The following is a 119,619-nucleotide window of genomic DNA, read 5'->3' on the forward strand; positions in this document are numbered from 1 at the left end:
GATCGTAATGGAAGTCATTTTCATTTTGTAAACGTCTTAAACCGGATGTATAGCGCGGCGCTTTTATTTTGAAGCCGGAAAAGTGTGTAATTGGTTTTGAGAAAGTGTCTTGACATGTTTTGACGTCGGATCGACTGTTTGCAATATAAAACAAAAAGAAGTCTCCTTTCGACTTCTTGCCGACCGTTTTTCATTTCTGTGAGCTTTTATGTCATATTACTTACTAAATCAGTCACAGTAACACTCTAAATGTTATGTTATCACTGCACTTTAAACTAATCTGAAGACGGAAGTGAAACACCGCCTACCTCTTTCGACACGTGCAGTGATATCGCCTCTTCTCAAAATAAAAATAGTGTAAAAAAAATCCTTTCTCGACGGGAAAAAAAAAACTTGTTATGGCTTTGAACTTGAGATTTCCATAAGGTAGACTTTCTTTTGTCAATTTCTGCCCGCTTGTAGCAAGTGAACTGCAGCCAAGTTCCCGCCCGCTACGGCAAGGCATGAGGGTCAAACAGTAAGCGTTCGCGTTAATCTCCCGTTAAAATAAAAATAGTGTTAACGTTTTGACAGCCCTAATAAGTAAATAAATATATATATATATTGTGTATTATCATAAAAATAAAGGTTGTACTAGTTTTCCATTACCATTTACAGTAAAAAAAAACAACAAAAAAACTTAAATCAGTAACCAAAATGTTACCTTAAAAAATATGGTATTGTTTTTCAATTTACTGTAATTTTGCGAAAAATTTACAGCATTTTTAAACCAAATTACTGCAATTGCAAAATAAACAAAAAATGATAACATGCAATATTATTAATTATTATTGATATTACTAATTAATCATACACATACCAGCCAGCCATCCATTTTGTACCGCTTGTCTCTTTCGAATAATTTAAAAATAAAAACATATTTTTTTTTACTGTAAAATTCTGGGGAATGACAGCTATTCTTAAATAATTTGTTTAACTTAAAAATAAATTGGTGTTTTTTTTTTGTTTTTTTTTACAGTGCTTGTTTGAAAAACAGATTTTTTTAACCATACAATCTACTGAGATGCACTGTAAAAACAAGAGTAGATTTTAAGGTAAAAAAAATAAAAACTGGTCCTGTTTATCAATTTAGAGTAATTCGGTGTAAAAGCCAGTTTCTGCAAAATTACTGTTAATAAAAAATAAAAAAGTACCACTTTTTTTATACTGTTTTTAATGTAAATTTTAACAGCAAATGTAAAAATAGTAACACTTTTATTTGTATGGTCAAACTCCATTTTGTTTTTGCAATAAAATCTACTGGGTTTTTTTTCTCTTCCTTACAATGTGGGTCAGAAAAATACCCACATTTTAATTAATTTAGCTATGTTACATTTTTTTTTCTTCCATGAACTCATTTGAGTACAAAACACGCATCAAATTCACTTCAAGTTTGATTTACTCTATTACTTTTATTTTGACAGTAAAATGGGAGCTGCCAGTTTTTGACTGACACTTCAAGCTGCACGCCCCCGCAGACAGTTTCACTAACCAGACAGATTTGCTGTTCTATTCTTATCCGTGACGGAGCAGGAAGAGGCTAGGAATTAGAAAAAACATTTCATCTGAAGCTGCCTGAAATGGGGCAACTTCCATCGTGTGAAAGTCTGTATTGAATAGTAAAATATGTGTTTGTGTCCCAGCAGGCGGCGTGAAGGCGGAGCGCGGCTCGGTGGTCTCCAGCCTGGACTGTCTGTCCAGTATCGTGGAGCGCATCTCTACAGACGCCGGCGGCCCGGCAGCAGCGGGGTCGCCGCCGGCCGAGTCCCAAGCGGCGGGCGAGGCCTCCACCCCCGAGCCCGCAGCTCAGGTGCCGTCCCCGACGGGCACGCAGGACCCCAACCTCATCTACCAAGTCCTATAGACCGCCCCTCAACCAAGTCCCTACTTCCTCTTCCTGTTTGTGGCAGACATATTTAACCTGTTTTCTTTTGTTGCTGCTAATAATCAAGGAAGAAAACTGGCTTTTTTTCAGCCAATAACTTCTCCTGTTGGACAAGCTTCAAGGCGCCTGATTCATGTTTAGGCCGAATATTAATTAACTGAACATGATTAAGTTTCATATTTAAGCTGAATATTAACTGACTGAACATTTTTAAGTTTATTTAAGCTGAATATTAATGAATTGAACATGTTTAAGTTTCATATTTCAGCTGAATATTAATGAATTGAACATGTTTAAGTTTCATATTTAAGCTGAATATTAACTGACTGAACATGTTTAAGTTTCATATTTAAGCTGAATATTAACTGACTGAACATGTTTAAGTTTAATATTTAAGCTGAATTTTAACTGACTAAACGTGTTTAACTTTCATATTTATTGACTGAACATGTTTGAGTTTTATATTTAAGCTGAATATTAACTGACTGAACATGTTTAAGTTTCATATTTAAGCTGAAAATTAATTGAACATGTTTAAGTTTGATATTTAAGCTGAATATTAATTAACTCAACATGTTCAAGTTTCATATTTAAGATTAATATTAATTGACTGAACATGTTTAAGTTTCATATTTAAGCTGAATATTAATTAACTCAACATGTTTAAGTTTCATATTTAAGATGAATATTAATTGACTGAACATGTTTAAGTTTCATATTTAAGCTGAATATTAATTAATTGAACATGTTTGAGTTTCATATTTAAGCTGAATATTAATGAATTGAACATGTTAAAGTTTCATATTTAAGCTGAATATTAATTAACTGAACATGTTTAAGTTTCATATTTAAGCTGAATAATATTCAGCTTAAATATGAAACTTAAACATGTTAAATTAATTAATATTCAGTGAATATTAATGAATTGAAAATGTTTAAGTTTCATATTTAAGCTGAATATTAATGAATTGAACATGTTTAAGTTTCATATTCAAGCTGAATATTAACAGACTGAACATGTTTAAGTTTATTTAAGCTGAATATTAATTAATTGAACATGTTTAAGTTTCATATTTAAGCTGAATATTAATTAATTGAACATGTTTAAGTTTCATATTTAAGCTGAATATTAACTGACTGAACATGTTTAAGTTTAATATTTAAGCAGAATTTTAACTGACTAAACGTGTTTAAGTTTCATATTTATTGACTGAACATGTTTAAGTTTTATATTTAAGCTGAATATTAACTGACTGAACATGTTTTAAGTTTCATATTTAAGCTGAATATTAACTGACTGAACATTTTTAAGTTTCATATTTAGGCTGAATATTAATTAACTGAACATGTTTAAGTTTCATATTAATTAATTGAACATGTTTGAGTTTCATATTTAAGCTGAATATTAATTGACTGAACATGTTTAAGTTTAATATTTAAGCTGAATATTAACTTACTAAACATGTTTAAGTTTCATATTTAAGCTGAATATTAATTGACTGAAACTGTTCAAGTTTCATATTTAAGCTGAATATTAATTGACTGAACATGTTTAAGTTTCATATTTAAGCTGAATATTAATTAATTGAACATGTTTAAGTTTCATATTTAAGCTGAATAATATTCATCTTAAATATGAAACTTAAACATGTTCAATTAATTAATATTCAGTGAATATTAATGAATTGAAAATGTTTAAGTTTCATATTTAAGCTAAATATTAATGAATTGAACATGTTTAAGTTTCATATTCAAGCTGAATATTAATTAACTGAACATGTTTAAGTTTCATATTTAAGCGGAATAATATTCAGCTTAAATATTAAACTTAAACATGTTAAATTAATTAATATTCAGTGAATATTAATGAATTGAAAATGTTTAAGTTTCATATTTAAGCTGAGTATTAATGAATTGAACATGTTTGAGTTTCATATTCAAGCTAAATATTAATGAACTGAACATGTTAAAGTTTCATATTCAAGCTGAATATTACTGAACTGAACATGTTTGAGTTGCTGGTCCACGACATTCCTCCATGTTGAAGAAAACTAACAACTTTTATTCCTCGTTAACGTCTCTGGCAAGAAGAGAAGCGTCTTTGTACATTTAATATAACGTGTAAATAAGAGCTTGTATTTAATGCTTTTCTCTCTGCAACTTTATATTTATACACACGGAACTCAGAGTGACGCTCCAATAAACAATATTTATACAAAAACTGCAGTTGTGATTTTCTTCTACAAACTTAGAAATATTAGGAGAGCAAATATTTGCTGTGGACAATTCTTCTTCAGGGGATCCTTAGGCTCTTTCACACAAGTGGCAGACACACACACATTTAAAGTGGCCCACGACATTATTTATTCAGACCTGCCACATCATTTTAAATGGCCCTCAACATCATTTAATGTGGTCCATCACATTATTTTACTTGTTTCAGGCACTTGAATTAATGTTGGCCTCCACATCATTTTATGTCGTCCATCACATTGTTTTGTGTGATCTAGCCACATCAATTAATGTGGCCCTACAAATCATTTGATATGGCCTGTCACATTATTCTGTGTTCCAGCCACATCAATTACTGTGGCCCTACACATCATTTAACGTGGTTCAGTCAATTTATTTTATATGGCCTGCCAAGTTATTCAGTGTGGCCTGACAGTCATTCTATATGGTCTGCCACATCATTTGTATGTGGTCCACCACATGATTCAGTGTGGTTCCCCAAATCATCTTGTGTTCTGCTAAACCATTTAACATGGTCCGCCACTTCATTTAATGTGGTCCGCCACGTCATTTAACGTGGTCCACTACTTCATTTAATGTGGTCTGCCACTTCATTTAATGTGGTCTGACAAACGATTTGACGTGGTCCGCCACTTCTTTTAATGTGGTCTGCCACTTCATTTATCGTGGTCCGCCAGTTAAGTTAATGTGGTCCACCACTTCATTTAACGTGGTCTGCCAAATCATTTAATGTGGTCTGCCACTTCATTTAACGTGTTACGCCACTTCATTTAACGTGTTACGCCACTTCATTTAACGTGTTACGCCACTTCATTTAACGTGGTCCGCCACATAATTTAACGTGGTCCGCCACGTCATTTAACGTGGTCCACTACTTCATTTAATGTGGTCTGTCACTTTATCTAATGTGGTCCGCCTCATCATTTAGAGTGGCCCTCTGAAAGCAGCCCTAATTTTAATGTGGCCCTCAATTAAAAGGAGTTTGATACCCACCGTTCTACAGTTGAATAAAATCAGATCCATCCATCCATCCATCCATTTACCACCGCTTAATCCCTTCGGGGTCGCGGGGGGCGCTGGAACCTATCTCAGCTACAATCGGGCGGAAGGCGGGGTACACCCTGGACAAGTCGCCACCTCATCGCAGGGCCAACACAGATAGACAGACAACATTCACACTCACATTCACACACTAGGGCCAATTTAGTGTTGCCAATCAACCTATCCCCAGGTGCATGTTTTGGAGGTAAAATCAGATCATGCAACAAAATGTTGGGAGCATTTTAATGATTATATTAAAAATAAATACTTAAATATCTGCTCATCACCTTGACTTACCATTTCAGATTAAGTTATCAACCTGCCCAAAAATATCCTGATTAAAAACAGTTGCCAATGTAAATTATATACATTTATATATTACTATGTTATATAATCATATTTACTATAAGTTGTTTTTGATTGTACGCTATAAAACCGAAGGCCTCTGAGGGCAGACATACAGTAACTGTGACGTGGCCCCCAATAATAAAAACAGGTCCTGCGACAGTCAATCAACACGCTATTATTCATCCACGATTAATGGAATGAAACATGTTTAGTTAATAAGTTATTTGTCTTTACAATAAAGTTGTACAACTTTCTCAGATATTTGTATGCTCAATCATTGAACAATTCAGATCCTTGGAAGTTGTTTTTTTCCCCCCCAATATTTTAAAAGGACCAGCAGTGCCACACCGCCACCGTGTGGTTACATATGTTCCTGCAATATAATAACATAAATAACGTTTATGTACAGTGTACGTTAAATATATAATACTTGTTTGTTATACTCATATAGTAAATATGGTTTCACGTAGCAAGAAGGTTTGATTACCTCTAATTTTATACTTGAATAATTTCATTACATATAATTATATTATAAAAATAAAAATACCGGTATGTCACTTATGACAAGCATTTCATGTTTAGCATTTTCATGTTGACAGTTCATTAAAGAGGTGTTTCTCAAACAGGTGACATCCGCAACTGCTACAACACATTCGTTTGTCATCATTCAAATATTACAATTATGCTATAAACAAAACAATTATCAAAATGAAACTATAGCCGAATTAAAGGTAAAATAACTAGACATTTAACCAATGTGAGCATGGTAGGTTTAAGCATAAAATAAACTAGAACAAACACAACAAATGTAGAAACACACATTTTTACAAAGAAGTTCAGTGCGCACATTGTGCCGTCAACAAATTGCGAGCGCTACATGAAACTCTAACTAAAAACATGAAGGTCAAGTTGACTTAAGTCTTCAAATCTTACCGTTTCATTATTTTACCCGTTGAGTGGATCATTTACAATAAAAGAAGGTATTGTGCGTCGATACTGCCGCCATTTGCCGCCAGCCACAGGAGAAGTAGCTGATTGTTTGCACCTGCGCTGATTGGAGTAGCGGCAGCCAATCAGGAGGGAGCTAGAAGTCAGCTGACACGTCATCTTTAAACAGTGCGATGCGAGTTATACTGGGATTGCTATTGCGACACCCAGTGGACACATGTAGAACAGCAGTTTCTTTCATTCAAAAATTGCAGCTCATGTCGAAACGGTCTCAGTCATAAAGGTTTTAAAAGTAAGTCATATTACAAACAATAACGCTTAAATCAGACTATCTTCAGATCCATCCGTTTTTTTATGTTTTATGCGCTTTTTATTTCTCCAAAAAAAACAACTCTGCTTTTTATTGCAAAAACAAATAGACACAAAATATGCAATATTACCCTCTCAAAAATGGCAAAGTAGAATATTTGAGGTGAAGTAATTGGACCCTTTAAATATTTCAATATTTGATAATATAATTAATATTATATAATATATTAATATTAATAATATTGATTCATTATATATATATTTTTTTAAATGACAGGTTCAAAAGTCACACACACACACACACACACACACTATATATATATATATATATATATATATATATATATATATATACATTCCCCTCAAAAAATATTTCAAAGTAGAATATTTAGTACAATAGAAGCCTTAAATAGATAAACAATAGTAGTAAAATCGATTTTGATTCATTATTATTTTTTGAGCAATGATAAGTTTAAAAATCACACTAAAAGGTCTCAGCGATCCAAAAAGGCACCCACTTATAAATGTGTTAAGCAAAAAATAAATACAATAAAAAATAAGTTAAAAAATATATATACATTTATATATATATATATATATATATTATTTTAAAACATTTTTACTTATTTGTATTATAAATTACATACATATATATTTTAATTTTTTAATTTTTTTTTTTTTTTTTAATTTTATTTATTTATTTTTAACTTAATTTTTTATTGTGTTATATTGTGTATATATATATATATATATATATATATATATATATATATATATATATATGTATGTGTGGGGAAAAAAATCACAAGACTATTTCATCTCTACAGGCCTGTTTCATGAGGGGGGTACCCTCAATCATCAGGAGAAAAATGAAAAAAATCTCCTGATGATTGAGGGTACCCCCCCTCATGAAACAGGCCTGTAGAGATGAAATAGTCTTGTGATTTTTTCCCACACATACATATATTGCGCTCTACTACGGTATCGAGCACTATTTTTTGGATAACCTTATTAAGACATATATATATATATATATATATATATATATATATATATATATATATATATATATATATATATATATATAATCTCTAGATCAATATCAGATTATAAATTTTTATTATTTTTAAGTGGTATGCCCTTTTTGTCAAAGAAAACCTTTTGGTTTTGAATAGCAAAAACACCAAATATGCAATATTTCCCTCAAAAAACATTTCAGAGTACAATATTTGATATAATTGGAGCCTTGAATAGGTCACAATGATAACATTAATATTGATTCTTTTTTGGGAGGGCAATGACAAGTTTAAAACAAAACATTGCACTAAAATTCTAAAAAGGGCCCACTCATAACAGTGTTAAAAAATAGGTCATATATCATAATGTATTTTTTTACTTTCAACTCTTGAATTTTTGATTATAAGTGTTTTTTATACCCTTTTTTGTCAAAGAAAACCTTTGTTTTCAAATTCCAAACACAGAATATGAAATATTTCCCCCCCAAAATTTCAAAGTGTGATATTTGAGGTAACATAATTGGAGCCTTATGGCCAATAATTGATGACATTGATTTTGATTCATTATTTTTTGAGGTTAAAAAAACAAAACAAAAAAAATTGTGTTGAAAAATAAGTCATGTATAAATATATTTCTTTACTTCCCATGCTTGACCCTGTAGAGCGAGCATGTGGTAAAGTGCATGTTATTGTGCTCTAGCGCCACCGGCAGGTCAGACAGAAACAGAACTTTACTGACAAAGGAGTGACGGTGGCAGCTTGAAGAGTCAAACTTTATTTACAAAAACTCTGACAACCAAACGGCGCAGGGCCAGGAGGTCAAAGGTTATCGCACAGCAGCTCAAGGCTCCCGATGGCAAGCGTGATGAGGATGAGGGTGAGGATGATGAAGATGATGATGCAACCGCAGCGCGACGTCATGGCGTCTTCTCAGCTGACGAGGTACTTACTTCCTGCGGCGGGTGGCGGCTCCCTTTTTGCTGCTGCGGAACGTCACAGACAGAAGGCGTGTTAGCATTAGCAACCATGCTAATCAGAAATGACTCAAACAGAATAATGATAATAAACAGAAAAATAACATTTGGATTTGTTGTCATGGTGACAGTAAAGTGTGAAGCTAACATCTTCATTTGTTATACATTTTCATATTTCACCTCAGCCAAATTCAGTTATTATTCAAGTATTTAGTACACACAATCATCATTGTTTTTTTCTAAATGTCAATTCTCCTTTCTAGCGTCTGTCATGTGTCCTCCACACCAGCAGTGGCGCTGCAGCTCAGGAGACGCTTGGCGTTACTTACAACTTGCTCAGCTCCTCCACTCTCTTGCGCAGGGTGGTGACCTGCAGGGGCCGCAAACAAGTCATCAGTGACTCTCTGATGATGAAGATAATGATGATGATGAGGATGATAACTCACCTCATACTTCTGCCTCTTCAGTCTCTCTGTGTGGTCGAACTTCTCAGACTCCAGCTGACACATCCAGTCGTACAACTCATTGATCTTATCCCTGAAACACAACAATTACATCTATGACTACTTTTCCATACATACATACATATTTCTAACTACAGATGTAGATGTCATGTATATATGACAAATATTGCGTTGTATACCTGAGTTTGTCTTCATTAAGATGGTCGATGTTGAGTTGTTTACGTCTGGCAGCCAAGATCTTCTTCTTCTTCTCTCTTTCTGTCTCCTTCTTTCCTCCTCTCTTCTGGTCAGCCTGCAAACAAATACTACTACTAGTACTTACAGTACATGACACCCAACTTATACCAACATTATTACTACTAGTACTTACAATATATGATACCCAACTTATACCAACATTACTACTACTAGTACTTATATGACACCCAACTTATACCCACATTACTACTACTACTACTTACAGTATATGATCCCCAACTTATATCCACATTACTACTACTACTAGTACTTATATGATACTCAACTTATACCAACATTACTACTACGAGTACTTATATGACACTCAACTTATACCAACATTACTACTACTAGTACTTATAGTATATGACACCCAACTTACACCAACATTACTACTACTACTTACAGTATATGATACCCAACTTATATCCACATTACTACTACTACTAGTACTTATATGACACTCAACTTGTACCAACATTACTACTACTAGTACTTACAGTATATGACACCCAACTTATACCAACATTACTACTACTACTAGTACTTATATGACATCCAACTTATACCAACATTACTACTACTAGTACTTACAGTATATGATACCCAACTTATACCAACATTACTACTACTACTAGTACTTATATGACACCCAACTTATACCAACATTATTACTACTAGTACTTACAATATATGATACCCAACTTATATCCACATTACTACTACTAGTACTTACAGTATATGACACCCAACTTATACCAACATTACTACTACTAGTACTTATACGACACCCAACTTATACCAACATTACTACTACTACTACTTACAGTATATGATCCCCAACTTATATCCACATTACTACTACTACTAGTACTTATATGACACTCAACTTATACCAACATTACTACTACTAGTACTTATAGTATATGACACCCAACTTACACCAACATTACTACTACTACTTACAGTATATGATACCCAACTTATATCCACATTACTACTACTACTAGTACTTATATGACACTCAACTTGTACCAACATTACTACTACTAGTACTTACAGTATATGACACCCAACTTATACCAACATTACTACTACGAGTACTTATATGACACTCAACTTATACCAACATTACTACTACTAGTACTTATAGTATATGACACCCAACTTACACCAACATTACTACTACTACTTACAGTATATGATACCCAACTTATATCCACATTACTACTACTACTAGTACTTATATGACACTCAACTTGTACCAACATTACTACTACTAGCACTTACAGTATATGACACCCAACTTATACCAACATTACTACTACGAGTACTTATATGACACTCAACTTATACCAACATTACTACTACTAGTACTTATAGTATATGACACCCAACTTACACCAACATTACTACTACTACTTACAGTATATGATCCCCAACTTATATCCACATTACTACTACTACTAGTACTTATATGACACTCAACTTATACCAACATTACTACTACTAGTACTTATAGTATATGACACCCAACTTACACCAACATTACTACTACTACTTACAGTATATGATACCCAACTTATATCCACATTACTACTACTACTAGTACTTATATGACACTCAACTTGTACCAACATTACTACTACTAGTACTTACAGTATATGACACCCAACTTATACCAACATTACTACTACTACTAGTACTTATATGACACCCAACTTATACCAACATTACTACTACTAGTACTTACAGTATATGACACCCAACTTATACCAACATTATTACTACTAGTACTTACAATATATGATACCCAACTTATATCCACATTACTACTACTACTAGTACTTATATGACACTCAACTTGTACCAACATTACTACTACTAGCACTTACAGTATATGACACCCAACTTATACCAACATTACTACTACTACTACTTACAGTATATGATCCCCAACTTATATCCACATTACTACTACTACTAGTACTTATATGACACTCAACTTATACCAACATTACTACTACTAGTACTTATAGTATATGACACCCAACTTACACCAACATTACTACTACTACTTACAGTATATGATACCCAACTTATATCCACATTACTACTACTACTAGTACTTATATGACACTCAACTTGTACCAACATTACTACTACTAGTACTTACAGTATATGACACCCAACTTATACCAACATTACTACTACTACTAGTACTTATATGACACCCAACTTATACCAACATTACTACTACTAGTACTTAAAGTATATGACACCCAACTTATACCAACATTACTACTAGTAGTACTTTTATGACACCCAACTTATACCAACATTATTACTACTAGTACTTACAATATATGATACCCAACTTATATCCACATTACTACTACTAGTACTTACAGTATATGACACCCAAGTTATACCAACATTACTACTACTAGTACTTATATGACACCCAACTTATACCAACATTACTACTACTACTACTTACAGTATATGATCCCCAATTTATATCCACATTACTACTACTACTAGTACTTATATGATACTCAACTTATACCAACATTACTACTACGAGTACTTATAGTATATGACACCCAACTTACACCAACATTACTACTACTACTTACAGTATATGATACCCAACTTATATCCACATTACTACTACTACTAGTACTTATATGACACTCAACTTGTACCAACATTACTACTACTAGTACTTACAGTATATGATACCCAACTTATATCCACATTACTACTACTACTAGTACTTATATGACACTCAACTTGTACCAACATTACTACTACTAGTACTTACAGTATATGACACCCAACTTATACCAACATTACTACTACTACTAGTACTTATATGACATCCAACTTATACCAACATTACTACTACTAGTACTTACAGTATATGATACCCAACTTATACCAACATTACTACTACTACTAGTACTTATATGACACCCAACTTATACCAACATTATTACTACTAGTACTTACAATATATGATACCCAACTTATATCCACATTACTACTACTAGTACTTACAGTATATGACACCCAACTTATACCAACATTACTACTACTAGTACTTATACGACACCCAACTTATACCAACATTACTACTACTACTACTTACAGTATATGATCCCCAACTTATATCCACATTACTACTACTACTAGTACTTATATGACACTCAACTTATACCAACATTACTACTACTAGTACTTATAGTATATGACACCCAACTTACACCAACATTACTACTACTACTTACAGTATATGATACCCAACTTATATCCACATTACTACTACTACTAGTACTTATATGACACTCAACTTGTACCAACATTACTACTACTAGTACTTACAGTATATGACACCCAACTTATACCAACATTACTACTACGAGTACTTATATGACACTCAACTTATACCAACATTACTACTACTAGTACTTATAGTATATGACACCCAACTTACACCAACATTACCAGAGGTGTGGACTCGAGTCACATGACTTGGACTCGAGTCAGACTCGAGTCATGAATTTGATGACTTTAGACTCGACTTGACAAAATGTAAAAAGACTTGCAACTCGACTTCGACTTTAACATCAATGACTTGTGACTTCACTTGGACTTGAGCCTTTTGAATTGACATGACTTGACATGACTTGCTACTTTCCCCAAAACCCAAAGATGAAAAAGTTATTCGGGAGCGCTCCGTATTTTTCATTGTGTACTTGTCTATCAGCGTTGCGTGTGTCAGCTGGTGTGGTCTCAGTACAACAGCCAATCAAATTAGAGCTACTTTGTTTTCATCACACAGCATTCATCCAATCAAATTGCAGGACAACCAACGAAGAAGACATGTCCAAACCACACGCCAGTGAACAAAAAATGATACCTAAAATAATTTTGTTTGGGTATAAAAATTACGAGGTGGTCAACACAAAACGGTTTGCAGTATGCAACACATGCGGTTCGAAAATTACTGATGGAGAGGCAACAACTTCCAACTTCGTCCGGCATTTGAAGTTGCACAAAGAACGGTAAGTTTTGAATGTAAGACGACGATGTTTATTTGCTGTGTAGTTAAATCAGTGAGGCTATAAACTCACTGCTAACGTTATAACGTTATTGCAAACACGGGAATCTGTTGCAGTTAACTACCTTATTCATACTTTTTGTTCAGTGATTTTTTTTTAAGCAGGGTTACGTTAGTCAATACATCACACGTAACGTTAGACGGCGGTCAGCAGCACCGCGTATTTTAGCCACCTAAAAAAAGACAAAAATAGTAAAATAAAGGTCAGTTAAAATGTATACTATATTATGAATATGTGTACCGTTTTAGCTAGCTTTCTGACATACTGTTGGTTGTTTACCTCAGTGGTCCCCAACCACCGGGCCGCGGCCCGGTACTGGTCCGTGGATCGATTGGTATCGGGCCGCACAAGAAATATTTTTTTTTCTTTTCTTTTTTTAATTAAATCAACATAAAAAACACAAGATACACTTACAAGTAGTGCACCAACCCAAAACAACTCTCTCCCCCCTTTTGTTCTGGGCATTGAACATGAAGACTCTTCCTTCACTGTTCCGAGTGGCCATGAGAGTCTTGGCAGTGCCTGCCTCCAGTGCTCCAGTGGAGCGAGTTTTCAGCCATGGTGGCATCATACTACGCCCCCATCGTGCACAAATGACTGACAGACTCTTGGCTAATTTGGTCTTTTGCAAATGCAATGCAGCATAGGGCCCTGACATATAAAAAGTACAACTTTTTTGTTATGTTCACGTATATGTCATGTTTTTTCAATGTTAACACTTTTGTACAAATAAGTACATTTGCACTTTATTTTTCAATGTGTTTGTTCTGTAAAGGAATGAGTTAATGTTTAAAATGACTGGTTAATAGTGCTATTATAAAGTGCAATGTCAGCACAATTTTCTTTCCTGCAATTTAAAATGCACTTGTTTTAATAAATAAATACAGCGTTTGAAAAGCATACACAATCTGTGTTAATATATTAGTCTGTGGTTAAAAGGACTTGAAAGGACTCGAAACTCAAAATGCAGGACTTAGGACTTGACTTGAGACTTTGCAGTCTTGACTTTGGACTTGACTCGGGGCTTGCCTGTCTTGACTCGGGACTTGACTCGGACTTGAGGGCAAAGACTTGAGACTTACTTGTGACTTGCAAAACAATGACTTGGTCCCACCTCTGAACATTACTACTACTACTTACAGTATATGATACCCAACTTATATCCACATTACTACTACTACTAGTACTTATATGACACTCAACTTGTACCAACATTACTACTACTAGCACTTACAGTATATGACACCCAACTTATACCAACATTACTACTACGAGTACTTATATGACACTCAACTTATACCAACATTACTACTACTAGTACTTATAGTATATGACACCCAACTTACACCAACATTACTACTACTACTTACAGTATATGATCCCCAACTTATATCCACATTACTACTACTACTAGTACTTATATGACACTCAACTTATACCAACATTACTACTACTAGTACTTATAGTATATGACACCCAACTTACACCAACATTACTACTACTACTTACAGTATATGATACCCAACTTATATCCACATTACTACTACTCCTAGTACTTATATGACACTCAACTTGTACCAACATTACTACTACTAGTACTTACAGTATATGACACCCAACTTATACCAACATTACTACTACTACTAGTACTTATATGACACCCAACTTATACCAACATTACTACTACTAGTACTTACAGTATATGACACCCAACTTATACCAACATTACTACTACTAGTACTTTTATGACACCCAACTTATACCAACATTATTACTACTAGTACTTACAATATATGATACCCAACTTATATCCACATTACTACTACTAGTACTTACAGTATATGACACCCAACTTATACCAACATTACTACTACTAGTACTTTTATGACACCCAACTTATACCGACATTATTACTACTAGTACTTACAATATATGATACCCAACTTATATCCACATTACTACTACTAGTACTTACAGTATATGACACCCAACTTATACCAACATTACTACTACTAGTACTTATATGACACCCAACTTATACCAACATTACTACTACTAATACTTATATGACACCCAACTTATACCAACATTACTACTACTAGTACTTACAGTATATGACACCCAACTTATACCAACATTATTACTACTAGTACTTATGACACCCAACTTATACCAACATTACTACTACTAGTACTTACAGTATATTATACCCAACTTATAACAACATTACTACTACTGGTACTTCTATGACACCCAACATATACCAACATTACTACTACTAGTACTTATATGACCCCCAACATATACCAACATTACTACTACTAGTACTTACAGTATATGACACCCAACTTATACCAACATTACTACTACTAGTACTTACAGTATATTATACCCAACTTATACCAACATTACTACTACTAGTACTTACATGACACCCAACTTATACCAACATTACTACCAGTAGTACTTATTCGACACCAAACTTATACCACCATTACTATTACTAGTACTTATACAACACTCTATTTAGACCAACACTACTACTACTACTTGTAGAACACTATGTATACCAACATTATAACTACTTCTACTAGTACTTATACAACACTCTATTTAGACCAACACTAATACTAATACTACCATTAGTACTTATGCAACACTATTTATACCAACATTACTACTACTACTACTTACAGTATATGATCCCCAACTTATATCCACATTACTACTACTACTAGTACTTATATGACACTCAACTTATACCAACATTACTACTACTAGTACTTATAGTATATGACACCCAACTTACACCAACATTACTACTACTACTTACAGTATATGATACCCAACTTATATCCACATTACTACTACTACTAGTACTTATATGACACTCAACTTGTACCAACATTACTACTACTAGTACTTACAGTATATGACACCCAACTTATACCAACATTACTACTACGAGTACTTATATGACACTCAACTTATACCAACATTACTACTACTAGTACTTATAGTATATGACACCCAACTTACACCAACATTACTACTACTACTTACAGTATATGATACCCAACTTATATCCACATTACTACTACTACTAGTACTTATATGACACTCAACTTGTACCAACATTACTACTACTAGCACTTACAGTATATGACACCCAACTTATACCAACATTACTACTACGAGTACTTATATGACACTCAACTTATACCAACATTACTACTACTAGTACTTATAGTATATGACACCCAACTTACACCAACATTACTACTACTACTTACAGTATATGATCCCCAACTTATATCCACATTACTACTACTACTAGTACTTATATGACACTCAACTTATACCAACATTACTACTACTAGTACTTATAGTATATGACACCCAACTTACACCAACATTACTACTACTACTTACAGTATATGATACCCAACTTATATCCACATTACTACTACTACTAGTACTTATATGACACTCAACTTGTACCAACATTACTACTACTAGTACTTACAGTATATGACACCCAACTTATACCAACATTACTACTACTACTAGTACTTATATGACACCCAACTTATACCAACATTACTACTACTAGTACTTACAGTATATGACACCCAACTTATACCAACATTATTACTACTAGTACTTACAATATATGATACCCAACTTATATCCACATTACTACTACTACTAGTACTTATATGACACTCAACTTGTACCAACATTACTACTACTAGCACTTACAGTATATGACACCCAACTTATACCAACATTACTACTACTACTACTTACAGTATATGATCCCCAACTTATATCCACATTACTACTACTACTAGTACTTATATGACACTCAACTTATACCAACATTACTACTACTAGTACTTATAGTATATGACACCCAACTTACACCAACATTACTACTACTACTTACAGTATATGATACCCAACTTATATCCACATTACTACTACTACTAGTACTTATATGACACTCAACTTGTACCAACATTACTACTACTAGTACTTACAGTATATGACACCCAACTTATACCAACATTACTACTACTACTAGTACTTATATGACACCCAACTTATACCAACATTACTACTACTAGTACTTAAAGTATATGACACCCAACTTATACCAACATTACTACTAGTAGTACTTTTATGACACCCAACTTATACCAACATTATTACTACTAGTACTTACAATATATGATACCCAACTTATATCCACATTACTACTACTAGTACTTACAGTATATGACACCCAAGTTATACCAACATTACTACTACTAGTACTTATATGACACCCAACTTATACCAACATTACTACTACTACTACTTACAGTATATGATCCCCAATTTATATCCACATAACTACTACTACTAGTACTTATATGATACTCAACTTATACCAACATTACTACTACGAGTACTTATAGTATATGACACCCAACTTACACCAACATTACTACTACTACTTACAGTATATGATACCCAACTTATATCCACATTACTACTACTACTAGTACTTATATGACACTCAACTTGTACCAACATTACTACTACTAGTACTTACAGTATATGACACCCAACTTATACCAACATTACTACTACTACTAGTACTTATATGACATCCAACTTATACCAACATTACTACTACTAGTACTTACAGTATATGATACCCAACTTATACCAACATTACTACTACTACTAGTACTTATATGACACCCAACTTATACCAACATTATTACTACTAGTACTTACAATATATGATACCCAACTTATATCCACATTACTACTACTAGTACTTACAGTATATGACACCCAACTTATACCAACATTACTACTACTAGTACTTATACGACACCCAACTTATACCAACATTACTACTACTACTACTTACAGTATATGATCCCCAACTTATATCCACATTACTACTACTACTAGTACTTATATGACACTCAACTTATACCAACATTACTACTACTAGTACTTATAGTATATGACACCCAACTTACACCAACATTACTACTACTACTTACAGTATATGATACCCAACTTATATCCACATTACTACTACTACTAGTACTTATATGACACTCAACTTGTACCAACATTACTACTACTAGTACTTACAGTATATGACACCCAACTTATACCAACATTACTACTACGAGTACTTATATGACACTCAACTTATACCAACATTACTACTACTAGTACTTATAGTATATGACACCCAACTTACACCAACATTACTACTACTACTTACAGTATATGATACCCAACTTATATCCACATTACTACTACTACTAGTACTTATATGACACTCAACTTGTACCAACATTACTACTACTAGCATTTACAGTATATGACACCCAACTTATACCAACATTACTACTACGAGTACTTATATGACACTCAACTTATACCAACATTACTACTACTAGTACTTATAGTATATGACACCCAACTTACACCAACATTACTACTACTACTTACAGTATATGATCCCCAACTTATATCCACATTACTACTACTACTAGTACTTATATGACACTCAACTTATACCAACATTACTACTACTAGTACTTATAGTATATGACACCCAACTTACACCAACATTACTACTACTACTTACAGTATATGATACCCAACTTATATCCACATTACTACTACTCCTAGTACTTATATGACACTCAACTTGTACCAACATTACTACTACTAGTACTTACAGTATATGACACCCAACTTATACCAACATTACTACTACTACTTATATGACACCCAACTTATACCAACATTACTACTACTAGTACTTACAGTATATGACACCCAACTTATACCAACATTACTACTACTAGTACTTTTATGACACCCAACTTATACCAACATTATTACTACTAGTACTTACAATATATGATACCCAACTTATATCCACATTACTACTACTAGTACTTACAGTATATGACACCCAACTTATACCAACATTACTACTACTAGTACTTTTATGACACCCAACTTATACCAACATTATTACTACTAGTACTTACAATATATGATACCCAACTTATATCCACATTACTACTACTAGTACTTACAGTATATGACACCCAACTTATACCAACATTACTACTACTAGTACTTATATGACACCCAACTTATACCAACATTACTACTACTAATACTTATATGACACCCAACTTATACCAACATTACTACTACTAGTACTTACAGTATATGACACCCAACTTATACCAACATTATTACTACTAGTACTTATGACACCCAACTTATACCAACATTACTACTACTAGTACTTACAGTATATTATACCCAACTTATAACAACATTACTACTACTGGTACTTCTATGACACCCAACATATACCAACATTACTACTACTAGTACTTATATGACCCCCAACATATACCAACATTACTACTACTAGTACTTACAGTATATGACACCCAACTTATACCAACATTACTACTACTAGTACTTACAGTATATTATACCCAACTTATACCAACATTACTACTACTAGTACTTACATGACACCCAACTTATACCAACATTACTACCAGTAGTACTTATTCGACACCAAACTTATACCACCATTACTATTACTAGTACTTATACAACACTCTATTTAGACCAACACTACTACTACTACTTGTAGAACACTATGTATACCAACATTATAACTACTTCTACTAGTACTTATACAACACTCTATTTAGACCAACACTAATACTAATACTACCATTAGTACTTATGCAACACTATTTATACCAACATTACCACTACCAGTAATTATTCAACACTCTATTTTGACCAACACTAACACTACTACTACTTATGCAACACTATTTATACATCATTATTACTACTACTAGTACTTATGCAATACTCTATTTAGACCAACATTACTAGTAGTACTACTACTACTTATACAACGCCCAACTTATACCAGCACTACTACTACTACTACTAGTATAGTAGAAAACTCAACTTATACTAACACTAGTAGTACTGTACTTATACAACACTCAATGTATACTAACACTACAACTACTTAAGTATTACACAAACCGAATACAACTCCTACTACTACTAGTACAAGATAGTACTTATGCAACACTCATCGTATACTAACATGACTACTAATCAGTTATCATACAAATACTACAAATACTACTAGTACAGTACAACACTAAACTTTTACTAACACTACTACTAGTAGTAGAGGATAGTACTTTTGCAACACTTAACTTAGACTTACACTACTACAACTAATTATTATACAAACACCACTACTACTACTACTACAAGCAGTAGTACAGTAAAGTACTTAGACAACACTCAACTTATATTAATACTACTACTAGTTAAGTATCATACAAAATACACTACTAGTAGTAGTACTACAGTATACTATCAATGTAATACTCTACTTATTCTAACAGTACTACTCCCTTCCTCCTCTCTTGTGATAAGCCTGCAAATAAATACTACTAGTTGTTTTGTCAAGTAAGGTGTAGAAGTATTGCTGTAGAGGCGAGTGATGCTGATGCAGACCCAGTTGCCATGGTAACACATACTCTCTGCAGGTGGCTGCCGTAGTTGGAGCCCAGGTTGGAAAATGCAGATTTCTTCTTAGCTTCTTCATCAGCTTTCTTCTTAGCATCAGACTCCTCCTTGATCCTCCTCTCCTCCTGCAACAACAACAACAACATGACGATGCAGCAACAACAACAACAACATGACGATGCAACAACAACAACAACAACAACATGACGATGCAACAACAACGTGACAATGAAACAACATAACGATGCAACAACAACAACATGACGATGCATCAACAACGTGACAATGAAACAACATAACGCTGCAACAACAACAACAACAACATGACAATGAAGCAACAACGTGACAATGAAACAACATAACAATTCAGTAACAACAACATGACAATGAAGCAACAACATGATGAAGCAACAACAACGTGACAATGAAGCAACATAACGATGCAACAACATGACGATGCAACAACAACAACGTGACAATGAAACAACATAACAATGCAGCAACAACAACATGACAATGAAGCAACAACATGATGAAGCAGCAACAACATGATGATGAAACAACTTAACGATGTAGCATCAACAACAACATGACAATGAAACAACATGATGATGATAGAACAACAACATGATCATGCAACAACCAACATAACAACATGACAATGAAACAACATGATGATGAATCAACAACAAAAACAATATAATGAAACAACTTAAAGATGCAACAACAACAACAACAAAAGAACAACAACATGAGAATGAAGCAGCAATAACATGTTGATGCAACAAGAAAAGAACACAACAATGAAACAACAACATGACAATGAAACAACAACAACATGATGATGCAACAAGAACAAAAACATGACAATGAAACAACAACATGACGATGCAACAAGAACTACATCATGACAATGAAACAACATTAACATGATCATGCAACAAGAACAATAATAACATGACAATGAAACAACATGATGATGAAGCAACAACAAAAACAATATAATGAAACAACATAATGATGCAACAACAACAACAAAAGAACAACAACATGAAAATGAAGCAGCAATAACTTGTTGATGCAACAAGAAAAGAACACGACAATGAAACAACAACAACATGATGATGCAACAAGAACAAAAACATGAAAATGAAACAACAACATGATGATGCAACAAGAACTACAACATGACAATGAAACAACATTAACATGATCATGCAACAAGAACAGTAAAAACATGACAATGAAACAACAACAACATGATGATGCAACAAGAACAAAAACATGACAATGAAACAACAACATGATGATGCAACAAGAACTACAACATGACAATGAAACAACATTAACATGATCATGCAACAAGAACAATGATAACATGACAATGAAACAACATGATGATGAAGCAACAACAAAAACAACATAATGAAACAACATGATGATGCAACAACAACGTGACAATGAAACAACATATTGATGCAACAACAACAACGTGACAATGAAACAACATAACAATGCAGCAACAACAACAACATGACAATGAAGCAACAACATGATGAAGCAACAACAACATGATGATGAAACAACATAACGATGCAGCATCAACAACAATGAAACATGATGATGATAGAACAACAACATGATCATGCAACAACCAACATAACAACATGACAATGAAACAACATGATGATGCAACAACAAAGAACAACAACATAACAATGAAACAACAAAAACAACATGACAATGAAACAACGACAACATGATGATGAAACAAGAACAACAACAACAATAACGAAAAGAATAACAACAACAACATGACAATGCAACAACAACAACATGGCAATGCAACAAGAACAACAACAAAAAGCAAAAGAACACCAAAAAGAACAACAACAACATGACAATGAGACAACAGGTTGATGCAACCAGAACAACAACAACAAAAAGAACAACATGAGAATGAAACCTCAACAACAACAAAAATAACAACAACATGACAATGGAACAACATGCAACAAGAACAGCAAAAAGAACGACAACAAAAGAACAACAACGTGACAAAGAAAAAACATGTTGATGCAACAAGAAAAAGAAGAACAACACCAAGACATTGAAACAACAACATGACAATGAAACAACACAATGATGCAACAACAAAGAACAACAACATGACAATTAAACAACAAAAACAACATGACAATGAAACAACAACAACATGATGATGCAACACGAACAACAAAAAATAACAAAATGAACAAGAACATGATAATGCAACAAGAACAAGAACATGGCAATGCAACAACAACAACAACTACATGGCAATGCAACAAGAACAAGAACATGGCAATGCAACAAGAACAAGAACAACAACATGGCAATGCAACAAGAACAACAACAACAAAATGACAATGCTACAAGAACAACAACAACAACATGACAAAGCAACAACAACAACAACATGGCAATGCAACAAGAACAACAACAACAACATGACAATGCAACAAGAACAACAACAACAACATGGCAATGCAACAAGAACAACAACAACAACATGGCAATGCAACAAGAACAACAACAACATGGCAATGCAACAAGAACAACAACAACAACATGACAATGCAACACGAACAACAACAACAACATGACAATGCAACAAGAACAACAACAACATGGCAATGCAACAAGAACAACATGGCAATGCAACAAGAACAACAACAACATGGCAATACAACAAGAACAACAACATGACAATACAACAAGAACAACAACATGACAATGCAACAAGAACAACAACATGGCAATGCAACAAGAACAACAACAACTACATGGCAATTCAACAAGAACAACAACAACATGACAATGCAACAAGAACAACAACAACAACATGGCAATGCAACAAGAACAACAACAACAACATGGCAATGCAACAACAAGAACAACAAAAAGCAAAAGAAGAACACCAAAAAGAAGAAGAAGAACAACAACAACATGACAATGAGGAGGATCCTCCAGTGACTTCCTGGTGAAAGAGGAAGAAGACGAACCTCACGTCTGGTCTGACGCTCCTTGTCCTTCTCAGTTCTCACTCTCAGCTGCTCCGCCCTCTCAGAACGACGCTTGTCCTACAGGAAGTGGACAAAGAAAGAGGCGTGACCTCAAACACTTTTGCTCCAATCACATGACAGCTTTCCAACTGTGACATCACCCTCACTTCATCACATGACCAACACTTTTTACTTTTTCACTCCTGCAATATAACATTTGCAATGTTTTCACTAGCTCCTGTCATATAGACAATCTTTGACTAACATTTGTAATGTTTTCACTAGCTCCTGTCATATAGACAATCTTTGACCAACATGTGTAATGTTTTCACTAGCTCCTGTCATATAGACAATCTTTGACTAACATTTGTAATGTTGTCACTAGCTCCTGTCATATAGACAATCTTTGACTAACATTTGTAATGTATTCACTAGCTCCTGTCACGTAGACAATCTTTGACTAACATTTGTAATGTTTTCACGAGCTCCTGTCATATAGACAATCTTTGACTAACATTTGTAATGTTTTCACTAGCTCCTGTCATATAGACAATCTTTGACTAACATGTGTAATGTTTTCACTAGCTCCTGTCATATAGACAATCTTTGACTAAAATTTGTAATGTTTTCACTAGCTCCTGTCATATAGACAATCTTTGACTAACATTTGCAAGGTTTTCACTAGCTCCTGTCATATGGACAATCTTTGGGTAACATTTGTAATGTTTTCACGAGCTCCTGTCACATAGACAATCTTTGACTAACATTTGTAATGTTTTCACTAGCTCTTGTCATATAGACAACCTTTGACTAACATTTATACTGTTTTCACTAGCTCCTGTCATATAGACAATCTTTGACTAACATTTGTTATGTTTTCACTAGCTCCTGTTATGTAGACAATCTTTGACTAACATTTGTAGTTTTCACTAGCTCCTGTCATATAGACAATCTTCGACTAACATTTGTAGTTTTCACTAGCTCCTGTCATATAGACAATCTTTGACTAACATTTGTAATGTTGTCACTAGCTCCTGTCATATAGACAATCTTTGACTAACATTTGTAATGTTTTCACTAGCTCCTGTCATGTAGACAATCTTTGACTAACATTTGTAATGTTTTCACAAGCTCCTGTCATATAGACAATCTTTGACTAACATTTGTAATGTTTTCACTAGCTCCTGTCATATAGACAATCTTTGACTAACATGTGTAATGTTTTCACTAGCTTCTGTCATATAGACAATCTTTGACTAAAATTTGTAATGTTTTCACTAGCTCCTGTCATATAGACAATCTTTGACTAACATTTGTAATGTTTTCACTAGCTCCTGTCATATGGACAATCTTTGGGTAACATTTGTAATGTTTTCACGAGCTCCTGTCACTTAGACAATCTTTGACTAACATTTGTAATGTTTTCACTAGCTCTTGTCGTATAGACAACCTTTGACTAACATTTATACTGTTTTCACTAGCTCCTGTCATGTAGACAATCTTTGACTAACATTTGTTATGTTTTCACTAGCTCCTGTTATGTAGACAATCTTTGACTAACATTTGTAGTTTTCACTAGCTCCTGTCATATAGACAATCTTCGACTAACATTTGTAGTTTTCACTAGCTCCTGTCATATAGACAATCTTTGACTAACATTTGTAATGTTTTCACTAGCTCCTGTCATATAGACAATCTTTGACTACCATGTGTAATGTTTTCACTAGCTCCTGTCATATAGACAATCTTTGACTACCATTTGTAATGTTGTCACTAGCTCCTGTCATATAGACAATCTTTGAGTAACATTTGTAATGTTGTCACTAGCTCCTGTCATATAGACAATCTTTGACTAACATTTGTAATGTTTTCACTAGCTCCTGTCATGTAGACAATCTTTGACTAACATTTGTAATGTTTTCACGAGCTCCTGTCATATAGACAATCTTTGACTAACATTTGTAATGTTTTCAATAGCTCCTGTCATATAGACAATATTTGACTAACATGTGTAATGTTTTCACTAGCTCCTGTCATATAGACAATCTTTGACTAACATTTGTAATGTTTTCACTAGCTCCTGTCATATAGACAATCTTTGACTAACATGTATAATGTTTCCACTAGCTCCTGTCATATGGAAAACATTTGACTAACATTTGTAATGTTTTTTACGATCTCCTGTTATACAAACAATCTTTGACTAACATTTTTTTAATGTTTTCATAAGCTCCTGTTGTATAGACAATCTTTGGACTAACGTATTCCTTAGAAACCAAAGAGTGCTCCTGCCATATAAATAATCTTCGTCTCTAACATTTGAAACATTTTCATTAGCTTCTGTGATAAAGAGGATCTTTGACTAACATTTGTAATGTTTTTATTAAATATTTTTCATTAAAAACCACAGAGTGCTTCTGTCATGGATGGAGGCTATTTGCTAATATTGTAAATATTTTCATTAGCTCCTGTCGTATAGAAAATCTTTGACTAATATTTGTAACGTCTTCATTAAGAAATGTCAGACTGCTCCTGTCATATAGAGGATCTCTGGCTAAAATTTTAAAAGTTTTCATAGGAAAAAAAACACACGCAGAATGCTCCTGTCATTTAGAGGATCTTTGACCAATATTATTAATGCTTTTGTTAAAAACCGCTGTGTTTCTGTCATATTGAGGATCTTTGACTAACAACTTTAACGTTTTCATAAAAAACAGCAAAATGTTCTTGTCCTATAGAAGATCTTTGACCAACATTATTTTTGCTTTCGTTAAAAACCGCAGTGTTCCTGTTATATAGAGGATCTTTGCCTAACAATTCTAATGTTTTGATTAAAAAACACACACACTGCTCCTATCATTTAGAGGATCTTTGACCAACATTGTTAATGCTTTCGTTAAAACCCGCAGGGTTCCTGGCATATAGAAGATCTTTGATTAACATTTTTAACGTTTTCATTAAAAAAAAAAGATTGTCCTTTAGATGATCTTTGACCAACATTAGTAATGCTTTTGTTAAAAACCGCACGGTTCCTGTCACGTAGAGGATCTTTGATTAACATTTTTAACGTTTTCATAAAGAAATGTTCTTGTCCTACAGATAATCTTTGACCAACATTACTAATTTCATTAATAACTGCAGTGTTTCTGTCATATAGAAGACCTTTGACGAATATTTTTAATGTTTTTGGTAAAAACAGCAAAATTCTCTTTTCATTTAGAGGATCTTTGATGAAGAATTTTGATATTTTACGCAATGACAGCAGAGCATGGCTGTCAAATAGAGGATCTTTGGTGTTTACATTTGAAGAAGGTTATGTATTACATATCATTATGTATTATGAAGTATTTATGTTGATGTTTTACATTTGGTGTGTTCATTGTGACGGTATACATATATATATATATATATATATATATATATATATATATATATATATATATATATATATATATATATGTATATATATATATATATATATATATATACATATATATATATATATATATATATAACTATATATATATATATATATAAAAATAAATATATACTGTATATATATATATATATAAATATAAATATATACTGTATATATATATATATATGTATATATATATACACACACACATATATATACAGTATACATATATACACATATATATATATATATATATATATATATATATATATATACATATATATATATATACACATATATATTTAAATGCAGGTATATATATACAGTTTACATATTTACATATATACACATGTATATATACACACTGTATATTTAAATACAGGTATATACATACACACACACACATATACACACATATGTATACATATATACACACACATATATATATATATATATCTATATATATATATGAATACACACACATATGTACAGTATATACATACATATATATATATACATATATACATACATACATATTTACAGACATATATACATTTATGTATATATGTCTGCATATATATGCATATATATACAGACATATATACATTTATGTATATATGTGTATATATATTACATATATATATATACATACATATATATGTAATATATACATATATATATATATATATATATATATACACACATATATGTATATATGTGTGTACCGGTATATGTATACCGTATATGTGTAATATACATATATATACACACATATATACATATACACATATACATAAATGATAAAATGATAAATGGGTTGTACTTGTATAGCGCTTTTCTACCTTCAAGGTACTCAAAGCGCTTTGACACTACTTCCACATTTACCCATTCACACACACATTCACACACTGATGGAGGGAGCTGCCATGCAAGGCGCTAACCAGCACCCATCAGGAGCAAGGGTGAAGTGTCTTGCTCAGGACACAACGGACATGACGAGGTTGGTACTAGGTGGGGATTGAACCAGGGACCCTCGGGTCGCGCACGGCCATTCTTCCACTGCGCCACGCCGTCCCTATATATACCACATACAAAAACACACACACACACGTGTGTGTGTATGTATACATGTGTAATATATATAGATGTATACACACACACACATATACGGTATATATATTTTTAGAAATGTTGGCCAACTGAAAAGTATGAAAATGAAAAATATGAGCATGTACAATACTCAATACTTGGTTGGAGCTCCTTTTGCCTCAATTACTGCGTTAATGCGGCGTGGCATGGAGTCGATGAGTTTCTGGCACTGCTCAGGTGTTATGAGAGCCCAGGTTGCTCTGATAGTGGCCTTCAACTCTTCTGCGTTTTTGGGTCTGGCATTCTGCATCTTCCTTTTCACAATACCCCACAGATTTTCTATGGGGCTAAGGTCAGGGGAGTTGGCGGGCCAATTTAGAACAGAAATACCATGGTCCGTAAACCAGGCACGGGTAGATTTTGCGCTGTGTGCAGGCGCCAAGTCCTGTTGGAACTTGAAATCTCCATCTCCATAGAGCAGGTCAGCAGCAGGAAGCATGAAGTGCTCTAAAACTTGCTGGTAGACGGCTGCGTTGACCCTGGATCTCAGGAAACAGAGTGGACCGACACCAGCAGATGACATGGCACCCCAAACCATCACTGATGGTGGAAACTTTACACTAGACTTCAGGCAACGTGGATCCTGTGCCTCTCCTGTCTTCCTCCAGACTCTGGGACCTCGATTTCCAAAGGAAATGCAAAATTTGCATGGTTGGGTGATGGTTTGGGGTGCCATGTCATCTGCTGGTGTCGGTCCACTCTGTTTCCTGAGATCCAGGGTCAACGCAGCCGTCTACCAGCAAGTTTTAGAGCACTTCATGCTTCCTGCTGCTGACCTGCTCTATGGAGATGGAGATTTCAAGTTCCAACAGGACTTGGCGCCTGCACACAGCGCAAAATCTACCCGTGCCTGGTTTACGGACCATGGTATTTCTGTTCTAAATTGGCCCGCCAACTCCCCTGACCTTAGCCCCATAGAAAATCTGTGGGGTATTGTGAAAAGGAAGATGCAGAATGCCAGACCCAAAAACGCAGAAGAGTTGAAGGCCACTATCAGAGCAACCTGGGCTCTCATAACACCTGAGCAGTGCCAGAAACTCATCGACTCCATGCCACGCCGCATTAACGCAGTAATTGAGGCAAAAGGAGCTCCAACCAAGTATTGAGTATTGTACATGCTCATATTTTTCATTTTCATACTTTTCAGTTGGCCAACATTTCTAAAAATCCCTTTTTTGTATTAGCCTTAAGTAATATTCTAATTTTGTGACACACGGAATTTTGGATTTTCATTTGTTGCCACTTCAAATCATCAAAATTAAATGAAATAAACATTTGAATGCATCAGTCTGTGTGCAATGAATAAATATAATGTACAAGTTACACCTTTTGAATGCAATTACTGAAATAAATCAAGTTTTTCAAAATATTCTAATTTACTGGCTTTTACCTGTACATATACACACACACACACATATATACACACATACATATATATGTATATATACAGTATGTATATATATATATATATATATGTGTTATATATATATATATATATATATATAGATACACACACACACACACACACACACACGCACACGCACACGCACACACACGCACACACACACACATATATGCTGCGAAGTGATTGGCTGAGGAGACTCACAATCCTGTCTTTAAGGGCGATGATTTCCTCCTCCTCCTTCTTCCTGCATTCAAAGTGAGCCTCGATCAAGGTCTGCAGCTCCACCAGGTCTTTGTTCTGACGCTTCTTCTGGATGTCCTGCACGGCGGACACCACGACCACCATGTATGAGGACCAAGAACAACAAACACGCACGCCGCCTCGCCGGGAAAACAAACACTCACGTCAAAGTCCACTTTCTCGCCATCGGGGATCTTCGGACCGGAGGGCCTGGCGGAGGGAAAAGAGGAAGGTCAGCGAGAACATCATCACGGGGCGTCCACGTGCGTGTCATGTGACCCGAGGAGGAACTCACTTGTACTTTGGCCTCTCCTCTGGAGGAGTGAAGACGGCGGTGGCGAAGAGGACGGGGGGGGGGGACACAAGTACAATTAAGGGGGTTAGACAGCAAACAAAGGTGGTGAACAAGATGCTAGAAATCCTCCATCTTCTTCTACGGAGAGCCGCCATGGTCACATGGCCCCCCCGGGGAGCGGCCGCGTCACGCCATGCACCAGACGAGTGGACGGCGGGCTCACACCAGCTAGCATGTCCTATTCTGTCACCCTTTTTTTCCCCCACCAGACCTCCTAAATGCTCCTTAGCATCCCTAAACTACAAGGACTGAGATGTTTGGGTTCATGTTGAAGAAAAACAACGTACCTTCCTCTTCTACGGCCTCTGCATGCAGCAAGCGTCGGAAAACAAAAGCAGAATGGACAACACAGTTAGCTCGCTACGTTAGCACAGTGCTAAGTAGATAAAAACACACTTGCTAACTCGTGGTGACTCCACGGTCACATGGCACAAGGTAGACAGCGCTGTTGGCGTGATGATTAGCTTAGCATCGCCACCATCGCGCTGTTAGCGTGATGATTAGCTTAGCATCGCCACCATCGCGCTGTTAGCGTGATGATTTGCTTAGCATCACTACCATCGCACTGTTAGCGTGATGATTAGCTTAGCATCACTACCATCAATCTGTTAGCGTGATGACTAGCTTAGCATCGCCACCATCGCGCTGTTAGCGTGATAATTAGCTTAGCATCGCCACCATCACGCTGTTAGCGTGATGATTAGCTTAGCATCACTACCATCACGCTGCTAGTGTGATGGATTAGCTTAGCATCACAACCATCACGCTGCTAGTGTGATGGATTAGCTTAGCATCGCCACCATCGCGCTGTTAGCGTGATGATTATCTTAGCATCGCCACCATCGCGCTGTTTGCGTGATGATTAGCTTAGCATCGCCACCATCGCGCTGTTAGCGTGATGATTAGCTTAGCATTGCCACTATCGCGCTGTTAGCGTGATGATTAGCTTAGCATTACTACCATCACGCTGCTAGTGTGATGGATTAGCTTAGCATCACTACCGTCGCGCTGATTAGCTTATCATCGCTACCATCGCACTGTTAACGTAATGAGTTAGCTTCACATCGCTACTATCGCGCTCTTAGCGTGATGGACTAGCTTAGCATCGCTACCATCGCGCTGTTAGCGTGACAGATTATTTTAGCATCGCTGCCATCGCACTGTTAGCGTGATGATTTGCTTAGCATGGCTACCATCATGCTGGCTTAGCATTGCTACCATCGAGCTGTTAGCGTGATGGGATAGCTTAGTATCGCTACCATCGCGCTGTTAGCACGACGGATTAGCTAAGCATCGCTACCATCACATTGCTATCGTGATGAATTAGCTTAGCATCGCTACCATCACGTTGCTAGCGTGATGAATTGGCTTAGCATCGCTACCATCACGTTGCTGTCGTGATGAATTAGCTTAGCATCACTACCATCATGTTGCTAGCGTGATGAATTAGCTTAGCATTGCTACCATCACGTTGCTGTCGTGATGAATTAGCTTAGCATCGCTACCATCACGTTGCTGTCGTGATGAATTAGCTTAAACATCGCGCTGTCAGCGTGACAGATTAGCTTAGTATCGCTACCATCATGGCTGATAAACATGAAGTCAGGAAATAAACAAGCCCACCTTGATGTAGCGCGTTAAAATGCTAAACATATTTTTCCTCGCAAAGGTTGCTAAAAATAAAAATTGAAAAAAAATATATCAACAATAAGGAAGACAAAACGTCTGGTGGATCATCAGATTACAACAAATAAAAGCAATCATGGACGATAAATCAAATTGCTTTTTTGAAAACAAAATAGTCGACCCAATGTTAGATATCACACTATTAAGAAAGGATGTCCCGATAAAACTTTTCCACTTCCGATATGATACCTTGAGTATGTGCTGATACTGACATTGATTTGATATCAGCAGCACTTGTACATTGTATCATTTAGTAGTGTGCCATTTTATACTTTTAATGATTATTACGTATGTCTAGCTTGTGTGCTATTGTGCGCTTAGCTGCTGTGTAGCTGCTAGCTCCTAGTAGTCTATAGCCTAGCATGTTTACCTTTTTGTAGATGACTTTAGTAAAATAGAAGGAAACACCAACCTTGTGTGCTTATTGGAGGAATATTTATTATTTACTGTATGGAACGGACAGATGCTGTCTTTGAATTGAAATTGAATAACAATTATTAAAAATATGAAATAAAATAAAATGAAATGAAATAAAATAAAATAAAATGTGCTGTATATCAGTAATTTGTGTATTGGCAACATCTAGTGGCCGCAATAATTCATTAAGTCAAGCTCATGACAGTAAATTGAATGATGCGGACATGTTTGTTACTGGATCTAAAAAAAACAAGGATTCTAAAAAAACTTGCCTAGAGATTTTGTATGTGTAAGTAATATGCAACTATAATTATTTGATACTTGTTTATATTGACAAATGTGCCATTTTATACTTTTAATGATTATTACGTATGTCTAGCTTGTGTGCTATTGTGTGCTTAGCTGCTGTGTAGCTGCTAGCTCCTAGTAGCCTAGCATTTTTACCTTTTTGTAGATGACTTTAGTAAAATAGAAGGAAACACCAACCTTATGTGCTTATTGGAGGAATATTGATTATTTACTGTATGGAACGGACAGATGCTGTCTTTAAATTGAAATTGAATAACAATTAATAAATCAACTAAAACTAAATAAAATAAAATAAAATAAAATAAAATAAAATGTGCTGTATATTAGTAATTTGTGTATTGGCAACATCTAGTGGCCGCAATAATTCATTAAGTCAAGCTCATGACAGTAAATTGAATGATGCGGACACGTTTGTTACTGGATCTAAAAGAAAAACAAGGATTCTAAAAAAAACTTGCCCAGAGATTTTTTATGTGTAAGTAATATGCAACTATAATTATTTGATACTTGTTTATATTGACAAATGTGCCATTTTATACTTTTAATGATTATTACGTATGTCTAGCTTGTGTGCTATTGTGTGCTTAGCTGCTGTGTAGCTGCTAGCTCCTAGTAGCCTAGCATGTTTACCTTTTTGTAAATGACTTTTGCACAAACAGGACTGCTGGTATCGGACCAATTTTGGACATCAACATCAGACCGGGACCCCTCTAATAATTAGCATTCGAATATATTGACCCATACTGGGTTGTTTTTAGCATCTTGAACGTGCACAATGTATGCAATGATGATGTCGTACAAGCCGAAGCTGCCAGCGTAGCATGTTTGGCTTTGGCATAGCTAACTAGCAAAAAAAGACAAACACATACGCTCATGTTGTTGACGTTGATCCAAGATGTCCAGAGGTGAAAGGAAGGTAAGTTAGCATTAGCATGATTAGCATGATTGGTGGTGTCTGACTGTTCTGTGGGAAAGGATGATAGAATAACCCCCCCGCCATGCCACATACCTTCAAGCTCAGCCTCAGCGTCTACCTCAGCTTCTGGTTCCGCTTCTGGTTCCGCTTCCGGTTCCGGTTCTGGTTCTACCTCGGCTTCATCCTCCGCCCCAGGCGACACCTCTACTTCCTCTACTAGCTCCTCCTCTTCCTCTACTACACGGCATGCAGCACGGGGAAGGAGGGGTCGGGGGTGGGGGGAGCGGCGTTAATGGAAAGAGGAGGGAGGGGGGGGGGGGGGGCAGAGGGGAGGGGAGGAGTTTAGCAGAGACAGGCTGGCTGTTATGGGAGGGGTCAAAGGTCGATGGCGCCTGGTGCGTTAGCGGCGTGCCAGAGGACGAGGGGGGGGGAATAACCCACGAGCATGTTTTATTGTGAAGGTTCTTACCGTCGTACTCTTCAGGGGGCGGAGGAATAAAAGGAGGAGAAGAAGATGATGGTAAGAGTACGCCGGGACCCATGCGGGCGCTCATGCTACACCGCGCCATGCTAGAAATGTCGTGTGCGCCCCCGCCGCCGGGGGTCGAAGGTCAGGGGCGCACACGAGAAGGTTCTAGAGCGGACGAGCACTACCGACCGTGGAGCAGGCGGCGCGTACTCACCCTGGTCGCTGCGGACACAAGGAGACAAAACATGGTCAAGGGGGGCGGGGCCTAAAGGTGAAATGTAAAGGTGAGGCCGAAGGTGTTCTTACACTTCCTCGTTGTCGGACATGTTGAAAGTGGACTTGGCAACCTGCAACACACACCAGGCCGCCATGTTTATAATTGGTAAATGGGTTATACTTGTATAGTGCTTTTCTACCTTTCAAGGTACTCAAAGCGCTTTGACACGATTTCCACATTCACCCATTCACACACTGATGGCGGGTGCTGCCATGCAAGGCCCTAACCACCACCAATCAGGAGCAAGGGTGAAGTGTCTTGCTCAAGGACTCAATGGACGTGACGAGGTTGGTAGAAAGTGGGGATCGAACCAGGAACCCTCAGGTTGCTGGCACGGCCACTCTCCCAACTGCACCACGGCGTTCCCTTTTTTTTTTATTTCAAGGGAGACCACCCCCCTCTCACACACACACACACACACACACACACACACACACACGTCTCGGGTCCGATGGCACCTACTAGAAGATTCTATGCTGCAAAAATGCAGACGCTTTAAATTTAGCTGCGACGACAGCTGCCAAAAACGACTGCGGCTAAAATATCAGCGGAAACACCGAACGCCTTCTGGAACCTTCCCAGTCGTCCTGATCAATCATATTGCCAATCACTGATCAACCAATCACGTTCAGCGATGAATCAGAGTCAGTGTGGACTCCTAACGAGCAGGACATAAACCTAAACGTTAAATTATACGCACTGAAAAATATACATTTTTTAAAATATAGATTTTCTAAAAGTACAACCTCCGAGAGATAAATAGGGAAACAAATGTGATAAATGTGTTAAAAATTTAATATTTTAAACATTTACGAAATTGGTAATTTGTGTTTATACAATTACAATTATACAATTAATTTAGAATGATTAATGTATATAATAAATAAATTATATTATAAATGTACAAAATGCTTTTACATTTAATTAAACCAATATGAAGATGTATATTTTTGTAACTATCAATTCAAAATTATAAATTTATATTCAATAAATGTATTTTTAACTTGGACATTTACAAAATGAGTTTACATTTACACATTTACAATGATGCATTAATAATTATTAATTTGTACATATACAATATATATATATATATACTGTATATATATTTACTTTTCATTTTAAAGTTATTACTTAACATGTACGTTTACGAATGTTAATTTGTATTTATTTTTATAGATTTATTTTAATTTATTAATGTATAGTTTATTTTATTTAAATTCACATTTACATGTATACAATTATATATTAGCAATTATTCATTTGTATCACTACATTCACAACATGAATTTATATTTCATTTTAAAATGATCAACATTAAATTTTAATTTATACATTGAATTGATATATTTATAGATGAACAATTATTCATTCTTATTACTATATTTACAAAATTAATTTATATTTGATTTTAAAATGATCAATTAACATGTATATATTTGCAATTAATTCTAAATTATTGATTTGTACTTATTATTACAGATGTATTTATTATTGTACTCATTTGATTTGAATTTATACATACATGAATTTTTTTTAACGATTAATTAATATGTTTGCTTAAAATTATACATTTCAAATTATTATTTATATTTAATATTATAAATATATTTATTAATTAATTGTATTTGAATGTATGTATTTACAAAATGTATTTATATTTAATTTTTAAATGATCAATCATCATATATATTTGCAATTAATTTAAAATTATTGATTTATATTTAATATTACAGTATTTGTTTATTTATTTATGTACTCATTTTGAGTGTAAAAATTTACAAAATTAGTTGATATTACATTTTTTAAATGATTAAATAACATGTTTGCTTAAAATAACAAATTACAAATTATTTATTTAAATTTTAAATTATAGATATATTTATTTATTATTGTATTTGAATTCATACATTTACAATAATAATGTATATTTAAGTTTTAAATGATTAATTAACATGTTTTAAAAATACTTATTTATATTTAATATTATAGATATATTTATTAATTAATTGTATTTAAATTTATATATTTACAAATTACCATTCATATATGCAACAACACATGAACAATTTTCATTTGTACTACTACATTTGGAGCATGAATTTACATTTAATTTCAAAATTATTAATTAACATGTATATTGTTTTCAATTATTCAATGAAATTATTGAAATTTATATTTATCATTATACATTTTTTATTTATTCATTAAATATTTTTCATGTATTTCAATGTATACATTTACAATGAATGCTAAATCAATTTAAGTGCATAGTAAATATAATGCAATGCTAATATTAAATATGTATGTATATATGTATATGTAACACACCATAACTGGCAAGTGTTTAGACGTTAGATCTGTGTCACCAATAATACTAATAATCAATAATCAATAATCCTCCAATGATGGGAGGTTAAATCAATCAAATGTCATGTGAGTGATTAACACGCCCAGTAACAGCTTATCCAATCAGACGCCAGATGACTGCCACATTAGTTCTATTATCGCGCCATGCGGGTCTCGTCTATTTCCGAGCCGCAGCTGCTCGCCGCCCTGATCCGGTTTCGCGGCCTGGCGTTCCTTGGCTACAATTCCTTATGAGGCGGCCCGGGCGCCCTCGCTCGCCTTCTCCTCCGCCTCGCGCTGACTCGACCGTTTGAAAGGTCAGAGGTCAGCTGGACTGTGTTCACGCGCGAGCGCAGGATGCCCGATGCTAAAGTGTTGAGCCGCGCGCTATGTGGCGCCGTGCCACGCCCCTTGGCGCCACACGAATAAACGACTGTGACCTGAAAGTTGGAGCACCAAGAGCGATTCTTGTTGTTGTTGTTTTTGAGTCCTCAGTAGAAACAACAAGAGTCAAACAAACGCAGCGTCTGCTAATACTCCTCAGCGGGATCGGTCCTGTTGGACTTGAGCTTCTAGAAGCAGAAGGAAGCCCAGGGGGAAACTTACCTGAGAAAAGCAGAAAGAAGCGTGCTCCCCGCTGGCCCGTACCGGCTGTCAGGTTCTGCAAACTTAGCGAGCAGATGATGTCCTTCACTTATAGAGACACTCGATCTCCTCGCCGCCCTCATTGGTGGGCCGCCCCGGACGGGCCGGGTCGGCGTCTTGGGTCCCACCCTTCTCCTCCTGGACCGCCGCTCGATAAGGAGATGCAAGCGTCAGCGCTGAGGACAGGAGGAGGAACAGGAGGGTCAAGTTTGGACACGGCCCAGCAAAGACGCAGTGAGCCGCTATTCTGGGAAGACTACTTTAGGACAGCACTTTTCCGACCGGCAGCCAGACAGCTGCTTCACTTCCTCAACATATGCATCATATACATATTTCATATCATATACTGTGCAACACCCACTCCACATTTAATACTGTCCTATTATCATATAATAGAACATAATACTCCTTTAAAACATAATAAGAATTTATAAGAAAATAATGCAGAATACTATAATATAAATTCATGTTTTAATAACATAATTCATAATTTTCTAATGTAATAATAATTTATAAGAAAATAATGTATAATATTCTAAATAATAAATTAATATTTTATTGAAATATTTCATAATATTCTAATATAATAATTTATAAGAAAATAATGTATACTATTCTAAATAATAAATGTATATTTTATTTAAATATTTCATAATCCATTTATCCATTTTCAACCGCTTGTCCCTTCTATTATAATAATAATTTATAAGAAAATAATGTATAATATTCTAATATAAATTATTGTTTTAATACAATATTTCATAACATTCTGCTATAACAATTTATAAGAAAATAATGTATATTCTAAATAATAAATTAATATTTTATTTAAATATTTCATAATATTCTACTATGATAATTTATAAGAATATAATTTATAATATTCTAAATAATAAATTAATATTTTATTTAAATATTTCATAATATTCTAATATAATAATAAGTTATAAGAAAATAATGTATAATATTCTAAATAATAAATTAATATTTTATTAAAATAGTTTGTAAAATTCTAATACAATAATAATTCATAATAAAATAATATATAATATTCTAAATAATAAATTAATATTTTATTTAAATATTTCATAATCCATCCATCCATTTCCTACCGCTTGTCCCTTCTAATATAATAATAATCATTTATAAGAAAACAATGTATACTATTTATTCTAATATAGATTATTGTTTTAATACAATATTTCATAATATTTTACTATAATAATTTATAAGAAAATAATGTATAATATTCTAAATAATACATTATTATTTTTATAAAAGATTTCGTAATATTCTAATATAATAATAATGTATACCATGTTTATAATATTCCGATAAACAATAGTTTAATTAAATATTCCATAGTATTCAAATATAATATTGATTTGTAATAAAATATTTTAGAATATTCTAATATAATATAAATAATAAAATAATTTGTAATTTCTAATATAAAATATTTTTAATAAAATATTCCATTATATTCTAATAATGATTTAGAATACATCATAATGTTCTAATATAATGTAATAATATTTTGTATTCAAATATAATATTTTTTTTACAAATAATTCATGACATTCTAATAAAAAATACATTTTAATACAATATTTTATAATATTCTAAAATAATAATAATTTATACGATTTTTATAGTATTCTTATACAAAATATTTTTATAAAATGTTTCCTACTATTCTAATTAATAATAACGAATTTATAGTTAAATGTTTCATATTATTATAGAATTAAAATATTTTAATAAATATTTCATAATAATCAAATATATTAATAATTTATAAGAAAATAAGGTATAATAGTTCTAGTATAAAATAATATTTTAATTAAATATTTCATAATATTCTAATAAAATAATAATTTATAATAAAATAATGTACAATATTCTAGTATAAAAATATTTGTATAAAATATGTCATAATATTAAAATATATAATAGTAATACTTCATGATAAAATTATTTACAATATTCTAACACAATATTCCATACAAAAAGAGTACGTACAAAAAATAAAAATACCAGAGCTGGAGAAGACACCAAGCTGTCTGGAGTCCGGCACCTTCTGCAAAATGGTTGCTCTCCTCACATGCTTTTGTCCACCTTGTTGCCCTGCCTTGGCAGAGATCAAAACCAAAAGTTAACTTGGTGTGTGCGTTGAACACACGCACACATTCTGATCTACTCTGCACACCTGGTACATCCTAAGATTATTAAACTAGACAGAATAATATGTGTTTGTTTGTGTGTAAAGATAAGAACCATTCTGCTTATCTTCCTCTAACAAAACCAAGGCTTGTCATTTCTAAGACGTTCCATTTTGCACAAAGGAGGGAAAATATTCCCTTAACAGTACTCATCATAATGCACAGTACAACCCCTAGTCTACATTGATTATACAAACGGACTTTAAAAAACGTTGGAAAAATAGTTGTACTTGTAAATTGAGACAATGTTGATGTCCAACGTTGGATCCACGTTGTTGATTGGGAAATGACCACATTTCAATGGTAAAACAACGTCACAACCTGACATTGAATAAAAGTTGTCAAAAAGCATGTTGTTTCAACGTTGTATTTGTGTTGTAGAATATTGGTTGGGAAATGACCAAATTTCAATGGTCAAATCAACGTCAGAACCCAACATTGATTAAACGTCGTCAAAAAGCATGTTGTTTCAACGTTATGTTTGAGTTGCTCAACGTCAGGACTTAATTCAACAAGTTCTCAACATTGTTTTAATGTCTTGTGCCTGCTGGGATGTAATAGATGTAATATATCAAACTGTAAATTGTTCTTGGAGTGCAACACATAAAGCCTTTTATTTTTTTTATTTTAATATTCTAAAATTGTTCTTTGAGTGCAATAAGAAATATATGTTTGCCGTATAGTAAGATTTTTGGTTAAAATTAAGCAAAAAAAAATAAATGTTGTGGTCCCCTTTGTTTTGAAAAGTATCGAAAAGGGTTGAAATACATTTATACCGGTACCAAAATATTGGTATCGTCATATATAATACATACATATATCTATATTATATATTTATACATACATATATACACACGCATACAGACACACACACACACACACACACACACACATATATATATATATACATATACACATACACTGTATATATCAGTGACGTGCGGTGAGATTGATGGCTGGTGAGGCACTGACTTCATCACAGTCAGATTTACAAACATATGAACCCTAAAGAGTATCTTATTCACCATTTGATTGGCAGCAGTTAACGGGTTATGTTTAAAAGCTCATACCAGCATTCTTCCCTGCTTGGCACTCAGCATCAAGGGTTGGAATTGGGGGTTAAATCACCAAAAATTATTCCCGGGCGCGGCGCCGCTGCTGCCCACTGCTCCCCTCACCTCCCAGGAGGTGATCAAGGGATGGGTCAAATGCAGAGGACAAATTTCACCACACCTAGTGTGTGTGTGTGTGTGTGACAATCATTGGTACTTTAACTTAACTTTAACTTTACACATACAAACTGTAGCACACAAAAAAGCACATTTAATTAAAAAAAACGTTATTATGGTCTTACCTTTACTTGTAAGTGCGGGAACAGTGGTGTTCGTGTTGGAGGAGTTGTTAATGAATGAAATATGAAATCCGTGCTGCAGTCTGCAGGTGTACCTAATGTTGTGTCCCTGCAGTCGTTCACGGCTCCTCCGGCGCGAGCAATGTTGTTTTTGCACTTTTTGGCTTCTTGTTAAGTGACTTTTTTTGGGTGGATTCGGTCTTGCACGTGGAGGGTTTGGGTGTAGGCTTTGGTTGATGTGGCGCTCCCGTCGGGGGGTGCATTCTGCGGCGGGGGTGCATTAACCGGCACCAGGAGGCGGGATTACTGCGAGCCTCACACAGTGCGTCTTCGCAGCAGTTTTATGATTGCTCAGCACAAGAAATACATTACACACATACAGTTGTTGACAAAATACACTGTACATTATATACCTCAGCTAACTAAACTATGGAAATGTATAATATAATTCATATAGCAATACGGTCTCACTGCACAGCAGGCCAGCAGTTAGCCGAGTCATTGCGCAATCCATGTTGAGGCACAACTGAGTGACGTGCCTCAACTGGCTGCTGATCACCGCAAGTCTCTTCTCAGTATTTGAACGGCAAATGTGAAAATTCAGCGATTTTGAATAAAAATAATCGAAAACTGGTGAAGTTAAATGTAAAATAACTTTATAGTATAATCACTGAATACATATAACACTTTAATTAATTTGTTTTCTTTTTACATTTTTTTTCTTTCCATGATGGCAGGTGAGGCGCTGCCTCACCTGCCTCTAGTGACCGCACGTCACTGATATACACATACATTTTTTTTGTGTTTAACATCTACAATCTTTTACCAACATATGGACCTTTATCAAGGCTGGAACCCATTATTCATATTTACATTGTTTCTTGTGGGAAATTTGTTTCGATATACACACTTTTCTATTTACGAACCAGGTTCAACAACCAAATGTATGTATGAATTTACAAATAACAATATATTTATGTATTTACATATACTGTGGTCAAATGTATTTATGTATGTACTTATATATACTGTAGTCATATGAATGTATTAACATATAGTGATATGTTTTCAACCAATTTCCAGATGAAAATTTTAATGTATGTACCTTTTTTTTTTATCACCGTGTTGATTATGAATGAATGAAATGGCAGACATGTTCCACTAGGGGGTGCTGCAGTACCATAGAACAAACTGACCTGTGGTTCCGCCTCCAGGATCATGTTCTGCGTTCCAGACCACCAACATTGACCCGTAGACCACCTGTGATATTTTTTTCATTGAAGAAATGTCACTTTATGACATTATAAAGTAGTCAGTGTACAGCTTGTGTACATATTTACTGTATACCCTCCAAATAAATGAACACATATTAATATCTACATAACTGCATGTCATTGACCCTCTTCCTGTCACGTGACTCGTCGGCGTTACAAAAGGGGTCAGGTGTGTCCAATTGAAATATGATCACTGTCACTCTTTCAAACAGGAAGTACGTCATCACAATCAACTATGTGGGGAAAAAAAACATAGCTGATCTAGATAAAGAAAAGAAAAAAGTACGAATGTTATTAATTTATTTCATGTAAAGTACATTGAACCATTAATTTTAATATTTAGTTATTGATTTTACGATTTAGTAATATTTCACAATTTGTTTATTTCATGAACGTATTTAATCTCTCAAAGTCAGCCATCGAAGTTAGTGGGCGGGACTAACAGAATCTCTCGTCCAATCAAAGTCAGTAGGGCTAGCAGGAATCTCGTCCAATCAAAGTCAGTGGGCGGGGCTAACAGGAACCTCGTCCAATGACTGCTCCTTCAAAAAATGGCGGTTAAGTAGGATTTTCTCGTACTTTTTGGGGAGTTGTTGGTCGATATTTTGAGACCTACTGGAGTCTGTGGAAGTGACTCCTGCCGACCCAGAGCACGGAGCCGTTACAGTCGGGGAATTTGTTACAGTTGTTGAAGTATTTCCGCACTTTCACACCAGGAATATCGAGCTGTACTCACCGCTTCTCTGCTCCAAGATCCACTGGCGAGCGGAAGTGCCGAGTAACCAATCAGGTGTTAGCCCCGCCCACCGACTTTGACGGCTGACTTTGACAGATGAAATAAATGTTGAATAAATAAATAATTAAAAGTTCATGGAATAATTAAATCATTAAAATAAAAATTAATTGAATGACTAATTAAATTGTGAAATTATTAATTAAATCATGAAAAAATGATCTACTTAAATAAAAAATAATTAAATGAACTTTTACAACAAATACAATAATGACATGTACGTATTATAACATTTGTAAGCTAGCTTTTTTTAGCTAATTTTATAGATTATTATACATTAGTGTCATATTTTGGCACCTGATGTTCGCTAATTCACATTTTTAACACATTTTGCAGGTATACATTACCAGTGTTGGGACTAACGCGTTACAAAGTAACTAGTAGTCTAACGCGTTATTTTTTATATTCAGTAACTCAGTTAACGTTGCTACATGATGCATTACTGCGTTATTTTACGTTATTTTTTATGTGGTATCGGCTAGAAACAGAAGATCTGAGTGTGTTTTATTGGAGCGCTGCGGTGTCGTCCTTCTGTGTCACAAGGAAAAGAAGAGGCGTGCTTTGTGTGGGTGGGGGCGGGGGCTCCCAGACCGTAGTTGAGGAGCGCAGGGGAGACGTTCCTCCAGGGCCTATGTACTTCGAGGGTAACAACCTTCCCTTTACCCGGCAGTGGGTCTTTACAGCTCCGGACTTGAGGGTGAATGACGAGGCCGGCGGTTTGTTGCAACTTTGTGACTTTATTGGTGTCTTGCACGTAGCCATCCACCGAGCTACTCACTGTTGCCGCTCCCTCACTTCTCTCGCCCACTCACTCACCTCACATGCTGTTATATCTTAAAGGGCCACACACACACACACACACACATACGCTACTCTCATAACAACTAACAAGACATCATGGCGGAGCCAGAAGTCGAGTTTCTTAACATGGAGATATTCTCACTACTTTTCTTTTGTCGAGCACAAAGAAAAGAACATTTTAGTTAAATGTAAGTTGTGTCTTGGACGGAGGGACTGCTAGCCAGGACAACATTGATAGAGCCATTGCAGCGTATGTGCTAGAAGACATGCAGGCTATTTCTACAGTGGAGTCGCCCGCTTTCAGGCAGCTAATTAGCATGATACCGGAGTCAAACAGCAAATGGCACGTAAAACAAGTTCCAAGTACCTGGACAGTGAGTACATAAACATGGAAAGCGAGCTAAAGAAAACACTCATCATTCAGCATTGAAGGTACACACACTCTGTCAATTCTCTTTTATACTCTTTCATTCTAGACTTCGAGAGTGTTTGATTATCACATCACTCTAAATGTATAGACTATAAAGTTCACAAACATAAAGAGGGCTCCTAGTGGGCCGGGCCAATCTTTCCTTATCTCTAAACTAAAACTGGGGAAATGTGTAGAGTGTTATGGGCTTCAGTACAGTGTTGATCTCCTGAAGACATGATTTTATTTCACAATTCCTTGAGAGAGAGAAAAAAATGCCTGGTTAGGCTTTGTGTATGTCATGTGTGCCTTCCTTGGGTGAAGCCAGGTTTACAGCTATGTTGTTATTATGCTGTTTGTTACTTATGTATGTTATGTTGCAGCTATTTAAAATAGTTTTGTCAATTTGTTCTGGCCTGAAATAAATTGGCCCTTTGAAACATATCTTTGTCTTTGTGTGTTGTATGTAGACCACATCGCTTAGCAGAGTTCAGTGATGCAAATGCATGTCAAGTTAATCAACAGATTGTATTATTCCCCAGTGCAATAACAGTACTGAAATGAAGGCTAAAAAGGCATTAATGGGAGCCTTAAAAAAAAAAAAGAGGGAAACAAAGAAGTAACTAAATAGTTACTTTTCACAGTTAACGCATTACTTTTTGGTGTAAGTAACTGAGTTAGTAACTCAGTTACTTTTGAAATAGAGTAACTATTAACTGTAACTAGTTACTGGTTTTCAGTAACTAACCCAACACTGTACAGAGTTACAGAGTAATACATGTTGGTACTTGACCCATGCTACAGTTAGTATTTTAGGTTTTTTTAAGCTAATTTAGCAGGTATACAGCTCAGTGTTGTATATTTTGGTATTTTAGTAATGCTAACTATAGACATGCTACTGTTAGCAATATTTTTTTTTAGCTCATTTTACTTACATTTACTGTTTTTTTTTAATTACTTGACAAAACTACTACTTTTTTTTAGCTAATTGTATACAGTAGGTATACACCAGTGTCATATTTTGGTTCTTGGTGTATGCTAACGTTAGCATGTTTGCTTGTTTTTTTTTCTTCACATTTTTCAGGTACACATCGCAGATTAATATATTTTGGTACTTGACGCATTTTACAGTTAGTATTTTAGCTTTTTTTTTTTAAGCTAATTTAGCAGGTATACAGCTCAGTGTTGTATATTTTGGTATTTTAGTAATGCTAACTATAGACATGCTACTGTTAGTAACATTTTTTTTAGCTCATTTTACTTAAATTTTCTGTTTTTTTTTTAATTACTTGACAAAACTACTACTTTTTTTTAGCTAATTGTATACAGTAGGTATACACCAGTGTCATATTTTGGTTCTTGGTGTATGCTAACGTTAGCATGTTTGCTTGTTTTTTTTTCCAAATTTTTCAGGTACACATCGCAGAGTAATATATTTTGGTACTTGACGCATTTTACAGTTAGTATTTTAGCTTTTTTTTTAAAGCTAATTTAGCAGGTATACAGCTGTGTTGTATATTTTGGTATTTTAGTAATGCTAACTATAGACATGCTACTGTTAGCAATATTTTTTTTAGCTCATTTTACTTACATTTTCTGTTTTGTTTTTTTAATTACTTAACAAAACTACTACTTTTTTTAGCTAATTGTATACAGTAGGTATACACCAGTGTCATATTTTGGTTCTTGGTGTATGCTAACGTTAGCATGTTCACTTGGTTTTTTTTCACATTTTTCAGGTACACATCGCAGAGTAACATATTTTGGTACTTGACGCATTTTACAGTTAGTATTTTAGCTTTTTTTTTTTAAAGGTAATTAAGCAGGTGTACAGCTCAGTGTCGTATATTTTGGTATTTTAGTAATGCTAACTATAGACATGCTACTGTTAGCAATATTTTTTTTTAGCTCATTTTACTTACATTTTCTGTTTTTTTTTTTTAATTACTTAACAAAACTACTACTTTTTTTTAGCTAATTGTATACAGTGGGTATACACAAGTGTCATATTTTGGTTCTTGGTGTATGCTAACGTTAGCATGTTCGCATTTTTCCCAACATTTTTCAGGTACACATCGCAGAGTAATATATTTTGGTACTTGACGCAATTTACAGTTAGTATTTTAGCTTTTTTTTAAGCTAATTAAGCAGGTATACAGCTCAGTGTCGTATATTTTGGTATTTTAGTAATGCTAACTATAGACATGCTACTGTTAGCAATATTTTTTTAGCTCATTTTCTGTTTTTTTTTTATTACTTACTAGGGGCGGCGTGGCGCAGTGGAAGAGTGGCCGTGCGCGACCCGAGGGTCCCTGGTTCAATCCCCACCTAGTACCAACCTCGTCATGTCCGTTGTGTCCTGAGCAAGACACTTCACCCTTGCTCCTGATGGGTGCTGGTTAGCGCCTTGCATGGCAGCTCCCTCCATCAGTGTGTGAATGTGTGTGTGAATGGGTAAATGTGGAAGTAGTGTCAAAGCGCTTTGAGTACCTTGAAGGTAGAAAAGCGCTATACAAGTACAACCCATTTATCATTATTATTTATTACTTGACAAAACTACTACTTTTTTTTTAGCTAATTGCATACAGTAGGTATACACCAGTGTCATATTTTGGTTATTGGTGTATGCTAACGTTAGCATTTTTTTTTTCACATTTTTCAGGTATACATCGCAGAGTAATATATTTGAGCGTTTTAAGCTCATTTTGCTCATTTAAAAAAAAATGTTTTTAATCCATCCATTTTCTACTGCTTATCCCTTTTGGGGTCACGGGGGGTGCTGGAGCCTATTTAATTTAAAAAGTAGAATATTTTGTTACTTGACGCTAACTGTTAGCATTTGGCTTTGTTTCTTCAGCATTCACACAAAGTTTCTACTGAAATTGCATTTCTAGTTCTTTGAAAAAATGTACATATTCTTCTGATTTTGAAAGTGAAAACAACCAAATTTGGCCCCCCAGTATCCTTTGCCGTGTCAGTCTGTGGCCCTCGGAGGAAAAGGTTTTGTCCAACCCTGGTCTAGACCCCTGGGGGGCCCCCCAAGCCCACTTTTAGAGGGGTCAGACAGCGCAGGTCCTGAGTGAGCCGGGGCTCGGAGTCCCTGTCACTATGAGCCGGGTCTATTTTAGGGCCGTCATGGCGCCCGGTCCTTCCATTTGGAGGAAGGGGGGGGCCTAGTGGGGGGGCGAGTCACGAAGCAGCCCGCTGTGACACTCCGGGCTGGGACAAGCAGGCAGCAGCCGGCCGGCAGCACCCGCACAGGTAAACGCCACAATGGCGCCCTTTCTCTACACGCTGGGGTCAGGGGGGGGGCCCACTTTTGCTTTGTACATTTGCCAACTTCCTGTTGACTTTTGTGTCCTTTTCTGTCAAGGGGAACCCGCCTGCTGCACTCGAGCGAGGAGTCTCGACCCGGTACGTTCACCCGGGGGGGTCTCGGTGAGGGGAAGGGGGGGGCTTTTTGGGTCGGGACCGGCCATCGTGGACCACGGCGGCTATAATTATTCTTTCCTCTTTCGACGTCGCGTCCAAACCTTCCAGGGCCTTAAAAGGAGGAGGGTCGGCACAGGGGGACCAGGGGGCGGGTCTCGTGTTTTAGGGGACGGGCGGCCTACTTTTCACACAAGTTGTCATCAAAGTATTCGTGTTGTTATCCTAAAAAGGGGCCAAACATTCTCTCACCTGTGGCTTTATTTCACTCCTCTCCCATTGGCCGGCCTCCGGCCTATCAGGTGTCAGCGTGCTGCGGTGTGGTCGGGTCACATGCTTGAACACCTCAGCACATACAGGAGTATAAATACACCTTTTCATGCCAGCCATTGGAATAATCCGCAATTAGCGAGCCGCCGAAACGCTAACGTTTGCATGCCGACAGTTATATGACTCCGAGGCATGCAATATTGGCAAACAAAGCTAACATGCTAACTTGAAAATTTTTACATGTTAACAGTTAGCATATGCATATGACTTTAGGGTAAACATTTGCAAATAAAAGTGTAAAATTATCTAAAATTAAAATGGCTAATGTTAACGTGCTCGCAGGATAAATTCAGCATGTTTACAGTTACATATAAAATAATCCGCAATTAGCGAGCCGCCCAAACGTTAACGTTAGCATGCCGACAGTTATATGACTCTGAGGCTTACTTAAATTTTTTTTACATTTTAACAATTAGCATATGTATATGACTTTGGGGTAAACATTTGCAAATAAAAGTGTAAAATTATCTAAAATTGAAATTGCTAATGTTAACGTGCTAGCAGGATAACTTTAGCATGCTAAAATTAGCATGTTTACAGTTACATATGGAATAATCCGCAATTAGCGAGCCGCCCAAACACCAACGTTAGCATGCCGACAGTTATATGACTCCGAGGCGTACAAACAAAGCTAGCATGCTAACTTGAACATTTTTACATGTTAACAGTTAGCATATGCATATGACTTTGGGGTAAACATTTGCAAATGAAAGTGTAAAATTATCCAAAACAGAAATTGCTAATGTTAATGTGCTTGCAGGATAACTTTAGCATGCTAAAATTAGCATGTTTAAAGTTACATATGGAATAAGCCGCAATTAGCGAGCCGCCGAAACGCTAACGTTAGCATGCCAACAGTTATATGACTCCAAGGCGTACAAACCAAGCTAGCATGCTTACTTTAAAAGTTTTACATGTTAACAGTTAGCAAATGTATATGACTTTGAGGTAAACATTTGCAAATAAAAGTGTAAAATTATCTAAAATTGAAATGTTAACGTGCTAGCAGGATAACTTTAGCATGATAAAATTAGCATGTTTACAGTTACATATGGAATAATCCGCAATTAGCGAGGCGCCCAAACACTAACGTGAGCATGCTGACAGTTATATGACTCCGAGGTATGCAATAATGGCAAAAAAGGACAAACAAAGCTAACATGCTAACTTGAACAGTTTTACATGTTAACAGTTAACATATGTATATGACTTTGGGGTAAACATTCGCAAATAAAAGTGTAAAATTATTTCAAATTGTAATTGCTAATGTTAACGTGCTAGCAGGATAACTTCAGCATGCTAAAATTAGTATGTTTACAGTTACAAATGGAATAATCCGCAATTAGCGAGCTGCCGAAACGCTAATGTTAGCATGCCGACAATTATATGACTCCTGTAGGGGAGTCAGGTCCTGCTTCCTCTTCGCTTTGTAGTTCTCGGGTCAAGACAATATATTTCTGTTGATTACAATACATGAAAGAAACAGAACACCTTCATGTTGCTTCCCATCCTACACAGTGGAGTTTTACAAGCCTTCTGCTTGGTAGGATGGCCGGGAACTCAATGTAACACAAAGTTTTGTGATGACTTAGATACAATTATTCTAACAGTTAGCATATGTCACGTACCAAGGTATGTGACTCTGGGGTGAACACTTGCAAAATAAGGTTAAAAAAAGAAATGTAAAATTAGCTAAAAAGTTAGCATGGTAGCAGTCGACAAACAAGAGCAATGAGCATTGTGACTTTCGAACCGTTCTAATTGGTTGACAAAACGAGGAAATATTCCTGGTAAGTCCAGGAAACACGTTGGCTTAAATGTCCAGGATGATTTCAACGGGTAGTATTCCCGTTTTAAATTAAAGTAATCGTAAAACTGTGATGGATAACACTTTGATAAACTCACTTAAATGCTATCATGAAAACAAGAGACATTAAGGTCTTTCCCCATTACAAAACATTTGTGATATGAACATGTCATATTGTTACATCCCTTATGTATATTATTGGATAAAATAATAAAAAAATTATATTTTTTATTGCATTTAAAAAAAAATAGTTTTCACTTACTAAATATAAATTTTAATTGTGGTTTACGTTGCAACATTGAGTAATTTGGTCGGTGTGAAGCCTCCTTTTACCATTGAAAATGAGAAATAAATAGGTAGGGGGGGCAGTAGTAATATAAAAAAGATCTTTATTGAATTAAAAAAAAAAGAAAATACGTTTTAATACAAGCAAGACAAAAAAATGAATAAAATAAGCCCCAGTGATTGAAAGACAGAGGCTATTTCATCCCTACAAGCCTGTTTCGCAGGTTTCCCTGCTCTTCAGGGGATGGATGTGTATATATATATATATATTTATATATATATATACGCATTAGGAGTGGAACGCTTTAAGAAACCTTTATAAAGGTGCGACTGTGTGCAAATACTGTGCAACACGTAGCAATGGCTGGCCCTGGGGATATTGTGGAGAGTTCCACCCTTAATGTGTGCACAACCAGACCAAGAAGAGCTGCAATGTGATTGGCTGTCGTTACAGGAAGTAGTTAATGTAACGAGGGGGTAATACTGGGAGGGGCCGGGGGGGGTCATTGGGGTTGATGCTGATGACTCGGTCCAAGCTGATGAAACGAGACCACCTCAGTAGTCCTTTTGTTATAAATCTGTAGGAGAGAAGGAAGTATTTGATGTTATGTATCCACCAATTCTCATGTTGTTTTATACTGCAGTGATCATTCAAATGTGAATATGTTTCCTAAAATGGTGTTCTTATGTTTTAGTTGTAGTCTGACTTTTCTTCTTCGGTCTTCAGGAGGCGGAGGCGCTCATGGCGGTGGCTTTCGGAGCCGTCATTCCACCTGGATTTCTTTCCCAGTCGTACCCGCCGCCCCTGCTGCCCAAACCTGGGAAAGACAATGTCCGCCTGCAGAAGCTCGTGAAAAGGAGTGCCAAAAAGAAGGTTTCCCCCCAGGCGTTGCAGTCCGTTGCGCTGTTCCGCTCCAACCTCTCGCCCGTTGACGAAGCCGACCTCGAGCACAGTGACCACTCCACCCCGCCAAAGACTCCGGAGTACGGTTTCCGTGGGGTCCAACAGGCCACCCGCTTCACCAGCAGGGCGCTTTATCAGCATGTGGCCTCTCCGTATCCGCAGCGTGCGGCATACGGTCGAGCAGGCAGGTTCTCTCCTCAGCCACTCGCCTTCCCGTCATACCATCAACATGGCACCGCACCCTCCTTGTACTCCAAAGAGTCGCAAGCGCCGGTGCTGTCATCTAAGCCAGGAGCCCCCATAGTCTCTCAGCCAATATCTTCTATGCCTCAGCCTAGGGCGCCTCCCCCTGAGATAAAAACACCAGCTTTTAGTGTATTCAGTGAAGATCATGCAAGTCTTAGACCCAACGTGGCCCCGCCTGTCAAACCAAAGCCCATGAGCCCAAATCCGACTTTCCACCCAGCACCGGCTCAAGCGCTGATTCGACCTCTCACTGTGTTGACTCAATTCGTCAAGCCAAAAAGTCCTCGTCCAACATTCAAAGCCACTGAACCCTCAAGATCGCCCAAACCGATGTTTGACGTCCCCCAAATTCGCTTGTACACGGCGAGCACGTCTTACTATGACACGTCCAGAACCCCTCCAGTCTACGACACCGCTGCCCTGACTTCGATTGGCAGCATCATTACTGAAAGTCAACAAGAGCCAACATATGAGGCCAGGAGAAGGACCCAGGAGACCCAACAAACTTCTGTTTCTATCTCAGAACCTCGAGGAAAAACTCCAACTTCTGAGCTGAGACAGAAAACAGCTAAAGTGCAGACAAAGGCTGTGACCCAAGAAACTTCCATTTCAGTCTCTGAACCACGAGGAAAAACTCCAACTTCAGAGCTGGAAAGAGAAACAGCTAAAGTGCAGACAAACGTTGTTGTAGCTCCATCTATTGAGATCAGGACAGCCACACCAACATCCGAAATGAGGGTCAAGACACCAACTCACGAATTGCAGTCGTCGAGGATCCTTGCGGGGCGCCCGAGAACCCCAGTAAGCCGGGCTGCGACCCCTGCCTTTGAGGTCTCAAGAACCAATCCTCTCCTGTTTGCAGTGTCACCAGTTGTCATGGAGCCAGAGAGAACATCAATTACTAAAAGGTCACCTGCTGTCCAGAGGCTGCCTGAAACAATCCTGAACGGGGACGTTCAGAAAGAATCTTCAGCTAAAAGGACTCAACAGATGATTACAAAGTCAAAATCTGAACCAGACCTGACAAGAAGGACCGCTCAGGTTGACCCTCAAAGACCAAAGACCCCAACAGCTGAGCTAAAACCCGCTGTGACATCTTTCGGCTATCAGAGGCCTAAAACTCCAACCTATGAAGGCAACCGGCTTCTCTGCTCGTCCCCTGCTTTCAAAAGACCAAGAACTCCTACATACGGAACATACCCTCCTGGGGGATCAGCTTCAGCCTTCCAGAGGTCTAAAACACCAACTCCAGTGGCTCCCAAAACAAAGTCTAGCTATCGTGGGCTGACACCCGCTGAATACGCTGCTTACGGGGGAATCAAAACGCACAGTCCAGCATTTGGTATCACCGTTTCTCAAGCAGAAACTCAGGAGGAGCTTACAGAAAGCAGAAAAAGTAAAACAACACGTGAACTGCGAGTGGAAGAAGAGACCGCCAAAGTTGACATTCAGGTGAGAGAAAATAATGCTTCTGCCATCCCAACAATCCCCGTCATTGTTGTTTCCCAAACACCTTCAGTTGAAACATCCAAGCAGGAGGAACTAATTGTTCCAGAGAAACAAGAACCGATGGAGATTCAGGAGACGCCAAAGGCCAAACCTCTTCCCTCTGAGCAGATGGCTCCTATCCAGCAGAATGTGGTCATGTCAAAACCACATCCTCCTAACAAGGATCCTCTGGAGGCCGTCAGGAAACTTCTGGGAAAAGACAAAGTACTGGCCTCCAAGCCTCAAGAACAGGCAAAGGGTGAAGTGACAGTGAAACCTGGAGACACCACCAAAGCTGAGGCGGTCAAGGTGAGCGTTGCAACGCCTGTTGCGGCCACCAAAAATAAACACCAGGACAAGGAAAAGGAAACATCTGTAGGACTTAATGTTGAGAAGAAGAGTGATGAAGAAGCACTTAAAAGCTTCAAGAAGCCAGTGGCACTGAAATCCAAAATGAGCGGTTGGTCCAGACTTAAGAAGCACATGGTGGTGGAGCAGGAAGAGCCTTCATTTCCACAACCTGGGTCTCAGAAGCAGACCACTGGCCAGGACCAGAACCAAGAGGGCAGCGCTGCCGGCCCTGTCCAAGAGGGCGCTCCCAAATCCACCAAGTTGTGGGACGCCGTCCTCTTCCAGATGTTCTCCAGCAAGGAGAACATCATGCACCAGATCGAGCTGAACAAGCGGGACGAACAGAAGACGGAGGAGAAGACAGACGAGACCAAGGAAATCCCCTCGTTTGCGTACAAGTTGCCCATCCTGCTCTTTAGCCCCAAATTTGACGCCAAAAAGCTGAGGGAGGCGGCGTCGCGGCCGCTCACCAAAATCTCCACCGTCTTTGAGATGGGTCTGATTGGACGCAAGGTCAAAGATGAGGACCCAAAAGACTTTAACAGAACCGCCAAAGGCTTCAGCACCGCTTAGGGAACGACAAAATTAATTGTAAACGCTTGTGTGGACTCTGCATTGTTACCGGAACTTGAGGCTTCTGGTGGTTTGGACATTAGTTTGTCTTACAGAGGTCTTGCCCGATGAAAGCCTTGGCATTCATGTCTTCTTCGGACGAGGTTAGCTTGCTATCTGTTTTGCACTTTGACTCTCGATGGTGCTACCGGCTTCTTGTGCGTGTGACGACTTTGTTAGCCTGTCGCTGCTTTCCGATGCGTGTCACTTCATGTTGTCTCTGTGTGGACTGGAATTAAATGAAGCAGCTTTGCAAAGCCAATACGACTTCATGGTGATCATTTGGTGCTCGGAAGAAGCTAGGAGGAGCACGTTTCTGACACCGGAATAGTCGGACTTGAAGGTGGACCACGACGAAGCTAAGACGAGAATGTCGAAACTGGGATGAATGTTGGAGGTCAAAGGGGAAATGGTTTGAAGTGTTGGATTAGCTGTGTGTGTGTTCTTTAAGCTAAATAAGACTTCAATCTTAAAGCAAGCTTCGCTTTCAAAATAAATGTAAAGTTCTTCACCTGTTTCCAATGTATTTTGTCTAAGTTGAAAACTAAGATAGCAGCTGACGAGTAGTCCGTACTCTTGACTAAGGATGGGTACCGAGTTTGGTACTTTTTTAGGCACCGGCCGGATTAATAATAATAATAATAATAGATTGTATTTGTAAAAAGCACTTTCCATTGAGTAAACAACCTCAAAGTGCTACAGTGTATTAAAAAAAATTAAAACTAGAACAGCCTAATAGCTAGAACTAGTATGCATATATAAAAAAGAAGGATTTTTTAAAAAGAAGGGTTTTTAAGCCTTTTTTAAAAGCATCCACAGTCTGTGGTGCCCTCAGGTGGTCAGGGAGAGCGTTCCACAGACTGGGAGCGGCGGAGCAGAAAGCCCGGTCTCCCATTGTTCGCAGCTTTGTCCTCGGAGGTTGGAGGAGGTTAGCCTGTCCGGAACTGAGGTGTATTCAGGTATTAAGGTATTGAGTCTCATAAAATCTAACGGTGCCATTTTTCGATACCTTTGTTGCAAGTGACGTTACGTCCGGTTGCAGACTAAACGACCGCTCACGTAAACAATCAGTCAAGGGCGGACTAAGACAAACTCCTTCTAAATGAAATGTAAAGTCAGTCTTCACTCTTCCAAAATGCGCTAGCTTCATGCTAATTTACATTGGATTCGCCCTACTATTAGCATTATCGACTTTACATGGCGATTTCAACACCTTTGAATTTTGGTAAGGAAAACTACGACTAAGATGAATGTGACAGTCAAACACGTGGCGTGTAATACTTACAGTACAAACACTTTGTAGGGAGCAACATAACACATTCAGCTTCCTGGAAGAGGCTACTTCCTAGTTAGACAAAATTATAGATGGCCTACACAGTACTGCCATCTAGTGTCGTGATAGTGCAACTGCATTGCAAATGAGACTTGTGTGATAATAAAACCAGATATAACAACTGGACAGAGCATTTACTAAAATACTGAAAATTGGTACCAGTATCGGATCCCAGGTACCGGTAATTGGTACCAATCCCTCACTTTGACGAATGATGTCATTATGCAATCATTCCAGGATTTCAAAGGCTTTTTTTGTGATTGTCGTATGCTTGGATTGCTGGCAGCTTTTTCAGAAAGTTGCAGCAAAAGTAGAAATGTTTTGAGGCTTATTTATTTTTGTTAAGAACATTCTGATTTTATGAATTTGTGATCCATGTTTTAAGTGTTCCTTGTAACTCAACTTCAACAAAAAAAAACTGAAAGCAAATACTGTATTGATGTTTATACTTAAAAGTAGACACTAGATGGCAGTAAAAGCACATATTCGGCGCTCATTGTCAAATAACTACTGTTTTCATTAATAATAACTAATAACAGTAATAATTATAATTACAGATAATAACGCCACCAGAAACTTCCTTTTTGTCCACAAGTTGCAGACATTCTCCATGTATGTTTTACGCTTGAAAAGTGTTTATCCATCTTAAAGGGGAACATTATCACCAGACCTATGTAAGCGTCAATATATACCTTGATGTTGCAGAAATAAGACCATATATTTTTTTAACCGATTTCCGAAATCTAAATGGGTGAATTTTGGCGAATTAAACGCCTTTCTAATATTCGCTCTCGGAGCAATGACGTCACAACGTGGCGTCACATCGGGAAGCAATCCGCCATTTTCTCAAACACCGAGTCAAATCAGCTCTGTTATTTTCCGTTTTTTTCGACTGTTTTCCGTACCTTGGAGACATCATGCCTCGTCGGTGTGTTGTCGGAGGGTGTAACAACACGAACAGGGACGGATTCAAGTTGCACCAGTGGCCCAAAGATGCGAAAGTGGCAAGAAATTGGACGTTTGTTCCGCACACTTTATCGACGAAAGCTATGCTACGACAGAGATGGCAAGAATGTGTGGATATCCTGCGACACTCAAAGCAGATGCATTTCCAACGATAAAGTCAAAGAAATCTGCCGCCAGACCCCCATTGAATCTGCCGGAGTATGTGAGCAATTCAGGGACAAAGGTCCTCGGTAGCACGGCAAGCAATGGCGGCAGTTTGTTCCCGCAGACGAGCGAGCTAAACCCCCTGGATGTCTTGGCTCACACCGCCAAGAGAACAATATCGACCCTAGCTTCCCTGGCCTGCTGACATGAGGGTATGTCTACAGAATATATTAATTGATGAAAACTGGGCTGTCTGCACTCTCAAAGTGCATGTTGTTGCCAAATGTATTTCATATGCTGTAAACCTAGTTCATAGTTGTTAGTTTCCTTTAATGCCAAACAAACACATACCAATCGTTGGTTAGAAGGCAATCGCCGAATTCGTCCTCGCTTTCTCCCGTGTCGCTGGCTGTCGTGTCGTTTTCGTCGGTTTCGCTTGCATACGGTTCAAACCGATATGGCTCAATAGCTTCAGTTTCTTCTTCAATTTCGTTTTCGCTACCTGCCTCCACACTACAACCATCCGTTTCAATACATTCGTAGTCTGTTGAATCGCTTAAGCCGCTGAAATCCGAGTCTGAATCCGAGCTAATGTCGCTATAGCTTGCTGTTCTTTCCACCATGTTTGTTTGTGTTGGCTTCACTATGTGACGTCACAGGAAAATGGACGGGTGTTTATAACGATGGTTAAAATCAGGCACTTCAAAGCTTTTTTTAGGGATATTGAGTGATGGGAAAAATTTTGAAAAAAACTTCAAAAAATATAATAAGCCACTAGGAACTGATTTTTAATGGTTTTAACAATTCTGAAATTGTGATAATGTTCCCCTTTAAACATTTGTTTATGTTCCAACACATTTACCCCCGCACGTTAAAAACATTTGTTAAATTTGAGAACGATCTATAGCGCTCATTTTTGTTGGTAAATGAGAGATTATCATCACACTCTAACATCTCTAACATGTAAATGCTGCCTATGTGTAATGTTCTTAATTGTCTTACCCTGGGTAAATAAATGTTAAATAAATATTTAACTAGATGTCAACCAGGAAGTAAATGTTTATATATTACATTACCCAGAAGGCTTAGCGCCGAGAGGGACTGATGATCATGTTGTGACGTGGCTCACCAGACTCCGCATCCGAGACGTCTCCACGCCCCGCGGCCTTCTTCTCGTATTTGCCGTGTCCGGTCACCACGAACTTGTACTTCTTGTTTGCCATGGAGCCCTGACCAGACGCAACATGAACACGAGTCAGCTGAAACTAATTCATATTGTCATGAACAGCCGGGCTCACCTTCATGTTTTGTGCGGGCCTCCCTGAAGGATCTGCGATGATCTCCCACATGTTCTTCTTCTGCATCACGTCCCCATACTTCACCTCCTGATAGGACAGCCAGTCATCAGTAACTGATGCTTAGCTTAGCTTATTTTTAGCACGGTACTCTTTGTTTACATGATTCCTGCCTCTTCCACATAGAAGCTCGTACTCACTTCGGGTCGGCTCTGTGAGGATTGCCTGGAGTCAGGCTGACCTTTGACCCACTGAGTGATCAGGTTGGCCACGCCCACCTTTAACCCATCAGTGTCCTGATTGGTAAAAACGTGGAAAGAGATTTTTTTTTTTAAAGCGTGCTTTCAGTATGGTAGCATCTCTGACACTTATTTAAAACAAAACTAACTACACAACAGAAGTGTCTAAACGTTCTTATTTGGTGTGAAGTCATTGGAGCCTTAAATAGGTCCATCATTTATGACAATATATATATATATATTTTTTTTTTATTATTATTTTTTTTTTTTTGGTGCAATGACACAAAAACAATCTCACCAAAATTTTGGGGGACCCAAAAGGAGCCACTCATAAACATCTTAAAAATAATTCTTTTTTTTTTTTTTACCTTGGTTTTTTTCAGTTTTTTGTTTGTCAAAAATCACAAAATATGTAATATTTTCCCCAAAAAATATTTTTGTAATATGTGAAGTAATTGGAGCCTTGCATAGGTCAATAATTTATGACAATAAAACATTTTTTTGGAGCAATTAAAAAAAATAAAAAAAATAAAAATACCACTAAAATTATTGGGGATCCAAAATGCGTCACTCATAAAATTTTTCTAAATAATTCATAATTTTTTTTTTGATTGATTGAGACTTTTATTAGTAGATTGCACAGTACAGTACACATTCCATACAATTGACCACTGAATGGTAACACCCCAATAAGTTTTTCAACTTGTTTAAGTTGGTAAAGCTTAAACTTTAAACTTTCAACGCTCCAGTCTCAACTTGAGGTCCATAAAACCGTTTAAAAATATATATGTTTTATGTTTTCTTTTGTGAAAACCCTGTGTCTTATGGCAAAATTCACAAAATATGTAATATTTTCCCAAAAAATATTTCAAATTGTAATATTTGGTGTGAAGTAATTGGAGTCTTAAATAAGTCAATAAAACATTATTATTATTATTTTGGGAGCAATGACAGTTAAAAATAAAAATAAATATCCCTTTGGCGCTACTCATAAAAATGTTAAAAATACTTCAAAAGTTTTTGTTTTTTTTAATTTTCAAGTAAATCATTGATAACATTAATTTTGAAGTATTACTATTTTTTGAGCAAGGACAGTTTTAAAGAAAAAAATGGCAGCTTTGTGTTGCTGGAGTCAACATCGCAACTTTTTCTTGTTCAATTTGACATGTTTGCTCTTTTGTATGTTTTTTTGGTACCAGTATTTTTAGATTGTGCAGCGGGCAGTTAAAAATTAGCTGCAGGCCGCAAATTGCCCCCGGGCCACACCTTGAATGATACTAAGAACATTTTAAAATATGTTTTACAAATATAATCATTCTTCTGTTGTTTGATACTTTACATTCATTTTAGGTGATACTACAAATCTGGGTATGGATCCAATACCAAGTAGCAACAGTATCAGTATTTTGTCATACCACTGATATTTCATATTTTATATATTCATATCCCTGAATGATTACATTTTTAATCACAATTAAAATCATTCCATTTAATTACTTGCAACATTTTGAGCAGAATAACTAAACATTATTTCAGCCTTGGTGGTGTCTCCATTAATTGTTACTTAGTAATATATTATATAATATGTAGTAATCATTTTAATATATTATTTATATTTAATTAATTACAATCATAACCAATTATTGTATATAATTGCATACATAAATATGTATATAATTATAATTAATTATATAAATAAAATAATATTTTAATATAATAATATAATATATATAACAGTATATATTAGGGTTCAGATCAGGGGATGTCGTTTGAGACGCTCGTGATTAAGGCTTATATGAATAAAATTGATTGATTGAGTTTCCTAACTATTGGCTCTGATTTAAATCATTTGTTGTCTGCCCTATAAGTTTGTAAATGACAAGAAAAATGACAAAAAAATGGTTTTGTTTTACAGTAGTATCAACCATGTCCTTAATCTATACTTGGTATCGTTACAATCGACATTTGTATCGAACCGCCCAGCTCTGTTCATCTTTAAGAGCCCTAGCTAAGCGGTCAGCATGTTTAGCTATTCCTTCTTGGAAGAAACCTTGTTTATTTACCGCCATGGCGGCGTAGATTAGTGACTTGAACTGTGTAGGGACGTTAGCCGCTAGCTAAATCTCTATCGTCGGCCAATTTGATATCGTTTCCATCGTCAGTATCGTGCAGGTCTTTGGTCTCTCACCTTGCCCGACGGTATTTTAGCGGGACTGCTGGTCCAGGCCTGGCCAGCCTCGAAGAGGTTCTTCTTGGAAGTGACCACCTCCAGCGAGTTGGGCATGTCGACCATCGGCGTTTTCGCCCCTCGAGGTTCCTGAGAGGTCTGCGGGAAAAAGGTTGATATTATTTATTTATCAAAAGCTTGCATTTGAAGTCCAGGTGTTGCTCACGGACCTCCACAGCGTGGGCGTACTGCTCCATCTTGTCGTCGATCTTGCTCACCAGGACGAGCGCCTGTGTCTTTTTAAAACTGTTACTGAATCCACAGAAAGTGTCAAAATGTCAACTCTTGTCGTCATGGCAACCAAAGGTCAGGTCACTGTGGCGCCGACTCGCTGGCCGCATGGGGTCAAAGGTCGCAGGCCCAGACCAGACGTCTTGCAGACGACATTAAAAAAAAAAGCTTCCTCCAAACGAAGCACGCCACCCACAAGTTCCACAAGTAAACAGTATGTTTACTTGTTGGATGCTGATGTAAATATAAAGAAAATCATCAATATTGCAAATGTTTACCTTTTCTTCAGAGAGCGGTTCAGAGATTCTGTCCTCTCTGTGATCTGGAAAAGTCACAAAAAGTCTGAGTAAAATATCATATACATACACAGTAGTATAATAGCTCTGTCACACACAGTGCTGTGATTGGCTGAAACTGATCAGCCAATCAGGAGTGAGGCACACAATGCAGACCTTTTGCTTTTTCTTCTTCTTTTGACTCGTTTCAATTTTGCTCCTTTTGTATCAAAATATTTCCACAAATAAATCACTGACCTGATATATTAATAATACTTTAAGCCTATGCATTGTTGTGATTATGTTTATGTATTATTTATGTATTTATGTTTATGTATTGTTCGTCTATTGTTTATGTATTTATGTTTATGTATTTGTTTGTTTAGTTATTGTTTATGTATTTATGTTTATTTATTGTATATGTATTTACGTTTATGTTTATCAATCAATCAATCAAAGTTTACTTATATAGCCCTAAATCACGAGTGTCTCAAAGGGCTGCACAAGCCACAACGACATCCTCGGCTCAGATCCGACATCAGGGCAATTTATGAATTGTTTATGTATTTTTATTTATAATATGTATTGTATATGTATATATGTTTATGTATTGTATATGTATTTATGTTTATGTATTGTATATGTATTTAGGTTTATGTATTTATGTTGAGGAATTGTTTATGTATTTATTTTTATGTATTGTATATGTATTTATGTTTATGTATTGCTTATGTATTTATGTTTATGTATTTCTGTGTATGTATTGTATATGTATTTATGATAAGTTATGGTTTATGCATGTATGCATTGTTAATATATTTATGTATTGTATATATATCCATGTTTACGTATTGTTTATGTATTTATATGTATGTGTTGTTTATGTATTTATGTTTAGGTATTGTATATGTATATGTATTAATGTTTATGCATCTATATTTATGTATTTATGTTTAGGTATTGTTTATGTATAATACAGTGTGCAGTGTATTTATGTGTATGTATTGTTTATGTATTTATGTCTATGTATTGTGTATGTATTGTTTATGCATTTATGTTTATGTATTGTATAGGTATTTGTATTTATATATTGTATATGCATTTATGTTTATGTATTGTATATGTATTTATGTTTACATATTGTATATGCATTTATGTTTATGTATTGTATGTGTATTTATTTTTACATATTATATATGCATTTATGTTTATGTATTGTATGTGTATTTATTTTTACATATTATATATGCATTTATGTTTATGTATTGTATATGTATTTATGTTTACATATTGTATATGCATTTATGTTTATGTATTGTATATGTATTTATGTTTACATATTGTATATGCATTTATGTTTATGTATTGTCTATGTATTTATCCATGCATTTTTTTTTCGCTTTTTTGAGGTCGGTTTGCGGGGGCAGCAACCTAAGCAGAGAAGCCCAGACTTCCCTTTCCCCTGTCCCTCTCGCTAGTGTATATGTATTTATGTTTATGTATTGTTTACGTATTTATGTATTTAGGTGTATGTATTGTTCATGTATTTATGTGTACGTATTGTTTATGCATACTGTAGTGTTGATCGCAGTCAGTGGGTTTCTGTCTACTTGTACTTGTACTCGTCATTATCTTCATTTCAGTGTGGACAAACAAACAAAGTGCAAAAAAGAAAACATGCGGTCATGCACACGTCAAACATCCCGTGAGGACATGTGGTCATATCCGTAAATGTTTTGTCCGCACGACATGAATGAAACCTTGCGGACACGACAGTCAAAGGAAAGACGTTGATGACGCAGGCGAGGACAACATGCGTCATGTGACTTACTAGCGGCGGCTGCAGCGCTCGGCTGTGAAGGTAACACAAAGGTTTATGTTCAGGTGTTTACCAATTAGCCAAAAGTCTTTTCTAGCGCTATCTACAGGAAGCACAGATTGTTAGCTGCAAATAATGCCGTCAGCATCGCCACGGCAACAGAAAGAGACACGTCAATCGACGCGTCTAGCTCCGCCTTTCATCAAAATCAAGTACATAACTTTGTCTTGCCATACCCTTCACAAGGTTGTTGTCATCGCCATGGCAACATGATTATTTGGTTGCCAGGCAACAATCATGCTTACTTTGTGGGTGGACGTCTTGGGGGTGAAGGGGCAGAAGGCGTCGTCGGCGTCACGCTCGCTCATGCTCTTCATCCTCGCCGCGGCGTGCGTCCTCCTCCTCTCCATGTCCTCCTTCATCCTCTGATGCTCCGCCTGTCGGTCATCAAATTACCATGTGACCTTTCTGCGCAATGTCTCCGACAGGGGGCGTGGTCACCTCCTCCTCTGCGAGCCGCTGCCGCTCCGCCTCCTCCTTGCGTCGCTCCTCCTCCTGGCGGACATGGCGCCTCAGCTCCCGCCTCCTATTCAGCTCGTCAAGCTCCTGCTCCGCCTCCGCCTGCCTCCGCCTCAGCAGCTCCGCCTCCTGGCTCTCGTTCTCCTGGAAGCCTCGATGGATCCTCTGCAGGCGCCGCTCGGCCTCCGCGATGGCGTCTGCCTCACCCTGCTCTCCGGACCTGTGACACGTGCACACTAGTCAGCCACACTTTGATCGACTGCAACAAAAAACTGCAAAACACAGCAGTACCTCAAGTTAAGAATACCTCGACTTAAGAGTGTTTTGAGATAAGAGCAGCCTCTCGGCTTGTTGTTATGCTTTAGCCATTAGTTGTGGAAGCGGAAGATATTTATTGAATTAAAAAAAATAAATCATCAAAAACAACCTCGCAAAGCATTTTGAGCGTATCATTGCTTTTTACAGTATGTTTACACTTAAGTATACAAAAAGTGTATTTACTTAATGCACTTACTGTAAGTACAAACATTAAGTGTGCATGTTAAGCGCACAAAAATAATTGCGCAAAATAAGTGCACCTACTAAGTACACACATTAAGTGCACAAGTTGAGTGTGCAAAAATAATTGCACAAAATAAGTTCACCTACCAAGTGTACATTTTAAGTGCACTTAAGTACACACATTAAGTGCACAAGTTGAGTGTGCAAAAATAATTGCACAAAATAAGTTCACCTACCAAGTGTACATTTTAAGTGCACTTAAGTACACACATTAAGTGCACAAGTTGAGTGTGCAAAAATAATTGCACAAAATAAGTTCATTTTAAGTGCACTTAAGTACACACATTAAGTGCACAAGTTGAGTGTGCAAAAATAATTGCACAAAATAAGTTCACCTACCAAGTGTACATTTTAAGTGCACTTAAGTACACACATTAAGTGCACACGTTGAGTGTGCAAAAATAATTGCACAAAATAAGTTCACCTACCAAGTGTACATTTTAAGTGCACTTAAATACACACATTAAGTGCACAAGTTGAGTGTGTGCAAAAATAATTGCACAAAATAAGTTCACCTACCAAGTGTACATTTTAAGTGCACTTAAGTACACATATTAAGTGCACAAGTTGAGTGTGCAAAAATAATTGCACAAAATAAGTTCACCTACCAAGTGTACATTTTAGGTGCACTTAAGTACACACATTAAGTGCACAAGTTGAGTGTGCAAAAATAATTGCACAAAATAAGTTCACCTACCAAGTGTACATTTTAAGTGCACTAAAGTACACACATTAAGTGCACACGTTGAGTGTGCAAAAATAATTGCACAAAATAAGTTCACCTACCAAGTGTACATTTTAAGTGCACTTAAGTACACACATTAAGTGCACACGTTGAGTGTGCAAAAATAATTGCACAAAATAAGTTCACGTACCAAGTGTACATTTTAAGTGCACTTAAGTACACAATAAGTGCACAAGTTAATTGTGCAAAATCACTGCACTTTCGACACAATTAAAGTCCACTTAACCACTCACACAATAACGACTAACCTGGCGGACTTCCTGGGTTGATTCTCGGGGGATGACCTCACTTCCTGGTGGGCTGTGTGCGTATCGGAGTGTTTGGGATCCTGGACGAGGAAAACTTTGGAGGTGAACGACGGTCTTCTGGTGTCTCCAGTCTCCTTTTGGGCGTCCTCGTCCCTCGTCTCCACCTGCGCGTTGTTATCGTCGCGTATCAGGCGAGCGGAAGACGCTTTGCCGGCGGCGCGCTCTTCCTCTTCGTCCTCTTCGCCTCGGCGGACGACCTCCTGGAGGCGCTGTTGCCTCCGCCTCTCTCGCCGCTGCGTCCAGTCGCTGAAGCCCTCGTCCTCCTCTAAGGAAGGAGAACTGCTGGGCTTGAAGTCGTCCTCGCACCTGGAGAAGCAGGAAAAAGACAGAGTGAGTGCAATCAGTGTGCCACTAAATATTACTTCTGGCCAGAGGTAGTGTGCAATATTATCCTACATCCATCCATTTTCTACCGCTTATCCCTTTCGGGGTCGTGGGGGGTGCTGGAGCCTATCTCAGCTACAATCGTGCGAAAGGCGGGGTACACCCTGGACAAGTCGCCACTTCATCATAGGGCCAACACAGACAGACAACATTCACACTCACATTCACACACTAGGGTCAATTTAGTGTTGCCAATCAACCTATCCCCAGGTGCATGTCTTTGGAGGTGGGAGGAAGCCGGAGTACCCGGAGGGAACCCACGCAGTCACGGGGAGAACATGCAAACTCCACACAGAAAGATCCCGAGCGTAGGATCGAACCCAGGACCTTTGTATTGTGAGGCAGACGCACTAACCCCTCCTCCACCATGCTGCCCATTATTATCCTACAATATAATAAAAACATATCATATATTGTCATTTACACCTGGGCTTTGTTTTGGCAAAATTCATATTTTTGGTCATCTCTTGCAATGTTGGCGTTAATGCACTTTTTGTGTCTTTTTACGCATTGAAACCGTGCGGTGGAGGTATGTGGAGGGGGGCGTGGCCTGCGGGCCTGCCGCGGAACGGGGTGTGCCAGGACCGGCCTCGAAGACAGCGACGGGTGCGTAGATGGCCCAGGTGGGCCTTGCCCTGTCGCCTTTATTAGCAGCAGCCGTGATGAGACGAGTAGTTGGAGTTGGAGGTGGAGGTGCTGCTGGACAGACGCAGAAAAGACTTGTTGCTGGAAAGCAAAAGTCTCGCACCTTGTGAGAACTAAATAAAACAGTGTTATACCCTGAATTCCTGGCAGTGTGTGATGGTCTGAAGAACCCACTCAAGGGCAACCTCTACAGCAGGGGTCACCAACGCGGTGCCCACGGGCACCAGGTCGCCCGTAAGGGCCAGATGAGTAGCCCGCTGGCCTGTTCTAAAAATAGCTCAAATAGCAGCACTTACCAGTGAGCCGCCTCTATTTTTTAAATTTTATTTATTTACAAGCAAGCTGGTCTCGCTTTGCTCGACATTTTTAATTCTAAGAGGGACAAAACTCAAATAGAATTTGAAAATCCAAGAAAATATTTTAAAGACTTGGTCTTCACTAACTGACAAAGAAACAGATAAAAGATTTGGTGTCCAGTTCAAAGTGTGACATGATTTATTTAAAAATTTGAGAGTTGACTTTTGTATTTTACATGAGTTATTATTTGTACAAACATGGTGCAAAGTAATTCATGATTTGTTAAACAATGTTAGTGGCTAGCTCAGGGGTCGGCAACCCAAAATGTTGAAAGAGCCATATTGGACCAAAAATACAAAAACAAATCTGTCTGGAGCCGCAAAAAATTAAAAGCCATATTACATACAGATAGTGTGTCATGAGATATAAATTGAATTAAGAGGACTTAAAGGAAAGTAAATGACCTCAAATATAGCTACAAATGAGGCATAATGATGCAATATGTACATATAGCTAGCCTAAATATCATGTTAGCATCGATTAGCTTAGTCATGCAGTGACCAAATATGTCTGATTAGCACTCCACACAAGTCAATAACATCAACAAAACTCACCTTTCATGCACAACGTTAAAAGTTTGGTGGACAAAATGAGACAGAAAAAGAAGTGGCATAAAACACGTCCTAGAAAGTCGGAGAAAGTTATACATGTAAACAAACTACGGTGAGTTCAAGGACCGCCAAAATTAGTAGGACAAAACGGCGCTCGCCAAATACTCAAATCAGTGAAGCATGTTTAATATAAACTGTGTGCTTTGTAACAATTAGGGAGGCTTGTGTCATGTTTGTCCTCCTACATAAACCATATTAAAACAAAAAATAAATGTTTTCCCCCTCATCTTTTTCCATTTTTCAAACATTTTTTAAAAAGCTCCAGAGAGCCACTAGGGCGGTGCTAAAGAGCCGCATGCGGCTCTAGAGCCGCGGGTTGCCGACCCCTGGGCTAGCTAGTTAAAATGGGATATTGTGATTTCACAAGACTGTCTTAGAAGTGATCATTTGAAAATGTTCAATTTGAAAAATGTGCACTTAGTGAAAATGTAAAAATAAAGTGTTGCATATTGATATTTATCTGTTTCTATATATATTTACTGTGAGAAATCATTAAGATGATCAGTGTTTCCACAAAGATAAATATAATCAATTATTAATAATAACATAGAGTTAAAGGTAAATTGAGCAAATTGGCTATTTCTGGCAATTTATTTAAGTGTGTATCAAACTGGTAGCCCTTCGCATTAAGCAGTACCCAAGAAGTAGCTCTTGGTTTCAAAAAGGTTGGTGACCCCTGCTCTACAGTGATCAAAGGTGAAAAGTGTCTACAGTGATGGTTCACAGTTCGGGGGTGGTCATGGTAGCTGTCTTTTATTCAAAAGATAAAAGTAAAAAAGGGATAGCTGGGGGAGCTAGCATTCACAAGTTAGCGTTCACAAGCCTGATGGCCTGTGGGTAGAAACTGTTTGTCAGTCTCGTAGTCCTGGATTTCAGGCTCCTGTATCGTCTGCCTGATGGTAGGAGGCCAAAGAGACTGTGCTGGGGGTGTGTACTGTCCTTTATGATGTTGTGTGCTCTCCTGGTGGTCCTGGTAGAGTACATGTCCTGTCGTGAGGGGAAGGCTGCTCCTGATATGTACTGAGCAGTTTTAATCACTCGCTGGAGGGCCTTCCTGTCCTTAGCAGTGCAGTTTCCATACCAGACCGTGATTGAGCTGGTAAGGACACTCTCAACCGTACTTCTATAGAAGTTGCTGAGAATTTTGGGTGGCATGTACAGTCGCTGCTGGGCTTTCTTTATTGTTTGTTGGGTGTTGTGATCCCAGGTGAGGTCCTTGCTGATGTGGGTCCCGAGGAATTTTAAAGGTTTTCACCCTGTCTCCCCTATGTACAGAGGTGTGTACTGTGCACTCCTTCTCCGTGGGTCAATAATCATCTCCTTGGTCTTAGCTGTGTTCAAGGAGAGATTATTATCCTGACACCAGGCCACCAGTTCCGCTCCCCCGGTGATCAGTCCGACGACCGTAGTATCATCTGCAAACTTGATGATACTGGTGTTGTTCTGGGAGGCCACACAGTCGTGTGTGAAGAGGGTGTACAACATGGGACTCAGCACGCAGCCTTGGGGGGTCCCTATGCTTAGAACCTTTGTGCCCGATGTCTGGTTGTCGACTCTGACTGACTGGGGCCGGTTTGTGAGAACGTTCAGGACCCAGTCACAGAGAGTCGGTGTCAGACCAACAGTGAGGAGTTTAGCAGTGAGTTTTTGTGGGATGACCGTGTTAAAAGCAGAGCTGTAGTCGATGAATAATAGCCTGGTATAGATGTCCTTGCCCTCCAAGTGGGTGCGGGTGGTGTGGATGATGGTGTTAAAAGTATATTTAACACAATATATTGCAAACATTTATATAAGCTAACAGTTAGCATGCCCCAGGAATCACAATCTGTAGTTTATATTTTTTGTTCATTTGGCTACTTTTTAGTTTGACGTTGCTTCATTTAGAATGATGGAAAATCTAAGAAAAAAAATCTGCCATGTGACGCAGTGACGTGCGGTCACTAGAGGCAGGTGAGGCGGGGCCTCACCTGCCATCATGGAAAGAAAAAAAATGTAAAAAGAAAACAAATTAATTAAATTGTTATATGTATCCAGTGATTATACTATAACGTTATTTTCCGTTTAACTTCACCAGTTTTAGATTATTTTTATTCAAAATCGCTGAATTTTCACATTTGCCGTTCAAATACTGAGAAGAGACGGTGCGGTGAACAGCAGCCAGTTGAGGCACGTCACTGCGTTGTGCCTCAACATGGATTGCGGACTCGGCTAACTGCTGGCCTGCTGTGCAGTGAGACCGTATTGCTATATGAATTATATTATACATTTCCATAGTTTAGTTAGCTGAGGTATATAATGTACAGTGTATTTTGTCAACAACTGTATGTGTGTAACGTATTTCTTGTGCTGAGCAATCGTAAAACTGCTACGAAGACGCACTGTGTGAGGCTCGCGTAACCCCGCCTCCTGGTGACGGTTATTGCACCTCCGCCGCAGACTGCACCCCCCGACCGGAGCGCCACACCAACCAAAGCCCACACCCAAACCCTCCACGTGCAAGACCGAATCCACCCGAAAAAAGTCACTTAACAAGAAGCCAAAAAGTGCAAAAACAACATTGCTCACGCCGGAGGAGCCGTGAACGACTGCAGGGACACAACATTAGGTACACCTGCAGACTGCAGCACGAATTTCATATTTCATTCATTCACAACTCCTCCAACACCAACACCACTGTTCCCGCACTTATAAGTAAAGGTAAGACCATAATAACGTTTTTTTTAATTAAATGTGCTTTTTTGTGTGCTACAGTTTGTATGTGTAAAGTTAAAGTTAAGTTAAAGTACCAATGATTGTCACACACACACTAAGTGTGTTGAAATTCGTCCTCTGCATTTGACCCATCCCCTTGCTCACACCCTGGGATTTGAGGCGAGCAGTGGGCAGCAGCGGCGCCGCGCCCGGGAATAATTTTTGGTGATTTAACCCCCAATTCCAACCCTTGATAACCCGTTAACTGCTGCCAATCAAATAGTGAATAAGATACTCTTTAGGGTTCATATGTTTGTAAATCTGACTGTGATGAAGTCAGTGCCTCACCAGCCATCAACCTCACCGCACGTCACTGATGTGACGGTATGCTCCGAAAGAATAACAACAATGTTTCTGTGTTTACATGCTTTAAGCAGCTTCCTCCGGTAAACATGGACATTTTCTTTTTTGCCACTGACAACTAAGTTGTTATGACGCACATGTGGAAGTTGTTGGCAATCATTTGCACATCTTGTTTAATGTCAAGTGTGTTGTATCAGAGGAGGACGTGCCTTCCACCAGATGCTGAAAGTAAACTGTTTCATGTTCGCGACAAACAACATCCGTCAAACACGCCGAGTCATGACCAGTGGAAGGTCAGGTGAAGGTCAATGCAGTGCAAACTTTTACATGGTGTTACAGTCCTGCCTCTTAGCTTAGCGGCTAATCTAATGCTGGAGCCCACGGGTGTCAAACTCAAAGGCCACCTACTCAGGAGCGACTTAACACATTGCCGTAAAATATCAAATATTGTTATTTAGCTCATTCACGTAAGAGACTAGACCAGGGGTCGGCAACCCGCGGCTCTAGAGCCGCATGCGGCTCTTTAGCGCCGTCCTAGTGGCTCTCTGGAGCTTTTTAAAAAATGTATGAAAAATGGAAAAAGATGAGGGGAAAAAAAATCTATTTTTTGTTTTAATATGGTTTCTGTAGGAGGACAAACATGACACACGCATCCCTAATTGTTACAAAGCACACTGTTTGTATTAAACATGCTTCACTGATTCGAGTATTTGGCAAGCGCCGTTTTGTCCTACTAATTTTGGCGGTCCTTGAACTCACCGTAGTTTGTTTACATGTATAACTTTCTCCGACTTTCTAGGACGTGTTTTATGCCACTTCTTTTTCTGTCTCATTTTGTCCACCAAACTTTTAACGTTGTGCATGGAAGGTGAGTTTTGTTGATGTTATTGACTTGTGTGGAGTGCTAATGAGACATATTTGGTCACTGCATGACTGCAAGCTAATCGATGCTAACATGCTATTTAGGCTAGCTATATGTACATATTGCATCATTATGCCTCATTTGTAGGTATATTTGAGGTAATTTAGTTTCCTTTAAGTCCTCTTAATTCAATTTATATCTCATGACACACTATCTGTATGTAATATGGCTTTTAATTTTTTGCGGCTCCAGACAGATTTGTTTTTGTATTTTTGGTCCAATATGGCTCTTTCAACATTTTGGGTTGCCGACCCCTGGACTAGACGTATAAGATTTCATGGGATTTAGCGATTAGGAGTGACAGATTGTTTGGTAAACGTATAGCATGTTCTATATGTTATAGTTATTTGAATGACTCTTACCATAATATGTTACGTTAACATACCAGTTGGTTATTTATGCCTCATATAACGTACACTTATTCAGCCTGTTGTTCACTATTCTTTATTTATTTTAAATTGCCTTTCAAATGTCTATTCTTGGTGTATTTTATCAAATACATTTCCCCAAAAAATACGACTTATATGTTTTTTTCCTTCTTTATTATGCATTTTCGGCCGGTGCGACTTATACTCCGGAGAGACTTATACTCCGAAAAATACGGTAATTTTCTTTTTTTCCACTTTGAAAAATAGCCTTTAAATTTCATTATCTAATAATACAACAAATATTATCATTATTTAAAAAATGTTTGTCAAAACAAAAATGTATATTTAATCAATCAATGTTTATTTATATAGCCCTAAATCACAAGTGTCTCAAAGGGCTGCACAAGCCACAACGACATCCTCGGTTCAGATCCCACATAAGGGCAAGGAAAAACTCACAACCCAGTGTGATGTCAATGAGAATGACTATGAGAAACCTTGGAGAGGACCGCAGATGTGGGTTTTTCGCTGACCGGCCATAAAGCAAATAGTTTTCATTAGACACATGCAAAGAAAAAAGAAAAAGTGTATTATTGTTTGTGCTATGGCGCCATCTTTTGAACGAGTTCATTCACTGCAGGTAAAGCTGGGTGAATGTGAATTCCCGTTGTTTAAAGCTTTGATCCGGAAGTAAAAGTGCCGTTCCGGCTTCTAACCGTCCATAGCCTTTCTATTTGTATGGATTTTTCATTCATCACTCCAAGCAAATTTCACAATATAACAATTCTTACTTACTAAACCGTCCCATGTGTGATGTCTGTAGGAGTGTTTTCAAGCATATTTGTACGTGCTATCGTAATATGACGACGCTAGCGTCGTTAGCATTAGCTAACATGCTAACACGTTTACGAGTGTCTGTGTTAGTCTTATTAACTTACAATGTTGTATTGTTTCAGTTTTACAAATCCCTCACTAAATTAACAAAAACGTCACCGTGGAGTTATTGAGTCTGTTTAGCTGACTGGAGAGCGAGCTTGCGCAGCAAGTGGGTCTGTGACGATGACTTCTGTTTTGTTTGATCAGCCATTTTACTGCCGTGTTCCAGACACCGTTTGGAAACAATTAAGGAATGTAAATAAACATTTACAAAATATTTTTGTGTAAATAACTAATTTCACAGCGTATATAGTCTGGAAAATACTTTAATAAAAAATAAAAAATAATTAAATAAAAAATAGTTGTAAAAAAAACTTTCAAACTAGGCATGTAAGATGTATTTTTTTCAAGCTAATACCCATACAGATGACTTCCTGCTTCTCAAGAACAATACCAATAACCAATTCACTTATCTATATTTATTATTTTCTACATGTAGTTGGTTTGATGTGTTGAATCACAATGTTGTTTTTTTTTCCATCTCCTCGGAACCTAGGCAGAACAAATAACACGCAAATAATATCGGCCTGCCGATATTATCGGCCGATAAATGCTTTAAAATGTAATATCGGAAATTATCGGTATCGGTTTCAAAAAGTAAAATTCATGACTTTTTAAAACGCCGCTGTGTACACGGATGTAGGGAGAAGTACAGAGTGCCAATAAACCTTAAAGACACTGCCTTTGCGTGCCGGCCCAGTCACATAATATATGCAGCTTTTACTCACACACAAGTGAATGCAATCCATACTTGGTCAACAGCCATACAGGTCACACAGAGGGTGGCCGTATAAACAACTTTAACACGGTTACAAGTATGCGCCACACTGTGAACCCACACCAAACAAGAATGACAAACACATTTCGGGAGAACATCCGCACCGTAACACAACATAAACACAACAGAACAAATACCCAGAACCCCTTGCAGCACTAACTCTTCACGGACGCTACAATATACACCCCCCGCTACCACCAAACCCGCCCACCTCAAAATTAGGCATAATAATGTGTTGATTCCACCACTGTACAGTATATATCGGTATCGGTTGATATCGGAATCGGTAATAAAGAGTTGGACAATATCAGAATATCGGATATCGGCAAAAAAGCCATTATCGGACATCTCTAATACATCCATCCATCCATTTTCTACTGCTTATTCCCTTCGTATTAATTTCAAAAAATAAATATTTTAATATTAAATAAAAATGTAAAATATGAAATATAATATAATATATATATATATATATGTATATATATATATATATATATATATATATATATATATATATATATACATATATATATATATATATATATATATATATATATATATAAATATATATATATATACATATAGGTGAAATTAAGACGAGTTAGTAGCCCCATGGCCATCAGGGATGCTGCTGACAGGTTAATGAGCACATGAGAGTCTGCTTAACGAGACAACACCTGCCACCTGGATTGCGATGCCATGACGACACGTCCCATCGTTGTGTTTATGCTAGTCATCACCAAGGAGAATGTTCCGCCTGCTTCTTCCTCTCGAGCTGCAATTTTTTTAAAACATGAACCCCACCGCCCTGTTAAAAGATGAACTTCAAAACAAAAGACTGAAAACTGACCGCAGTCACGCGCTTGGTGGAGGAGGCGGGGCTTAGCAGGTACAAGGTATAATTAGCAGTCAAAGGTTTGACATGAAGGATGCCATGATGTCAACGTTCTTCAGCACTTGTGTAAGCAACACAACAGCTGTGTGTGTGTGTGTGTGTGTGTGTGTGTGTGTGTGTGTGTGTGTGTGTGTGTGTGTGTGTGTGTGTGTGTGTGTGTGTGTGTGTGTGTGTGTGTGTGTGTGTGTGTGTGTGTGTGTGTTCACCTATGTTGATGACTTACATGTCATGCTCCTCTGCCGGCGCTGAGTCGCTGTTCCTGCGACAGGACGTCTCGCGAGCTCGCCGCCGACGCTCTCTCTCCACTTCCTGTGCGTCTTCAATGCTCCTCTGCGCTGTCAGCCTAAGGTTACAAAGGATAGAGGTCAAAGAATTACTCATTAGCGCCACTTCCTGTCCATCCTGACCCTTTTGTCGGCCTGACTTCCTGTCGAGGGGAAAGTGAGGACAAGGAAGAGATGTGGCCAGGTTGGCGCGCAGCTGCGTGTTTGTTTTAAAGGTGTGAAAGCGCCACACATAACCAACGGGCCTCAAAGGGGTCAGGGAGAGTAGACTTTCAAAATAAAAGCCTTTTTCTTACATCCAGCAATATCATAAGTGAGTGAGTATTTATTCTCTTGTATAAAAGCCACTGATGCACTTTGATGATGTCATCTCACGCCAACTAAACAAGGTAGCAGCCCCTACTAGCTAGCTAGCATCACTAAATGAAGGTAGGAGGCAAATGCATGTATATATACATATACACATACATACACATAAAGTATATACATATATTTATACACACACACACATATATATACATATATATGTATATACATACATATATATATATATATATATATATATATATATGCATACATACATTTACATACATATATGTATATAAATATACATATATACATACACACATATGTACATATATTATATATACACAGTATGTATATTATATATATACAGTATACTGTATACACAGTGTATATAGATACAGAGTATATACACGCACAGTATATTATATATACTGTATATATATTAGCAATACAGTATATATACACACACAGTATACATGTATATATATATACATACATACACATATCCATATATACTGTATAATTATCCATTTATATAATTATAGACACACACACACACACACACACACACACACACACACACACACGCTGTTGTGGTCAAAAGTTGACATACACTTGTAAAGAACATAATGTCATGGCTGTCTTGAGTTGCCAAACATTTATACAACTCTTATTTTTTTGTGATAGAGTGATTGGAGCACATACTTGTTGGTCACAAAAAACATTCATGAAGTTTAGTTCTTTTATGAATTTATTATGTGTCTACTGAAAATGTGATTAAATGTGCTGGGTCAAAAGTATACATACAGCAATGTTAATATTTGCTTACATGTCCCTTGGCAAGTTTCACTGCAATAAGGGGCTTTTGGTAGCCATCCACAAGCTTCTGCTTGAATTTTTGACCACTCCTCTTGACAAAATTGGTGCAGTTCAGCTAAATGTGTTGGTTTTCTGACATGGACTTGTTTCTTTAGCATTGTCCACATGTTTAGGTCAGAACTTTGGGAAGGCCATTCTAAAACCTTAATTCTAGCCTGATTTAGCCATTCCTTTACCACTTTTGACGTGTGTTTGGGGTCATTGTCCTGTTGGAACACCCAACTGCGCTCAAGACCCAACCTCCGGGCTGATGATTTTAGCTTGTCCTGAAGAATTTGGAGGTAATCCTCCTTTTTTATTGTCCCATTAACTCTCTGTAAAGCACCAGTTGCATTGGCAGCAAAACAGGCCCAGAGCATAATACTACCACCACCATGCTTGACGGTAGGCGTGGTGTTGCTGGGATTAAAGGCCTCACCTTTTCTCCTCCAAACATATTGCTGGGTATTGTGGCCAAACAGCTCAATTTTTGTTTCATCTGACATCACATGGACAAAGATAAGACCTTTTGGAGGAAAGTTATGTGGTCAGATGAAACTAAAATTCAAGCAGATTCTTGTGGATGGCTACCAAAAGCGCCTTATTGCAGTGAAACTTGCCAAGGGACACATCGCTGTATGTATACTTTTGACCCAGCAGATTTGCTCACATTTTCAGCAGACCCATAATAAATTCATAAAATAATTTCATTAATGTTTTTTGTGACCAACAAGTATGTGCTCCAATCACTCTATCACAAAAAAATAAAAGTTGTAGAAATTATTGGAAACTCAAGACAGCCATGACATTATGTTCTTTACAAGTGTATGTAAACTTTTGACCACGAATGTATATATACATATATACATATAAACAGAAAAAAAATGTGGACATTCGGACAACTTTATACTGTTGTCTTTGGTGACTCACGTCAGTCTAAGTCCCCTTTTAATCATGTCGTTAGCTCACGTAATGTCTGATGAAAGGTGATGACAAGTTCAATGCAAGTCGTGACAGGTTCAAACATGACATCATCCTGCTGTGTCTGATGACATCGTCCCTACGTTCCACCTTTTTCACTTCCTTTGCGCCACAAAGACAACAAGTGCAGACACGTTGGAGAAAGATGAGGGATAAAAAGGCCCAATCCACAAAGGCATGCTTGTAAACAACCACAATGTACGGTACGGGGCATCCTCAAAGACTTTATGACACTGTTTATAGTTTCTCTTTGACCCAGTAGTTCCGCTAAAGTACACAGAAAACCCTTATTTTGTGTGTAAGTTCAATAACAAGTACTTGCTGATGCAATGTTTTTAAAATACATCTATGTGACAGGAGAGGAGGGGAAACAGGAAGAGAGGTGACAGGAAGTCCATGCAGACAAGTTGGCAGGGCAGAGGAGGGCGGTTGTTTATACTACCTGTCAATCAATCAGATAAAAAAACATTCCTGAAGCTTTTACTATCACTGCGACTCCCACATCGTTGATGACATCATCACTCTGACTTTGCTGCAGGAATCTAAACATTCCATCAGCATGATGTCTCCTGCTGTGTCGCCACGGTAACCAGCAGCCGTAAACCCTTTAACTGTGTCACACAGTGACGTCACTGTTGCTTGGCCCCGCCTCCCAATGCCAGCCGGGCTGTCAATCAAACTATGACTCAATGTGAATAATAATGATGATGATGATGATATTATTATGTTAACACGAATGATTCGTGTCGATGACATCATGCTGACTCAGCATCAACTGTCCGTCATCTTTACTTCAGTACTACTTTCACATGTACTAATACAGTAAAATGCAATGCATGTATGTACAATATTTGACATGTACTACTGCAGTAAAATACTATAGATGTATGTGCAATGATTGACATGTACTACTGCAGTAAAATACTATAGATGTATGTACAATGTTTACTTACAATGCTCTTACTACTACTACTACTAAAACTACTAAAATACTACCACTACAAGCCACTACGTAATATTACCTAATACAACTACTTCAGTACTAGTACTACTCAATACCAACTACAACTACTACTGAACTACAATAACACCTATAGTACTACTAATAACTGCAACTACTAAGTACTACCTACTAAAACTACTGCAATACTAAGTAATACTTCTAAACCTACTATAGTATTGTATCTATACTACCTACTACAACAGAACTATTATTATTTAATACTACTTCAAATACTATTACCTAATACTAATTTACTACAGCTACTACTACATTACTACAACTACATACTAATACGTCTTACAATAACTATTACAACAACTACTACTTAATATTGCTTAATACAACTACCACAATACTAGTACTACTAATACTTAATACTACTTACTATGACTAACACATTATTACTACCATTACTTAACTATAACTACTACATTACTACTACATTACTAGTACTACTATACAACCACTACGACTACACTACTACTTGACTTCAATTACTATTATAGTACTACTACCACAGTACATTTACTACTACTCATACTACTGCAAGTGCTGCAGTACTACTACAGTACTACTACAACTATTATACTTCTACTACTACACTATTATGAACTACTACACTACTATAACTACTTTAGCAATACTACTACTAAATACTACCTACTACAACTACTACATTACTACTACTTAATATTAACTACAACTATTGCTATTTCTATGGTACTACTACTAATTACATATACTACTTAATACGAACTAGTACTACTATTACAATACTACTACTATTACTACACTACTACAGTAATACTGGTACTACTATTACTATACTTCTACTATTACTATACTTCTACTACTAATACACTACTACCACTACTCCAGTACTCCTACTACTACAACAGCACTAATACTACTATTACAGTACGACTACAATACTTCTACAGTACTACTGCTACTACTATTACTATATGTCTACTACTAATACACTACTACCACTACTACTACAGTACTACTATTACTATACTTCTACTACTAATACACTACTACTACCACTACTAGTATTATTATACTTCTGCAACTAATACACTACTATCGCTACTACAGTAACCCTACTTCTACAACAGTACTAATACTACTATTACAGTACTACTGCTATTACTATACGTCTACTAATACACTACTCCTACTACTACTACTACTACTACACTACTATTACTATAATTCTACTACTAATACACTACTACAGTATTACTACAACTACTACAGTGCTACTATTACTATAATTCTTCTACTAATACACTATTACAGTATTATTACAACTACTACAGTACTACTATTACTATACTTCTACTACTAATACACTACTACCACTACTACAGTACTACTATTACTATAATTCTACTACTAATACACAACTACAGTATTAATACAACTACTACAGTACTACTATTACTATACTATTACTACTAATACACAACTACAGTATTACTACAACTACAGTACTACTATTACTATACTTCTACTACTATTACTATACTTCTACTACTAATACACTACTACCACTACTACAGTACTCCTACTACTACAACAGTACTAATACTACTATTACAGTACTACTACAATACTTCTACAGTACTACTGCTACTACTATACGTCTACTACTAATACACTACTACCACTACTACTACAGTACTACTATTACTATACTTCTACTACTAATACACTACTACTACTACTAGTATTATTATACTTCTACAACTAATACACTACTATCGCTACTACAGTACCCCTACTTCTACAACAGTACTAATACTACTATTACAGTACTACTGCTATTACTATACATCTACTACTAATACACTACTACTACTACTACTACAGTACTACTATTACTATAATTCTACTACTAATACACTACTACAGTATTACTACAACTACTACAGTACTACTATTATTATAATTCTTCTACTAATACACTACTACAGTAGTACTACAACTACTACAGTACTACTATTACTATACTTCTACTACTCATACACTACTACCACTACTACAGTACTACTATTACTATAATTCTACTACTAATACACAACTACAGTATTACTACAACTACTACAGTACTACTATTACTATACTATTACTACTAATACACAACTACAGTATTACTACAACTACAATACTACTATTACTATACTTCTACTACTAATACACAACTACAGTGTTACTACAACTACTGCAGTACTACTATTACTATACGTGTACTACTAATACACTACTACCACTACTACAGTACTGCTATCACTATACTTTTACTACTAACACACTACCACCACTACTACAGCACTATTACAGTACTTTTTCTACTAATAGACTACTACAGTACTACTACTACTACTACAGTACTAATGTAGTTGATGCAGGAGAAGACTCCCTGAGTTGACCTTTGATAAGGAAGTACTTTCCTTGTGAGCGCACAAGCTTCATGATGCCATCTTCACAAAGCTGTCAAGGAATCGAACCTGTGGCACTTTTGTCAACATGTTGTTCTGCGAGAGGACCGCAATCCTGCTAAAACCACAATGACCCAAAACCTGCCCAGTAATCCCCCATCGGGGAGGGGGAGAAGGGGGGGCTCAGCGGGTGTGGGAGGAGGTGAGGCTGATAAGGTCGCAGGTTCAAAACGTGCATTGAATATTTCATCATCATGATAATAATAGTAGAAGTTCTTCAGGAGAAAGGAATTGAACCAAAAGTTCACCTGATTAGCTTCTGAAGACCTTGTTTGCTGGAGTTTCTCCTCAGCAGCGCGTTGGACATCTTGTCTTCTTCAGGTCTTCCTTTTGAGTCCTTCAGGTCTTCTTCTAGTCTCCTTCTTCAGGTCTTCTACTTCTTCAGGTCTTCTCCTTCTTCAGGACTTCTACTTATTCAGGACTTCTACTTCTTCGGGTCTTCTGCTGGTCCTCGGTGCCCACAGGCTGAAGACAGTGTTGTTGCGGTTGCGCTGGCGGTCCAAACGCTGCCTCTTTTGTGTCCTACTTGCTCCCGTGCCGGGCTCGTATTTGGGAGAGTCGGGACCCTCCGACAACACCTCCCTCTCCTGTGAGTCATCTCCCCTCCCCCTTTTGGCCCACATGTGCTTCTCATTGAGCATCCTTCTGCTTTTTTCCCTCCATGACGGTCATGTGGTCTCCGCCTGTGTTGGGGGGGGGGGGGGGAATGAAAGACGATTCTCTCACACTGACCCCCCCCCCCTACCCAAATCCCCCTTCTGTGGCCCCCCCCCCAACATTTTAATCTGCCTGCGATGAAAAGCAGACACTAAGAGAAAGTGTTTATTGTTTGTTGTGTGAGGCTTTGTTGTCGCTAATGGTTGCCACGGCAACAGCACGCTGCTTTCAAGTGGCTCGTTTTTCTGTACGCCTTCTTACACGACCATTAGCGAGAAACTTGTCCGACAATTGAAGTTGTCCTAAAACGTCCAACGTTCAAACTCTTATCGTGCATATTTTTGTCATCTTTTTACACTTGTTCGACAATAAGCAATGTGAAATATTAACGTAGCTTTTACGTTGTCCACAACCTAACAGATTAATTCGGTTTGAATCATTTCTATTTACATTACAAAAAATGGAACAGCGTGCGGAAATTAAATAAGCAACTACTAGAGATGTCCGATAATGGCTTTTTTGCCAATATTCCGATATTGTCCAACTCTTAATTACCGATTACAACATCAACCGATACCGATATATACAGTCGTGGAATGAACACATTATTATGGCTGATTTTGTTGTGATGCCCCGCTGGATGCATTAAACAATGTAACAAGGTTTTCCAAAATAAATCAACTCAAGTTATGGAAAAAAAATGCCAACATGGCACTGCCATATTTATTATTGAAGTCACAAAGTGCTTTTTTTTTTTTTAACATGCCTCAAAACAGCAGCTTGGAATTTGGGAGAGCATGAGGAGGTTGAGGTGGGCGGGGTTAGCGGGGGGTGTATATTGTAGCGTCACGGAAGAGTTAGTGCTGCAAGGGGTTCTGGGCATTTGTTCTGTTGTGTTTATGTTGTGTTACGGTGCGGATGTTCTCCCGAAATGGGTTTGTCATATTTGGCGCATATTTGTAACAGTGTTAAAGTTGTTTTTCCGGCCACCCTCAGTGTGACCTGTATGGCTGTTGACCAAGTATGCTTTGCATTCACTTGTGTGTGTGAAAAGCCGTAGATATTATGTGATTGGGATGGCACGCAAAGGCAGTGCCTTTAAGGTTTATTGGCGCTCTGTACTTCTCCCTACGTCCGTGTACACAGTGGCGTTTTAAAAAGTCATAAATTTTACTTTTTGAAACCGATAATTTCCGATATTACATTTTAAAGCATTTATCGGCCGATAAAATCGGCAGTCCGATGTTATCGGACATCTCTATCTTCGACAATAAACAATGTGAAATATTCACGTAGCTTTTACGTTGTCCACAACCTAACAGATTCATTCGGTTTGAATCATTTCTATCTACATTGCAAAAATGGAACAGCGTGCGGAAATTAAATAAGTAACTACTGTAAATTCCGAACTGTAAGCCGCTATATTTTTTTCCTAGGCTTTGAACCCTGCGGATTATGAAAACGGTGCAGCTAATTTATGGATTTTTTTTTGCTGACGGTCATAATGCAAATATTTAAAAAAAAAAAAACAAAGACACTGAAAAGGTGTGTTTTGTTTGTGCTATGGCGCCATCTTTTGGGCAAGTTTGCTCACTGCAGGTGCTGCAGTGTCCTTCTGTTTAGAGCTTTACAACCGCAAATAGAAGTGGCGTTTCTTCTTCAAACCGTCCATAGCGTTTTCTACTTGTATGGATTCTTCATTCATCACTCCAAGCAACCTTTGTAAGTTTTACAATATAACTAAAACAATTCTTACTTACTAAACTGTCCCATTTGTGATGTCTGTAGGAGTGTCAACGTCAACGTGGAGTTATTAAGTCTGTTTAGCTGATTGGAGAGCTAGCTTGCACAGCTAGTGGGTCCATGACGATGACTTCTGTTTTGTTTGATCATCTGTTTAACAGACACCGTTTGGAATCAATTAAGTTATGTAAACAAACATTTATAAATATATAAATATATGGGAAAAAACTTATTTCCCTAAAATTTAGTGGGTGCGCTCTGTAGTCCGGAACATAAGGTACTTATTAAAATGTGATTTATTATTTCAATTATGAAATACCTCATTCATTCAGTCGTGAAATACAAAAATATCAATTCACATCCGAATCCAATTCCAATTCTGAATAAATTCATTATTTTCAATAATCAATGTTTTTCTTTATTTACATTTTTTTCACAAAAACATTTTTAAAAAGTTGTTGTCTAGGCCATCTGCATGCTTACTTATCGCATGTATACATCATGTATACATCATGTATACATCATGTATACATCATGTATACATCATAAGTAGGGATGGGTATCGTATACAGTACCAGTTCCCTGTACCTGGCAATCGATACCCAATTGTACCAATTTTCGGTACTTTTGTGTGTGTCAATAAATTGTAATTGTTTGATAATAAAATGTTGTATTTTTAATGTAACATTTATTATCACTTTTCTTTGTCTAATTTGCAATGCAGTTGCACTTCCAAGACATTAGATGGCAGTACTGTGTAGGCTATCTATGATTTGTTGTCTTTTCCATGTGGTATGTTGCGCCATACAAAGTCTTTATACTGTAAGTATTGTGCCTACTACAAACCAGCTGTTTGATTGTAAGATTAATCTTTGTTATATATATTCATGTTGTGTTTTTATTTCCCTGCCTTCTCTTGTGTTGTGATGTGTTCCCGCAGCTCATTAGTCTCCAGCGAGAGGCGGACACTAAGGCACACCTGCAACCTATTTCCACCGAGGACTATTTAAGCTCACCTCCCACAGCTGGCTCTTGTCGGTCAATTTATCCTGCACCTTCCACGTGCACGTGCCTGCTTCGCCTCGTCAGTCCTGGTATGTTGTTTTTCCTTAGTCCTGTAATTCCTAACGTTGTTGTGTTTGTTTCCTAGCCTCCTTGAGGCAACAAGGACTTTAGCCTGTGTTTTAGTGTGCCCTGGCTTCTCCCCCTGCCGACCACTGAGGAACCTGTTTCATTTAAGTATTCATGGTGTGCACTAGTGATGGGTTGATGAGGCGTCATGAAGCGTTTCGACACATTGCAAAACTGTATTGATACTGTGTCACTAAATACTGACATCTGGTGGACATTAAAAATCCCTACAAGCAACCTATGGACCGACTCAACTGACACTGATTTTATGACCTAGGACAGTGGTTCTCAAATGGGGGTACGTGTACCCCTGGGGGTACTTGAAGGTATGCCAAGGGGTACGTGAGATTTTTTTTAAATATTCTAAAAATAGCAACAATTCAAAAATCCTTTATAAATATATTTATTGAATAATACTTCAACAAAATATGAATGTAAGTTCATAAACTCAGTGAAGCACAAGCTCAGGTTTGTCACTAAAATGTCTGTCAAAAAGAACTGTGAAAAGAAATGCAACAATGCAATATTCAGTGTTGACAGCTAGATTTTTTGTGGACATGTTCCATAAATATTGATGTTAAAGATTTTTTTTTTTGTGAAGAAATGTTTAGAATTAAGTTGATGAATCCAGATGGATCTCTAATACAATCCCCAAAGAGGGCACTTTAAGTTGATGATTACTTCTATGTGCAGAAATCTTTATTTATAATTGAATCACTTGTTTATTTTTCAACAAGTTTTTAGTTATTTTCATATCTTTTTTTCCAAATAGTTCAAGAAAGACCACTACAAATGAGCAATATTTTGCACTGTTATAAAATTTAATAAATCAGAAACTGATGACATAGTGCTGTATTTTACTTCTTTATCTTTTTTTTTTCAACCAAAAATGCTTTGCTCTGATTAGGGGGTACTTGAATTAAAACAAAATTCACAGGGGGTACATTGCTGAAAAAAGGTTGAGAACCACTGACCTAGTATATACAATAATATAAACCAAGTCATTGTATTTCATTTAGGATTATTTCATAACTTCATTTAAATAAAAATATATGTTTTGTCTTTTTTAGATACAGTCAATAAATAATGTGAACATGTATCATAACATGGAAATCTAAGAGAACGTGTTGTGAATGAGGATGCTTGTGGACCTGGAAATTATTATTTATGTTTTTTTTACACATTTTTATTTAAAAAAAAACCCAGTTTTTCCAATGTATTCAATTTTAGACGCTTTCTCTTCTTAGTTATTATTTCTCCGGCTGTAGAAAAGACCCGCTCACAGGGCACAGAGGAGGCGTCAGTGCGACACAGTTCGCGTATCGGTCACGTGACCAAAACAGCTCATGATCGGTCACGTGACTTTCTAAAAGCGGTACGCGCACCGACACAGGGTTTCGCTCTATGAGCTCGACGCATGCGCCGATGCATCGGTGTTGCCGGACCCATCACTAGTGTGCACTTTCTGCCCCATTGCTTTTTGTTACACTTTTTGGACTCATTAAATGTATTCCCTTTTTGTTATTCAAACTTGCCTCTCGTCTCTGCATCCCGGGGTCACCCCCTTGACCAGTTCCTAACAATTCATTACTAAATTTGAGAGTATTGAAATCGCCGTGTAAAATCGCTAATGCTAATCATAGCCTGTCTATGGTAAATCCAATGTATTATCATTTTTATATTAAATAATTTATTGGGAGAAATCGGTTTGAATCGAGTTGTTGTAAGATTCACGTCCCTAATAAATGCTATTTAGTCCATTATTGCATGAATGTATTGCATTTGTGACCGTTTCAATTACTTAATGACATGCATTTTATTTTATGGCATTTTTTTATTCAATTAAATGTAACTGCATTTTTATTTCGGGCAATTGTGTATTATTTTGCAGATTTTTTTTAAGTTAGCTATTATTCAATGTATTTATCTTCTGCATTTTGTTTCACAATCACAGTAAAAGGAGGTGCTAATTAAGAATAAAACTCTAATCTGCAATGCAACATGAACAAAATGAAATTTGTGAAAGTCACCCATCAAAGATGTGGAGGGCGAGATCAGCGATCTGATTGGTTGAACCACAGTGTGAGTTGCTAAAAGTCTCACACTCATATGAAATAGAAAAATATCCACAGTACGTGCCTGGTCGCCATGACGACACTGCCCGCCGTCGCCTGGAGTCACTCCACTCCTGCTGCTCGATGACGACGACAACAACAAAAAAAGGCCGCCTCCACGCTTTCATGTCCCGACACGTAAACAAGCACCTGAACGTGACCTCACTGCTCAGACGGGCATGTAAAAAAAAAACTGGTGGAGTTTTACGAGTAAGCAAACAAAAGAACACAAAGAGGTTTTATATACAAATGGTTGATTTATATAGGCTAGTAAGGTAAAGTCTTGTACCTGACACCTCTGATGAAGGCTGCAGAAGCAAGATAGCCGAAACTTGTCAGGTACAAAACTTTACCTTACTAGCCTATATAAATCAACCATTTATAAATACACATTAGTAGGCTAAATGAACCTCTTTAACAAAGAGGTTTTAGTTGGTATCAAATGTCAGGAAGTAACTTTCCGACTGAAACAGCCTCTCCTTGCCTTGTTGACCCCGTGACCCACCAAGTGTTCCGACCACTCAGAATCTCTCATCACCTGCACGCCCCTCCCCCGCCTGACACTAAAATCTACCTCCTGGTATTTGCTTTTTACTGCACTTTGCTTGTTGGAATGATGATCTACATCACAGGTCCCAAAACCATCTACGTAGATGGATAGATATTTATATGGAGCGGCCCCCAAGTCAAAAAGTATAAAAAGCATATATATATATACATACACACATACATACATACATACATATATATATATATATATATATATATATATATATATATATATATACACACACTATATTGCCAAAAGTATTTGGCCACCTGCCTTGACTCACATATGAACTTGAAGTGGCGTCCCATTCCTAACTCATAGGGTTCAATACGATGTGGGTCCACCTTTTGCAGCTATTACAGCTTCCACTCTTCTAGGAAGGCTGTCCACAAGGTTGCGAAGTGTGTTTATAGGAATTTTCCACCATTCTTATTGGTGAGGTCACACTTGTTTAGTGGAGAAGGCCTGGCTTTCAGTCTCTGTTCTAATTCATCCCAAAAGTGTTCTATCGGGTTCAGGTCAGGACTCTGTGCAGGCCAGTCAAGTTCATCCACACCAGACTCTGTCATCCATGTCTTTATGGACCTTGCTTTGTGCACTGGTGCACAGTCATGTTGGAAGAGGAAGGGGCCCGCTCCAAACTGTTCCCACAAGGTTGGGAGCATGGAATTGTCCAAAATGTTTTGGTATCCTGTAGCATTCAAAGTTCCTTTCACTGGAACTAAGGGGCCAAGCCCAACTCCTGAAAAACAACCCCACACCATAATTCCACCTCCACCAAATTTCACACTCAGCACAATACAGTCCGAAATGTAGCGTTCTCCTGGCAACCTCCAAACCCAGACTTGTCCATCAGATTTCCAAATGGAAAAGCGTGATTCATCAGTCCAGAGAAGGCGTCTCCACTGCTCTAGAGTCCAGTGGTGACGTGCTTTACACCACTGCATCCCACGCTTTGCATTGGACTTGATGGTGTATGGCTTAGATTCAGCTATTCGGCCATGGAAACGCATTCCATGAAGCTCTCTGCGTACTGTACGTGGGCTAATTGAAAGGTCACATGACGTTTGGAGCTTTGTAGCAACTGACTGTGCAGAAAGTCTTTGCACTATGCGCTTCAGCATCCGCTGACTCCTCTCTGTCAGTTTACGTGGCCTACCACTTCCTGGCTGAGTTGCTATTGTTCCCAAACTCTTCCATTTTCTTATAATAAAGCCGACAGTTGACTTTGGAATATTTAGGAGCGAGGGAATTTCACGACTGGATTTGTTGCAAAGGTGGCATCCTATGACAGTTCCACGCTGGAAATCACTGAGAGCGGCCCATTCTTTCACAAATGTTTGTAGTAACAGTCTCCATGCCTAAGTGCTTGATTTTATTCACCGGGCCAAGTAATTAGGACACCTGATTCTCATCATTTGGATGGGTGGCCAAATACTTTTGGCAATATAGTGTATATATATATATATATATATATATATATATATATATATATATATATATATATATATATATATATATATATATATATATATAGTGTGTATATATATATATATATATATATATATATATATATACTTACTGTATGTATATATATATATATATATATATATATATATATATATATATATATATATTTATTATACACATTTTAAAATAATAAGTAAATGTTTTAAAAGGACCGGGAAGATATTGTTTCATGAAATATAAAAAAATTAAATAAAGAGCTGGGAACATCTGCTTGAGTGTCAACAAAGAGACCACACACACACACACACACACACACACACACACACACACACACACACACACACACACACACACACACACCTTGTGCTGATCCTCCACGGCGTGTTCCCCAGGACAACGGGAGCAGCAGGTCATGTGACTCGTGTGGAATGTGACCTGCGGTGAGTTTCATACGAGGAACCATGAATCGTATGATCGTCACGCTGCTGGGACACTACACTCCACTTCTTCATGCACGCCCCAGCGGCCCTACCAAGGTGGAAAGAGGCCATCAGAAAAGTTTATGAACCGTCTTTAGCAACACATGATTAGGTTCTACTATTTGGAGCAAATACAAGTACTAGATACTTAGTAAAATAATACTCAACTGTTTGGCTGTCATATCTACAGTGTATCTAACAATTAGGAGATTTAATTTGCCAGCACCAGGTGCCAGGCGGTTGTGGTTTAATAGTTGTTGTTGTGTCGTGTGTATGCCGCAGTGTTTACTTGTTTTTCATCAGATCCTGTGCTGACTTAGCCTGCCGAACCTAATAAAGGGACCATCTCAACTGCGTCTCGCTTGCTGCCTTCTCTGCATCCCGGGATCACACCAACAATGCCAAGCCACACCCGTAACACCCTTCTCACATGACCATGAAGTTAATAGGTCCCATTTGTGAATGGTAAATACGTGTTTAATAAGTACACAATAGTGGAAGTGTGTTAGCAATAATGCTGGAATTAAGGTAGTGAAAAAGTACTTTAGTAAAACCTACTGCAGGGGTTCTTTACACTTTTTTACATAGGGGCCTTACTTATCAAATACAGTGAGACCCAAAGCCCATTCAAATATTAACACTGAAATAGTAATCTTACTCTTCATTTGATCGTCTTCAATAATTATATATTTTTTTATATTTTATTTAAAAAAAAAAAAATATGTACACATATACATATATATATATATATATATATATATATATATATATATATATATATATATATATATATATATATATATATATATATTTATATATATATATACATATATATATGTATATATATATATATATATATTCATATATATATGTATATATAGGATTGGGAATGATATACAAAATGTAAAAAAAAAAAAAAGTGCAGTTCCCCTTTTAAGAAACTTTTCTAAGACTTTATCTCCAGACTTCTTCTGTTTGTTTGATATTGTCAATACTGCCACACGTGGTGGAAAAGTGTACTACAACCCACAGCTAAGAAACAGACATTTTAGGGACTTGTTGGGATCCTAAATACACAAAAACAGGTACCAAAAGGTAAGAAAAGTTGGTTTCGTATAATAAGACACTCTTTAAGATGTGTAGCGAAGCCTCTTTTTTTTTTTTTTCTTCTTTTTTTTTTTTCCCAAAGTGGTATGTTGGTACCTGTGATAGAAGAACCTGTAAAGTCATCCAATGTTTCCATGCTTTTATTTTGAAAGGAAAAAGAGGTACCTTGTGAGGCTGCAGAAGTCCAGCCCAGAAGGTCCCGGACAAGGTTCTCCTGGACACGTGTTGCAACACGACCTCCTCCAAGCTCACATTCCTGCCGAGTGAGGTCACACTCGGTGCCACGGAACCTGGCAAAGATGTGGGAGAGGATCAAATAACAGTCTGGGCCAGGGAACGCTTCCGGAAACAAAGAACAGCTCGGGAAGTCCTGCAGGCGAGGACTTGAGAGCTTTCCTCACCACAACATCACCGTGTCAAAACAAGAAGCATATTGGAGAACTAGGCTCCAGCACCCCCCGCGACCCCGAACGGGACAAGCGGTAGAAAATGGATGGATGGATGTTGTGGACCAGGTCCAGTATGAGACCAAGGTGGGTCAGCGTGAATCAGACTCATCATCAGTAAAGACACTTTTGTGCTTTTTGACCTAAAAAATCATCGATTTGGTTACTTGGCGCCATCTTACAAGTGCTAACATTAGCATGCTAACATTTTATGCCAGCATTTGAGCGAATTTTGTACTTTTTAACCTAATAAAAGTGGATTTCGTTACTTGGCGCCATCTTACAAGTGCTAACATTAGCATGCTAACGTTTTATGCCAGCGTTTGACGGGATTTTGTACTTTTTAACCTAATAAAAGTGGATTTTATTACTTAGCGCCATCTTACAAGTGCTAACATTAGCATGCTAATGTTTTATGCCAGCGTTTGAGCGAATTTTGTACTTTTTAACCGAATAAAAGTGGATTTCGTAACTTGCCGCCATTTTACAAGTGCTAACATTAGCATGCTAACGTTTTATGCCAGCGTTTGAGCAAATGTTGTATTTTTTAACCTAATAAAAGTGGATTTTGCTACTTAGCGCCATCTTACAAGTGCTAACATTAGCATGCTAACGTTTTATGCCAGCATTTGAGCGAATTTTGTACTTTTTAACCTAATAAAAGTGAATTTCGTTACTTGGCGCCATCTTACAAGTGCTAACATTAGCATGCTAACGTTTTATGCCAGCGTTTGACTGGATTTTTTTACTTTTTAACCTAATAAAAGTGGATTTTGTTACATGGCGTCATCTTGGAAGTGCCAACATTAGCATGCTAACGTTTTATGCCAGCATTTGAGCGAATTTTGTACTTTATAACCTAATAAAAGTGGATTTGGTTACTTTGCGCCATCTTAGAAGTGCTAACATTAGCTTGCTAACGTTTTATGCCAGCATTTGAGCGAATTGTGTACTTTTTAACCTAATAAAAGTGGATTTCGTAACTTGGCGCCATTTTACAAGTGCTAACATTAGCATGCTAACGTTTTATGCCAGCGTTTGAGCAAATTTTGTATTTTTTAACCTAATAAAAGTGGATTTTGCTACTTAGCGCCATCTTACAAGTGCTAACATTAGCATGCTAACGTTTTATGCCAGCGTTTGAGCAAATTTTGTACTTTTTAACCTAATAAAAGTGGATTTCAATACTTGGCGCCATCTTACAAGTGCTAACATTAGCATGCTAATGTTTTATGCCAGCATTTGAGCGAATTTTGTACTTTTTAACCTAATAAAAGTGGATTTCGTTACTTGGCGCCATCTTGGAAGTGCTAACATTAGCATGCTAACGTTTTATACCAGCGTTTGAGCGGATTTTTTACTTTTTAACCTAATAAAAGTGGAGTTTGTTACTTAGCGCCATCTTACAAGTGCTAACATTAGCATGCTAACGTTTTATGCCAGTGTTTGAGCGAATTTTGTACTTTTTAACCTAATAAAAGTGGATTTCGTTACTTGGCGCCATTTTACAAGTGCTAACATTAACATGCTAACGTTTTATGCCAGCGTTTGAGCGAATTTTGTATTTTTTAACCTAATAAAAGTGGATTTTGCTACTTAGCGCCATCTTACAAGTGCTAACATTAGCATGCTAACGTTTTATGCCAGTGTTTGAGCAAATGTTGTACTTTTTAACCTAATAAAAGTGGATTTCAATACTTGGCGCCTTCTTACAAGTGCTAACATTAGCATGCTAATGTTTTATGCCAGCATTTGAGCGAATTTTGTACTTTTTAACCTAATAAAAGTGGATTTCGTTACTTGGTGCCATCTTGGAAGTGCTAACATTAGCATGCTAACGTTTTATACCAGCGTTTGAGCGGATTTTTACTTTTTAACCTAATAAAAGTGGATTTTGTTACTTAGCGCCATCTTACAAGTGCTAACATTAGCATGCTAACGTTTTATGCCAGCATTCGAGCGAATTTTGTACTTTTTAACCTAATAAAAAAGGATTTCAATACTTGCCGCCATCTTACAAGTGCTAACATTAGCATGCTAACGTTTTATGCCAGCATTTGAGCAAATGTTGTACTTTTTAACCTAATAAAAGTGTATTTCGTTACTTGGCGCCATCTTACAAGTGCTAACATTAGCATGCTAACATTAGCATGCTAACATTTTATGCCAGTATTTGAGCGAATTTTCTACTTTTTAACCTAATAAAAGTGGATTTCGTTACTTGGCGCCATCTTACAAGTGCTAACATTAGCATGCTAACGTTTTATGCTTTATTTAGTGTGATATTATAGAACATTTAATGTATGATATTATAGGACAGTTAGTGTGATATTATAGAACATTTAGATGGTAATATTATGGAACATTTCCTGTGTGATATTATAGAACATTTAGTGTGATATTATAGAACATTTAATGTGTGATATTATAGAATATTTAATGTGTGATATTATAGAACATTTAGTGTGATATTATAGAACATTTAATGTGTCATATTATAGAACATTTAGATTGTGATATTATAGAACATTTAGTGTGATATTATAGAACATTTAATGTGTGATATTATAGAACAGTTAGTGTGATATTATAGAACAGTTAGTGTGATATTATATAACATTTAGATTGTGATATTATGGAACATTTAATGTGTGATATTATAGAACATTTAGTGTGATATTATAGAACATTTAGATTGTGATATTATAGAATATTTAGTGTGATATTATAGAATATTTAATGTGTGATATTATAGAACATTTAGTGTGACATTATAGAACATTTAATGTGTAATATTGTAGAACATTTATATTGTGATATTATAGAACATTTAGTGTGATATTATAGAACATTTAGATTGTGATATTATAGAACATTTAGTGTGATATTATAGAACATTTAATGTGTGATATTATAGAACAGTTAGTGTGATATTATATAACATTTAGATTGTGATATTATGGAACATTTAATGTGTGATATTATAGAACATTTAGTGTGATATTATAGAACATTTAATGTGTAATATTATAGAACATTTAGATTGTGATATTATAGAATATTTAGTGTGATATTATAGAACATTTAGTGTGATATTATAGAACATTTAATGTGTAATATTATAGAACATTTAGATTGTGATATTATAGAACATTTAGTGTGATATTATAGAACATTTAATGTGTGATATTATAGAACAGTTAGTGTGATATTATATAACATTTAGATTGTGATATTATGGAACATTTAATGTGTAGTATTATATAATGTTGTAGTTGTTGTGTTGAAGCAGAGGAGAAGAAGAAGAAGAAGAGGAACCAATAAGTCCTCACATAAACTAGAAAACCTCTTCTGGCCAAAAAAACAAAACAAAAACAAGCATGTTTTCCACATGAGGCTCACTGGTTCGCACATGAATCTTCCTCCAGGGGGCGATCTTACACTATTCTTTCAGGTGAAGCTTTTGAATTGTCATCTAATTATTTTAAATAACACCACCAAGTCTTTCTAGAAGCGTCCATACATGTAATCATGTTAAATATACTACTATGTCATGTAAATATATTCATGTTTTTAAATATACTATGTCATGTAAATATATTCATGTTTTTATATGTACTACTTATGTCATATAAACATAATTCATGTTTTTAAATATATATTTACTGTATGTCATATAAACATTTCATGTTTTTAAATATACTACTTAAGTCATATAAACATATTTCATCTTTTTATTATGCTTATATATACTGATGTCAGAAGTAAACGTTTAAAGGAATCTTGATGACATTCAAAATATTATTTGTCTTCTTTATTATGACTAATTACTTATTACTCAGTTACTTACTACTAATTATGTATTACTCATTACTTACGACTCTTTACTCAACACTTAATATTCATTACCTGTTACTTGTTACTAATTACAAATTACTTATTACTTACGTATTACTCATTACTTGTTACTCTTTATAAATGACTTTTTATTCATTACTTACATATTAAAGTTAAAGTTAAAGTACCAATGATAGTCACACACACGCTCGGTGTGGTGAAATTAACCTCTGCATTTGACCCATCCCCTTGTTCCACCCCCTGGGAGGTGAGGGGAGCAGTGAGCAGCAGCGGTGGCCGCGCCCAGGAATCATTTTTGGTGATTTAACCCCCAATTCCAACCCTTGATGCTGAGTGCCAAGCAGGGAGGTAATGGCTCCCATTTTTATAGTCTTTGGTATGACTCGGCCGGGGTTTGAACTCACGACCTACCGATCTCAGGGCGGACACTCTAACCACTATTACTCATTACTTGTTGCTATTTACTAGTTACTCATTACTTTTTATTCATTACTTAATATTCACATACCTATTTACTTTACTTACTACTTGTTACTTGTTAGTAATTACTTATTACTCGTCAGTCATTATTATTCATTACTTACATATTACTCATTACTTGTTGCTATTTACTAGTTGCTTATTACTTATTACTTGTTATTAATTATTTATTGCTAAATAATTATTATTCACATACCTATTTACTTGTTACTTACTACTCGTTACTTGTTAGTAATTACTCATTACTCGTCACTCATTACTTATTAATTTCTTACATATTACTCATTACTTGTTGCTATTTACTAGTTGCTTATTACTTATTACTTGTTATTCATTACTTATTGCTAAATAATTATTATTCACATACCTATTTACTTGTAACTTACTACTCGTTACTTGTTAGTAATTACTCATTACTCGTCACTCATTACTTATTATTCATTACTTACATATTACTCATTACTTGTCGCTATTTACTAGTTACTCATTACTTATTATTCATTTCTTATTGCTAAGTAAATATTATTCACATACCCATTTCCTTGTTACTACTCGTTACTTGTTAGTAATTACTCATCACTCATCACTAGTTACTTATTATTCATTACTTGTTACTAATTACTATTACTCATTATTAAGTGTTACTTATCACTAATTACTTTTTACTCATTCATTTCTCGTTACTTATTGCTAATTACTTATTATTCACATACCTATTTACTTGTTACTTACTACTCGTTACTTGTTAGTAATTACTCATCACTCGTCACTCTTTATTATTCATTACTTACATATTACTCATTACTTGTTGCTATTTACTAGTTACTCATTACTTATTGCTAATTACTTATTCACAAACCTATTTACTTGTTATTTATTACTCGTTACTTGTTAGTAATTACTCATCACTCGTCACTCATTACTTATTATTCATTACTTACATATTACTCATTACTTGTTGCTATTTACGAGTTACTCATTACTTATTGCTAAGTAATTATTATTCACATACCTATTTACTTGTTACTTACTAATCGTTACTTGTTAGTAATTACTCATCACTCGTTACTAATGACTTATTATTCATTACTTGTTACTAATTACTTATTACTATTACTCATTAAGTGTTACTTATCACTAATTACTTTTTACTCATTATTCATTTCTCGTTACCTGTTACCAATTACTTATTATTTATTACTTATTGCTAATTACTTATTACTTATTTCTCATTACTTTCAACTTATTACTCAATTACTTATTGGAGCTGTCAATCTTTGGGCACCGTAGGTTTTGATTCGATTCTTGGAGGTAACGATTCGATTCGGAATCGATTACCGAATCAAAATCATTACTTTTTAATAACATTGGGTGCCAGTTCTATGATGAACTACATTCCTCCATAAAATAGGTAAACATCTATAATACATTTCTATTTTACTTAAAAGAAAACTGGTTTTGTTGAATAAAATTCTTCCCAAACATCAAAAGTCAAACACAAATAAGGCAACAAGAGAAGTATCCAACACTTGTCTTTTCTAAAGCAAATGTGTACAGTGGATATAGATCATCTACATCAACAATATGATTTGTCTGAGCAGCCAGACAGAACAGATTGGTAACCCCCCCCCTAGAGGGGGGGGGGGTTACCCACATATGCGGTCCTCTCCAAGGTTTCTCATAGTCATTCACATCGACGTCCCACTGGGGTGAGTTTTTCCTTGCCCTTATGTGGGCTTTGTACCGAGGATGTCGTTGTGGCTTGTGCAGCCCTTTGAGACACTTGTGATTTAGGGCTGTATAAATAAAGATTGATTGATTGATTGATATTTTAGATTTTTTTTAATCGATTATTAATCATTACAAATTAGAATTGCGATTCATTCGATCATTGATTATTTTTGACACCCGTGTTACTAAGTACTTGTTTGTGTGCTCATGGCTCCTCCAAGAGGGAACCTCCCTCCCCTTCTGGAACGTTCCAAAGTGTTGACACCATGAAGTCGGTGCTCTGTGGGCCAGAAGCAAAACAATGTACTGTAGTTTCTGCAGATAATGTTCTTTCACGTCAAGTATTGAACGTCTCAAAATGCTGACGGCCCAAACATGAAACCTGCTCCATTCCCCCGTCGTGAAGAAGTTAAAGTTAGCTTGCTGAGGAAACCTTAGAGGCTGCCATCCAAAGCGGCTCACACCTTGTAAGGAGAAACTCCTGGCTTCACTCGGACGCGGCAAACAGCTTTCAATTTAGGTCTCTGGTTCTGTTGGGTTCACGATGGAGATGCTCTCGGTCCTGTTCTATCAGAAGATGAATCGGTGCACTGCAAAAAGTCAGTGTTCAAAAACAAGAAAAAAATATATAAAAATTAGGGGTATTTTATTTGAACTAAGCAAAATGATCTGCCAATAGAACAAGAAAATTCGGCTTGTCAAGACTTTCCAAAACAAATAAAATTAGCTAACTTCAATGAACCCAAAAATACCTTCAAATAAGTATATTCTTACTAATAACAAGTGCACTTTTCTTGGTAGAAAAAAAAGAGACATTTTTGCTCAATATGTTGAAAAATATTCTTAAATTAAGTAAATGCTAGTGCCATTATCTTGACATAATGATATGCGCTCGGCATCATGATTTTTTTTCATGCTTGAAATAAGAAATTATTACTTTAAAAAAGTTGTTTTATACTTGTGAGTGTTAATGTCACAGCTTTGCAACACTTGATATTCTAGTTTCAAGCATGTTTTACTCAATGTGACCTACATTGAGTAAAACATGTTGCTGAGATCAAATCTCAGCAACAAGCTGTAATATCTTACTGGGATACTTTAGGACCAAAACCCTTAAAACAAGTAAAACACTAACATAAAATCTGCTTAGTGAGAAGAATTATCTTATCAGACAGTAAATAAGCAAATATCACTCTTATTTGAGATATTTAATCTTACTTGCATGGCAGCTCCCGCCATCAGTGTGTGAATGTGTGTGTGAATGGGTAAATGTGGAAGTAGTGTCAAAGCGCTTTGAGTACCTTGAAGGTAGAAAAGCGCTATACAAGTACAACCCATTACTTGTTTGTGCATAAGGCTGTAGTTCACACTCCTGCCTGTGGGGGCGCCAATGAATATTTTGTATTTTTAATCTCACTTTTTGAGCTAATGTGACTTTTAAACTTGTGTAAATGATCATTTTTATTCTTTCTTTTAGTCAAATCATTTCAGATTGATTTATTATGAATGTATATTACTTTAACTTATCAATATACACCATATTGCCAAAAGTATTTGGTCACCCATCCAAATGATGAGAACCAGGTGTACTAATCACTTGGCCCGGCCACAGGTGTATAAAATGTAAGCACTTAGGCATGGAGACTGTTTCTACAAACATTTGTGAAAGAATGGGCCGCTCTCAGTGATTTCCAGCGTGGAACTGTCATGGGATGCCACCTGTGCAACAAATCCAGTCAATTTCCTCGCTCCTAAATATTCCAAAGTCAACTGTCGGCTTTATTATAAGAAAATGGAAGAGTTTGGGAACAACAGCAACTCAGCCACCAAGTGGTAGACCACGTAAACTGACAGAGAGGGGTCAGCAGATGCTGAAGCGCATAGTGCAAAGACTTTCTGCACAGTCTGTTGCTACAGTCAAATCATTACGGGAACGGTGTGGCGCGGTTGGGAGAGTGGCCGTGGCAGCAACTTGAGGGTTTCTGGTTCGATCCCCTGCTTCTACCAACATAGTTTGATTGATTGATTGAGACTTTTATTAGTAAATTGCACAGTATAGTACATATTCCGTACAATTGACCACTAAATGGTAACACCCCAATAAGTTTTTCAACTTGTTTAAGTCGGGGGTCCACGTTAATCAATTCATGGTAGTCACGTCCGTTGTGTCCTTGAGCAAGACACTTCACCCTTGCTCCTAATGGGTCGTGGTTAGCGCCTTGCATGGCAGCTCCCGCCATCAGTGTGTGAATGGGTGAATGTGGAAATAGTGTCAAAGCCCTTTGAGTACCTTGAAGGTAGAAAAGCGCTATACAAGTATAACCCATTTACCATTTACAGAGCTCCAAACTTCATGTGACTTTACAATCAGCCCACGTTACAGTACGCAGAGAGCTTCATGGAATGGGTTTCCATGGCCGAGCAGCTGCATCTAAGCCATACATCACCAAGTCCAATGCAAAGCGTGGGTTGCAGTGGTGTAAAGCAGTGGAGACGCCTACTCTGGACTGATGAATCTCGCTTTTCCATCTGGCAATCTGATGGACCAGTCTGGGTTTGGAGGTTGGCAGGAGAACGCTACATTTCGGACTGCATTGTGCCGAGTGTGAAATTTGGTGGAGGAGGAATTATGATGTGGGGTTGTTATTCAGGAGTTGGGCTTGGCCCCCAAGTTCCAAAAAAGTTTGGACAATTCCATGCACCCAACCTCATGGGAACAGTTTGGAGCGGGCCCCTTCATCTTACAACATGACTGTGCACCAGTGCACAAAGCAAGGTCCATAAAGACATGGTAGACAGAGTCTGGTGTGGATGAACTTGACTGGCCTGCACAGAGTCCTGACCTGAACCCGATAGAACACCTTTGGGATGAATTAGAACGGAGACTGAGAGCTGGGCCTTCTAGACCAACATCAGTGTGTGATAATGATGGGTCCGGCAACACCGATGCATCTGCACATGCGTCGAGCTCATAGAGCAAAACCCTGCGTCGGTGCGCGTACCACTTTTAGAAAGTCACGTCACCGATCATGAGCTGTTTCGGTCACGTGACCGATACGCGAACTGTGTCGCACTGACGCCTCCTCTGTGCCATGTGAGCGGGTCTTTTCTACAGCCGGAGAAATAATAACTAAGAAGAGAAATTGTCTAAAATTGAATACGTTGGAAAAACTGGGGTTTTTTTAATAAAAATGTGTAAAAAAAAAAAAAAGAAAAGAAAAATTCCCAGTCCACAAGCGTCCTCTTTCACAACACGTTCTCTTAGATTTCCATGTTACGATACATGTTCACATTATTTATTGACTGAATCTAAAAAAAGATAAAAGATAAAAATATATTTTTATTTAAATGAAGATATGAAATAATCCTAAATGAAATACAATGACTTGGTTTATATTATTGTATATACTAGGTCAGGGGTGCTCACACTTTTTCTGCAGGCGAGCTACTTTTCAATTGATCAAGTCGTGGGGATCTACCTCATTCATATATATAATTTATATTTACTTATTTATGAAATATATGTTTTTGTTAACAAGTTAAAGGTGTTTAATGATAATGCAAACATGTTTAACACATATAGTTAATATTGTTAATACATTAAAGGTGTTTAATGATAATACAAGTATGTTTAATACATATAGTTAATATTGTTAACAAGTTAAAGGTGGTTAAAGATAATGCAAGTATGTTTAACACATATAGTTAATATTGTTAACAAGTTAAAGGTGGTTAAAAATAATACAAGCATGTTTAACACATATAGTTAATATTGTTAACAAGTTAAAGGTGGTTAAAAATAATACAAGCATGTTTAACACAAATAGTTAATATTGTTAACAACTTAAAGGTAGTTAAAGATAAAACAAGCATGTTTAACACATATAGTTAATATTGTTAACAACTTAAAGGTGGTTAAAGATAATACAAGCATGTTTAACACATATAGTTAATATTGTTAACAAGTTAAAGGTGGTTAAAGATAATACAAGCATGTTTAACACATATAGATTCCTTTCTTTCATGAAGACAAGAATATAAGTTGGTGTATTACCTGATTCTGATGACTTGCATTGATTGGAATCAGACAGTGGTGATGATAACGTCCGCATTTTCGAATGGAGGAGAAAAAAAATCCTCCTTTCTGTCCAATACCACATGAAAGTGGTTGGTTTTTGGCATCTTATTTGTCCAGCTTCCGTACTCCTTTGTATACACTATACAAGAAATACATTGTCGGCAAACTCCGTAGCTTGCTAGCTTGTGCACGCCAGCTTTCTGAGACTCTTATTTTGGTAGCGCAGGCAGGATGAAGCAGAGCTTTTATTGTGCAACTGTGCAGTCGGTCTTTGGAGTTTTGACGACAGGTACGGCGCCAGAGTCTGTTGAAATAAAGTGTTTCTCGCCTTCCAGTCGGTAATTTTAATGAGCTGGCAGCAGCCAGCGTCATCTCAGAAGACCCTCGGGTGCCGTGAATGTCAATCAAGTGACGAAAGTGACGTCATAGTATGATCGCTCATTTTTAGGACTATTTTTTTAATGCCTGGCTGGTGATCGACTGACACACCCTCCGAGATCGACAGGTAGCTCGCGATCGACGTAATGAGCACCCCTGTACTAGGTCATAAAATCAGTGTCAGTTGAGTCTAGGGATGATGTTTGATAAGAAATTATCGAGTTTGAGCCTATTATCGCATCCTCTTATCGAACCGATTCCTTATCGGTTCTCTTATCGAGTCCAGATAGGTTGTTGTATATGGAAAAAAAACAATATTTGGTTTAACAAAAGCTCACTTTTATTATACAAGAAAAAAATTAAATCTAATAAATACATAAATATTGACTGTTATCCCCCTAAAAAAAAAAATAAAATAAATAAACATTGACTGTTGTTACCCAAAGTATAATAAGTGGGATTTTTCCAGAAAAACAAATATATACAGTAACACAAAAACAACCTGTCTCTGTGATCACTATAGGTGTATAAATAATAATATAGTGTTAAATAAAATCAGTCCTTTGGGCACAAAACTGAAAATAATACAGCTCTCCAAAAAGTGCACTTCTGCTGCAATTTGACATAACTGTTTGTTATGATGCTTTGACATTTTTGCACTTTATTTCTTTATTGAAAGAGAATTCTATGAAGAGAAAAGTTGTTTGCAAATGTGGTTACAATGCTAAAAAATAAAAAGTTAAAGCAAAAAAAAAGAAATACACTTTATTGAGTTAACAATATTTATTTATAGGGGGAAAGATGTGATGTTATGAGCTAGGGCAGGGGTGCTCCTTACGTTGATCGCGAGCTACCGGTCGATCTTGGAGGGTGTGTCAGTCGATCACCAGCCAGGCATTAAAAAAATAGTCCTAAAAATGAGCGATCATAAATCTTCACTATGACGTCACTTTCGTCACTTGATTGACATTCACGGCACCCGAGGGTCTTCTGAGATCATTAAAATAACCGACAGGAAGGCGAGAAACACTTTATTTCAACAGACTCTGGCGCCGTACCTGTCGTCAAAACTCCAAAGACCGACTGCACAGTTGCACAATAAAAGCTCTGCTTCATCCTGCCTGCGCTAACAAAATAAGAGTCTCATAAAGCTGGCGTGCACATGCTAGCAAGCTACGGAGTTTGCCGACAATGTATTTCTTGTAAAGTGTTTACAAAAGAGTACGGAAGCTGGATAAATAATATGCCAAAAACCAACCACTTTCATGTGGTATTGGACAGAAAGGAGGACTTTTTTTCTCCTCCATTCGAAAATGCGGACGTTATCAGCACCACTGTCTGATTCCTATCAATGCAAGTCATCAGAATCAGGTAATACACCAACTTATATTCTTGTCTACATGAAAGAAAGGAATCTATATGTGTTAAACATGCTTGTATTATCTTTAAACACCTTTAACTTATTGACAATATTAACTATATGTGTTAAACATGCTTGTATTATCTTTAAACACCTTTAACTTATTAACAATATTAACTATATGTGTTAAACATGCTTGTATTATCATTAAACACCTTTAACTTGTTAACAATATTAACTATATGTGTTAAACATGCTTGTGTTATCTTTAAACACCTTTAACTTATTAACAATATTAACTATATGTGTTAAACATGCTTGTATTATCATTAAACACCTTTAACTTGTTAACAATATTAACTATATGTGTTAAACATGCTTGTATTATCTTTAACCACCTTTAATTTGTTAACAGTATTAACTATATGTGTTAAACATGCTTGTATTATCTTTAACCACCTTTAAGTTGTTAACAATATTAACTATATGTGTTAAACATGCTTGTATTATCTTTAACCACCTTTAAGTTGTTAACAATATTAACTATATGTGTTAAACATGCTTGTATTATCTTTAACCACCTTTAAGTTGTTAACAATATTAACTATGTGTTAAACATGCTTGTATTATCATTAAACACCTTTAATTTGTTAACAATATTAACTATGTGTTAAACATGCTTGTATTATCTTTAACCACCTTTAAGTTGTTAACAATATTAACTATATGTGTTAAACATGCTTGTATTATCTTTAAACACCTTTAACTTGTTAACAATATTAACTATATGTATTAAACATGCTTGTATTATCATTAAACACCTTTAAGTTGTTAACAATATTAACTATATGTGTTAAACATGCTTGCATTATCTTTAACCACCTTTAATTTGTTAACAGTATTAACTATATGTGTTAAACATGCTTGTATTATCTTTAACCACCTTTAAGTTGTTAACAATATTAACTATATGTGTTAAACATGCTTTTATTATATTTAACCACCTTTAAGTTGTTAACAATATTAACTATATGTGTTAAACATGCTTGTATTATCTTTAAACACCTTTAAGTTGTTAACAATATTAACTATATGTGTTAAACATGCTTGTATTATCTTTAACCACCTTTAAGTTGTTAACAATATTAACTATATGTGTTAAACATGCTTGTATTATCTTTAACCACCTTTAAGTTGTTAACAATATTAACTATATGTGTTAAACATGCTTGTATTATCATTAAACACCTTTAACTTAACAATATTAACTATGTGTTAAACATGCTTGTATTATCTTTAACCACCTTTAAGTTGTTAAAAATATTAACTATATGTGTTAAACATGCTTGTATTATCTTTAACCACCTTTAAGTTGTTAACAAAAACATATATTTCATAAATAAGTAAATATAAATTATATATATGAATGAGGTAGATCCCCACGACTTGATCAATTGAAAAGTAGCTCGCCTGCAGAAAAAGTGTGAGCACCCCTGAGCTAGGGAATATAACAACTACACTACCCAGCATGCAACGGGAGTGACGAGCATGCGCGGTAGCCCCGAAAAGTGTTGTTGCATGTCGCCACGCCGGCAGCTAAGAATGAGGTTATGAGCACGCTGTGAAAGTAAACGTCAAGAACTCAGCGAACACATATACAGTGTGATTTTGTTTTGTTTACAAGGAAAGAAAAACAAAAGTTAAAAAAGGGAGATATGTTGTATATATATGTATGTGCTGCGGTTGCTTTAAGAACGTTGCGACAGCTGCCGTAAAGGAGGTGCGTAGCTAGCCTGGTTGCTATGTTTCCAGTTGGTCGTAAAAGTGTTCGTCATGTGTTTGTACCCTGCTCAAATCTCTCAGTAAAGTTATTCATTGGATTATACCTTTTTGTTTTGAACTTTATTACACCATTGTTTTTCCTGCTTTCGCTATCTGCCCCTAACGACTGAGCTACGTGACGTCATTTCTTGTGATGTCACACGGGGCATTTCTGGTCGGGACGGGATTCGTTCCCAGGGATTCGAATAAAGAACCAACTCTTTTTCTTTACTATAGTGGTCTCGATAACGGGTACCGGTTCTCAAAAAGGGATTCGAGTCCGAGGACTCAGTTCTTTTCTTATCGAACAACCGGGAAAATCGGTTTCGAGTATCATCCCTGGTTATGATACATGTTCACATTATTTATTGACTGTATCTAAAAAAGATAAAATATATTTTTATTTAAATGAAGATATGAAATAATCCTAAATGAAATACAATGACTTGGTTTATATTATTGTATATACTGGGTCAGGGGTCGGCAACACAAAATGTTGAAGGAGCCATATAGGACCAAAAATACAAAAACAAATCTGTCTGGAGCCGCAAAAAATTAAAAGCCATATTACATACAGATAGTGTGTCATGAGATATAAATTGAATTAAGAGGACTTAAAGGAAACTAAATTACCTCAAATATACCTACAAATGAGGCATAATGATGCAATATGTACATATAGCTAGCCTAAATAGCATGTTAGCATCGATTAGCTTGCAGTCATGCAGTGACCAAATATGTCTGATTAGCACTCCACACAAGTCAATAACATCAACAAAACTCACCTTTCATGCACAACCTTAAAGGTTTGGTGGACAAAAGGAGACAGAAAAAGAAGTGGCATAAAACACGTCCTAGAAAGTCGGAGAAAGTTATACATGTAAACAAACTAAGGTGAGTTCATGGACCGCCAAAATTAGTAGGACAAAACGGCGCTTGCCAAATACTTGAATCAGTGAAGCATGTTTAATATAAACAGTGTGCTTTATAACAATTAGGGAGGTTTGTGTCATGTTTGTCCTCCTACAGAAAACATATTAAAACAAAACATGTATTTTTCTATTTTTCATACATTTTTGAAAAAGCTCCAGAGAGCCACTAGGGCAGCGCTAAAGAGCCGCATGCGGCTCTAGAGCCGAGGGTTGCCTATCCCTGTACTAGGTCATAAAGTCAGTGTCAGTTGAGTCGGTCCATAGGTTGCCTGTAGGGATTTTTAATGTCCAGCAGATGTCAGTATTTAGTGACACAGTATCAATACAGTTTTGCAATGTGTCGAAACGCTTCATGACGCCTCATCAACCCATCACGAGTGTGTGACCTCACCACTGCGCTTTTGGAAGAATGGTGGAAAGTTCCTATAAACACACTCCGCAACCTTGTGGACAGCCTTCCCAGAAGAGTTGAAGCTGTAATAGCTGCAAAAGGTGGACCCACATCGTATTGAACCCTATGGGTTAGGAATGGGATGGCACTTCAACTTCATATGTGAGTCAAGGCAAGTGTCCAAATACTTTTGGCAATATAGTGTACCAATTTTACTATATTTTTTTCCCAACACTTTTAACTACTACACTTCACTTCTACTGAAAAGCGTGAAATAAATCTGATCCATTATTAGTAGTAGTAGTAGTATTTATCAATATATGAATTAGCTAATTATTTTTTTAAATGATATATCGAGTCAAGAATGTATGCTAATGTATGCTAATGCTAACGCCTGCAGTGCTATACTGCATTACATGACTTGCCGTATTACACAACTTTAAACATTAAATAACGTGACGGTATTCTTCATGGAAGTCAATATTGACGGTCAAGTGGCGAGTAGATAAGAGAAAACAATATTTTGGACAACTCTTAAGAAGACTTACTTACCACATTAAAAGGCGGATGAAGGCGTCAGAGGCCCAAACAGGAAGTGAGTAGAGGAACTAGCCAATGAGCCACAGCTGGGTCGGACACGTGTGAAAAAAGGAAAGAGCTCATTGGAGGAGAGCTGATAAAGGGGCGGGGTTTAGGCCGGACTCTGGTTGGGTTTAATCAGGGTTGACAAACTCATTTTTATTGAAGGCCATGTTGTTTGATTTAATTTAATTTAATATTAGTTTGTGTGGACTAATTTGTTTAATTTTCTTTTAGTTTAATTTATCTAAATGGATTTTTTTTTTTTTTGATTTTTATTTAATGTATTTAATTTTAATTTATGTACACTATTTGTTTTGTATTATTTTAGTTTATGTGGACTAATTTGTTTATCTTTCTTTCAATTCAATATAAGTGGAGTAATTGTTTTATTTAATTTCAATTTAATGAATGTGGACTAATTACTTTTATTTTATTCTATTTAATGTATTTGATGTAGATAATGTAGTAATGTAGATTATTTGTTTTATTTTATCTGAATTTCAATTGGGAACTACTTTGTTTTAATTTAGATTTGATTATATGGACTAATTTGTTTTATTTAATTTTAATTAAATATATATTGAATATTTGTTTTATTTATTGCATTTAAATTAAATACATCTAAGTGCACTAATTATTTTATTTTCAATTGAATGTATGTAAACTAATTTGTTTTATTTGATTTTAATTAATTTGATTTCAATTTAATTCATGATGACTATTTATTTTCTCTTATTTTATTTATTGTGGACTATTTTGTTATTTTTTGTTTTGATTTAATTTAACTGGATTATTTTTTTAAATTTTAATTTAAGTGGACTAATTTTTTGAAATGTCATTCATGTTAACTATTTTTTTAATAAAATGTTAATTTAATCTACAATATACAAACGAATTTATTTTGTGTATTATTTAATTTATGTGGGCTAATTTGTCTTAGTTTATATTAATCTGTGGATTAATAAATAGTATTTCATTTAAATATAATCTATTTGAAATAACTTGCCTATTTTGATCTCAAATATATAAAAGTAAGTATAATATTTCATCGCAATTATGGCTAAGTAAATATGAATATTTTGTGAATATGTATGCATACAGACAGACATATAATAATTATTATCATTATATTCAATAACAGGTTGATGGAAAACATAAGTCAAAGTGACCAAAAAATGTTTTTTACTTTTGATAACCAAACAAAAAATGTTTAGAATATTTTGGTGGGTCATCAAATAATATTCAAGTTTAGAAACTATTACATTTCTCCTGTAAATTTTGAAGAAAAACAAATATGACCTGAAAGATGAGTAAGTGTTTCATTATTTCACATACAATGATTATGTTTAGCAATATTGGGTTATATTGTACATTTAAAATATTATCTATGTTTGTATTTAAATTTTAGTAAGGAAACAAAATCTATGAACTTTGTTGAGGCTAAAATGTCCAGCAAGCATTAAATAAAAGTCAACACATTTTTTTTTTCTGTGTGAACTTTAAATTTAGTGGAATTGTTTGCTGTTTCTTTGTTTTAAACAAACAAAAAGTTCACATCAATTAAATTAAACAAATGACTCCACATAAACTAGGTTAAAATTTAATATATTAGTTCATTTAAATTACAATAAAATAAAACAAACTAGTCCACAAAAATTGAATTTAAAAATGTACTCCCCATAAATTTGATTCAAATAAATTAGTTCACTTAAATGAATATAAAATTAAATAAAACAAAGTAGTCCACATAAGTTAAATTAAAAACATTACTCCCCATAAATTAGATTAAAATAAAATAAATGAGTTCACTTAAATTAAATTAAAATAAAACAAACTTGTCTACAGAAAGTAAATACAACAAAATTAAATTAAAATAAATTTAATTAAAACAATATTAGTCCACATAAATTACATTCTTGTTTGTTTTAAACAAACACAGAAGCAAACCATTCAATTAAATATTAAAGTTTCATATGGAAAAAAGACACAAATAAAACCACAACAATAATGTTTTAAAATAACTATTATCATGAAGATATAAAATAATGATCATTTTTACGGGAAGAAAATAGTCAACATACACAAAGTCAATCAAAAGGTCATTTTATTGTGTTGTCAGAATGGGAAAATGGTAAAGACTTTTGTGAGTTGTGCCATGTGGTTATGCCATGTTGTTGTGTGATGTGGTCGTGCCATGTTGTGGTGCCGTCTGGTTGTGTGATGTGGTCGTGCCATGTTGTGGTGCCATGTGGTTGTGTGATGTGGTTGTATCATGTTATGGTGCAATGTGGTCGTGCCATGTTGTTGTGTGATGTGTTTGTGCCATGTTGTCGTGTCATGTTGTTGGACAATGTGGTTGTGCCATGTTGTGGTGCCATGTTGTGTGATGTGGTCGTGCCATGTCGCCGTGTGACGTGGTTGTGTTGACTGTAACAAAACACAAAAACAAAGTCAAAATGGAGCAAAGGTCAAAGAAGCGACTTTAGGACGTCTCAAACATCTTCTTCCTGTCTGCCTTGTCCTCGATGTTCTTGCGCCAGTCGCCCACCGCCTCTGTGGGCTGAAGGACACAAACAGGTCGGCGATGGTGACGGTCCCCTCGCGAGTAAGACCACTCACCTCCTCTTTGACCTCCTTCTTGACCTGCTTGAGGTTGGACCTGAGGTCCATGGTGACCTTGTGCTTGGAGCCCAGCAGCGCCTGCAGCATGGAGTCGGCCGACATGCGCACCTTCTTCAGGGCGGGCTTCTTGACGCCTCGCAGGTCCACCACCTTGATGTTGAGATCCTCGATCTGAGGAAGACATGAGACAAGATCAAACTCCTCTTCTTCTTCTCCTCCTCCTCCTCCTTGTTTCACCTCCTTCTTGGCTTTCTGCACTTTGGCCTCAGCATCGTAGCGCTCCTCATCCAGCTTGTCCAGGATGGCGTGAAGCTTTCTGGCCATCTCCTACACACACACACACACACACACACACACACACACACACACACACACACACACACACACACACACACACACACACACACTCAGGCGATGTTCTGGAGATGTTCATCCCGCCAGCTGCAATGGTCTCACCGTGAGGGCGGCCTGGTCCCCGCTCATGTCGGGGACGGGACAATGTTCGGCCATGTAGGCCTCCTTCTGCTCCACGTTGTCCTTCTTCTCCTGCTCCAACCAACTGAGGGCGATCTGCAGGATCACGCTCTGTGGGCGGGAACATGCTCACACCTTCTTCTACTAAAATCCCAAAACCAGTGAAGTTGGCACGTTGTGTAAATGGTAAATAAAAACAGAATACCATGATTTGCTAATCCTTTTCAACTTATATTCAATTGCAAATACAAGATATTTACTGTTCAAACTGGAAAACGTTGTTATTTTTTGCAAATATTAGCTCATTTAGAGTGTGATGCCTGCACCATGTTTCAAAAAAGCTGGCACAAGTGGCAAAAAAGACTGATAAAGTTGAGGAATGCTCGTCAAACACTTATTTGGAACATCCCACAGGTGAACAGGCTAATTGGGAACAGGTGGGTGCCAAGGATAGGGCGAGGGTCACCACTTTGTCAACAAATGCGTGAGCAAATTATTTAAGAACAACATTTCTCAACCAGCTATTGCAAGGAATTTAGGGATTTCACCATCTACGGTCCGTAATATTATCAACAGGTTCAGAGAATCTGGAGAAATCACTGCACGCGATTTGTTTAATTTAATTGTAATTTAATTTAGGTGGACTAATTTGTTTTATTTTAATTTACTTCATCTAGACTAATTGGTTTAATTAGAATTTAATTTATGTGGAGTGATTTGTTTAACTGAATTGTAATCTAATTTATATAGAGTCATTTATTAATTTAATTTAAATTAAATTTATGTGGACTAATTTATTTTATTTAATTGTAATTTAATTTAATTGTAATTTACTTTAGGTGAAGTAATTTGTTTTATTTTAATTCAATTAATGTGGATTTATTGGTTTAATTTAGATTTAATTTATGTGGAGTAATTTGTCAGACCGGGGTGGTGGTTCCTCTCTTTAAGAAGGGGAACCGGAGGGTGTGTTCCAACTATCGTGGGATCACACTCCTCAGCCTTCCCGGTAAGGTCTATTCAGGTGTACTGGAGAGGAGGCTACGCCGGATAGTCGAACCTCGGATTCAGGAGGAACAGTGTGGTTTTCGTCCTGGTCGTGGAACTGTGGACCAGCTCTATACTCTCGGCAGGGTCCTTGAGGGTGCATGGGAGTTTGCCCAACCAGTCTACATGTGCTTTGTGGACTTGGAGAAGGCATTCGACCGTGTACCCCTGGAAGTCCTGTGGGGAGTGCTCAGAGAGTATGGGGTAACGGACTGTCTTATTGTGGCGGTTCGCTCCCTGTATAATCGGTGTCAGAGCTTGGTCCGCATTGCCGGCAGTAAGTCGGACACGTTTCCAGTGAGGGTTGGACTCCGCCAGGGCTGCCCTTTGTCACCGATTCTGTTCATAACCTTTATGGACAGAATTTCTAGGCGCAGTCAGGGCGTTGAGGGTATCTGGTTTGGTGGCTGCAGGATTAGGTCTCTGCTTTTTGCAGATGATGTGGTCCTGATGGCTTCATCTGGCCAAGATCTTCAGCTCTCACTGGATCGGTTCGCAGCCGAGTGTGAAGCGACTGGGATGAGAATCAGCACCTCCAAATCCGAGTCCATGGTTCTCGCCCGGAAAAGGGTGGAGTGCCATCTCCGGGTTGGGGAGGAGATCTTGCCCCAAGTGGAGGAGTTCAAGTACCTCGGAGTCTTGTTCACGAGTGAGGGAAGAGTGGATCGTGAGATCGACAGGCGGATCGGTGCGGCATCTTCAGTAATGCGGACGCTGTATCGATCCGTTGTGGTGAAGAAGGAGCTGAGCCAGAAGGCAAAGCTCTCGATTTACCGGTCGATCTACGTTCCCATCCTCACCTATGGTCATGAGCTTTGGGTCATGACCGAAAGGACAAGATCACGGGTACAAGCGGCCGAAATGAGTTTCCTCCGCCGGGTGGCGGGGCTCTCCCTTAGAGATAGGGTGAGAAGCTCTGCCATCCGGGGGGAGCTCAAAGTAAAGCCGCTGCTCCTCCATATCGAGAGGAGCCAGATGAGGTGGTTCGGGCATCTGGTCAGGATGCCACCCGAACGCCTCCCTCGGGAGGTGTTTCGGGCACGTCCGACCGGTAGGAGGCCACGGGGAAGACCCAGGACACGTTGGGAAGACTATGTCTCCCGGCTGGCCTGGGAACGCCTCGGGATCCACCGGGAGGAGCTGGACGAAGTGGCTGGGGAGAGGGAAGTCTGGGCTTCCCTGCTTAGGCTGCTGCCCCCGCGACCCGACCTCGGATAAGCGGAAGAAGATGGATGGATGGATGGAATTTGTCTAATTACATTTTAATTTAATTCAAATGGACTCATTTGTTGTGTTTTATTTTATTTCAAGTTAACTAATTTGTTATTACTTTTTAAATGTAATTTAATTCAAGGGAAGTAATTTGTTTTTATTGTTTAATGTAATCTATGTGGATTAATATGTTTTTTTTAATTTATGTGGAATATGTTTTTAAAATGTTATTACCGATGTACAAAAGTAGAGTATTGTCCATGGAAATGGGAAGAAGTGATGAATTGTAATAATAATTATTATTATAATAATGATGAATTGCATAAAATAATTATTATAATAATGTTGAATTGCATAAAATAATCATTATTATTATAACAATGTTGAATTGCATAAAATAATAATTATTATTATAATAATGTTGAATTGCATGAAGTAATAATTATTATAATAATGTTGAATTGTATAAAACAATAATAATTATTAAAATAATGTTGAATTGTATAAAATAATGATTATTATTATAATAATGTTGAATTGTATGAAATAATAATAATTATTATAATAATGTTGAATTATATAACACAATAATAATTATTATATTAATGTTGAATTGTATAAAATAATAATAATTATTATATTAATGTTGAATTGTATAAAATAATAATTATTATTATAATAATGTTGAATTGTATAAAATAATAATAATTATTATAATAATGTTGAATTGTATGAAATAATAATTATTATTATAATAATGTTGAACTGTATAAAACAATAGTCATTATTATAATAATGTTGAATTGTATAAAATAATGATCATTATTATAATACTGTTGAATTGGATAAAATAATAATAATAACTATAATAATGTTGAATTGCATAAATAATAATAATTTTTATAACAATGTTAAATTGTATAAAATAATTATTATTGTTATAATAATGTTGAAGTGTATAAAATAATAATTATTATTATAATAATGTTGAATTGTATAAAATAATGATAATTATTATAATAATGATGAATTGTATAAAATAATAGTAATTATTATCATAATGTTGAATTGCATGAAATAATAGTAATTATTATAATAATGTTGAACTGTACAAAACAATAGTCATTATTAATGTTAAATTATATAAAATAATTATTATTATAATAATGTTGAATTGTATAAAATAATAATTATTATTATAATAATGTTAAATTGTATAAAATAATCATTATTATTATAATAATGTTAAATTGTATAAAATAATAATAATTATTGTAATAATGTTGAATTGTATAAAACAATAGTAATTATTATAATAATGTTGAATTGTATGAAATAATAATTATTATAATGATGTCAAACTGCATAAAATAATAATAATTATTATAATATTGTTAATATGTATAAAATAATAATTATTATAATAATGTTGAATTGCATGAAATAATAATAATTATTATAAACATGTGAGTGGAAGTGAAAAACACTAGTGATTAATAAATGCTTGTGGATCAGACGTATTGATCGGGGTCATGTGATCAATACCTTGAGGTGATGCCTGCGGCTGGAGGTCATTTTTTTCCTGCCAAAAGAGAAAAGGTTTGTCAGCCCAAAAGTTCAGAGCGCGTTGGTCGCCGCGGCGTGGAGGCGCTACTCACTCGGACATGTTGTTGGCGGGCCTCTCGGCAGCTGCACGGGGAAAAGAAGCAGACTTTGAGGCGACCTCTGACCCGCGCTGACTGATTGATGGCGAGGACGTTTGGGACGTAACGCGACACGCCGCTAAAGTGGGACGCCGGGGTTCAGGGGTCGCCTCTGAAATGTGCTGAGGCTCGCTTTTTTTTTTTTTAACAAACATTTCATTTTCTATAAGCAGCCTGGTGGTCGATCACTGTCATTACAGCCAATCCATCATAGACAATTAACTACAGACAATTAACTACGACCAATCAGCACGCTCGTTTAGACTCTGATCAAAAAATTAAAAACTGGACGTTTGTGGAGACCACAACCAAGCAAACCCTTATCAGTGTGTCCAAACGTCTCTGCCAGGACCTTTGGTCAAGTGTTCGCAGGACATGAGAACATGAGGACATGAGAACATGAAGACATGATGACATGAAAACATGAGGACATTACAACATTTGAAAATGACAAAATCAAAATAAATGAGGACACAAGGACATTAAAAAGATGAGAGCATGAGGAAAGGAAAACAGGACAACATGACAATGTGAGGACATTACAAGATGAGAACATGGAAACGTGAGGATATGAGAACATGACAATGTGAGAACATTAAAACATAAGAAAAGGAAGGCGTTAGAATAAATGAGGACATAAAAACATTAGAAAAGGAGGGCATTAGAAGATGAGGACATGAGAACGTGACAAGATGAGAACATTAACAACGAGGACGTGAGATCATGAGGAAATGAAAACACTGAGGACGTGAGAACATGACAACATGAGAACATTAAAAACGAGGACATGATAACATGAGGAAATGAAAACATTGAGGACATGAGAACATGACAACATGAGAACATTAACCATTGAAAACGAGGACATGAGATCATGAGGATATGAAAACATTAAGGACACAAGAACATTAAAAGATGAAGGTATTAAAACACTACAAAATGACGACATTAAAACAAAATGAGGACATGACAACATGAGGACATTAAAAAATGAGAACATTAATACAGAAAAAATGAAGACTTGAGAACACAAGGACATCAAATCATTAGACAATTAGGGCACTGAAAGATGAGGACATGACAACATGAGGACATTAAGACAGGAAAGGATGAGACATTAAAAAATGAGAACATTAAAAAAATTAGGACATCAAAAGATTAGAAAATGAGAACATAAAAACATAAAAAATGAGGAGATGAGAACATTAGGACATGAACAAAACTAGGGACATTAGAAAATGAGAACATTGAAAATGAGAACATTAAAAATGAGAACATTAAAACAAAAAAAATGAGGACTTAAGAACTTCAGGACATTAAAACACTGGAAAATGACGACTTTATGCTAAATGAGAACATTAAAAGATGAGAAGATGAGAACATGAGGACATGAGGAAATGAAAACATGAAAACAAAAAATGAGGACATGAACACATTTATGGACATTAGAAGATTAGAAAATGAGAACATTAAAAAATTAGGACATTAAAAGATTAGAAAATGAGAACATTAGGACATGAACACAATTAGGGACATTAGAAAATGAGAACATTATAAATGAGAACATTAAAACAAAAAATGAGGACTTGAGAACTTTTGGACATTAAAACACTGGAAAATGATGACTTTATACTAAATGAGAACATTAAAAGATGAGAACATGAGAACATGAGGACATGAGGAAATGAAAACATGAAAACAAAAAATGAGGACATGAACACATTTAGGGACATTAGAAGATTAGAAAATGAGAACGTTAAAAAATTAGGACATTAAAAGATTAGAAAATGAGAACATTAAAACATAAAACATGAGGAGATGAGAACATTAGGACATGAACAAAATTAGGGACATTAGAAAAGTAGAACATTGAAAATGAGAACATTAAAAATGAGAACATTAAAACAAAAAATTAGGACTTGAGAACTTTAAACATTAAAACACTGGAAAATGACGACTTTATACTAAATGAGAACATTAAGGATGAGAAGATGAGGACACGAGGAAATGAAAACATGAAAACAAAAAATTAGGACATGAACAAATTTAGGGACATTAGAAGGTTAGAAAATGAGAATATTAAAAAATTAGAAAATGAGAACATTAAAACATAAAAAATTAGGAGATGAGAACATTAGGACATGAACAAAATTAGGGACATTAGAAAATGATAACATTGAAAATGAGAACATTAAAAATGAGAACATTAAAACAAAAAATGAGTACTTGAGAACTTTTGGACATTAAAACACTGGAAAACGACGACTTTATACTAAATGAGAACATTAAAAGATGAGAAGATGAGAACATGAGGACATGAGGAAATGAAAACATGAAAACAAAAAATGAGGACATGAACAAATTTAGGGACATTAGAAGATTAGAAACTGAGAACATTAAAAAAATTAGGACATTAAAAGATTAGAAAATGAGAACATTAAAAAATTAGGACATTAAAAGATTAGAAAATGAGAACATTAAAACATTAAAACATAAAAAATGAGGAGATGAGAACATTAGGACATGAACACAATTAGGGACATTAGAAAATTAGAACATTAAAAATGAGAACATTAAAAATTAGAACATTAAAACAAAAAATCAGGACTTGAGAACTTCAGGACATTAAAACACTGGAAAATGACGACTTTATACTAAATTAGAACATTAAAAGATGAGAACATGAGGACATGAGGACATGAGGAAATGAAAACAAAAAATGAGGACATGAACACATTTAGGGACATTAGAAGATTAGAAACTGAGAACATTAAAAAATTAGGACATTAAAAGATTAGAAAATGAGAACATTAAAACATAAAAAATGAGGAGATGAGAACATTAGGGCATGAACAAAAATAGGGACATTAGAAAATTAGAACTTTGAAAATGAGAACATTAAAAATGAGAACATGAAAACAAAAAATGAGGACTTGAGAACTTTTGGACATTAAAACACTGGAAAATGACGACTTTATACTCAATGAGGACATGAGAACATTAAAAGATGATGAGATGAGAACATGAGGACATGAGGAAATGAAAACATGAAAACAAAAAATGAGGACATGAACAAAATTAGGGACATTAGAAGATTAGAAAATGAGAACATTAAAAAGATGAGAATATTAAAACACAAACAAAATGAGGAGATGAGAACATTAAGACATGAAAACAAATTGGGGACATTAAAAGATTAGAAAATGGGAGGCTGTTAGAACATAAACAAATAGATGAGAAGATGTTGTGAGGTGTGTTTCACCTGTGCAGTGAAGGATGAGGATGATGAGGAAGAGGACGATGAGGATGAGGATGAGGACGAGACGTCAGCCGGCAGGACACGCTGCCAAAGCGGCGCACGAGACGTCACGTCGAGAATTTATGGAGTCCACACGTCCTCCTTATGGAAGTGGACTCTGGAGTCGACCAATGAGGTGTGAGATCCTGAAATACAACTTGGCCCCGCCCCTTTCCTGTGTGGCCTCAGCAAGATCTTGTTGACTTCAAGTGAGGATGAAAGGAGGGAATGTGTTTTATTTTGAAGGAGATGAAAATGTGGCCATGGATTGTTGACTTCAAGTGAGGATGAAAGGAGGGAATGTGTTTTATTTTGAAGGAGATGAAAATGTGGCCATGGATTGTTGACTTCAAGTGAGGATGAAAGGAGGGAATGTGTTTTATTTTGAAGGAGATGAAAATGTGGCCATGGATTGTTGACTTCAAGTGAGAATGAAAGGAGGGAATGTGTTTTATTTTGAAGGAGATGAAAATGTGGCCATGGATTGTTGACTTCAAGTGAGGATGAAAGGAGGGAATGTGTTTTATTTTGAAGGAGATGAAAATGTGGCCATGGATTGTTGACTTCAAGTGAGGATGAAAGGAGGGAATGTGTTTTATTTTGAAGGAGATGAAAATGTGGCTATGGATTGTTGACTTCAAGTGAGGATGAAAGGAGGGAATGTGTTTTATTTTGAAGGAGATGAAAATGTGGCCATGGATTGTTGACTTCAAGTGAGGATGAAATGAGGGAATGTGTTTTATTTTGAAGGAGATGAAAACATGGACATGAATTGTTGACTTCAAGTGAGGATGAAAGGAGGAAATGTGTTTTATTTTGAAGGAAATAAAAATATGGACATGAATTGTTGACTTCAAGTGAAGATGATAGGAGGAAATGTGTTTTATTTTGAAGGACATTAAAATATGGACATGACTTGTTGGCTTCAAGTGAGGATGATAGGAGGAAATGTTTTATTTTGAAGGAGATGAAAATATGGACATGACTTGTTGGCTTCAAGTGAGGATGAAGGAGGAAATGTTTTATTTTGAAGGAGATGAAAACATGGACATTAATTGTTGGCTTCAAGTTACAGTGTAAGGAGGAAATGTGTTTTATTTTGAAGGAGATGATAATGTGGACATGGATTGATGACTTCAAGTGAGGATGAAAGCAGTGAATGTGTTTTATTTTGAAGGAGATGAAAACATGGACATGAATTGTTGGCTTCAAGTGAGGATGAAAGGAGGAAATGTGTTTTATTTTGAAAGAAATGAAAATATGGACATGAATTGTTGACTTCAACTGAGGATGATAGGAGGAAATGTTTTATTTTGAAGGAGATGAAAATATGGACATGACTTGTTGGCTTCAAGTGAGGAAGAAAGGAGGAAATTTGTTTTTATTTTGAAAGAAATGAAAATATGGACATGAATTGTTGACTTCAAGTGAGGATGATAGGAGGAAATGTTTTATTTTGAAGGAGATGAAAATATGGACATGACTTGTTGACTTCAAGTGAGGATGAAGGAGGAAATATGTTTTATTTTGAAGGAGATGAAAACATGGACATGAATTGTTGGCTTCAAGTGAGGGTGTAAGGAGGAAATATGTTTTATTTTGAAGATGAAGAAAATGTGGACATGGATTGTTGACTTCAAGTGAGAATGAAAGCAGGGAATGTGTTTTATTTTGAAGGAGATGAAAACATAGACATGAATTGTTGGCTTCAAGTGAGGATGAAAGGAGGAAATGTGTTTTATTTTGAAATAAATGAAAATATGGACATGAATTGTTGACTTCAAGTGAGGATGATAGGAGGAAATGTTTTATTTTGAAGGAGATTAAAATATGGATATGACTTGTTGGCTTCAAGTGAGGATGAAAGGAGGAAATGTGTTTTAATTTGAAGGTGATGAAAAATATGGACATGCATTGTTGGCTTCAAGTGAGGATGAAAGGAGGAAATGTGTTTTATTTTGAAGGACATTAAAATATGGACATGACTTGTTGGCTTCAAGTGAGGATGATAGGAGGAAATGTTTTATTTTGAAGGAGATGAAAATATGGACATGACTTGTTGGCTTCAAGTGAGGACGAAGGAGGAAATGTTTTATTTTGAAGGAGATGAAAACATGGACATTAATTGTTGGCTTCAAGTTAGAGTGTAAGGAGGAAATGTGTTTTATTTTGAAGGAGATGATAATGTGGACATGGATTGATGACTTCAAGTGAGGATGAAAGCAGTGAATGTGTTTTATTTTGAAGGAGATGAAAACATGGACATGAATTGTTGGCTTCAAGTGAGGATGAAAGGAGGAAATGTGTTTTATTTTGAAAGAAATGAAAATATGGACATGAATTGTTGACTTCAACTGAGGATGATAGGAGGAAATGTTTTATTTTGAAGGAGATGAAAATATGGACATGACTTGTTGACTTCAAGTGAGGATGAAGGAGGAAATATGTTTTATTTTGAAGGAGATGAAAACATGGACATGAATTGTTGGCTTCAAGTTAGGGTGTAAGGAGGAAATATGTTTTATTTTGAAGATGAAGAAAATGTGGACATGGATTGTTGACTTCAAGTGAGAATGAAAGCAGGGAATGTGTTTTATTTTGAAGGAGATGAAAACAGACATGAATTGTTGGCTTCAAGTGAGGATGAAAGGAGGAAATGTGTTTTATTTTGAAAGAAATGAAAATATGGACATGAATTGTTGACTTCAAGTGAGGATGATAGGAGGAAATGTTTTATTTTGAAGGAGATTAAAATATGGATATGACTTGTTGGCTTCAAGTGAGGATGAAAGGAGGAAATGTGTTTTAATTTGAAGGTGATGAAAAATATGGACATGCATTGTTGGTTGGCTTCAAGTGAGGATGAAAGGAGGAAATGTGTTTTATTTTGAAGGACATTAAAATATGGACATGACTTGTTGGCTTCAAGTGAGGATGATAGGAGGAAATGTTTTATTTTGAAGGAGATGAAAATATGGACATGACTTGTTGGCTTCAAGTGAGGACGAAGGAGGAAATGTTTTATTTTGAAGGAGATGAAAACATGGACATTAATTGTTGGCTTCAAGTTAGAGTGTAAGGAGGAAATGTGTTTTATTTTGAAGGAGATGATAATGTGGACATGGATTGATGACTTCAAGTGAGGATGAAAGCAGTGAATGTGTTTTATTTTGAAGGAGATGAAAACATGGACATTAATTGTTGGCTTCAAGTGAGGATGAAAGGAGGAAATGTGTTTTATTTTGAAAGAAATGAAAATATGGACATGAATTGTTGACTTCAACTGAGGATGATAGGAGGAAATGTTTTATTTTGAAGGAGATGAAAATATGGACATGACTTGTTGGCTTCAAGTGAGGATGAAAGGAGGACATTTGTTTTTATTTTGAAAGAAATGAAAATATGGACATGAATTGTTGACTTCAAGTGAGGATGATAGGAGGAAATGTTTTATTTTGAAGGAGATGAAAATATGGACATGACTTGTTGACTTCAAGTGAGGATGAAGGAGGAAATATGTTTTATTTTGAAGGAGATGAAAACATGGACATGAATTGTTGGCTTCAAGTTAGGGTGTAAGGAGGAAATATGTTTTATTTTGAAGATGAAGAAAATGTGGACATGGATTGTTGACTTCAAGTGAGAATGAAAGCAGGGAATGTGTTTTATTTTGAAGGAGATGAAAACATAGACATGAATTGTTGGCTTCAAGTGAGGATGAAAGGAGGAAATGTGTTTTATTTTGAAAGAAATTAAAATATGGACATGAATTGTTGACTTCAAGTGAGGATGATAGGAGGAAATGTTTTATTTTGAAGGAGATTAAAATATGGATATGACTTGTTGGCTTCAAGTGAGGATGAAAGGAGGAAATGTGTTTTAATTTGAAGGTGATGAAAAATATGGACATGCATTGTTGGCTTCAAGTGAGGATGAAAGGAGGAAATGTGTTTTATTTTGAAGGAGATGAAAGTATGGACATGAATTGTTGACTTCAAGTGAGAATGAAAGGAGGAAATGTGTTTTATTTTGAAGGTGATGAAAAATATGGACATGAATTGTTGGCTTCAAGTGAGGATGAAAGGAGGAAATGTGTTTTATTTTGAAGGAGATGAAAATAAATACATGCATTGTTGGCAGTTTTGTTTGTTTTGTTTAATTAATG

At 36.3% G+C, this 119,619-nt stretch overlaps 5 protein-coding genes across 8 annotated transcripts in view; 2 read left to right on the forward strand and 3 right to left on the reverse strand.

Annotated features, from left to right (window-relative positions):
- The window catches only part of myod1 (myogenic differentiation 1), a 7,521-nt gene extending 5,227 nt beyond the window's left edge, over positions 1–2,294 (forward strand). Inside the window, exon 3 of the mRNA XM_061924333.1 lies at positions 1,683–2,294. Within this exon, the coding sequence (XP_061780317.1) occupies positions 1,683–1,903 (221 nt within the window). The 3' untranslated portion in view covers positions 1,904–2,294. The remainder of the gene's footprint in view (positions 1–1,682) is intronic.
- A 6,304-nt stretch (positions 2,295–8,598) lies between these two features.
- LOC133571769 (troponin T, fast skeletal muscle isoforms-like) lies at positions 8,599–34,766 on the reverse strand. The gene is made up of 12 exons (XM_061924252.1): positions 34,667–34,766; positions 34,291–34,488; positions 31,157–31,174; positions 30,810–30,828; positions 30,679–30,724; positions 30,476–30,592; positions 24,303–24,380; positions 21,270–21,383; positions 9,457–9,569; positions 9,260–9,350; positions 9,143–9,183; positions 8,599–8,822 (listed from the first exon to the last, which is right to left on the reverse strand). Exons 1-12 carry the CDS (start codon positions 34,764–34,766, stop codon positions 8,786–8,788), a joined length of 972 nt encoding a protein of 323 aa, XP_061780236.1. The 3' UTR covers positions 8,599–8,785.
- Positions 34,767–47,743: 12,977 nt separating this feature from the next.
- On the forward strand, positions 47,744–54,671 carry prr33 (proline rich 33). The gene is made up of 3 exons (XM_061924710.1): positions 47,744–48,048; positions 48,161–48,201; positions 51,366–54,671. The coding sequence occupies exon 3, from the start codon at positions 51,381–51,383 to the stop codon at positions 54,198–54,200; it is 2,820 nt and encodes a 939-aa protein (XP_061780694.1). The 5' UTR covers positions 47,744–48,048; positions 48,161–48,201; positions 51,366–51,380; the 3' UTR covers positions 54,201–54,671.
- Positions 50,726–105,201, reverse strand: lsp1a (lymphocyte specific protein 1 a). Of its 3 annotated transcripts, XM_061924713.1 has the most exons (15): positions 105,069–105,201; positions 96,021–96,146; positions 89,207–89,331; positions 87,816–87,983; positions 74,075–74,194; positions 64,842–65,207; positions 63,270–63,507; positions 63,074–63,205; positions 60,953–60,996; positions 60,614–60,695; positions 60,405–60,542; positions 58,178–58,273; positions 57,981–58,067; positions 57,759–57,911; positions 50,726–51,216 (listed from the first exon to the last, which is right to left on the reverse strand). In XM_061924713.1, coding segments are annotated over exons 5-14 (1,329 nt in total). In that variant the 5' UTR covers positions 74,077–74,194; positions 87,816–87,983; positions 89,207–89,331; positions 96,021–96,146; positions 105,069–105,201; the 3' UTR covers positions 50,726–51,216; positions 57,759–57,767. The 3 variants fall into 3 exon arrangements, with proteins under 3 accessions (XP_061780697.1, XP_061780695.1, XP_061780696.1); XM_061924711.2 differs by lacking the exons at positions 87,816–87,983; positions 89,207–89,331; positions 96,021–96,146; positions 105,069–105,201 and adding an exon at positions 80,039–80,448; XM_061924712.2 differs by lacking the exons at positions 87,816–87,983; positions 89,207–89,331; positions 96,021–96,146; positions 105,069–105,201 and adding an exon at positions 80,039–80,446 and having other exon boundaries at positions 57,812–57,911.
- A 2,001-nt stretch (positions 105,202–107,202) lies between these two features.
- On the reverse strand, positions 107,203–115,813 carry LOC133571829 (troponin I, fast skeletal muscle-like). 2 transcript variants are annotated; one of them, XM_061924331.2, is made up of 7 exons: positions 115,419–115,813; positions 112,112–112,142; positions 111,999–112,035; positions 108,177–108,305; positions 107,958–108,047; positions 107,718–107,891; positions 107,203–107,658 (listed from the first exon to the last, which is right to left on the reverse strand). In XM_061924331.2, exons 2-7 carry the CDS (start codon positions 112,117–112,119, stop codon positions 107,581–107,583), a joined length of 516 nt encoding a protein of 171 aa, XP_061780315.1. In that variant the 5' UTR covers positions 112,120–112,142; positions 115,419–115,813; the 3' UTR covers positions 107,203–107,580. The 2 variants fall into 2 exon arrangements, with proteins under 2 accessions (XP_061780315.1, XP_061780314.1); XM_061924330.2 differs by lacking the exon at positions 115,419–115,813 and having other exon boundaries at positions 112,112–112,169.
- Positions 115,814–119,619: the final 3,806 nt, after the last annotated feature.

This window comes from Nerophis lumbriciformis, linkage group LG29 (genome assembly GCF_033978685.3).
Source record: "Nerophis lumbriciformis linkage group LG29, RoL_Nlum_v2.1, whole genome shotgun sequence".
Taxonomy (NCBI): Eukaryota; Metazoa; Chordata; class Actinopteri; order Syngnathiformes; family Syngnathidae; genus Nerophis; species Nerophis lumbriciformis.

Excerpts from the sequence above, each read along its gene's own strand:
- LOC133571769 (XM_061924252.1), bottom strand. The coding sequence starts at position 34,766 with ATGGCGCGGTGTAGCATGAGCGCCCGCATGGGTCCCGGCGTACTCTTA. Across the intron at positions 9,351-9,456 it reads CTTAATGAAGACAAACTCAG|GGATAAGATCAATGAGTTGT; the intron begins GTATACAACGCA and ends GTTGTGTTTCAG. Across the intron at positions 9,184-9,259 it reads TGAAGAGGCAGAAGTATGAG|GTCACCACCCTGCGCAAGAG; the intron begins GTGAGTTATCAT and ends CGGCCCCTGCAG.
- prr33 (XM_061924710.1), top strand. The coding sequence starts at position 51,381 with ATGGCGGTGGCTTTCGGAGCCGTCATTCCACCTGGATTTCTTTCCCAG.
- lsp1a (XM_061924711.2), bottom strand. The coding sequence starts at position 80,097 with ATGTCCAACGCGCTGCTGAGGAGAAACTCCAGCAAACAAGGTCTTCAG. Across the intron at positions 65,208-74,074 it reads CCGGCAGAGGAGCATGACAT|GTGCGAGGACGACTTCAAGC; the intron begins GTAAGTCATCAA and ends CTGCTTCTCCAG. Across the intron at positions 57,912-57,980 it reads GGCCCGCACAAAACATGAAG|GGCTCCATGGCAAACAAGAA; the intron begins GTGAGCCCGGCT and ends GCGTCTGGTCAG.
- LOC133571829 (XM_061924331.2), bottom strand. Across the intron at positions 107,892-107,957 it reads TGCAGAAAGCCAAGAAGGAG|ATCGAGGATCTCAACATCAA; the intron begins GTGAAACAAGGA and ends TGTCTTCCTCAG. Across the intron at positions 107,659-107,717 it reads AGAAGGAGGTCAAAGAGGAG|CCCACAGAGGCGGTGGGCGA; the intron begins GTGAGTGGTCTT and ends TGTGTCCTTCAG.